Source organism: Episyrphus balteatus, chromosome 3, assembly GCF_945859705.1.
Source record: "Episyrphus balteatus chromosome 3, idEpiBalt1.1, whole genome shotgun sequence".
NCBI lineage: Eukaryota > Metazoa > Arthropoda > Insecta > Diptera > Syrphidae > Episyrphus > Episyrphus balteatus.
This window is the reverse complement of record NC_079136.1, coordinates 2341239-2442489: the sequence shown is the minus strand read 5'-3', so window position 1 is coordinate 2442489 and position 101251 is coordinate 2341239. Positions and strand designations below refer to the sequence as shown.

General features: G+C 31.3%; 3 protein-coding genes across 10 annotated transcripts; all 3 read right to left on the bottom strand.

Annotated features, from left to right (window-relative positions):
* Window positions 1–12744: 12744 nt before the first annotated feature.
* LOC129914366 (kinesin-like protein Klp98A) lies at window positions 12745–35578 on the bottom strand. 2 transcript variants are annotated; one of them, XM_055993572.1, is made up of 14 exons: window positions 35062–35578; window positions 24527–24750; window positions 21531–21844; window positions 21295–21464; window positions 20815–21211; window positions 20512–20748; window positions 19942–20448; window positions 19708–19881; window positions 19421–19543; window positions 19170–19277; window positions 17052–17224; window positions 16241–16986; window positions 13583–13761; window positions 12745–13485 (listed from the first exon to the last, which is right to left on the bottom strand). In XM_055993572.1, exons 1-14 carry the CDS (start codon window positions 35106–35108, stop codon window positions 13243–13245), a joined length of 3642 nt encoding a protein of 1213 aa, XP_055849547.1. In that variant the 5' UTR covers window positions 35109–35578; the 3' UTR covers window positions 12745–13242. The 2 variants fall into 2 exon arrangements, with proteins under 2 accessions (XP_055849547.1, XP_055849548.1); XM_055993573.1 differs by lacking the exon at window positions 19421–19543.
* Window positions 35579–41473: 5895 nt separating this feature from the next.
* Window positions 41474–47344, bottom strand: LOC129914348 (solute carrier family 25 member 45). Of its 2 annotated transcripts, XM_055993547.1 has the most exons (6): window positions 47175–47344; window positions 42777–42889; window positions 42478–42718; window positions 42285–42399; window positions 41773–42043; window positions 41474–41702 (listed from the first exon to the last, which is right to left on the bottom strand). In XM_055993547.1, the coding sequence occupies exons 1-6, from the start codon at window positions 47218–47220 to the stop codon at window positions 41559–41561; spliced, it is 930 nt and encodes a 309-aa protein (XP_055849522.1). In that variant the 5' UTR covers window positions 47221–47344; the 3' UTR covers window positions 41474–41558. The 2 variants fall into 2 exon arrangements, with proteins under 2 accessions (XP_055849522.1, XP_055849523.1); XM_055993548.1 differs by lacking the exon at window positions 47175–47344 and having other exon boundaries at window positions 42478–42701; window positions 42777–42895.
* Window positions 47345–53226: 5882 nt separating this feature from the next.
* On the bottom strand, window positions 53227–89465 carry LOC129913149 (serine/threonine-protein phosphatase 2A 56 kDa regulatory subunit epsilon isoform). Of its 6 annotated transcripts, none has more exons than XM_055991683.1 (11): window positions 89335–89465; window positions 88495–88573; window positions 64917–65347; window positions 64594–64846; window positions 61343–61485; window positions 61077–61276; window positions 60820–61014; window positions 60567–60757; window positions 60159–60492; window positions 54038–54267; window positions 53227–53975 (listed from the first exon to the last, which is right to left on the bottom strand). In XM_055991683.1, exons 5-11 carry the CDS (start codon window positions 61479–61481, stop codon window positions 53603–53605), a joined length of 1662 nt encoding a protein of 553 aa, XP_055847658.1. In that variant the 5' UTR covers window positions 61482–61485; window positions 64594–64846; window positions 64917–65347; window positions 88495–88573; window positions 89335–89465; the 3' UTR covers window positions 53227–53602. The 6 variants fall into 6 exon arrangements, with proteins under 6 accessions (XP_055847658.1, XP_055847656.1, XP_055847659.1 ...); XM_055991681.1 differs by having other exon boundaries at window positions 89257–89461; XM_055991684.1 differs by having other exon boundaries at window positions 89386–89437.
* Window positions 89466–101251: the final 11786 nt, after the last annotated feature.

Sequence of the window (101251 nt, the reverse complement as noted above, 5' to 3'; positions counted from 1 at the left end):
GAATCGTCATGAAGTTGGCTCCAGCTGTCAGTCCATAATCGCGCCCTTAGCACAAATTAATTTTTATTCAATTAAAAGAGTTGAGCAGCAAACTATTATTTTTAGGATTTTCTTTTAATTATTATTTTTTTCTCTACTTTTAGTTAATTTTAATATATGAAAAATAGAACTAATATTTAAATATTATAATTTAAGTATACAACCAAAAAAGAAAATAATAAAATTAAGAAACAAAACTTTTTATTTGATGTCGATTTTGGAGGTATTACTTTAAGCCATCCGGGTTAAGTTCTACGGGGAAACTAAGAGCTGTATAACACTTGTCGACAAAATTGAACTTTTTTTTTGCCACAAGAACCAGAATATACTTTTCTGAACGTAATTTTGACTGATTTCGAGGCTGTATTTTTATGTGAAGTAATTCATTAAAAACGAATTTGTAACGGTGGCTATGAGAACTTATTTGCTTCTTTCAAAAACTGTTTAAATCTTTCCGATATCTCTTTCATTGCCCTACCATAGATATCTTAAGTTTAAGTTAATAAGCCAAAAACAAACTTAACTTAATTTTAAGTTAACAAGATTGTTGCCACAAGAACCAAAATATATTTTTCTGAAGGTTTGATTTTTTAAATATTACCGTTATAAAAAAACCTTTATTTTACATTTGCTAATGGTAATATTTCAATAACGGAGGTTATAGGTCGTTTCAAATCAAAAGTCCTGACTCTGAGTTTATTTTCTCCCTTCCAATAAAATTGAGAACAAATAAACAAAAACTTATAGCGTTTTCGTTTGGTCGTCCGGGACTCTCCGAAATTCTTCCGAACGATTCTGAAACTGTTCGTTTGGCACTAAATGACAGTTCTAATTCTGAAAAGAAGAGAAAATCGATTCCGGATTTTAAGGTAGAATCAAAACGAGAATCACGCACACATGTTCACACTAAGGACGTCAAAGTAATGAAATGTTATTGTTTATTGTTCATTTCTGAAAATTGAGATTTTTTACGATGCCAAACTTTAAATTATATTGAAATAAAGTGAAAAAAACAAAAATAAAAGATATCTTTTTATGAAATAAACAAATAAAACTTTCATCAGTCGTTCGCATTTATTTGCATTTCACAAATACAAAGAAACCCAAACTTCAGAATCAAAAAGAAGAATCGAAGTTTGTTCGTTTGGCATTCCGAATCGGACAGTCCGGGACCGTTCTAAGAATTACCAAACGAAAACGCTATTAATTTTATTGGCTCATTGCGACAAATCAACTCAAAAATAACAACAAATCATGCTTGTTTGAATGAAAGAAAAGCTAGAGAAAAAAATAAACAAACGAAAAATCTGAATTTGTTTATTAATGATTTCTATGGTGACGACTCCAAAATAATTGAAAAATAAAAATAAGATATTTACTGCCCAATTATACAAATGAAAAGATGTGAATAGAATTTTAAGGATTGAATTGCTATCATGTAAACTGGACATTTCTGGTCAATCTTCACCTAGTCCTATAATAATATCTTCGGCAAAGTTATCCCAACTGCCTTCAAATGGAGTGATGCAAGCCCGGGAGACTTGGCTCCGCTTTCTGAGGCTAACCCAGTGAATCTCACAGACGGATCAATTAATTACAATAGGGATATCAAGAACTGTTCTTCATTATTTTATCGTAATTTTAGAAAAAGTTCAGCTGCCTCATAAATGCTTCCTTCCAGTAAGCGAATGAGTTTTTTTTTATTTTTGCTCAATTTTCCATGGGACTTTTGATTTGAAACGACCTATAATAGAATTTTTCTGATTTCAGATTCGAGTTCAGCACCCCAAAAACTATCAGAAAAGTATATTTTGGTTCATGTGGCAAAAAAAGTTTCATTTGGTTGACCACTGACCAGTGCTGTTTTTGTAATTTGTTGATAAATATTGGTATATATCTATTTATTTATTATTTATTTATTTATTTATTTGTTTATTTTCATCAATCAGAGATATAAACTCTTACAGACTAATATATACATATTAACAAATATTTTAGTAGGTGGGTTATAAAAAAAATTAATAATGCTATACTTTATTTAACAATTATAACAGTTTTTTGTAACAAGCAAAACAAAAAAGGAACATAGGAATTTATACAAATTAAAATTGAATATACATAAATAACAAAGTAAAACAGGTAAAAAATATAAATAACATTAAATAAGAGATATCACAATTGATTTAAAAGTATCTCTTGTACAAATCATACAAAAATCTACTCTTGAGCATATAGTATTAGCCTCTCTGATGCAACGGGAAATAGGTTCATTGCGCCCATAGTTCCTGCGATGATACTGTTCATATATTACAAAACGTTCACGTGTTAATCTAGATGGTGCATTTCCTTCAAAAAATAGGTTTTTTAAAGGAGGGCATTGTATATGACCGGTTAAAATATCTCTAACAAACATGACTGAAAAATATTTCCGTCTTGTTTCCAGAGTTTTTATTCCAAATAATAAGCATCTGGTTTCGTAAGAAGGTTTAGGAATTCTCCAATTTAACTTAAAAAAAGCAAACCTCGTAAAATGTCTTTGAACTCTTTCGATTCTTATAGTCTATTTAATAGAACCGAGCTCCAGAGCAAAAATAGAACAAATTCGTTCAAGACTTTTTATTGGCGATTATGATTCCTTGGCATACAAGAATACTCCAGCCAAAAGTGCTACTAAATCCATTGGTGCATTTCTGAGAAAACGGCAACACTGGTCGGTTTTCAGTTTTTTTGATTTAACTCGAAAACCAAGCCTGACTTTGAAATGGTTCAAAGACACTTTTCATAGCAAATTAAATTTTCTGTCAAGTTAAGATGGTTAAAAAATTTTAAAAATTATTTTTGTCTAAAATTCTAACCTAAAATCAAAGAAAAAAAAGTTAAAAAATTGACAATTTTATTTTTTTTTACTAAATCAAGGGGCATTTTGTGTATGTAGCCGGGACGTCCAAACTTTGTACTAATGAAATAAAGTAGAGGTAAAATCCTTTGATAATATGCAATTTTTAATTTTTTTTGTCAAGAAACAACTTAAATGTACCTATTCAAAAATTAGCACTTTTTCTAAATTTTTGACTTTTTTAGTTAAAAGCAAGTTTTTAAAACTCGATAAAATCGTATTAATTGGTAACTTTTAGACTTTTAAAGTAAACATACTTCGAGGGATTGATTTAATATAAACTAAATATGACAAACAAAAAAATTTATTTGCATCCTTATGGCCTTTTGTGCAATTTTGTGTATGTGCATTTTTATAAATTCGGGTCGAATGGATGGACGGAGAGCCATTAGCTTTGGTCTATTGCATAGAAGAACATTTAATACCAACTCTTTTACTGTTTTCAATGGCCTGAAAAACAATTCTTGTAAAATCCGCGACCAACGAAAAGTTTCTCTTGAAAAACGAAAAAAATACTCTAATGAGTTTGAAACAAAATAGCTCAGGGAAATTAGTAAATCAAATTGCACTTTTCGCGGGACAAATTTTTTTCATGGAACGTATTTAGGTGAATGTCCTTATCGTAAAAGTGAATTTTTTGGGATGATAAGATATCGGGAACAGCCGCCATCTTGGAAAAGAGGTCGGTGCCGTTTTTATTTTATAACTCCATTTTTACTCATTTAAACCAAAAATGTCCGAGGGTAGACTTATTATCAATTAAATTATCTAAAAAATGATATACAAATGAATTCCGTGAGTTAGTTAAATTCAATTTTATAGTCGGTCAAAGTCCGGGTTCTTCTCGCAAGGTTAAGACAATATGACATTTTTTTAAATATCTGAAGAACTTTTGATTTGTTGGGGATTTTCTTAAAGTATGAATTATAGCACTTTGAATTATCTATGAAATGAGTCCTTTATCGTTACTGTAACCAACATAATGTATAAGCCATCTAACGTCGAAGTTCACATTCTACTATCCAAAAGTAGCCCAGGGAAATTAGTAATTTAAATCGCATTTTTCGCGGGACAAAATTTTTTTCATGGAATGTGTTCGGGTGGTTGTCCTTATCATAAAAGTCAATTTGTTGGGAAAATTGGAGGTTGGGAACAGCCGCCATCTTGGAAAAGAGATTGGTAGCGTTTTTATTGAATAGCTCCATTGTTATTCATTTTAACAGAAAATGACAAAGGTAGGACTTATTAACAATAAAATTATCTAAACAATGATATACAAAACAATTCCGTGAGTTGATTAAATAAAATTTTATAGTTGGTCAAAGTGCGGGTTTGTTTCGCAAGGTTGGGACAAAATGACATTTTTTCATATATCTGACGAACTTTTGATTTGTTTGGATAATTCTTCAAGAATGAATTATAGTACTTATAATTACCTATAAAATGAGCCCACAATCGTTATTGTAACCATCGTATTGTAGAAGTAATCTAACTCCGAAACTCTCCATGTACTAGTCAAAAGTGAGAAAAAAGCTAGTTTTTTGCTAGTAGGCCGAGAAAATTTTGGGAGTAGAGGTATAACCAAAATATAAGTACGCAGTTTTGTTGCCATACTCGTGTTAATGTCGATTTCAAAGGTCAGACAACTCTAATTTTGGGCTTTATACGGTTTTTGGGGGGTTAAATAACGTAAGGTTTCTAGTTAACGTGAATGGGCTAAATTTATACTATTTGAAATTATAAATATACAAGCTGATTCCCTATTATTTTTCCTAAATCTAGACACCCCAATCTTGAGGATGTGACCAATAGAACTCAAGATATAAGCCGTTTATACGATTATGTTTTAGAGGCTTTTTTGTTTCGATTTTTGTTTGTTTATTTGAATTGAAAAGCCTGATATGGTTAGTTAAAAAACCTTACATCGTGAGTTCTATTAACCCCATAGCCGAGATTAAGGTGTCCAGATTTAGGAAAAATAATAGAGCATCAGCTTGTATATTTATAATTTCAAATAGTATAAATTTAGCCCATTCACGTTAACTGGAAAACTTACGTTATTTAACCCCCCAAAAACCGTATAAAGCCCAAAATTAGAGTTGTCAGACCTTTGAAATCGACATTAACACGAGTATGGCAGCAAAACTGCGTACTTATATTTTGGTTATACCTCTACTCCTAAAATTTTCTCGGCCTACTAGCAAAAAACTAGCTTTTTTCTCACTTTTGACTAGTACATGGAGAGTTTCGGAGTTAGATTACTTCTACAATACGATGGTTACAATAACGATTGTGGGCTCATTTTATACGTAATTATAAGTAATATAATTCATTCTTGAAGAATTATCCAAACAAATCAAAAGTTCGTCAGATATATGAAAAAATGTCATTTTGTCCCAACCTTGCGAAACAAACCCGCACTTTGACCAACTATAAAATTTTATTTAATCAACTCACGGAATTGTTTTGTATATCATTGTTTAGATAATTTTATTGTTAATAAGTCCTACCTTTGTCATTTTCTGTTAAAATGAATAACAATGGAGCTATTCAATAAAAACGCTACCAATCTCTTTTCCAAGATGGCGGCTGTTCCCAACCTCCAATTTTCCCAACAAATTGACTTTTATGATAAGGACAACCACCCGAACACATTCCATGAAAAAAATTTTGTCCCGCGAAAAATGCGATTTCATGCCCATATTTTGACTAATTGCCCTGAGCTAAAGTGAGAAAATAACAAGTTTTCTTCTATTAGACCGAGCAAATTTTTGAAGTGGAGGTATAACCAAAATATAAGTAAACAGTTTTTTAACTATATTCGTCTAAATATTGAATTCAAAGTTTGAAATCTTTAATGTTAACCTTTATATGGTTTTCGAGGTTTTAAATGAAGTGAATTTTCCAATTAATGTGAATAAGCTCAAGTAACACTATTTAAAATTCTAAATATAAGAACTGATGCCCTGTCATTTTTCCTAAACATGAACACCTCAATCTCAGCATTACGATAAGTATAACTCAAGATATGAGGTGTGTAAGCCGTTATGTTTTCGAGACTATTGTGTTTAATTTTTGATTGTTTATTTGAACTATTGAAATCCCAAATATGTTCAGTTAAAAAATCGTATATCATGACTTCCACGTTTGGTTGCCTCTACAATGTGATGGTTACAAAAACAATAAAGGGTTCATTTCATAGATAATTAAAAGTGCTATAATTCATTCTTTAAGAAAATCCCAAACAAATCAAAAGTTCTTCAGATATTTGAAAAAATGTCATATTGTCTTAACCTTGCGAGAAGAACCCGGACTTTGACCGACTATAAAATTGAATTTAACTAACTCACGGAATTTATTTGTATATCATTTTTTAGATAATTTAATTGATAATAAGTCTACCCTCGGACATTTTTTGGTTTAAATGAGTAAAAATGGAGTTATAAAATAAAAACGGCACCGACCTCTTTTCCAAGATGGCGGCTGTTCCCGATATCTTATCATCCCAAAAAATTCACTTTTACGATAAGGACATTCACCTAAATACGTTCCATGAAAAAAATTTGTCCCGCGAAAAGTGCAATTTGATTTACTAATTTCCCTGAGCTATTTTGTTTCAAACTCATTAGAGTATTTTTTTCGTTTTTCAAGAGAAACTTTTCGTTGGTCGCGGATTTTACAAGAATTGTTTTTCAGGCCATTGAAAACAGTAAAAGAGTTGGTATTAAATGTTCTTCTATGCAATAGACCAAAGCTAATGGCTCTCCGTCCATCCATTCGACCCGAATTTATAAAAATGCACATACACAAAATTGCACAAAAGGCCATAAGGATGCAAATAAATTTTTTTGTTTGTCATATTTAGTTTATATTAAATCAATCCCTCGAAGTATGTTTACTTTAAAAGTCTAAAAGTTACCAATTAATACGATTTTATCGAGTTTTAAAAACTTGCTTTTAACTAAAAAAGTCAAAAATTTAGAAAAAGTGCTAATTTTTGAATAGGTACATTTAAGTTGTTTCTTGACAAAAAAAATTAAAAATTGCATATTATCAAAGGATTTTACCTCTACTTTATTTCATTAGTACAAAGTTTGGACGTCCCGGCTACATACACAAAATGCCCCTTGATTTAGTAAAAAAAAATAAAATTGTCAATTTTTTAACTTTTTTTTCTTTGATTTTAGGTTAGAATTTTAGACAAAAATAATTTTTAAAATTTTTTAACCATCTTAACTTGACAGAAAATTTAATTTGCTATGAAAAGTGTCTTTGAACCATTTCAAAGTCAGGCTTGGTTTTCGAGTTAAATCAAAAAAACTGAAAACCGACCAGTGTTGCCGTTTTCTCAGAAATGCACCAATGGATTTAGTAGCACTTTTGGCTGGAGTATTCTTGTATGCCAAGGAATCATAATCGCCAATAAAAACTCTTGAACGAATTTGTTCCATCCAAAAGGGTCTATTCAATAGACTATTACCGAAGAATTAGAATAATATGGATTCCAAACTGTACAGCAGTACTCAAGCACAGATCTCACTAATGAATTGAATAAAGTTACCAATGTAAAAGTATCATTGAATTCCCTAGTGTTTCTTTTAAGAAAACCTAGCATTTGGTTTGCCTTATTAACCATATAGTCATAATGCGGATTAAATGACAAACTTACATCAAAGATAACTCCTAGATCTTTTTTCTGCATTACTCTTTCTAGCTCAGTGTTATTAACATTATATTCAAAAGTAATTGGACTACGATTTCTGTAACATGATAAAACTTGACATTTGGCCACATTGAGATCAAGGCAATTTGTCTTGCACCACTTGACCAAACATTCCAAGTCAGCTAACAAAAGATTACAAAGAATGAATTAGTTTTTTAATTAATTGCATTTTTTCATATCGATCATCAAGCCCAATTATAAATTATCAAAAGTTAAATATATATGATCAAAAACCAATATACATAATCATCTTTGTTTGAAATTCTACGATAAAGTTTCAGATCATCGGCAAAGAGAAGACACTGCGAACTAAGAAAAAAATTGGGGATATCATTAATGAAAATAAGGAAAAGCAATGGTCCCAAGTGACTTCCTTGTGGAACGCCAGATGGAACATATATATTATCAGATTGGTAATTTAAAATTTAAAATCGAACATGATTTGATATATGTGAAGTTTTTGAGCAAAAATTTGACAACTGCTTAATATTTTTGCATTTCTATATAGATTTTATTCCCATCATTTTTGATTACACCGGTAAAATGTTATAAATAATATTGGTTTAAGGAGGATTTTTTTATTTCAAACTGATGTTATTACTTACGGAATCAAGTATATTTAGTTATATTTAGATTAGAATTCAGCCATTAGTCTTCTAGAAGACTCCTCCCACTTCTACTTTACCTTGAGGCAATCAAATTTAGCAACTTCCTTTATTTGAGCTTCCACCTCTTCTGTTGACTCTTCTCAGCTAAGAAGTTTTTGCATTTTCAAACAAACTTTATCAAATAAGCTTGTTGTCTTCGCACTATCCAGCCAAGGTTCTAAAATTGAGCCATTTTTGGTATGGGGCGTTGAACCTAAAAAACGTGATTTTAAATACTTGGCGCAAAAATTGCCGCATTATTTTTTTCTTGATTCATTAAGATGCCACTTTACTGAGAATAAAATCATAAAAACCGCAGAGAGTCTTTAAGGTGTAACAAAGAAATTCTTACTTAAAGTCAAAAAATTTATTTTTTTAGTTTTTTTTTCTATCCACACTTGGAAATGTTAAAAGAAACACTTTGTTCTTTTATACTTTAGAATTAAAAAATTAAATGAAAATGTTAAAAAGAAAACACATTGCTTACGAATTCAATTCATGTTTGTATAATATAACCTTTATTTTATAACTTTGTTTAAAAAAAAAATCTCTAACTGGAAGAATGAATTTTACTAGTTGTACGTTTGAATTAATCATACAATTGTTAGAAAGTACAATGATTATTTTTGATAATTTTGTTTGAAGATAACCTACATACATATATCATATATATTCTGTGACAAAAATAATGCTTTTCCTTTTTGTTTTTTTTTATAAAAATCGAAATAAATATTCGTTTTTTGTTTATTTTTTCTTTAAATAACATTTTCTAATTTGCACATCTCATAAAGAAACATCATTTGCAATAAAATTTGTTAAAAAGACACAAAATATATATCAGAAAAAGTTTTTATATAGATCAAATCTACTAACATTGCTACATTATAGTTTTTTTTTTTTAAGATAGTTGCTTAGAATAAATAAAAAAATATTTTCTTGTTTTGTTTTTTTTTTTTTTAATTAAATCTAACCTACCATTCAGTTGCATTATATTTATATAAATAAAATTTCTTTTTAAAAAGTTTTACCTACATTGCAAAATTTTATTTACATTTTTTTTTTGTTTTTCTTTTGATAACCAAGATTTTTTAAAATATTCTTTTCATTAAATTGATAGGCAGGTTTTAATGAAAAAGAAATTTGATTGACAATTTATTTACATGGAGGATATTGGAGGTACAATTTTGAGACATTCGTGTACAATTATTTATTTACTATCAGAGGGTAAACCCTAAAATCTTTTTTTTTTTTTTATTTCTTATGCTAATAACAGCATTAATAGTTTTATTTCTTAACCCCACGAAAATTTTCTAAGATCAATACCTATTTTGTTTTAAAGAGACAAAAATTACTACTGGAAACCTTACTATATTTTTTCGATAGTTTTTTGATGCATTGAATTTTATTCTATTAACAGAGTAACTTCAATTGGTCAAATTTTCGGTATATTTAACACATGATACACATTTTGTTTATTAGATTTGAGGTGATGTAATATACAAAATTAATTTACTATAGCTTAACTCGTTTTGGCTACTAAAAGGTATTTGAACACAGAGCTTCTGGAATCTTTATAGTACTTTTTTCTATCAAAAGCCTCAATTTATAGGCATGAAAATTCAAACAGCTGGGCTGCTACTCAATTTCCTCAATAAAATTCGGACTTATTCTGAATGACAATTTTTTTCGGGAGAGGGGCTCCCAATCGAAAAATTCCCAGAATATGGTTCCTTTCCCGTTTTTATTCCCTTTTCGCTAATAATGTTGAAAAAGCAAAATTGAGAGGCCTTCTTGCGCACACATTTCCTGGGGAGTCTTGCTCTGATTAAGGGTTAGTATGAGGAACCAACTCAGCCAGCTTAAAAGGGTGGCACATAGATCTTATAAGTCGCAATATCAATCAATCAAATCAATCAACTAAATCTTAATTTTTCCGGTCTACCACTAGAGACTTGTCAATATACAAATTTAGATCGCTCATGTAAACTGTTATTAAATGAGTTTACTTTGGCGGGTGATAAATCAAAAGATCAGTACCGACCCATTTAACCATAAATAAAAAAGAAATTTAAAATTTGATACAGCACTGAAATACAAGATGAAAGAAAGGTAACCTCAAAAGACATGACATCAAGAAGTTCTAGTTTGAAATATATATAGGTATTTCAATTTGTCTTGCAAATTGCTTTAACAGCAACATTAACCTAATGATCCATACCGAAACTTCTTGATACATCGAATCATACATTATTCATCGAAAACCACAACTATGTATAAACTTTTTGCAAACTCTACTCAACTATGTATGTAGTAATTGAAACTGGGTCTGGAAAATGCATAGCCAACATAGTAAGAGACTTCGTTGACTTTCCAAGATATGCCATAGTCACAAACTATAACTTTGTTAAAAACTACAATATACATCTCAGTAGTAAAAAGATGAGGTAGGTGAATCGAACCGCTACTCATTTAAAGAACATACCATCAAATGGTATACAGACGGGTCGAGAACAGCAGAAGATACAGGCGTCTTTGGGCCTAGTACTAAGCTCTCCATACCAATAGGTCCATCCCCAAGTATCTTTCAAGCTAAGGTTAATGCCATTGTAAAATGTGCAAAAATAAACCTCCTGATAGTCAAGCTGTCCTAAAGCACTTAAAACCTACGAAACCAACTCCAAACTAGTAGGGGGTGTATAGGAAAACTTAACGAACTTGGCAAAATAAACAAAGTCACTCTCCACTGGGTACCCGGGCACGTTGGTGTCCAGGGGAACGTGGAGGCGGACTCTTTAGCAAAAGTGGGTGCAAGTTTCCCTTTACTGGAACCCGAACGGTGAAACGTTATTAAAAATAAAATAAAACTAGACGTGGAGATCAGGAGAGCAAAAAACTGGGCAGAACTATGAAAACTGAGACAGGCTAAAATGCTTCTCGGGAACTATAACAAAGAGCGTTTCAAATCCTGTATCAGTCTAAGTAGGAACAAGCTCAGTAGATAATCACTGGTCTCCTCACGGGCCACTGTAAGTTAAAATGGCACCTAAACATGTTGGGCCTATTAAATAGTGCAACATGTAGATTCTGTAACAAGAAGAAAAACCAGATCACATTCTGGGCAGTTACAATGCACTAATGCAGCTAAGATTCAAACACTTGGGTTGCTACCAGGTCGAAGAGGAAAAATTACACTCTATGAAAATACCCCAAAAAATTACACTCTATGAAAATACCCCAAATTTCCTGAAAGGAATTAATTTAGTGGAGGATCTATAACATGAGCAACTAACTCAGCTAGCCTAAAAGTGGGGCACAATAGGTCTTATAGGTCGCAGTCCATCTTATACCCCAATATCAATCAATCAAATACTTTTTTAGACGAGGCCAAATATCTGAGTCTTATTTTGGATAGAAAATTGAATTGGAAAGCAATTATACAAGAAAGAATAAGAAAAGCCACAGTCTTTTTTTTACTGCAAAAAAGCTTTCGGGAATAAATTGCGATTGTTCCCAAAAATAACTCAATGTCTATTGCAAAGCGGTCATCAAAACTATTCTTACATGCGGGATGGAAGTTTGGTGGACTGTTTTGGAAAAAGTAATATATCTGTCTTCCTAATGACTGCAGCGTGTTTCGAGCGGAAATTATGGCGATCAAAGAGGTATTAACTTGGCTCAAAGAAAACGAGATATCTACATCGTTAGCTAATTTTTCTAAAAACTCCGTAAATGCCCGCGATTGTTGATCATCTCTCATGGAGATGTCGGAACAGTTTAACATTCACTACTTTTGGGTGCCACAGAGACTTTCTAGGAAACTTCGAATGGAACTATAATACCAATTTTACCTAATAAAGTTAACATTGGTTTACCAATCGCAAGGTGGTAAAGAAAGAAGCTATAGAGCCAAAAAAATTGGAAAAATCCTTGACAAATAAGTGGTTTAAGTGAGTCAATTGTTTTCCTGATTGCTATTTCTTACTAACGTAACCTAATTAAAAAAAAAAGTTTTTTATTATCAATTTTACACATTTGTGCCAATGCAAAATTCTGAGGTTGAGACTTTACAAAAAAAAAAAAAAAATAAAATAAAACTATTTATGACATCAAACCAATTTAGTTGTTAAGAAACCAAGAATTTTTAATAACTTGTATTTTGTTTACCAAAATAGCTACTAAGAAAGTAGGAGGTTGTTTTTTTATTTGGACACCTTAGAATTGAGATTGTTTTGCTTTTGTGAAAAAAACTTTAGCTTGAGCTTATAGTGGTCTTGCTTTTTTATTGAAATACCCAAAACCTTCTATTCACGAGTATAAGAAATTTTTTTTAAATAGATTTTAAATAATTTTAACATTTAATGCCCTTTTATGGAATAATACTCTCACGTTTTGTTCTTATTTTTTAACATAAATTATTGTACTTATTATTATTTGTCTAATTCTTTTTTTTTTTTTTTTGTTTAAGCTCGTAGTTTTTTAACAAACTTTTCTTAAAATATCTGTAACAATGTTTTGTTGCAAGTCACATTTTTTTTTATTTTACTCTCATATTGCAACTTTTTTTTGTTTTTAATTTTATTTTCTTTCGATAAAATCATCACAGATTTTTTTAAATTATGTATTTTTTATTATTATTTAACTAATGTTTTGTAAAATATGTTTTTTTTAATTCATAGTATAGTCACTTGGGCTATTTAAATTTTTGTCTTTGTAAATGAGTATAAATATGAAACAGAAGAAGGAAAAAAAAAAACATTTGATAATAAATTGGATTTAAAATTAATCACACTACAATAATAGTCAAGGGAGGGTTCAATAATAATAATTATTAATCAGAAATCATTCTTACTCGTAATTACTACTGAGGGTAAGAATGAAAAAGGCAAAGATCAACAAGGACAGAATTGGTAGGAAATAATTAAATATCAAAGTTACTATTATCCAGTCCCGTGTTTCCCGTTCTCGAACAGACCCTTCTTAAAGAACGGCGAGAGATTTGCTAATGTGACACGAGTTATACCAGGTCCAGCGGGGCCCTCGTATATGGGACTTTGTGGAATGCGTGCACAAACAACAATCAGTCGTCGAACATAGAGTTCTAGTAGACGTCTTCGATGTTTAGCAACTGATTCACTGTTCGAGGAGAATATTTCACGACGCGGAAATGAAAGAGCACCAATCTGTTGAAATATCAATCAATTTTATATCAATCAATATTATTATTATTAATTATTAATATTAAACAAAAGTAAAAAAAAAAAAAACTTAAATACTTACCTTTGATCCATAACAGTGTTTCATTGTTAAGTGCAATTCCCTAAAACGACTATAACGCCTGAGAATGTTCAATTTGCCATCGGGAAGAATAATTCGGATTTCGTATTCGTAGTGTGTTTGCTTTCCAGCACCTCGGATAACAAAACTAGGTATCGAAATGAATTGATCCGGTTCGTGAGCTAAAAATAAAAATAATTATTTAAGTAAAAAATTATTCAATCTATCAAAAAAAAAATATCTAGGATTTTCTGACGATATCTTTATGATGGGAAGAACCAACCCAGCCTAAAGCTGTTATTGGTACGTTTGCAATCATGATTTCTATCACAATACGTGGTGAGAATGTGACTACTGGCAAATTTAACTTCGATCTGATTAAATAATCTATCTATCTGATAACATCTGTAAACTGGGTGAATAACATCAGTTTAAAAAGTTTAGAATGGGTAGAATACGTAGAGCGAAAGAATATATCGACGTTCCATTCAAACAAATGTTCCCTGGTGCACTTAATAGACCAATATAATCCATAGAGTCATATAGTCCATAGAGACACTTGAGACAAAAATTCATAAATTGAATAGTCAGAATGCAAACGATTGCCAAGTGCAGGGCAAGGCTGAATTTGGGGGCTCTTTTTCTATTAATTTTTTTTTTTTTTTTAAGAAAATGTTTGAAGAATTTGTAGTTTTGAGTAATCGCCGTTTAAGAGAGATTTAGAAAAAAAATCTAAAGCTAACTTCTAAACTAATGATAATGACGCTAGATGAATGCTGATAGCACCAAAATTTATCTTGTCATTTGACACTTTTATCCGCTGGAAAAAATTTAAAAAAATAAAAAATGGTAAGATAAATGAAAAAGGTATAAAAGATCTTTTTTTGTATTATAATCTGCTTCTTACAAGAATATGTCCATTTGAGTATAATAGCTGCTTAATAAGTTACAAAATTATAAATAAAAACGAATTTTAAATTCTTCTCTCAATCTTAAGACACGAATATCTCTATTAGGGTGGAGTAAAAAACAAAGTTGTTTTATTTTTTTGATATACATAGCTAGGATGGGTGCCATTTGGAACTTAAATAACTGCAAAAAAGTTTCAGATCGATCAAAGAAATTTTAGAGGGTTCACAAGTCACTTGAAAAAAATCAAAAAACCCTAAAGCTTATGGAGTTTTTTGAGTTTTTATTGTTTTACTGAGTTTTTTTGATTTGAAAAACATGTACATTATTATTTATTTATATAAGTTTTTGGTGAACGGGCTTCAGGTCAAATGAAACAAATATCTTCTTTTTTTGTCAGAACGTTTCGTCGTTTAACTTTATACTGTGTAGTTGTAAGAAGTTTATTATTTAATTTTAATGTAACAATAATTTTTAAACCATTTTTCACCTGATGATGTCCATATACATGGACGAAACGTTCTGACAAAAAAGAATATATTTGTTTCATTTGACCTGAAGCCCGTTCACCAAAAACTTACATAAGTACAAAAAAGGTCACCAATATCAATAGATATTATTATTTATTGTTCAATTTTCATTAAAAATTGATATTTTATTGACTTACTGCAAGAATCCATAAGCGGCGAGCACCCCCAACCCCCATGATCCAGGCAGGTAAAAACAAAAATAAATAAATTTCTTAGACAAAAATAGTTTTGGTTTTTTGTTAATTTCTCGAAAATTTCAAGATGTTTTTGGATGGGGTTTTCTGTTTTTGTTCAAAAAATAAGACCATCGAATTTTAAAAACTTAATTAGTACATAAAATTTTGAAAAAAATTTGTTCGAAATTCTTTTTCAAAATTTGGATTTTAAAAATTAAATTTTCAAAAGCTGTGCCAGAAAATGGCCATTTCAAAATTTGAAAATAATATTTTTTGTAAAAGACGAGGTTTTTGGCTTTACAAAGAGGTATAGCACGTTATTGAAAGTGTAACCGTTGGTTTTTAATATTTTTTTTTCCAAATCAAGTAATTTTTTTTTAAACTGCCCCTCCCCGCTAAACAAAGGGGAATAGACTCCCCTCCCATACGATTTTTTTCTTGTCTCGACCAAACATACATGGTCTAGCTTTTTGGCAAATTGTTCCTAACTTTACTTCCAACAAGCATGTACATTTTCAAGGGCGAACCCTCAAGATATTTTTTGATCGGGCTGAGATTTGTTATGCTTAGAAGAAAAAAAAAATAAAACGCAGTTTCACTCCACCCTAATCTCTATTCTTAAAATTTTAGCGCTCTGAAGTATAAATACATTTTTTTTTCTAGGAATGACTAGGGCCACCGGCAATTGTCGGGCAAGCCTAAAATGGAAAGACCCATAATTTGTATCTCTTCTGTTCTTGGTGATTCATGTCCTAAAGATATTAGGTGAAAATAATAAAGCTTAGTCAACATTAGATCTATTTGGTTTGATATTTTTTCATACTAACAGATTTCTTCCCTACATAATCGTCTTGAAAATCGTAGTGGACCCCGGTTTAGTAGCCCAGCTATGTACGCCCTTGGGTTAATACCATATCAGGAGACCTCCAGGCTAACAGATTGATGTAGATTTTAACAACAACAATTTTCCAAAAAGTCTGGTACTTTTTCAGATTGGATTAATCTACGTATAAATCATACATATATTTAAAATAAAATTAACTTACGATATTCCCGCATTGAAGGACAGGACATCGTCATGCTAGGTACATACGACGATGTCTCCATTGATTGGGTCATGGCGTTCGAGCAACTTCCATCATCATAAGTGATTTCCTCATCATTACAGCACTCCAAATGACTTCTTCCACTTAAACTCAGTTCCTTTTCAATTTTAACATATCGCCTTTGTAATTCCTGCAATTGGGCAATCTGACTATCCAATTGTGACTTATCTGCATCCATTTCCAAGTTCTTCATAATAAGAGCTTTTTGAGCAGCAATTTTCCTTCGCAACGCATGCATTGAACAATAGGATTTCGATATATCTGAACTTCTACCCGTTTCACATGAGGAACATGAAGCAGTATCATCGTCGCTAACACTTTTTGTCCCACCAATAGAGCTAGTTGGACTGGTCACAACTATTGGAATGCCATTAGGAACTCTTATCGATTCTAGACATACACCACTGTCGCTCATAATTGGATTGGGATGGACAGGCGCTAAGCTATTGCTATTGCTATCGCCGCTGCTGCTGTTGCCGCCATTGCCAATTGTGCTACTCGACGATGGTAATTTATCGGGGAAATTCGATGAAGACGACGAGGTTGTTGGGAGATCATTTTGAATTGGCGATACAGAGCTTATTGTATGGAAGGTATCACAAGTTTCATAAGTATCAGAATTTGAGAATTCATCTTGGTCGGTTTGTGCATCGCTATTAGTCATTTTATTTAAGTTTAGTTTTAAACTGAAATAAAAACAAAAATGAATTTTAAGAATAAAATGTGAATCAAGTGATAGAAGGAAACTTACGATGACTTTTTCGATTTTATTTCAGTCTTTTCACGTCCTTGTGAATTAAGTTCTTGCAATTCTTGGTCCAATTGCATAATTTCTTCATCGATCTTTGCAATCTTATTTGTGCCAGCATTTAAGACTTTTTCTTTATCGGTGATTTGTTCTTCTAATTTTTTAACATCTTCATTCTGTAAAAAAAATATAGTTTATACAAATAAACAACTGAGAAAGTAAGGGGATAATTATTATTTATGTCGAGGAAAATGAGTTCATATTTACTAGAAAGATCTAAGTAATGTAAATTCCAAGTGGAAGAAATCCTTAAACAATATAACTCAACTATCGATTTCACGTTTTATTCTCTTAATTTGTGATGAGTGATTTTGAGTGAGTCTTTCTTATGCAAATAAATTTAAATTGGAAATTTTATAAATTCATTTTGTATTTCAAGTCATATAAAAAATTGGTATATTTTTATAATGATAATAATTATATTGTTAATACATATGTAAATACTCGAGGTATAATTTTGTGAGTAAACAAAATATATTTGTAATTATAATATTAAGTTAAGTTGGTTTTATGTGATTTTGGCCAAAAAAAAGTACAGTGAAAACTCTAAAAAGCGAACACTCATGCTCACCAAATTTTTGTCCGGATATGAGAACCGTCGGTTAAAGGAAATGCAGAAAAGAAGGAAATGGCTTGTCGAATAATGAAGCACGATGAGAAAAGGGATGTATGTAAAGGATACATACATCAACTGCATTGTGAAACTAACTCGGGATATCGTCTTATAAGCTCACAACATAAACATCGTTTTACCCACTGATTATTGAAAATTTTCTAATGTTTTTCAAAGAAAATATTAATCGACACATAAGGGGCTTTAACGTTCTACAAAAAGCCCTTCACATCAAATTGATTGCATTAACCGTTTAGAAGATATTCGTATCCAAACCAATGCTCACTGATTTCAATAGTTTTCTTATGACCCGTATGCATTGCGATTTGGATACGAATATCTTCTAAACGATTACGATTTTTGGACCTCAAATATCTATTAAACGGTTATAAAATAAAATCGATTCATGAAAAATGATTTTTTTTTGGGTAAAAGCTTGATGTACATAAAAATGGAAAATTTCGAAGCGGAGGACCTTCCCATCAATATAAAGAGCTCAAGTTTGGTGAGTATATATATTATAAAGGTGTCTAGCAATCGATTTTTCGGAGTATAAAATCAAAAAAAAAAGAGTTGATTTTTTGACCCACCCAAATGGTGTTGCTGTAGATCAGTGCAACTGTAAAAGTTGAAACATGCATAAATAAAATGTATTGTGCAATGGGTAATGGCAATGGGTAAATGGGTAACTGAACCTGTTGCTGTAACTTGATGTGTAGTACAAGTTGGTCTATAAAATTGACATTTCCTCCGCCGAAGCGGATATTTGTCCCATTTCATACGAATCAGAGTTTTTACTTGTCGGAAGCACACCTCGAAGCATAATTCGTAGGAAATCGAAAAATTTTCTGCTCCGAAAGATACCTCGCTAGGGCCGCAAATCTAGCAGTACCAAAGTTGTATGGGATGGCACTCCATATCAATAAGTAAGCGCAAATCAACAACAACTTTAAGAAGAGCTGTTAAACAATTATATTTTGGTCTGAAACCCGCCTGATAAGGAGTAAAAAGTTTGCAGCTATAGGTTTGTATTGCTTACAATTCGATAAATAGGTTTTAGGGCCTCGACCCAGTAAAGGCTAAGCACATTGTTATTACGCTACGAAAAAGGGTCGGTATGCTGAAAGAAATATCAGGATTTTATTCGACAGATAGGTTAGCGCAAGATCAAAACTCATGAAACCTACAGACCAGTGCTTACTGGATCGCAGAACTAGATGATTAACATTTATCCTACCTATGAACCTGTACATTACGTACTACAGGTTCATAGTAATAGAATTAATCGTTATAACCTATATGTAGTTGGGCAGTCTTCCGATTAGAAGACCTTGTTTGTAAAACATTTCTCTTGGAATTTTCATTTAAAATATAACTGAATTGCATACCTATTTTAATAATAAGCAATGCATAAAATTGCAATTCTATAATCGGTTTAGTCAACTTACATTTTTCTTAACTGTATCTTTAACAAATTGAGCAGAATCCAAAGATTCAACAGCTTGCAACAATAAATCATCAGAAAGTTGTGTACATTCTGTAATTTTTATTCCAACCTGCAAATAGAAAAAAAAAGTTAGAAATATGGATAAAAAATCAAATACAACTAAATAACAATTATACACCCACAAATATAAACAAAAAAACGATTTAATGAACTGAAATAGTTAAATTGGAAATTAAATAAATAAAAACCAACCTCGTCTAGCTTGCCATAGTCTTGCAACTCTTGTAATTCTTTGGCTACATACTCAGAAAAATCTCGTTTCTTTGAGTCGAGCTGGGTTTGAAATGTCGATATTTGTCTACAAACGATATCAATCTGAACAAAATAAATTAAAAAAAAAAAAAAAAATAAAGAAAATATGTATAAACAAAAGGAAATTAGGTTATAATCTAAAACATAAATTACACATTTAAATAGAGACACTTAAAAGGCGAACATACATTCATATGATTTTGCTAAACGACAACAACAAAGCTTACCTGAACTTTCTCATTGTTCTTCTCCCACAGCAACATATCTTTACGAGCCAAAAGCTCTCTTTCCCGACAAAGTAGCAACTCAGAACTATCCATTTCTTCTTTCTCCAGCCGACGAAGTTCGTCGGTAAGTTTACGTACTTTAGTCTTGTATTGCTCATACATTTGAACACGTTCCTACAATAAAAATAATCAAACTCTTACAAAGTTATTGGAATAAAAAAATCTACAACTAACAATATTAAGTTGTTTAAGAGCATTCTCAATGGTTTCTAAAATTTTTCTATTCTCATCCTGCAGCTCGGGGTCCTCCCGGGACGTCAGAGTATTCGGATGGTATTGTTTGTTCCTTTTGTTTGGAGTTGACGTCAGACTATTAGGCAAATCATCTTCTCCATAGAAACTACTACTAAGCAGATTCTCTCGAGACGTTGTTATCAGCTGCAATCTTGACATATCCAAATGAGATCGAGACAAATCATTGCGCAGCTTTGCTGCCTCAGCTGGATTATTAAATCGAAATATATTCGTCCGACCAAGTAAGATGATATCACCTTGTGAAATACTTGTTGGTTGATCTATGAGATGAGCATTTAGCCAACATTGAGAAAACGGTCGAGGATGAAGTGTCACATTGCCATCACACAAAATAATGCTACAATGCTGCGGTTGAATACCATCACCCGTTAGGACAATATCTTGAGGAATTTCACACTCAACTGTCCCAATGAGAGTTTCACCTTCCTGCAAAATATAAAATACGTGCAATTAAAAGGAATCAGCGCCTAACCACACAAAACACAATACCTTTAAGCTATACAATGTTACACCAGTTGTTATGTCATTATGTATTCCAATCAAGTGGGGCATTTCAGAGTCCAAGACCACACCGACACCAGACTTGCGTAACCCCAATGATTTTTGTTCTTGCAATATCGACTGCGCCTCTTTCCACTTTTCTGTCCATTCTTCGGTAAGAACCTTTTCTTGTGCCTCTTTCTTAAGAAGATCTTCTAGCATTTTCGATGAAGGTGTGATAGAGTTCTATAGAAATATGTGAGTGTTTAATAATATATATGTCACATGTCACGCGAAGCCATATATACTTACAATATCACCACTCAACATCGACTTTAGTTTATTAATCTCTTCCCTAAGCTCACGAATAAGTTTCACATTTGTATCTTCATTTATTGTAGGCTTGTTGATGATGTTCTTTGCCCGATTGGCATACCGCAACGTACTCAGTGTTTCGCTATAATTGCAGTCAGCCGGTGATAATGCGGCAATCATGATGGTCTTACTATTGCCACCTAAACTGTCTTTAAGCAACCATGTTAGATTCGAGTCACGATAGGGTATGTAGAGAACTCGTTTGGAATTGTCATTTTTGCTTGTTTGTTCGGCAAGCAATGAAATGACTTTGCCCAGAGTAACCAATGATTTGTTTATGTGAGCGCCTTCTTTAAGTCGTTGACCAGTTGCTCCAGTAGCATCTGCTCGTTCACTAATAAATTTTAAAAAATTTGTTTTTTAAATATTGCAACATTTTTTACGAGGAAATAAAAAAAAGATTTTTGTCTATTATACCTGCCTGCCAAATCGACCAAGTGAATCTTTGAGACAGTTTCACTTGGTTTGTCATTCATGAAAACAGCTTGCACAAAGGTTATCGTAAATATTGCATGACTTCGACTACTTGTATCGTTCATGTTTGTGCTGGCTGTTGTTCGTTGTACATTTCCTCGAGATATACATTCCTTAGAAGAAAAAAATAAGTTCAAGAATAAAATTTGTAAAAATGTAAGAAGGAATTTAAATATTACCAAAATTTCATCAAAATCTGAGACTGCATGTTGTGATAGATTATCAACATATGGTCCAATATTTGGATGTTCACGTACTTTCAAGCTGTGTCCTCTGTTATGTGGGCCAAGTAGATCTTTAACTTGTTCATTATAGATTTCCAAATAGCTGGCTTGTGTCTTGTAACCTGTGCCAGATTCTTGGCCTACTTTTATTCGTAAGAAAAGTTCTTCACAAATTCTAGGAATTAGCCCTGGGTTATCGCGTTTTCCCATCATTGTAAATGTTTTGCCGCTGCCTGTTTGGCCATAGGCAAAAACACAAGCATTGTAACCTAAGGAATTACATTTTAAAGAAAAAGAAGAAAAAAAAAATATTGATAAGTCATGTTGATAGTGTCTTTTTTTATTTGTTTTACAAGAATTCCTCCAAACGCATTTTAAGTGAGGTAGGAAAATGAAAGTGTAGGTACGTTAGCTTTCTTTGACTTTTACTTTCCCTTTTAAAAATAAACAATCTCCTAAGGCTGGATGGATTATTTGATGCTAACGTCTATTTTATTTAAAATGATGTGAGATGGGTTTTATTTTATAGCATTGAAGGGTAAATGCGGCGTGCGAGCATAAATATTTAACAGACCGAACAACGAGATGATATCTTATTACAAATCAAAATGGAAAAACACATCAACAGTATCTTTATTGTGGATACAATACAAAAAAAAATTATGACATACTTTCATCAGTAAAGACAGTCAGAATTTCCCTAAAGTAAAAGGGAAGTGTTAAAAAAGTATTATTACTTTTTAAAGAATAAAAATATGTAAATAAAAATAAAAAAATTCGGATAATTTTGTGTTAACTATCATAAATAGCTTGTAGCATGTCTCACTTACATATAAAGTTTAACATGAAAAGTTTTTAGTTTGTAAAGAATAGTTATAACTGGTAATTTTTCTTGAGACATAAAAATGACGTAAATAATTCAAATTTACTAAACCTCTTGTAAAGTTTCAACAAGTGGGAAGATGGAAGTAAAAAAAAATGGCACGAAAGTAAAACAGTAAAAAAAAAAAAAAAAAAAAACAATTAGAAATAAATGTTTTTCTGTTGAAAACAAAATAAATGACACATGTGTGTTGTAAAAACTTGCTCGTAAAAATAAATAAAATGCACGACTTTGTCGCACGAACTTGCTCTTCGAACTCAAGACTTTTTATACATCTACAAGTTTGGTAAATGTACATAATTTATGTATACCAAAAAAATTGTAATAAAAACATAAATTTCGTTCTTCAAATAAAAAAAACAACTCTTTAAATGCAATTGAACTCAAAAAAAGTATGCAGTTTAGTTTGTTTTATTCAATTGCATTTTTAGAAAAAAAAAAATCAAAATCGTTATAGCCGTTTTTTTAAACCAATTTTTTGAAAACAAAATTTAAAAATAAAGTTGGTATGCCATTTTGTAGAAACTTCTAATCAACACCTAAAACCAAAATTTCAAAAAAATTTAAGGTCCCGTTTTCGGAAATTTAATTCTTCAAAATAAAATTTTTAAAAAAATATTTTAAAGAATCCAAAAATTTACTTTTTGAATAAATGATTTTGCATAAAAAAAATCGTTGAAACTGAACCAGGGATATGGAAGATAGTCAAAAATTAAAAAAAAAAAAAAACGGTTAATAACGACTTTTGAAAAAAGTTTTTTCATTAAAAACTAGATATTACTTGTTTTTATTTTCATCAAAATTTTATGAGCCGTTTTTGAGAAAAATTAACTTTTCCAAAATTGGTATATGACAGTTACCGTTATTTTTAAATCAAAAAAATTAATTCCAAAAAGCTCCTTGTACAGACTAACAGACATCCTGACAGACTGACATACAGACGGACTACTTTTTCGCATTCTCTATCATCGTAATACCATAAACAGCTTCTGCTATTCGATTCACGTGGAAGTCTTAAATAAGAAGCCATTAAATGGGGGTTAACATTAAAACAAAGCAAATTTTTTTCTATAAAATCTCTAAGACAGATGGACACAATGCTTTGCTTTTTGAAATTTAAAGGTTTTTTAAAGCCAGTTTGACGTGATAAAGGGATAAAATCTATCGATTCACGTGAAACGAATAGCAAAATAGGGCTGATAATATTTTTTTTTAATACAACCACTGTATTAAAATTCCACCTAGAGCTTGTGGAATAGGCCATTTTGATGCAACTTTCGTTTTTCAAATAAAAAACAGGCTCAATATTTTCGAAAATATGAAGAAAATAGTCTCTCAAAAAATGAGCTCTTAATATTAATATTTAGAGGTGCCTTTTTCTAATTTTCTATTTTCCATATAAATAATATGGGAAAAAAATCATTTTTTTCCAATTTTTCTAACTTTACAATAAGGCATTGTAAAAATTAACTGTAATATTATTCTTATAGTAAATTGAGCGCTCTACAAAATATCTTTTAGAAATTTTTTCATAGAGTGAACCCATTTGAAGTTATTCAAACTTAAAGTTCAAAATAAATGAAATTATGACTTTTTTGGGTAAACTAATACTGATTGATTGAACTTTTTTTTTGCCACAAGAACCAAGATAGATGGCACAGCCTATTGTAGAAGTATGTAAAAGATCGTAATGGGAAAGAAATATTAGTTGAAATCTGTGGTCTATGCCAGGTAGGTGTCAAGCTGTTTTGCAAATTGTACCAATTTGGCTAAATACTAAGCACATATATAAAGTATTAAAAACAGAAACATTGAAAAACTAGTAAAAATTTTGATCATTTTCCAGGGAACTAAATCAGTGTCCTTATAAATTTGATCAAGTGAAAAAGATTACATTTTGATTTTTTTATTTTTTTTTTTTGTACAATTTATTTTTAGAAATTCTAAGACATTTTATAACCTTCACTGTCCTTAAAGATATATATATATAAGTCCTTATGAGGACCCAAAACATTTTTTTTTTTTTCAATTTGACATTAAATTTTGAATTTAAATATGTATAACATACCTTCAAATGCACAGTCGACAACATCGGTTCCAAGATCTTTGTAGACTTGTTCTTGTGTTGCAAAATGACTGTCATTTTGATCAAATGACCAATATGAATAATCAAATGTAAAATCAAAATGATTTTCACGTCCGGCATCGCGTGTTGTTAGTGTTCTTGGTTTATATAGTCGAGTTTTGTTACCTTCAATTTCAACAATCGAAAGAGCATCCATGTCAATTTCTCTGCAAATACAAAGCAAAAATAAATTAAATTAAATTGTGTAATTTTCGTTTTTATTTTAAAAGGCTAGTTTTTAAATTAGTGAGGCGGCTTAGCATTAAAGAAAGCTCAATTGTGCACTTTATGATAAAAGCATGAAATTTACATCATTGGAAGTACTCAATATAAGAGTTATTTTGAGACATTGGTCCACCTTGTATTCCATCCGGAAGGGTAGATACAAGAGTTTTTCTGTGTTGCAATCGCATTGCTGCATATCATAGTATAGGCAATGAAACATTTGCATTAATATGATACATGATTTCGAGGTATTTTTTAGCGCCCGATCGATAAAAATTGATACCAAAACGTCTCGGTAATCTCACCGAATTTTTAAAGCTATTTCAAATCATGCCTGATTCAATATTTCCTAAACAGTTTATGTAAATAAAAGTTTTTGTAAATAAAAATAAAATGAATAGAATTTTTTTTCGTCGTTTGCAATGTTATTGGTTATAGGTTTAATTCCTAAAATTAAACGGCAGCATTGTCATGTCCGTATTTCCAATAGAAAAAAATTGTAATTTATCTAATGAATAAAGGAAGAATCTAATCTAATCTAATTCCTAAAAACCTGATTTAAATTGTAAAGTGCAAAAGGGGAAACTTTTAATTTTTGGTGAAACACTTTGCTTTAGGTTACGCAAGGTAGAAATGGCTGTCAGGAAAACGACCGATACACTTAGACCACTTATAACTTATTGGTCTATTGTGATACAATGATTTTGCAAGGAGCTTTCTCACTAATTAAACCAGTTGGAGCTTTAAATAAAGCGGTGCAGGTTAAAGATGTCAGTATTGATTACCTAGTTCACTAGTAACTTCTAAAAAGAAAATTGGTATTTTAGAGTTCCATAAGTCCCGTCACCTAAAAGAGGTGAAAGTTAAACTGTTCTGACATATCCATGAGAGATGATCGACAGTCGCGGGCAATTACGGAGTTTGTGGAAACAGAACGATTTGAGGGGGCTTGGCTTTCAGAAAAGATTCGGATATCCGCATACCACTTTTGGCCCTTAATTGAATATGCTAGCCAAGTCTGGTCTCCGTATCACCAAGTCCACATAAAAAGAAATTAATCAATACAGCGCAGATTCCTTCGTTTTGCCTTAAGAGGTCTTCCGTGGTTTGACCATTTCAACCTGCCCCCATATCAAGAACGGTTGCGACTCATTAATTTACAATCTCTAGAAAAACGTCGCGAAGTTGCCGATGTTATTTTCATACACCAAATTTTATCTAATGTAATTGAAAGCTCCACCCTCCTTGAGCAAATTAGGGTGTTTTCATAAACGTCGGAAATCTGCGTCGGTCCAATCGTCTTTCTGCTTTGCTGCATTAATGAACACACCAATTCTGCAGAATAATTGCAGGCCTGCGTTTGTACAATTTTCAGCAGTCACTGAGTGTTCATAAACGTCAGAAAAAAAATATAAAAAAATTACCATAGAATGAGTTTTGTTTAAGCGAAAAAAATTTCTTTTTCAGTTCCCGAAAATATTGTTTTTAATAACACGAAAAATTTGTAAACCGTGTAACATTAGGGTGCCTAAAAAAAAAATACTTTCTTCTAAAAAAAAAATAAAAACACCGAGTAGTTCACATTTAAAACAAATTATCTATGGAAAAAATATTTTTAATTAGGGTGTTCAAGAAAGTTTTTTTATGCGTTTGAAAAAAAAAAAATGATTTTTAGTGCACAGAAAATTTGTTAAATGCGTTTTTGCTATAGTAATATTAAATTCATGCCAAATTAATTAAATTGAATTTGGTTGAATTCCAAGCGTAAATGTTAAATACCTATACCATTTTCTGAGCCCCCTAATTCGAAAATACCTACCCCAATTTTACATTATACACTCCTGCTCAAATTTAACGCACATCATATTTATTTTACAGAAAATTCCTACTATTACTTTGTCTTACAGTATCGTGGTTATTTTCTCAAATAAGACAGGAGTGATCTTAAATTGAAGGTATGGAGTAAAATGTTTGTGGGGAAGATTTGGAGAGATATGCTGAAGTCTATCTGTCAACCCGCTAACCTTTTAGAGATGAGTCATAAATTTTCATGAAGTAAACTCTGCTTTACAACACCTACGGAGTAAGTGAGCTCTCCTAGACCTACTTTAAATACGAAAAAATACTTGACTGATATCCTCGAACACCATGCGGTTCCAATCACCCCTAGATTTGGTCCACAGATCAGTCTGATGCACGATAATGCATGCCAGAGTGGTTTGAAAATTTCTTCAAGATTAAAATATGCCAACCTTGAATTGACCACACAGATATTCGGATTTGAATTCAATAGAACATGTCTAGGAAATGTTGAAAAAAGTGCATTTGCGGCCGAAATCCACCTCCAAGCATTCTTGATCCACAGAAAATTGGAGTGAAAGAAAAGTTACAATAAAACCTTCAAATGTTAATTCGTGGAATGAATAGATGACTCCAAGTTGTCATAAGCGCTAGAGGAGACAATGCCAAGTATTGAATAAAATTATTGGAAAGAACTGTCACGTGCTTCCATTTTTAAAATTTTTTTTTCTTAAAAAACAAAAATTATTTTAATATCAGTTTTCAGACCTTAAATTGCTAAATTTGGTTCATCTTTTTTTTGGTTGATAATACTGTTGCAGTTTAGCATTTTTCTGACTTGCTTAATAATAACCAAACACAAAAAAATACAACAAATAATTTAAAAGCCATTTTAAATAAGATGTAGGGGTATGACTAAAGAAGAAAAAAGTGTGCGTTAATTTTGAGCAGGAGTGTATTTCATAAACCATGTTTTACAAACTTTCTCTGCAGTGAAAAATAATTTTTTTTTGTAATTAATTAAAAAAAAAAATTTGAACCACCCTAATGGAAAAATTTTTTTTTCTTCGATAATTTGGTCAAAACAATATCAACGTTGATTTTTTTTTTGATGATTCAAGCATTTGTAGAAGATAACATTTTTTAGAGCCACCCTAATAAGAAAAAAATTAATATAAACTCCTTTTCTCAAAAAACACGATTTCGAAATTTTCTGTCATTAAAATTTAAATTTTTCGAAAAATGAAAAAAGAAACATTTTTTGCACCACCCTAATTAATATGTTTTCTTTTCATTTTTTTTTAACAATATTTACATTTATTAACAAAAAAAATCGAATCAAGAGTCAAATAAATTTCTTTTTGAGTTCTGCAGCAATAAAATTTTGGCTGCGCAATCTGCCCGATGTTGACGACATGCTGACGTTTATGAACAGCAGAACTGCAGTTGGACTAAGTTAGTCCGATCGCAGATCTGACTTTATGAACACGACTAACGCAGGCCTAAGTTAGGCAGACGTTTATGAAAACACCCTTAGTTTTAATTAATTCCTACTCTCTCAGAACGACCCCGCAATTTCATCAAGCTCTTCATAGAATTGATTATGGCAAAAATGAACCTATTACGAGAATGTTAAGGAATGTTAATAAAAATTGTTATATCTTTGATTGCACTAACAGCAAGATCACACAAAAAAACCTCCTATATAGTATTTTATAGCTCTCTTGGACCTTAGTATTAGTAAAAAGTAAAAGAGAAACTGAAACTGGACTTTTTTCTACACTTTTTTTAATTTTTTAATATTTTTCTTCAATTAATACTTCATTTTTATTTTTTTCTATTTAGTGGAATGCTTTCGCATGATCCTATATAGATATTTACTTTTTACATTTTGTAACTGCTTGTAATAAATAAGCAGCCCCGCTCTTATCTCGTGTTTTTTTTCCTCAAAGTGCCATCATACTCGGTGTAAATGGACCCCAGCGCGTGTGGTATTGGGGGGGGGGGGGGGAAAGAGGCGTGGGATAAATTAATTTAATTTATATATCACGTTTTTTTTGTCAGCTTTTTAATCGCCATTTTTTACTTGCGATATAGGTACTATATATCAAGTTATGCATTCGTACAAAAAAAAAAGTTGAGATAACATTTTTCCATGACATTACGATGGTAGACAATGCCAAAAAAGTGGGTCCCGGAAGTCCGTCTGTCTGTCAGTCTGTCTGTCAGTCTGTCTGTCAGTCTGTCTGTCTGTCTGTCTGTCTGTATAAGGAGCTACAGCCTAAACGTATGGACCGATTAATGTCAAACTTGGTATGTAGCGTTATTTGGCGACTCTCCAGAGGGGTTTTTGGAATTAATTTTTTTGGACCAAAAATAACGGTACTTGTCATATACCGATTATAGTAAAATTGAAATATCTCGAAAACGGCTCTAACGATTTTGTTTAAAAAATTCAAGTGTTAGATTTAAGCTAAGGTCTATCTTCCAATGAAAAATTTTTTTTTTGAGAATCATTATTAACGGTACCTGCCATAGAACCGTTTTTTTTAAATCCGATTATCTCCGAAACTACTTATTCGATTTCAACGAAACTTTTTGTGAAAAAGCATTTATATAATTTTAATATAAGCCAAAAATAAGATTTTGAAAAAAATAATTTTTGGATTTTTAAAAAAATTTTGAAATTTTTTTTTTTGAAAAATCAAATTTTCGAAAACGGGACATTGAATTTTTTTGAAATTTTGTTTTTAGATGTTGATAAGTGATTTCTAAAGAATGGCATACCAATTTTATTTTAAAACTTTTTTTCCAAAAAATTATTTATAAAAAATTAGTTTTTTAAAAAACGGCTCTAACGATTTTGAAATTTTTTTTTCTAAAAATGCATGTTAATATATCAATCAAAACTGCATACTTGTTTTGGAGGGCAATTTAATTTTAGATTTTATTTTATTTTTTTTAAAAAATGAATTTTTTTTTTTCAAATTTCTATATAAAAAGTCTTAAAAATTTAAGCAACTTTAACTCTAAGAGCAAGTTCGTGCGACCCAGTCGTGCATTTTATTTCCGCTTGGAACACGCTGCAGTGACTAGAGAGACAGAAGGAGAGACTAAGATTAAGTCTTTCTGAGTAAACCCTATCACCTACTTGTCATTGGTTTTAGAACCATGAATTAATTCATCTCTCAAAAACTCGGCATTGTCTTATTCTAATCTGTTTGGAATGGTGTTTACTTCGCAGAAAAGTATTATTTTGCAGAGTTGCAAAATGCGTAGTGCAAAGTGGTTGGTGCAAATGGCTCAAGTACTATTAATGTGAAAGTGCTCAGCTCAGGTACTAAATTTTCGTTAGAACCAAGTACCATTGCTAGTATCTATCTAGACCGCGTCCTAAGTTGGCTTAGAATATCGTGCAGAAATTGGCTGTTGGTGTTTTGATTGTTTTTTGATTTATTCTAACGATAAAGGGGTTTTCAGAATTCTAATTTATATTCTTCTGTTTTACTATCTACTATACAATATCATATTGATATATGTACATATCTAACGTACATATGTTAAACCTTAAAGTAATATTTCCAAAAAGGGGCGGTTAAATCGAATTGTGTCACAGTAGGTAGTACCTAGCGAAACTATTTTTTTACTGTTACTTTATTAGCAAAATTTCAAAATTTTCTGCAAAAACAGTACTTGCATCGCAATGATTTCTAAAGCATGTACAAATAAATAGTGTTCTTTTAACAAACACACAGGTTAAACAATAAAAAAAATCAACTAAGTTAATAACTTCTACCTACATTGCGTGACGATATTTTTCTAAAAAAAAAAAAATAATAATAAAAAAAATTCATAATAATTCTCAATGATTACACACTCAGACCAAAAACTAAAACTGACGATTACTCTCTACTCTTAGAGGTGCTGTTTAATGTTTCTACTTTTTTGTTGTTATTGTTCATTTCAGCAAAATAGAAAGTAACAAAACGAAAAAAAAGACACTTATTGTTCATTTTGTGTCGTTCATCATTCTGCCTCTGGGAAACCTAATTTTCAGAAACGCTTTTCTATTACGACGAAAATTAAACAAGAACCTTAAATTTTAAAAATCTAAAAAAAAGACGAGAAAAAAAATTAACTTCAATCTTTTATGATAATGCATGAGTCAACAACACTACAGCCCACAGTAAGACATTTTGGTCTAAAACCTGGCAAAAAAAATTTGCGTACATTTTTCACATCAAATAGGTACCAAACGAAATGACCCACTTGAGTGTTTTTGACTCAAGTTGTTTCATTGAATAGTTTTTGAGAAATTTAGTTTTAAAGATTAAATTTAGAAAAACATGTTTTCATTTTTTAATTGATTTTGTATAAAATTTTGCAATATTATAGACATTTTGTATCATTATTTAATTGTCTGGAAGTTTTTAGTTAAACACTAAAGACCTTATTCTAAAATATATAATATTTTCTAAGAAATAAAAAAAAACTGAAAGCGAAAACGAAAAAAAAGTTTTTTTATCTGCATTTAAATTATTTTATATGCATTCTTTTTAATTTTTTTAACTGAATGCATTATATCTCAAAAATATTGAGTTAAAATTTTAAGTGGATTGGAGAATAATTGACGAAGTTATGATCATTTTAAATATTCCAGTTTTGAAAACTTTAAATCGTTTTCCCCACAACTAACGTTTTCAAAGTCGATGCCCCTCATAACTTCAAAACTACTGCACTGATTCTATTGAAATTTGGAACACAATTTCTGTTTATATTTTAAAAGGTATCCCTGGTGAAATTTTCTCAATAATATAATACATCCAATGAAATAATATCGCACCCTCAGTGCAAAGCAGCGATAAGTCAAAAAACTACATTTTGAAAAAAAAAAACGCTTCTGCAAATTAATGACTCAAATTTTGCTTATAACTAACCATGCGACAGCAATTTTCAGAAACTCTATTGCAAGGGCAATTATGAAAAGTAGCTTAAGCTGTCAAGTGTCAAGAGAAAAAGAAAGAAAAAAAAAAAAAAGAGAGTGGTAAAGAGAAGAAAAAAGCAATTTTAATCATAAGAAACGTTGAGTTAAAATATTATCCTCGCAAGTAGCCAAGAGCCATAATTAGATTGAACCTTAAATAGTTCGAAACTTCATTTAACTATATAAATATCAATTTTATTGATTTGAGAACATAAAAAGGTACAATTTTAATGATTTGCAAAATAAATTGGTTCAAATTAATAAGTTGTTAGTAGGTACTTATTTAACTTCGTCTGAAATATTTTTAAATTTTCTAGTCTTCTTTATTTGGAAGCAAATTCCAAACACGAGCCGCTGCAATGAAGAACTGTCGCTCAGATGTAAGACAGACAAATCGAGGAATAAAGATAAAATTGTTCTATTTGATGGGAAAAAAAACTGCATATTGTTGAAGAGCCCAGGTGGTTGTTTGTAATAAATGATTTTAAACACCATGATCAGTGTTTTAAATTTCAAAAGATCGGTAAAATGTATGCCATATACATACAAGCTTTTACTGTAGTTTGAAACATGGGCATATCATTGCAGTCCAAAGACGTAACTAGCGATATTGTTTAACATTGTAACACATTGAGTTTACTTAGAGACACGGAGTCCAAACTAGTTATATAGTAAAAATTTGATAAAAATAGTCATTATCTTTTGAATTTTGCGTTTATGTAAACGATTAAAAAAAAAAATAAAGGAAAGAGCGTCACGCAAGCCCAAAAACATTTTTTAATAAGTTTTTTGGAACAAAATGTGAAAATTGCACACGACAAGTAGGTATAAAAATTATTTTGAAAAATGTTATCGCGTTTTAATGATTTTCGTAGATTGTTTTGGGTAGATGAAGCTCGTCAAAGGGACAATACCTGGAAAGCATTGGCAAATTATCTCAATGCTTTAGGAGGAGCTAACAAAACCTATGAACAGTGGAGGTAGACTTGGGGCGACTTAAAGTAACTGCACTAATTTTGTGGTCATTTGAATGAATTTTACAGTTTTTGTGTAGAAGAAACATCAAGAAAAAATATACAGATATTAAAGAAGCCCAAAACCGCATTGATATCAACGGAATCACCAAAATCAAAGAGCTCAGTGACTTGAAGCAACGTATTATTGAACCTGTTTTAGAAGGCATTGAAACGAAGGACTTCGATAGTACATTACATTGTTCAGTTCAAAAACTTTTAAAATGTTAATACCGTAGAACCGGGTGATTTTGGCCTGGCGGGTGACTTTGGCATTGACAAGGACACTTTTTAAAAAAATTGTTAATATATGAAGGACTTGTCTGATTTTTTCCAAGTATCTTTGTAAAATCGTATAATTTGATGAATTAAAAAGTGATCATACTAGCTTTATTTAATTAAAATTAGATATTCATTTATACTAAAATTTAGTTTTCTTAAAAATGCTAAAAAAAATTACCTGAAAATGTTGGATGGTTTAAACATGTTACAGAAATAGGATTGCAAAATGACTTTAACTACGGTTTTGTGTATTGTTTTGCAAGTTGAATTACTTTCATTATACCCTTGTAACTATTTCATAAAAATTAATTTTAATTTGTTTATAAAAAATGCCATATAGTAGGGTGACTTTGGCCGGCATATCAGGTGACCAAAGTCACCCTCTTAATTTTTGCACTAGACTTTGTTTTTATATATTGGTATATATTCAGAAAACTAATATTTGGCAATATAATTAAAATGTTATCAGATCATACATATCAACATTTGGCACCTCAACCACTAGAAGTAGCCTTCTTTCGACCTCTTAAAATATTATGGAAGAAAACCTTAACAGCGTATAAGATGGCAAACTGGAAAAACAAAACAGTGCCGAAAGATATGTTTCCTAGGCTTCTAAAAAAAGTCTGGGACAGCTTACATGAGAACGACAAGGCAAGGGAAAATTTGATATCTGGCTTCCGGGCAATTGGAATTTATCCATGCGATAGGCAACAAGTTTTAAGTAACCTCGACAAAACTGAATCAAGAACAGATAATACTTCCAGCAACATGATGAACCTTAGCGATTCAGTATTTTACTATATGAAGAGCCTTCGGACCCCGGATACCTCAACCAGGAAGCCAAGAAAGAAAAAAGTTAACACTAAACCAGGTGCTAGTGTCACTATGGCGGACTTCACATTATCGTTGAGCGTTTTAACACATTCTCCCAATGTAGATGCACCCGATGATGCCACTGAAGAAATGTCCACGGATCAGCCCGGCCCCTCAAAAATAAGTCACAGCCGGAAGTCAAGACAGTGAAGAAAAAAATAACAATTTACGTCGGCTGCATCTTAAATGTTGGTAACGATGAGGTTACAGTGTCATTCCTGCGAAGAGGTGCTGGGTACAGCTTCATACACCCAGAAGTCACCAAAAGTGATCTGGAGAAGAAACTTCCTGTTTCAACGGTTGACAGAGAGAGACTATTTTTTTCCATATCCTTTGAAGGATATCAAAATTTATGCTAATTTTCTCTTTTTTTTTCATCAAATAAAAAGCGACAATTCTGTGTACGAAAATAAAAACAATACCCACATGTTTTACAAAATCTGCTCTTTCATTTGGGCTGGGTTAGACTGACGTGCTTCTTGTAGTTGAACTGGAAATATAGCAAACGTCCTACCGGCCAAAGTCACACGGAATGGAGGGTGACTTTGAACACCCATATTTTGGCATTTATCTATAGAACTGTCGGACAGATTTCTTCAAGATTAATCATACCTATAGAATGAGCGAAGTAGGTAAATTGGTTGAAATCTTCATTTAAACAAAAAATTATTGCAGAAGTTATTCACATTTGAGTTTGAAAACGTGCCAAAGTCACCCGGTTTTACGGTACCTAATAGCCCACGAAAAAAGTAAAACTTATTTTACTGAAAAAGGTCACGAAAGGAGGAATTATTTAAGTAGCTTGGTTATCTAAATTTTATTTGATTTATGACCACGTTTTAGCTTAAAATACCACACTGTGCAGCCCCAGAATTCTCTCAAACCCAAAAGTGCGATAAAAAAACAGAGAAAAATAGAAACATGCATATTATCAACACAACAACACAACTTTGCATCTCTGTTTATTCCTCTACTGACTCCAATCCAACAAGAAATTATATAAAAATTTGAACGCAGTGTTGTGCCAGATTTGAGGCAGCTCATTGTTACTTTGTTTTTAGGTAATTATTACCTTCTACCCACTTCTTGCATCTCTTTGTTGATCCTACAAAGAGTAGAAAAAAAGTAGTTGGATCATCATCAAATGTAGGCACATAGCTTTAACCTATTCATGGCTAAGCAAGCAGATGTAATTAAAAAATACACTTTTTTTTTGTTGTTGACGTAATTATACCAAAAACGGTAGCAAAAATAACACACAAATAAAAAATGGTAATCCAACTTGAAAGTGCACTCACCTGGCATTGAAAGGGCGAACCCGAACAGCGACTTTAAGTGAAGACATGTTGAAACTTTGTGATGTTTTTTTTTTGTCTTCAATTTATAAAAAAAAATCTATCTATGTTTTTTTATTTGAAAAATATGGAACTTATTATTTTTTACACTCGAATAAGCCTTGCACAGTTTTTTTATTGCTGTTGTGGACGAAAATATTATAAAAAAAATAATCCACGACGACGACGACAGTGGCAACAGAAGCACTAACACTTTGTTGAGAATTAATTTGTTTAGACATTTGTTTTTATTTTTTGTTGAAATTTCTTGTTTTCACTTTGTTTTATTATTCAAATGGAAAGAAAAAAAAAAACACAAAAATTAGCAAATAAATATAAATCGATATATGGAAGCAAAAAGCTAAACAAATAAAATATAGCAAAAAACTGTTGACGAGGGAAATAAAAGACAAGTTATTTTTTGTTCGGAAACTCACGCACTGAAAATTTTTTTATTTCATTTGCCCACTGTCACTTTTGTCCAACTCCAACCAAAACTTGCTTGCTTGAAATGGTGGATTTTTTTTTGTTCACCACGAAAAATGTCATTTTTTCTGATTTTTCAACAGAGAGGGGAGAACAGTGATGCCAGAATGTATGAAAAATTCCGTTCAGGTTTAGAGCTCTTTTTTGAACTTTCATTTTTCCAAATTTAAGGCCGTGTGTGAATTGCGTAAAATAGGTGTGTTTTTTTACTACGCCCGGTCAAAAATGGACAAAAAAACGAGGTCGAGGCTAAACAATTTACATGTTAAATGCAACAACTCCTTAGCCCGTCGGGCTTAGTTGCTTAGCCTGGAGATTTCTCCATGCTTAACTTTTTAAATAGTTTTACATAGGGTCAATGTGGGTTAATGTAAACAACGTATTCTGGGGGTAAATATAAACCAGGGTTGCAAAAGCTTAAGCTATTTCCTAGCTTAAGCTTTGATTTAATTCAAGAGTCAATAATGGGCTTGTGAATTAAAAAAAAATCAATTCTCAAGCTCTTAGGACTCAATGATTTGAAAAAAAATCTAATTCGCAAGCTAGTTTTGAATCTTGAATTAAACAAAAATTTAACTCGTAAGCTAGTTTTCAATTAGGAATTGAACAAAAATTCAATTCATAAGCTAGCTTTGAATTATGAATTCAACAAATTTTCAATTCACAAGCTAGTGTTGAATTATGAATTAAACAAAAATTTAATTCACAAGCTAGTTTGTAATTGTAAATTAGACAAAATTTTAATTCATAAGCTCTTTCTGACTTGTGAATTGTGAAAAGATTCAATTCAGAAGCTCTCAGGGACTTTGATTGAATTATGAATTGTAGAAAAATCAATTCATAAGCTCTTACTAAAAGATAGGTAATGTATGCTACAAACATATAGTAAGTGTCCGTTTCATAAATCATCTGTTATAGTCCAGTCAATATAATATAATATACATATATTTGAAAATATTTGAAAATGCAAATGAACCGAGAAAGCTACATTTTTGATATCACGTAGGGGTGCTTAGAAAATCTTAACTTGAAGTTTTCGACCAAGATTTCATATGAGTGTTTTCCGCCATTTGACAAAAAGTCACAAAGAAGATTTTTCGACAATAACTCGGCTATCCGACGAGATACGAAAATTTTAATACGAAAATAAAAATAATATTTTTACAATAGATAAATGGAAAAGGTCAACCTTTAACCGTTTTCGCTGAAAATAAATCAAAAATGGCCAATTCAAAGGAAAATGTCGAATATGTCAAGAATGTCTTTATATTCCAAAAATAAATATGAAAAGGATGTTTTTTCTAAGTTTATGTATTAAATAATGTATGAACTAAATAGACTCTTAAAGTTCCTTAGACCCAAGATTATATCTCTTTTCGTTTAAAGTAAAATCTAAAGACGAAAATGTGTTTTCCACTGTGATTTGAGTCGCTGGGACGACAAGCACAACCAATGCAATTTCGAATATGCCAGGAGACCGATGTTCTAATATCTAGGTCAAAGCGTTCAGCTTCCAGAAGCGTTTTCGCCCGCCCAGCTTCAAACGGCTATTTCTCGGAATTTTGAAAAAAAAAAAATGAAAAAAAATTTGATATTAAAAGGTAGCGGGGACTCTAACCTACATTTGGGTACAATTCCCATCCCTGTAGGTGCACGCGTTCTCAAACCGAGAGATCTTAAAGGTAAAAAAAAAGTTAAGCCCGATTCTGAAAAAATAGGCATGATGTGGCGGTTTAACATGAAAGATGATTTTTTAAAAATCTGACAATGTGCAAAGCGTAGGCGCATGACACAAACTATCATTTGGCATCGCTCCCAAAAATTTCTCTCAAGCGGTTTAGCTTCCAGGAGCGTTCAAAGATTCGGAGATTTTTCGAAAAAAAATTTTACCCCAACTTTCAAACGCGATTTTCTCGGAATTTTGAAAAAAAAATCCAAAACCCGATTATACCACTATCGGGTAGCTGAGAATATAAGCTTTCATATGGCACCACTCCCATGTCTCTAGGAATTGATAAATTTGCAGATGAGATTTATTTTTTTCTCTTAGCGATAAATCTCACTGGTTGACCGAAACATAAAAAAATACAAAATAAAGGTTTCTCTCAGACCTTGACCGAAAATTTTCTTTTTTAAAAATAAAGGTTTTTTTTACCTTTATTGAAAATGGTGACAAATAAGAGTTATTAAGGAATCTTTCAAAAGGTTGAGATTTATATCTGATCTCTGTTTCTTAGTTTTCTAGAAATTTTGCCACATCCATTACTCATATGGACGTAAGACGAAGTGTACTGCTCAGATGGATCTGGCAAAATTTTAAGAAATATAAAAGAGTACCAAAATCCTATAATTAAGCTGGTACTGGTAGAAACGGCAGTGAATTGTTTATGGTATGGAGGAGTTTCCTATCATATTTATCACTTCTTTATTAGCTTTTAGCTAATTTTTTTATACCATTCCTCTTTATGACTAGTTAATTTACTCAAGAAAAGTGTTTACTTATTTAGTTTTACAAAAGTCTTTTAAACATCTTGAAGACCTTCTTGGAAATTGTTTTCATTTTGAATTTTTGTAGGCCTTCTTTAAAATATCAGGCTAATAGAAATAAAAATATCATGTCAGACAATAAAAGCAAACGTTAATCATAATCAACTGAAAGGCCTTTTATAAAAAATATGAAACAATCATGTTTTTTTTATGTTTTTATTGAGTTTATTTAACAAACAACAATTCAGAGTCAATTATAATTATGAATAAAATCAAATAACTAAAACAGAATTATTTAGGACCCCCGGAATGATTTATTACAATTTATAACTTTAATGTGAATATTTTAATTGCAAAGTATGATGATGCTCTATCATCTGTCAAAGAATGATATTGAATCATACCTATTTCATACTAAAATAAAAATATAATTCAATTTGGTTACGCATTGCACTATGCATTAACAATAATAAATATTCCTTCCTTCCTTTAAAGCTGAATAAAGAATTCCTGAAAAGAAAGCATGTTGCCATCCATCGTGCTTGAACAGCGCCTCTTTTGAAAACGATAAATGGTGGTAGCTTGCCCATACAATCTAAAACACAACTTGTTTATTCTTTCCTAGTACCACCAAAAACTAACCCTGAGACTCCTTGCATTACTACAAAACCACTTTCATCGGCTTTGGGACAAAAACTCTTTTTTGAGGCCTAGCGTACTATACTCGCCGATATTTTTATACATCAAACACATCTTTTCGTTTTTCCGGAGAGCGCTTATGAATTTCAACATAGTTTAATTCACAAATCAATTTTCTAAGAGCTTGTGAATTAAAAATTATTCCAATTCACAAGTCACAAATAGCTTATGAATTGAAAACTATTCTAATTCACAAGTCACAAATAGCTTACGATTTGAAAATTATTCCAATTCACAATTCAAAAATAGCTTATGAATTAAATATTTTTTCAATTCATAATTCAAAACTAGCTTATGAATTAGATTGTTTTTAATTCGGGAATTCTTAAGGGCTTCTGAATGAAGTATTTCTTGAATTCAAGATTCAAATAAAGCTTATGAATTGAATATTATTCAATTCTCAAATCTAAAAAAGCTTATGGATTAAATATTTTTTAATTCACAAGTTAAAGAGTAGCTTATGACTTAGTGTTTTTTTAATTCATAAACTCGCAACCCTGAAAACATATATTTTTGCTAAAATTATTGGTTTTAATAAAAATAGAGTATTTTTAGTCAATATTCTGGGGTAAATGTAAACACATCATGCAAAACGACATAAATGTCCTGTATTTTAAAATTTGTTTGTTTCGCATAGAATCTACATCAAAATTAAAAACTAAAAAGGATTTCCAAATTATACTGACTTAATTGAATCTGCAAAAATATTAAATTTTTCTGAAAGACTAACGACTTGTTTGGCACTTTAAAAAATTATCTTTCACGGAAAATACGCTAGTTGAATGAATTCTCTCTTGACAGCAATGAGCTTGACGTATAAGTTAAAAGATACATGCGTCCGCGATTTGTACTTATGTATGCATCAAAGATATTTAATTGAAGCTTGTTATGAGCCATGTTTTCATTTACCCCTGTTTACATTTACCCACATTGACCCTACGTGAAAACTTACGTTTAGAATGACAAAATGTATTAAACTATGTTTTTGTATTTTATTTACAACTTAATTGCAAAATATTTTAGTCAAATTTGTGGTCTGAGTAATTATTTTTGTTTTTAAGATCCTTATTGACCGCAAAATATTTTGCGGTCAATAAGGATCTTAAAAACAAAAATAATGTATTAAACTAGTTTTGCTCTTGAAAATAGGCTATAAGTGCCGGGCAACTCAGTGGTTTTTCAATCGCCTAACCAGTGAGGTTGTTGGCAAGAGGGGTGAGGATTTTACTCTTTTTGACGTTTATTCCTAGAAAATGTAAATTGGAACGTGATTGGGCACAACACTGTGTAGGTAGCCAGGCATTAAAGACAGAACCATAATTGGCGGAAGGTGTAATTGGCAGACAGGAACTTACCTTTCAAATGTTTCAACTGAATGAAACACAAGCTCAGTGAAGCCAGAACTTAACTACTTTGCCCAAAAAGTGAAAAAGTAGCACAAAACAATTGCGCTAGCCAGAAAAAAAATGTTCACTTTTGTACACTTTCAAAATGTGGTGCGTATAGTTAAGCCTTGAAACGCTCAAATTTGAGATTTTCGTTTGTTCATCTCGAGATCTTGTTACACGCCAAAAATCATCGTGTAGGAAATATTTAAAAAAATATTTTTTTACAAACATTTAAGTTGCAATCGATTGTCCACCTCAGGTTCTTGATACACACAAAAAATCAGGTCCAGGGCCCCTGTTCTGTAACTTTATCACTGGCGATAAACGTTTTACAACGTCTCTAAAATCCATTTTCTTCCATAAAAAAAGCAAAAGTTCTTTCAAATTCAGAATTTATGAATTGGATATGATTTTGAATATTCCTTTTATTTTGATGAGATTAAATGGAATTTAAAGTTATTCAAAGATTTTTTCACCAATGATAAAAGTTACAGAACATAGCATATACCAACTTTCATACAAAATATCATTTCTTTCTAAAATCCCTAAAAAAAAAAAAAAATGAGTGTGTGTACAGTGTACACACATGGACACGCGGTTGAAGTCATACTTCTCACTCACAGAAATTTACTTAGTAAGGTTCATACCATAAACAAACTATAGTTTGTCGATGGTTCATACCATTAAGAAAACTGTTTAACAATTATAAGTGCTACTTGCTTATCCCGTTGAAATTTCTTTTCAAAAAGTAAATTTTCATACCGCAACACAGCAAAAGAAGCATAACATTAAAAATACAATGGGGATCGGAAATATTTGCACTGAAAAAAAAATTCAAAAGTCCTCCAAACGAATGATGGATGTGAAAAAGAAGAACTTGCATATACTTCATAATAGAAACGACATCATCAAATCCAATTTTTTTATGTTTTTTTTGTAGAAAAAGAAAAAAAAATTATGGAACTCTGTGTAAGCCCCACAGTTAAAATTTTGACATTACAACCGTATAGTTTTTCAGTTAGTATGTAAATGGTTAAATAAAGTTCAAATGGTTTTACTATTTATTCACTGATTAAATTAGAGGAAACTTAGAAAGTCACTGTGGTGTATACGTAATTTTTGTGTATGTAAAAACGTTAACGCAAAATTTTTTGTTTTATGCATTTATATAGGGTTGCCGAGTGCTTGTGCTTGTTCCTATTTCATATGGTACACAAGACATTTTTGGATAGAATTCTTATCTAGTTTGTTACCTATGCATATTTTAGTCTTACGTATTCGAAGTGTATGTTACTAAATAAAACACATCATTGCTTATTGGAATCTTATTTACATATTCGAATAGTTTAAAGAGCCAGTCAGTTTTAAGTGAACATATTTATATAAGTCAAAGAAGTTTAATTAAATTTGGTATTTTAGTCGTTGTGGTCCATTACTACACCATTGTAAAGCATATTCATATCCAAGGAACGTAACTGCATTAACTGGTATTGCTCTGACAACCAACATCCAACTGCCACGAAACAAACTTCTCCAACCATAACGCTACAATGATAAAAAGTTCCAATTAATACAAAAAATGCATTAAAAATGCAACTTAAAATACAAGCCATACCTTAAAATTTGTCTTTATACAATGTGTTATACTCTTGTATCTAGCATTTTCTTCAGCTTGCATTATAGTTTTGACAACGTCAAAAGGTATAACACATACCCATGACAGAATACCAGCAAAAGCTCCAGCCAATGTTGTTATAAAAATGTCTACTTTCGGTGTGCCATCTTTGTAGAGTCTTTGTTTTCTTCGCTTCATGAATTCAGCTTTATCTAGCTGTTCCATTGTAAGGCGATAAGTTATCATGTAGATACCATATGGAAAGACATCCCTGAAAAGCAAAGATTTTAAGTAAAATAACTTTTAAAATTTTGGGCGAGTAAAAATATTTCGGATTGAAAATTTTAAAATTGAAATTCACAGATCACCAACTCAACTTACAAATTTTGTTTCTATAAAGCTTTACAGAAGGAACGGTAACATTTGTAAAGCTTTATAGAAGCAAAATTGTTACTAGGGAATTCATGAATCAATTTGATCCCAAATTGGCCCAAAAGGTTCATTTTTATTACCTGCACATCATTGGCAAAAGTCCTCTGTACAGTCCAGCTATTCCTTCACTTTTCCAAATTCTTTTAAAAAGCTTAAAAGGCGTTCTCTTTTGTCCAAGTATATACTCATTGTAGTCTTTAAAAAATTATAACAAAATGATTAATCAAAAAAATAATAAAAACTGTTATACATTAACTAGGGTTACCAACTCACAATTATGCGTTTGTAGCCGGACCTTTATCAATTCAATGGGACAAGCTATAAACGACTGGACAAAACCGGCAATAGATCCAGCCACAAACATGTGCCTGTATTCCAATTGCTCACGTTGATAATCACTATGGCAAACTGCTCTAAGTTGACGCATGTGATTGCCATAGATTCCAAATAATACAGAATTTATTGCCCCGGTTGTAACAAAAGGAAAGAACATTCCTCTGTAGAAACCATTAAACTTTATCGAGTAATATAATTTGTATTTGAAAATGTTGGGAAAGATGATATTAATTTACCCCATCGTTGCGCTTGCGTATCTGATGGATTGCAGTAAAAACTGATGAGTTTGATGCCTGCTGCCATGTTTTAATGGTGTCTAGGGGATGACCGACCAAAACCCCACACGCACCTGGAAATATTAAAAATAAATGAACATAAAAATATTACTAATAGAAATGAATGAGAGAAAAGTAAAATGAAATATATGACGGTATATTCAAAAAACTATATGTGCCAAAATCATGGAGATACATAAATAATTTGAAATATAGGTATTTCTTTCAGTATTTATGTACCAAAATGTCTTAAAGTCATTTATCATTGTACACCTATTTTAATGGATAATGTTCCTTTGGGAGGTGGCAAAGTACTAATAGTAGTTTACTAGCGATTTTCAATGGAACGCACTTTGAACGAATTCAATACAAATCGTATTACAATTTAAAAGCAACAAAACAGGGTTTTTCAGAGAAAAATAACGTAGAAATATAGACACATCTCGACTGTTATTTTTTTATTTCTTTTTGAATAAAATACTCGATTTTTTTTTGTTATTTTTCTCTGAAAACCTTTGTTTTTTTGCATTCAAATTGTAATATCTTTTGTTCTTATTTCAACTTTGTAAATTTTTTATACATTTTTGAAAACTGGAATAACACGGCAAGTATCAAAATAATAAACCAGTGTCACACCATACAAATTTTTTTCAGCGTGTTGCTCTGAAATAAAAGAAAGAAATTGAGTTTTCATAATACTTGGAACTGTTAATTAATTTGCAGCAAAACGGCGTATGAATTAAAAAATATTTTGATAAATTAATTATTTCTTATTATTAGGCAATTTTTAAGTGAAAGAATTGTAAAAAACAAAAATCAATTAGGTATGAGCGTATGAAGCAAACTACTGTTGCAAAGTCAGGATTTTTCGAATTTTCAAAAAAACTTCATTAAATCGAACACCGTAAGGATTTGGGATAACAAAGTTACCAAATTCTGACAGCCCTAAAGTTGACCTATCAGCATATTTCGTTTGATCCATTACTTTTGGGACACCCTGTATAGTTTGTTTTATTAGCTTATTTTTTAGATTTCTATTGCAATAAAGAATAAGCAATACCTCATTGCAATAGAAATCTTAAGAATAAGCTTAGAAAATAAATCTTATAGAATAAATATTTTTACATTTATTCAGGTTAAAACTTTATTTTATAATTGGTTCTTTAATTTATTTTATATTATTTCCTTAGTATTAACTATACACTGAAAATAATAAAAAAAAAAAAAAACAAAAATAAGAAAATATAAGTTTTCGATCGAATCGATAAGTATCTGCTTTGGTATCGTGTATCTCTTTCGACAAAGATATTTGCTATTGTGAACTATAAACTCGATTTGAGTCGATAGCAAAATTGTAAACGAAAAAGATCGAACGATGAAACAAAAAAATTCGTTCACAATAGAATTTCACAACACAAAACTTCATTTTTGATGATCGATTTTCGACAAAAGTCGTCTGTCGATAGAGATTCACAATAGCAAAAGTTATTTTCAATGATCGACTATCGACAAAAGTCGTCTATCGATAGACAAACGACACTCGCAATAAGGGCCATAGCGACCATACGTTAACGAACGTATCACGTATGCCGTAATTCGGTCGCAATTGTCACTCGATAATGTGAACTTAAATAAGGATTCACATTGGCACTTAAAACTTAGAACCGAAATTTTTAAATATTTCACTGGCCCGTTTTCAAAAAATTGATTTTTCGAAGAAAAAAAAAATTTTAATATTTTTGTAAATCCAAAAAAAATTTTATATTACGGTTACTTATTAACGCTTTTGTATAAAAATTTTCGTTAAAATCGGGTAAGTCGTGTACGAGATATTCAGAAACCAAAAAAAGGCGTTCTATGGCAGGTACCGTCAATAACGGTGCAAAAAATATTTTTTTTATTTTAAAGTTGAATCTTATTTATAAAATTGATTATACACACAAATTTTAATTAAAATCGTTAGAAAAAATTTTATTTCCGTTAAATAACAGGTACCGTTAGTTTTGGTCACTCAAAATTGCTTTACTATAGTTTAGGCTGTGGCTCAAGGTTGTTTATACAGACAGACAGAGTTGCCGTACCAACTTTTTTGGCATTCTCCATTATCGTAATGACATGTCTCATTGTTATCTCGATTTCGATTATTTTTTTCGAATCCTAAACTTGGCCTATAGTACCTATATCCCAAGTAAAAATAAACACCTTTAATATACACACATTAGTCTCAGAATAAGTGTGAAACAGGCTTAGGGCCGGATTATTAATTAAATAAAAGTAATCAAATGTTGTTGGTAATATCATGAAATGTTTAATTTGATGTTTTTTTTTTACCTGTAGTCCAAAATAATGCGTTTCACCCAGGCACAACAGTTGGGATGCTGTTGTACCCTTCTTATACACAAAATTTGTAGTTGATGAAAACTCACTGTAAACTATATTATTTTAGGGGAATTTGATCAAATTCGTGCACCTAAAAAGAATATTGGTCAAAAACAAAACATCAAATTGAATTTTTTTCACAAAGTCAAAAAAACAAAAACAAATTCTTGTTTACGTTTTCTTCTTCTTCATAAAATGTTTACTTGTTATTATAAAATTATCATTATTAGACATTATTAAAATAACTTTAAATTTCAATTACTTAACAAAATTATTAAAATTTCAATTTATATAAAAATATTTTTGATTAATTTGTAAACTTATCAAAAAATTTTTTAAAATTATATTTTTTGCTATCACCTGAAGATGAAAAGTTAACTTTTCGAAAACGTTTGTAAATAAATACAACTATTGTACGAGGATAAGAAGTGTTTTATTATATACCTAAAAAAGATCTGATTGAAAATTTTCGTCAGAGTAATTAAGCTTTTTAAATCGAAGTGTTTTTTCAATTTGACTGTTTCACTTTGGAATTTTGTGATGAGCAAATAAGTGAATAGAAAAACTTTCAAAAAAAAAAATATTTTATTTTTTTGGCCCATCTACATGTCCAGGGATAGACTAAAAAGTAAAACATAGAAATACATAGAATTCTCTGGAATTTCAACCGCTCCAAAATTGTAACAACAACAACGATTATAACAACAACAAACAATTCCGAACTGATCTTTCAATGTTAGCTGCGTTCCTTTGAAAATATTTATCTACTTTTTAGTACTTAAAACTACTTTGAACTACTTTTGCTATACTGAAAAAGTAGTTCAAAGCAGCTTTAAGTACTAAAAAGTAGATAAATATTTCCAAAGGAACGCAGCTGTTAACAATTTGGGCGTAACCCACTATAAACAACAACTGAATGCGAATTAAATATTTTAAAAAAGGAAACACTTCGACCACAAAAAAAAAAAAAAAAACATACTACCTACGTACCACCGCCAAATGTTTAATAAATTATGCAATGATCTCATCGTTTTCGCAATAGATACCCTCTAGGCTTAAATCCAACACTGAACATTAAAGAACAAAAAATGGTTTGCAATTAAATGAGTTGGTTTTTTTGTTGGCATATTTAAATTATTTATTTAAAAAAAGATTACCTACATTAAAATATGATACCTATATTGTTTTTCTTCAGGTTCAACAACAACAAAAAAAATATTAAGATTTATGAGATGCCAACGATCATGAAAGCTTTTTTCAATAAACAAAACAAAACATTTTTGTTTCTATTTTTATTAAGAAAAAAAAAAAAAATAAATACGAGTTCATGATATTCAAGATCAGACAGACTTTTCCTTCCCAAAAGACTAATGACCAAACAAAAATCTAATTAAATATATTTTCACTCAAAAATTCACTTTCTGTTTTTTTTTGTTAAATAATAGATACGCTTTGCGCATCCATTAAAATTGGCAAACTCTTATAGTTGTTGTTTTTGAATGAAGGATGCGCGGGATGACTGTTCAAAATAACCCAAGAATTTTTGTTTGGGTTTATTAAATTTCACGACTCAGGAAATCACGTGCAATTTTAATAAAATAAGTTTTTAAAAAATTCATCCTTGAGCACAAGTCATCACTTTTGGTTCAAATTATAACGCCTTCGCTATTTGTTTGTTTGCTTTATTTTTAAGTCATTGTTAATGCAAACTATTGAAATGCAAGGTTTAAGGTCAAGTTTATAGAAAATTGCATTGTGCAACACTCTGCAGCATATTGTCCACCCACACACTCAAGATGTTTCATTTTCGTTTGAGTTGAACGAACTTTAATGCACATTTGCAATTGCATTATGCAGAAACAATATTACGTCATACTTTTGCAATTTTATTTTTTTCATTTAAGTTACTATTCCGTCACCATGAGACCACTGATCAAGCTTTTTGGAAACACTCTCACGCTGACGACGTCATAAACTTACCAGCAAAGGAGCCGGCTACGAAATCGGAACAATATTCCCACTTCATAAATATGATTTTGATTTTTTTCTTTCTTTCTATTCTTTTTTTTTTTATTAGAACACGAACTTGTTGATGTCGTTTCGTTCAAACATAGCGAGAGAACTGAACACCTCGAGCAAAAACATCGCACTAAAAGCCAGCAATGACATGATACACATGAGCTGAAAAGCTTTCGCAACGTGCAAAAACTATAATTAGCAAGAGTATAAACAAGATAGAAAAAAAGAAACAAAAAAAAAAAAAAACTTGTAGGTGCATGTGCAGAAATCTAATGTTAATAACATTTTAAACAGTAGAGGTAGTAAAGTTTCGTTAAGTTTCATAGTTTTTTTAAGTTTACCAATCATATGAAAAAAAAAATATTACACATACACCCCAGTGTACCATACAATTTGAAATCATTTTGAGTATGAAGTATTATACATACATACTGTACTAACTGTCATTTCCATACTTTACTTGATATTTTTATTGGGCGAGGTGTTGTTAAGTTCTTTGATTAATTTAGTTACTTATATTTTTGATGGTTTGCATAAAGAGGATTTTTCGTGACATCTGAAGTGGATTTCTTTAATTTGATTTTTTTTTGTTACATTCAATTTATTGTTATTGTGTGTACACAATCACTGTTCCTTTTACAGTAGAGCTTTGGCCACATTTCATGAACATTAAACAGGCTTTTAAACTTTTAAATTGACGTTTTTTGTATGGAAAAACGTCATTTAAGGATGTAAAAGCCTAATAAATATTTAAAAGGACTTTATGAAATTTCCAATTACTTTCGAAGCATACTAACTTTATTTTAAAACTTTTTTTTTCAAAAAAATATTAATATTTTTAAAAACAGCTTTAACAATTTTGAAATTTTTTTCTAAAAATTCATCTTAATAAAAGAAATTAAACTTCCGGGCGGAAAACATTCCACGTGAAACTAACAATAAGGCTGAATGAGTTAAATTGAAATTTTTCGTATTAGGGTGGCTGTAAGAAATGAAGAGTCCAGGTGAAAAACGGCACATGTCCACTTTTTGTCAAAAATAAACTAATGATGAGGTCTTGTAGTGTTTGCTGAGCACTATCTGATGGCATACCTACTTTTATAAAACAAACTTAAGCCTTGCTGAAAAAAAAAAAAATAAATTGTGTGCTTTTAGTACCAAGTTGTATGGAGAACAAAATTTAAAAAAGCATTTTTCTCGAAATGAGTTGGAATGGACTAGTGCTGTTTTTTCCCTGGACCCTTCAAATGTTATCTTCTACGGTTGCTTGTTAAATTTCAAAAAAAAAATCAACGTGGGTATTATTTTAACCAAATTATCGAAGAAATTTGCCATTAGGGTGGTTCATAAAGAAAGTTTGTTAAACATGGTTTATGAAATGTACAGGACAGCCCTATTCTGCTATTCACATGAATGCTATCCATCGGGTGAACTGCATTATAATACCCCTATTTGACGTGCTTAATTTTAATGATAGTGAATTTATTTTTACAACCAAAACACATCGTCAACATTTTTTATGCGGATTGCAAATGCGTGGAGCATTTCACTCACGTCGTTCGGTATTCCACTATTCACGTGAATGATTTTTCACGTGAATAGTGGAATACCGAACGACGTGAGTTTGGATTCTTCCCGATGAAAAGAAGAATGGTAATTGGTGAATACATATTTAGAGATTATTGCCCCCGATGGATAGCAGAATAGGGCTGATTGGTTATTTTTATTATATCTATTATTATTTTATATCTACTCTTGGAACTAAACCAAAATCGATTTAATTAATATACCAAAAAACACAAAAAAAATTTTTTGGAACACCCTAACTAAAATATTTTTTTTCAATACATAATTTGTTTTCAATTTGAACCACGCGGTTTTGTTTTTATTCCACTATTAAAAGGGGTTGAAAGTATTTTTTTTTGCGCCACCCTAATGTAACACGGTTTACAAATTTATGAACATTCAGTGAATGCTGAAAATTGTAATTACGTAGGCCTGCAAACATTCTACAGAATTGTTATATAATGCAATAAAGCAGAAAGACTATTGTACTAACGCAGATTTCCGACGTTTATGAAAAAAACCCAACTTCTCGCCCGGAACACACAATAGGGGAAAAGCAAAATTCAATTATACCTTCTGGAATCTTGTTCACGTGAAAGTGAAACTCACGGTGTTAATTGTAAATTTTAAATGTACTTACCAGCTTTGTTTAATCTGTAGATTAGACTGAAAAACAAATATATGAAGATTTTGTGTGCACAAGCCTTGTAGAGTCAAAAAATTATTCTTTCTCCATTCAAATGAATAGGTAGGTATTGATCAAATCTACAACAGCACTGTCTTGCATTTCCTTCTGGCTGTTTGGAATTCTATAGATATTCATTCACAAATTGTGTTCCTTAATTAATTGTGAAATACGAAAACACAATTATTACAAAAGCCATTCGTAATGATAGTTTGTTTTTATTTCTGCTTTTGAAAGGGGTTTCGTTAACGCGTTTTTTTATTTTACACTAGTTCGGGCAATCTCAGCTATCACCAAGCCAATACAACCAATCTTGAGATATTCCGATATTGCTGTTTAAAATTGTGTATCAGAACTTGTTCCAAGAATTGTAAAACAAGTTATACAAATTTAAAGAAAAACATTTTGTTGAGAAATTATTAAACTAAATTGTGTGAACCCATTCTAAAAAGAATACAAACATTTTCACTATCCAAGCAACTCGATTAAATGCAAATCTTAGTACATTTGCAAATCACTTAATAGTACTTACCAATTTTGATTTGATGATTCCAACATTTCTACTAAATTGTCACAAAAAAAAAATCTAAACTAAACTTTGCATATTTAAATACATACATACATGTTTTGATATTTTTTAAGGAAGTCAGAGAGTAAATTCAATTTAAATTTTTAATATTTATTTTTATTCTTGATTGATTTTTCAATTATTCAGCACAGACAAATGATACACCTTGTATTTAAAATATTTGTTGTAATTTAATAATAGTAGTTATTAATAATTTTCGTATATATACGTTACTAATTTTTTTTTTTATTTTTCATTATTAATATATCATTTTTTTGTTTTTCTGGTTTCTTTTTTTTTTTGTTTTAAATCTGAATCAATATAATTAATATATATACTTTTTTTTTGTTTTGTGTAATTTTAAAACAAAATAATGGATATTTTCCTTTTTATTCTTTTTATATTTATTTTTTTTTTTTTAATTTTTATTTTTTAATAATAATAATCTAATAAAATATACATTTTTTTAAAAATAAACAAGAAAAAACTCTTAAATTTTAAAAGAAAAAAAAAATATTCTCTGTTTTTTGTTGTTGTTGTTTTGATTAGATACGAATGCTTTCAATATAATAATATTCTACCGTAACTTCTTTTCATTCAATATTACTAACTTTTTTTTTTGTTTTGCTTCCTGTCGTTAGTTTGTGTGTGTAGGTGTGTATGAGGGTGTTTTGTTTGTGTATTTGTGTTTAAAATTGAGAGTTTATGTTTGCTATATAATGAGTGTTGTATGTGTGTTTGTTTGTGATTTTTCAATCATTTATCATCATCCATTCCCATCATGAGTTCGTTTTTTTTTTTAATGGATTCATGATGCCGTGATATTATGACAATCATATCCACCAGATATGATTGTACCCTGTGATTGATATTTTATTCTTTATTTTCATGCGGATGCGAATGAAAATTTAAAAAAAAAGAAAATTGTTCAGTCACTCAATTTGTACATACTCGCAAGTGTGTGTGTGTGTGTGTGAGAGATATAACACTCGTATTACGAATGTCAACTTTCAATTGATAATTGATTGATGTATCAATTATCAATTGATAGTTGTAAATCGCAATAAAAATGATAAGAGTGGTGTGTGAGAGTGGGAATAGAGGACAATAATTAAAGCTTAATAATATTAAGCTCTGAAACAAAGATTGGCGGTAGAAAAATGTACAATAATTAGAAAAAAAATTAAAAGACAGAAACAAATTAAAAAAAAAACGAAGAAGAAGAAAATAAAACAAATACAATATTTTTTAAACAAACAAATATAAGAAACGAATATTAAGTAGATTTGTTTTTTTTTTTTTTTTAATTTAATATTTTATATATGCACATATATAAATATTGTATGCTTTTTTATGAACGTGCCATACAATTTTTATTTTCTTATTTTCATTTCATGTAAACTGTTTTTTTTTTTTGTTTTTTTTTTATTATTATTATTTCTTATTTAATTAATAATGTTTTAAATATCAACTTAAACTCAACAAAACAATGCATCTTCATGTGTGTATAATTACTTTCTCTTTATACATAGTTACACTAATTGTTTATACGATTTTTTTTTTTCATTTTTCATTATTGTTTACTTTTTTGTTTTTAACAAAAGTGGGGAAAATTCAGAAGCTGTCTTCCATAAATAGCGTGGTTGTGGTGTGAGGTGTGTGAGTGTGTGTGAGTGGTGTGTTGACGGGGAGGAGCAGGAGGAGAGGGAGTAGGAAAAGGTGGTGTGTGTGTGTTGTTGTGAGTAACTCATCGGCTGAAAAGACCCGAGTCTGACACCCAGAAGGCGCCACAAACAATGATTTTTAATGACGCCTGCTAAAGCCGGGTAAAGCCATCATGTCACAGCAAATATCATCAAAGACAACTCATCATTTGCAACCCATCATGAGACAGGTCATCACAGCAAATGTATTTTTAGTTCAATTTATTTGAATGCTCTTTTTTATAAACGGCCATTCTCCGTAGATTCTTGTTTTTATTTATCTTAAAAATTGTTCCTTTTGATGAAAAATGTTCCCTGTGATGTAGTAATGAAGTAACATGTGTTTAAATTTGTCAACATCTGAAAATTAGCTTCCTTATACTTTGTGTCGAAGATATCACCAAAACAATGCTTCGTAGCACAAGTCGTTGGTTTACTATGACCCCACATTGCGAGAATTGGGCTTTTAATTGCCTGCGCACACACCCTATTTTCCAAATCTAGCTCCCAGCGACTACTTTGCTGTTCGCTGACTTGAAAAAAAAAAAAACTTGCGAAAAAAAATTTCGCTCAAATGGAATTGATTTCGAAAACTGAGGCTGCCTAGGTTATCATTCCAGAAAAAAAAGACATCAAAATGTTGCAACGCAGTTGGACTGGTTGTTTTTTACCACAAAAAAATTGTAGGTTTCTTTTGTTAGACCTCAGATTTATCAGCCGATTTTGTTATGTGTGTGTATTTATAGGGTGTTGTTATTCAGTTTATGCTTATTATTTCAAAAGTGTAGTTAATATTTTTTTTTTGCTTTATTATTATTTGTTTTTTTTCTTTAACAGTAACTGTCATTTCCACTAAAATTAAGACTTAGCAAAATTGTTTATTAATTTATGCCTAATTTTGTTGATTATGTTTTCCACTGTAGAATGACACGTCTTCATTTCTTTTTTGTTTTTTTTTTTATGATAAGTTTGTATACATTTTCCGTTAAAAAAAAATCATACTTTATGCTGTTTGTTTTTTTTTTTTTAGTTTTAGTGAACCGAAATGTAAAATATATATAATATATTCAATATATAATATACCATGTGTAATTTTGTTTTTTTTTTTTATTTATTTTTGTTGTAATACAGCATTTTCCACTTTTTAACGTTTTTTTTTTAGCATAATGTAATATTTTAGTAATATTTTTTTTTTTGTTTTTTAATTATATCGAACATGCGCTATTACAATTATTTCTTATTGTTTCCTATGTTCATGGTTAGAGAAGGGGAGAGAGGAGAAATGATGAGCGAGAGAGAGTGGTGAGAGATGATGATGATGAAGAGAGTGAGTAGATTTTTGGAGAAGATTGTATGAGAAAAGCAGTGTGCGTGATGGAGGGGTAAACAACTAGGAGAAATATCGTGACATCACGGATTCCTCCTGGTTCTTTTTTATTTTATTTTTTTTTTATTTTGCTTGCATATGCAGGTAATGCTCTTTTGTATTTATTTTTTTTTGTTGTTGTTTTTATTTTTAACTTCTACATTAAAAGAACTTTTTTTTTTTTGCTTTGTTTTAGTCTACTATTTATAATTGCTTGACCTAAGTTCAGCTGTTAGTGATTTCTTTTTTTTAATATTATTTTTTTATTTGACTTTTTTTTATATAATTTTATTCTTTACGGTAGTAATCAGTAAATTATATTTTTTGTTAAATTTTCCGAGCGTTTTTACTTATTTTTTTTTTTAATTCACTTGCAGTTTTAGTTGTATGTATTGTATTTTTTTTTTTTTAATTTTTTTATTTTTTTGTTTATTTTCGCTTTTCTGTTTTATTTTTTTTTTTTTTGCATTAATAAAAATAATATTATTAATCTGTAGTACATCACTTGCTCACGGAAATCGCAACGCCAGCTCCTGAGCCTGCAGTCATAGCAGAATTTGTGTATGCTGAGCCGGTGGTACCGGCTGACACATTCGCGCCAGAGGCGGCACTGCCAGCAGCATTTAGGCCAGGCGATTGCTGCTGCTGAAGCAGATTAGCGGTATTGTTCGATTGATGAAGTTGATTGTTCTGTGACTGATGCTGGGAATTTGAGTTTAGCTGTTGCGCTGCCCCACCACCACCAATGCCCGCAGATGATGATGTATTTAATGTTCCGCCTGCACTGTTTATTGGATTATTTTTAGATCGACTTATTTCCAGTTCATGTAGTTTTTTCCACAATTCTTCGCGATCTCGTTCTCGTTTTTTCTCTCTATAATAATAATAATATTATTAATGTTTTTTTTTTGCATAATGGAATATGTATATACTTACTTTTGTCGTTCGGCTTTATAACTAGCTGTCAATTCATCAAATAATTTGGAATTCATTTCCATAAAAGTTTTCAGAACATTATAAACTAGCGCAACAATTGTTTGATTCCAGTGTTCTTTGCTAATCCGATAAAGGGCTGGGAACATTATTGGCATTATAACAGCATTATTTTCTTCTATTAAGGACATAGCGTATTCATTATTCCATAAATATAAGGCTCGCTCAGCGACCTAGAAAATTTAAAAAAAAAAGTAATATGTTATTAAGTTTAATAAATTATGAAATATTATTTCTAGCTTCATCATACTACCTTGCGGGAGCAGACTTGGGCCTGTATTATTTAAGCGCTCAGCCACTGGGCGATACCACTCATAATTTTTATGAATAGTGCGCTGAATACCCTAATAAGCGCTCAAAAGTAACAAGCGCTTGAACAATACCGGCTTTGTGGTATTATTTTTTACTTCGCAATAGGAAGGAGGTTTAATTTGAATTCCTGATTCTTTCATATTTGGGTGATTTCTAATAATGCAATTTAATTGATTTAAAAATCTATTTGCGAGTTTTAAAGAGCGGCAGCATTAAAGATGATCCTGGCTCAGGCTGCCCTGTGTTCAGCAACCACCTTTCTGCCTGAACCTGCCTCAAATGAATTAACGTTTCCTTTCATGTCCATACATAGGTAGAACATTAAAATCTCTTCCATAAGGAATGAGTAGTTAGTAATACATATATATTATGCACAGCAAATTGAAATCGTTTTTTTTTTAATGAGTTCTGAGTTATCTTCTCGAATAAGAAGACATTAAGATCCAGTTGGACTTCTCGAAGCACTTTCTTGATTATTGCTCTGAAAAATGCCCCCGAAACATAAAATGGTAAAGAGTGCATAAATAAGCATTTAAAGTGCACGTTGAGTGAAGTGAAGGAAAACGTCATTTATGTATGTAAAACTTCTGAAGTTCTAAAAAAAAGTATCTATTCCTAATTATATAAATAAACTTATTCGTTTTCCTTAACAGGTTATGGGCCCAGCATAATAAAACTAATTACAACATATTTTGGAAGATTTTCAAGCAAGAAGATTATGTTGTTGGTTTTTCTCGCGACATATTTTCAAAGGAGTACGAACGTTGACAGCTCCTTCCACAAATGGAAACAATTCTTCATAATGCTAATTTCTAAGCCAAAAATTTCAGGCAAGCAGCACAATTTGGACGAGAAAGATATGGACGCAAGGAGAGGAATAAGAAAAAAAGGTAAGATAGAGAAAACATCATTTACGACGTCAAATGAAATGAGATAAATTGCAATAAAAACATTTTTTGGGTAATTTTCGAAATTATTTCGTTTGGACTCTTGGTTTTTATCAATTTTACAATTAAAATATATTTAAAGTGCTCTTTTTTTGGTTTTTTGAGGGTTATAGCACCTCCCTTGTTTTGAGATTTTGAAATTTATTTCTGTAGTGACCTTGTCGTACCATCTGAGGGTCGATTCTCGTTCTGTGATATTTTGAAATGAAAAAAAATATCACAGCTTCACACCGAATCCGATTCTTGTTTTGTGAAAAAAATTTAAAAAATGTCAAAATCTCTTCACATGATAAAATATTTATCACAAACAAATTCTATCGTGAAAAACAACTTCGAATGATTCCTCAGATAATATTTCCATGCATTTTAGTATCTTAAGCCGAAGAAAATTATTAAAAAACTGCTTGTAATTTTTTAAATTTCTTTCTAATTGAAATGCTTGTCAAATACTGCCCAAATTTCAAAATGCTGTGCTGCCTTGCAGCACAATCAAAACGAATGCAAGAGCTGATGCTTTGTAGGTTAAAGAGCATTGCGACCAATACAAACAAATTAGTATAGCATTAAAAAGTTCAGTCAATTTCACAGATGGACGTATTACTAGGAGCTAAGTATGTGCTTTGTGTTAAGAAAAACTTTAGAAGCTTAACCAAGCTGCGGATAGAATTTTGACGAAGTGTATAAGTTTAGGTTTTCCTTTCTCTTGGTGCGTGCATATAAATTTTAGTTCAGTGTTGATATTTGGTAAATCCTACTGCGGATAACTTTGCCAAAAACACACGCCTTATTTTTAATTTATAAACCAAAATTTAATGCTTGGACAATGTGTAATTTGCAACACCTTAAAGCTGAGGTAAGGTAGAAAAAATTATGCCGTTCATTGTGCAATATTCTTAAAAAGAGGATAAAGTACGTCGGAATCAAAACCATACGTTTTTGTAAGAATGGCACAGGCGAGAACATTAGAATTTGAAGACAAAAAAGGAGGAGAAACATTAAGTAAAAAGCATTTCTTTGCCAATGTCATTTTTATTAAACCATGCCTATATTATATTTGTAACCATATCCATATTTTTAACTGATACATTTACAATCTTCTCAATTCTTGGTTTCAAACTTGTCGTTTCAATTTCCTTGATTAACTCCTATAAAAAACATGACGATGGTAGTTGCATATATATATTTAAATGATAATACCTTTCTTTTAACCATGGGCGAAGTTTATTCCTTATAATTTTTTGACATTTTATTAAAAATTATTGGGCACGTTCAGGAAATATTAGGGACTAGATATTTAAATTAGTTTGGATATGATGCTTTTGTCAAATTTCGAAATTTACTTAAGTATTTTAGAGATCGCATGGGGAAGACACCAAATTTAAGTTAACTTTAATGAATAAATAATATTAATTATAACCGATAATGCACTTTTTACTCGTTTTTCACACAAATAAATTCAATTTTGCTAAATTAATTCTTTAATTAAAAACAATCTGCTGTCATGTTGACAAGAAAAACTTTCCTAAATTTTTAGTGAAAATTTTCTTGCCTAACTTTCCAGTTAGCTTTCCAATAAAATTACCTAAATTGGAAAGATTTTTTTTGACAGCTGACCAATCAGAGACCGAGAAATTACCTAAACATTTAGTGCCTAACGTTTCTGAAAATGCCCAATTTAAAAACTCAAAACTGAAATATAAGTGATAGTAGAGCTAACTAAAGCAAATTATTAGGGAACCCGGCCGAACAGCTCTGATTTTGACGATTTTTTTTTTCAAACGTAGGCAATTAAAAATACTTTAAAGTCTATAGATTAAAAATTGCCGGTGTTGCCGTATTGTTTTTTTTAAATTAAAATTAATTTTTTTTTAACAAAACCATTTTTTTTGCTTAAATTTCATAAAACAAATGATAGCAAAAGATTCTCTAGGTAATTTAAGGAATATATAAAAGGCAGTAAGGAACAATCTTCCATCGTTTAAGCGATAAATGCAATTTTCTCACATTCTGACCTCAAACACAAAAAAAATATTTTGAAAACAACGGCAACACCTACAATATTTTAAAATACATTTTCAAAAAGCCAAAAGCTCATTCTTATCCCTTAAATTTAAATCCAATAAATTTAATTAAGACTTTTTGAAAAAATGGTCCTCAAACTCAGAATTAAAAAAAAAAATGTTATTAGAAAAATTTAAAATGACTTTTTTCCAAACTTTTTCTAATAAAATAAGAATTTATTTCAAAAAATTTTTGGCCATAAATATTATCAGTTTAATTTCGAAGCAAAAAAGGTAAAATATATCACACTTTTGAAAAAAAAATGAAAAATTACTTCAATTTCAATGGTTTTTTTTTATTAAAACTGGATTTTGCATTGAAATAATTAATTTTCTCAAAGACTGTGGTAAATAGGAACTTTATTTTTTGCTATTTAACTTTCAACAGTAAGGGTTATTAAATGAATAAAAAATAATTTTTTGTTTAGATGTTGAACTTTTAAAAAAAAATAAGTTACATTTTTTTTCAAAACTTTTATTAAAAAAAGTTCTTCGAAAATGAAATACTTTTTAATTTTTTTCATAAACCGTAATACATATTGACATTTCCTTTTATAATTTGAAATCATAATAAATGCGGCCAAAAAAAAATTGAAAATAAATGCATTTTATATTACGACCAAGTTTAAAAAACGACATGTTAAAATTTTTTCAATAATTTTTTTTTTCAAAAATCTGAGTTCAATTACCATTCTTTTAAAAGCCGTTCATTGAATTAACTTAATTTTAATTTTACATATATGACTAAGCTTCTAGCTTTTTAAAAATGTATATTTGAATATTGTAGGTGTTGCCGTTGTGTTCAAATATTTTTTTTTGTGTTTGAAGTCAATTAATAAGAAAATTGCATCTATCGCTTGAACTATGGAAGATTGTCCCTCACTCCCATATATGTTTTTTCCTTGAATTTCCTAGACTATCTTTTGGCATCAATTAATTTATGAAATTTAAGAAAAATTTTTGAAAAAAATTTGTTTTTGTTCACAAAAATCTTCAATTAAATTTAAAAAATCAAAACGGCAACACCGGCAATTTTTAATCTATAGACTTTAAAGTATTTTTAATTACCGACGTTTGAAAAAAAAAGATCATCAAAATCTAAGCTGTTCGACCGGGTTCCCTAATATTGCCAATTTTTGAGCTTTAGTTACTCCACTATGACAGAATTTTTCATTTAGTAGTTTTTAGTACAGAATTTTTCAACGATTTATCACATTGAGAATCGGATAAAATGAAAAAAAAAAAAACGCTGTGAAAACTGAAATGATATTACTTTTATCACTTCACAGCTTCACAGAACGAGAATTGACCCTCTGGTTCCGTTACACAATTGACCGACTTTTATCAAACAAACAAAAATGTGAATATTTTTAGCAGTTTAATAAAAATTCGCTTGACATCGAAAATTAATATTTGTCGGTGTTTTGTTTTCGGGCGAAAAATGAATTATTTTATTCTGAAAAAATTTAATAATTTTTTTTTTTAATAATACCTTGAAGGCATGAAATCGAGTGTTATTTTCATCAGCAAATATAACAAAGGATAAACATTATTTTCTTTTGTTTTTTAGCTTAGCTTTATTTTTTTTTTAGCTTTATTTCTCAATCATCGCAAACTCCTATTTTTTCATCGAGAGCCCAACTAACTTCTACATGAATTTTCACTTTACTGAGTTTGGGTGTCTACTTTAAGATGAATTTTGGTTTTTTGTTCTAGGTAAAAAAATGTGACCGGCGACAATCCATAAATACGCCGTTATTTTATTGTTAATAAAATTTGTCATTTTGGTCTATTCTATTACCTGATGAAATATCAAAGAAACTTAAAAAAAAAAAAAAACAAAATAAAAAAATGTTTCTCTTTTGTTTTATACGCTGATTACCCTTTAAATTCTGCTATCTCGGAAATATCCACATAGAAGAAGTGAAGACTAAGTCCCAATTTATTCACTCTTCATTGTATTTTAGGTTGCCGTTGAAAATATCAAATCTTTCTAATTTTTTTAAAATGTCGTTAAATGTTAAATCGTCGCACGAATGCAGAACTAGCCTTAGTCACAACTTTAACATTCAAGAGAGCGATTTTAAAACATGAAAATGTATTTACTCCTTTTTTATGACGTACAATTAAAACTGTGAGCAATTATGCGACGAAATGACGACTTTAAACCTAATGGAGTGTCATCAAAGAAAAATCGTCAACGGAAAAATTTTCTAATGTAAGAACAGACAGAGTAGTTCAACCCTGGTTAAATCAAAAATAAATTTTCCAGAGAATGGTTAAATTGTTACACAACTGGCCATAAATCTCGACTTGTCTATTTTAACAAAATAATGCGCTAAGTATTTATACTTCCTTTTTAAAGATGCGAGTGATCTCGCCCGGTAGGCTAGTAAATAATAATAAGAAATATCGACAGAATAATAAACAGTATAGTGTGCGGGAGCCTTATACGGATTAAGTTTTCGGCCGATAGTTTGCTGTTTGAAAGCAATTGTATGGCAGAACAAACAGGGGCTCTTAGCGTCTAAGAGATTGACATGACTAAGAAAAATAGAGCAAACAAACATTAACACTCCTACTCTAAAATTAATTATTTTAAATCGAAACAAATGGCTGTAGACTTAAATTTAAAAACTAGAGATCAAGGGCTGCATGGCCATTTGAGTCACTAAAGCATCATAAACGCATGGCACATGACAACATGTTTTTTTAACAATTTCTATTTTTTCTTATTTTACTTACCTGAAAATGAGGACTGGATACGCATTTGGCTATTTGTCGAAATAGTGGTTCCTGTATTTTCACAAATTGTGGTGGATCAATAACATCGAGGATTTCTTCAATTTCGCCCAAGAACATGACTTCTTTTTGTGAACAAGTTTTTGGCCAGAATTTCAAGAGTCCCCTTACGACTGGCTCTGTGAGAAATGCATCTTTTTCGAGAAATTGCACAATGCAATAAGCTAGTTGCGCATGATAGAGTGACAAGCATTTCACTTTGTGCAATGGCAACAGAACTTTAACCAAAAACTGTTTATGCTCAGCCTTAAGTGGCAATGCAAAGCCATTAATTATGCTAAAAAATTAAATATTTGAAAAAATACAATTTGCTAAAAATATTTTTTTTTTTTTTCAAAATTAATAACTTACCTGCCGAGAATTTCGAGAAGTTCACCAACACCATTGAAATGTTCAGTTTCGTATATGAAGCGTAAGAATATATTATTTATTTGTTTTCGGATAAAAGCGCGTAGTCCTAGAAATTTTCCATAAATACGATGCAAAACAGTTTTCAAAAAGTCCCGCTCCCTTGGGTCTTCTGAATCGAAAAGCTCTAATAACTATAAAGTATTAAAAGATGAATTAGAGAAATTTTAAAGAGATAGAAGAAGAATAAATTTACCTGTAAAACAAATTTTTGGTCGATAACCCGTTTGCCGATGGTTGCTTGAAAGTCTTGCGATTCTAAAAATCGCAAGAACACCTCATAAACCAATTGAAGATGTGGCCATGATGCTTCCAGTGTTGGATCATCTTCTTCTGGATCGAAGTCTGGATTTTCACTTGGAGGAAGCGTGCGAAATAAATTACACGAAATCTACAAACAAAAATATCATTATACATTCACTATTAAAAAGGTTTTAAATTGATTTTTTTTACCATTCTGATAATTTCCGGATATACCGGTTCCGTGAGAACTCCTCTGCCATGTGTTATGTAGGTGGATAGGTCGTTGAGAGCAGCCCGCTTAATTTCTTTACCCTTCAAATCCGAAACTGGATCCATAAAGTCAAAAGAAACACAGCACTGACGTAATTTTCGAATAAATAATTCTTCTTGTTCTAAACTAGAGCAATCAGCTGGAAAATAGAAGGTCTTGGTTATTTGAATATTTTTGCTTGTTGGGATTTTATTTTTTGTTTAACCTTTCAAGGGTGGCAGCTGCTGCAGTTCCACATCCTGTGAGTTTCTATACCGAGAGGAACCTTGACTCTTTTTGCTCTTCTTTTTCAATGAACGTTTGGCGAACGGGTCAATTCGATCAACAAATGTGCCCGATGACATTTTCCTTTAAAAAATAATTTTAAATGTTTAATTTTCTTCTTCCAAAAAGTATTGTTTTAACTATGCATTTATTAAAAGTATAAATATAAAGTATAAATTTAAAAGATCGCTATCAAAGCTTGGTCAAAATGCCCCCTCATATTATTTCAAACGTTGGAAGAAAGAAGCGATGAAGAAATGCATTAAGCATAAAGCAGAGAGTACGGAAAACATGTATCGCTAGATTGCTGAAATATCAAATCCAGCTGCTTATGCAAGCCAGGCTTTCCAGGAACTGCGACAAAGCATTATGAACAAGGGCGCAGCTATCTTCAAAATTGGTCCTCCTAACAGAAGGAATGCTCAGGAAATTCGCTCTCCCAAATATCTTAAGAATGCTCAAGGGTCACTACTTGTAGATGATAAAATTCTTCATAGGTGGCTGGCTTTTAAATGAGTAGTTTCTCATGATAAGTGTGCTGATGGAAAACTCCAAGATAGGAAAAGAAACATCGGTCGAATTGGCTTATGATCCTCATTTACAAGCTCATTAGCGTTGACCAAATGCCTAATCAGTGGAGAGAAAGTTACCTTTTTCCAATCTACAAGGGGAAGGGGGATACACGAAACTGCGATACCTACCCTTTGATTAAGCTTATGCGGTTTAACGGACAACGAGAAGTCAGAGGAACTTACGGATGATCACGGACATGTAGGAGCAAGTAAAATTAAAGGTAAGATATCCCGCAAGAGTCACCGAAGAGTTCCCAATCAAAGTTGATGTGCGCGAGGGAAGCGTCTAGTGTCCTTTACTCTTTATCACAGTCCTTTACGTGCTGTTTGAAGGTAAAGTGACGGATTAGTAACTCTTTTCTGATGATGGGGCCATCATAAGTGAAAATCCAACATCTTTGCAACGAGCCCTTGATGTATGGGTGGATGGTATTCAGAGAAGCGAAAAAAAGCGGAGGAAGACTTCACGTCAAAAATACAGTCTTGGATAAAATACAGCATGACCAACAACCAACGACGAACACAATCGCAATCGCGATTCAGCTATTCGTGAAGAAAACTAATGCAATGTCGACTACAGTTGACGGCCCAATCGAAGTAAACTCTTAAAAGAACTTACGCTCTAGAAGCTCAAGAAGTTTTGCAGCGATAACAACATCATCCCAGACATGCAGTCCGGCTTTCGGAAGAAGCACTCCACACTAAAGCTCATCCAAGTCGGAACTATTGCGACTTAGCCAAACAGAAGGACGAGGCAGTAAATCAGATGGAAGCTGTACACTGACATTCCCAGATGGAACAAAATTTGCATCCTAACGCAACGTCAAGCATTTAGGAATCAACTTTAACAAGTTTCTGCTGTTCAACCTACACTCTCGGTCGGTCATCAAAATAGCCAACAACGCCTTCTATCACCTTCTGATGATGAGAAGATATGAACTAAGCCAACCAACGAAACTCCTGACCTACAAGCAGCTTTTCCGACATGTCATCACCTACATCACCCAGGGCTGTCTCCAAGACAGCCATGAAGGAACTTCAAATTTTTGAGAGAAAAATACTGAGGATCTGCACCGGACAGCGGTAAAAATACTACAGCAACGAACGACTCATAGGGAGAGGAAAAATAATTAATTTGTACAAGTATCTACTGCAATCTGCAAAGAAACTTGTCGGATTCCAATCAGCTGATGAGAAGTATTTTTACATTTTTTTTCAGAATCACTGGGCCATTCTTAAAAAAACACGAACAAACAAAAATATCGAAAAAAAAAAAATGAATCTAGAATGTAAAAATCTCGAATGTAAAAATCTCGAAAACAAAAAAAGAACTATAGATTTTTTTTAACCTATTTAGGGCCAATTTTTCAATAGTCAGTTAAACAGTCAGTTAGTACTTATTCCTAAGGATAGAGAAAAAATCAATTTTTCAACAGGCAGATATAGCTTATTCCTAAGAATAAAACTATCTGCTTCTTTCAGAGACGAATAAAAATTATTCTAGGGAATAATCTCAACAAAAATATTGTGTCAGTTGTCAAAGATGTTTTGAAAGAATTTTGAAAAAAATACAGTGGAACACAAGAAAACAAAAACAATCATGAATAAAAATGACGTTTAATTTTAAATATTTTTGAATTTGACAATTTTTTTTTGTTATTCTGTAGAATAAATTATTTTTGATTGAAAAATTCAATGTTTTTATCTGTTTGTTTATGAGCCTAATAACTTTATTCATCGAACAGTTAACTGACTGTTTATTAGAAGATTGAAAAATTGGCTCTTTAAGAATTTAAACTCAATAATTATAAACCAAATATCAAAACCAAACAAAAAATGCAAGTTATGACTTAAGAAACGAGGCTACAAAAAAAAACGTATGAATGTATTTTAAAGACTTGAATTGTACGGAAAACTCTCAAGGTATCCAACATAGCTCCTTTCATTTTTATCATCTAGTACTTTCAAAATTAGTTTTTCTTTTTTTAAGTATTCCTGTCTTTATTTCTTTTCCTCGCCCATTTGATTTTTTTCAACCAGGCAACTAACTTGGCAACACTACCTTTTTGGCCAAGTTCAGGAAATTTTAGCAACTAAATATTTAGTCAACGTCATTTTCTGAACGTAAAGTTAGGTAGACGAGTAAATCAAGCTAGCGAGAATTTTCTTGCGTAACATTCCAGTCAATTTTCAAAAGTCAAATTGTCTAAATTGGGAGGTTTTTTACAGCTAACCAATCAGAGACGCAAAATTTACCTTAATATTTAGTCCCTAACGTTTCTGAATCTGAACCTGCCTATTATAAAAGTATTGAGCGATCTGGGTTGAATAGAAAGTTTACTAGCCAACTTGGCTTTGGTAATAAGTATTCATAAAATAGAATTAATATATTAATTCTAGATCTTTGTGTTTCTAGATTATACTTTCTAGATTTTTGTTTTCGAGTTTTTTTTTTTTTTATTCTAGATTTCGAGATTTTTGCTTTCTAGATATCACTGTTTTTGAAATTCGCAAAAGAGAAGATATTTGATTAAATTTTGATCGCGACTTAAACGTATTTTAATATTTAGATCAAATAGCAGAATAAGAAAAAATTCAAAAATTTTAAAAATAAACAAACCTTTTGCCTTAAAATTGTCAGTTAGGTGTTGGAAATTTAATCGCCTTGTTTTTCAACGTTCCTATATTCGTCTCAGTAATATGCCAGAAATTTGAACAGCTCCGAATAAGTAGTAACTTTCTTATTGTGTAACCACACAGCCGCTATGAACAGAGAAACTCTAAGCGGACTTTTTTTTAATTCATAGTTGAGATGAAACTTTTTTGCTTAGAGGGATATTTTTCCAACTTTAAGCTTAGTGTAGAGCAGAATGCTGTAATTTCAATAAAAAAAAAACTGTATTATAATGTATTTCAATTCACAAAAATTCAAATTCATCTTACCAATTGTAACGAAATGCTACTGGAGGGATTTTTTTTTATAATTTATATACTTTAACAGCTATCCTTACTTATCATACAGTTTTTTTTTTATTTATTAATTTACTCTTCTTTCTTTTACATTATTTGATATTTGACTTGTTTTGTTCTATGATTTTTTTCTTTGCTTCGGGATGATAGTGTTGATGGCACATTTATTTTATTGATCGCAGGTTCGTTTTTTAATTTTTTTTTTTTTGGTTAGTAGCGTGAGACTGACTTTTGTTCAAAAAAATAATGATTAATTATTTATTTTTGAATTGATGTAGAGCAGCGATGAAGCATATGATGCAGTTCTTTGTTGACATTAAGTTTTTTTTTTGATCCACTTTCAGAGATGGTTTTTAAAATGATTGAAAACTAATTACGGCCATCATGTTGAACCTCGAGGAATTCTGAAAATAGAAAATTAAAAAAAATTAATAAGATAGATATATTTTGTTTGTAATTAGTATGTAATATTAATTATACGTAAGAAATACGTAATATTATTATATAAAACAAAGTTGTGTTAGTAACACCATTTGGGTGCCGGGTCACTTTGGGAAACTGCGAAGCAGATGAACTCGCCAGAAATGGAACTCTAATACCAATTTTATACAACAAGGCAAGTTTTGGTATACCAATCGCAACGTGCAAACTCATGCTGAAGCAAGAAGCTATAGAGGCAACAAACACAAGATGGTCAAACATTAGGTATAACATGCCAAACGACCAAGCCTAGGCTAAATCCAAAACGTTCAAAAAATGTATTGTCTCTGAGCATATTGCATATCAGCTCTGTAATAGGTGTCCTAACAGGACACTGCCTAATAGGTAGACACGCCATAAGGCTTGATGTAGTCTCTAACGACTTTTGTACAAGTTGCCTTGATGAGGAAGAAGAAGAAACAATCCAACATCTTATTTGCTCATGTCCTGCCCTTTCTAGTAGACGTAAAAAACACTTGGAAAAATATTTCTTAGAAGATACGAGTGAACTACCTAATTAATACTGACATCTTCAACCTTCACCGCTTCATCAAAAGCTCCAACTGGTTTAATTGGTGAGGAATTTCCTTGCAAAATCATGGTATCACAACGGACCAATAAGTGGTCCAAGTGTGTCAGTCGTTTTCCTGACAGCCATTTATACCTAACCTAACTTAACTCAAAAACGCCTGGAGCAATTTTTATTTTATCTTTATTTTTTTTTTGGATTTGTTTAGCAGAAAAACTAAAAACAATGAAAAATGCATAGAAAATAAAAATTGAATAAAATTTATTTTCTCCTACATTTTTTACGGAGCACCTTTAAATTTAATATTTCGAATAGGTATTAACTGATTTATTTAATTTTCCGGACTCGAAAGAATCTTCAAAAAAGAGGTGTTGAAAAAGTAAAAGTCGTTGTTTGCATCAACCTGAGATAGTACTCGGAAGCCACGTGCAAGAAGAAGAATGCTGAACGGATCGTCGTAAAATTTAGAATTGCTGGCCATTTTCTAAGCACAGAAATCACGATAAAATTGAGCTGTGTATTATAAATAAAGGAGAGGTAGTTAAAACGTAAAGAAACCTCCAGGCAGTAAGGATACAACCCCGTTCCCCAGCATAAGTGGTTAGGAACCCTGTCAGCCAATAGAAAATCTGTAGTATAAAACATGAAATTATAAGAAAAAGTTACAGTTCTAAGTGGTTTGGAATTGATCTAAACAATTTTAGAATGATGGTGACTTTAAATGTGCCCTGAATTATGAAAGTGGACTAAGTCACTCCTAAAAATGGCCTCAAATCTAGCCTTTTATAATTTAAGAGGTAAAGTTTATTTGAAAGCGAAATTGCAGTAAATAAACTTCTTTATTGCTCCTATAGTGATTTCATAAAAGAAATATAATTAAATCGTTATAAGAAAATTATTATGTAAGTTTTTCTTTAAACAATGCAAAAAGTGACTTAGTCCACTGTCATAATAATGGGCACAAATAAGCTAAAGGTCCACCGATAGAAACCTTTTAAAGGTTTGTGCTTTACCATTTGCTTCGAGTCAAGTTTAACACTATTTTTTTTAGTGGAAACATCTCTTTTGTTTATATGAAAACTTTTGAAGGGTCCAAAGGAAAAACAGCACAGGTCCATTCCAATTCATTCTCGGAACGCATTTTAAAATTTTGTTCTTCATAGAACTTAGTACTATAGGCACCTCACTTATTTATTTTCTAAGCAAGGCTTAAATTTGTTTCCTTAAAGTGAGGAAGATAGTGCTCAGTAAATACTACAAGACCTCATCATTAGTTTATTTTTGACAAATATTTTGACATGTGCCGTTTTTCCTCTGGATTCTGAAGTCATCTAAACTAGACCATTACTAGACCAAAGATTATTTGCAATTTCCTAGGGAGTACTTTGGTTAATGTTGGCAACAGTTTTGAAAACGTTCCCTGAAATAAAAGATTTGTATGTGGTTTTTCAATACGAAAATGAATTAAATAAATAAGTTAACAAACAAATTCTGCTATAAGAACGACAATATTTGTTTTGATGTGAACTTTGCTCTTGTAGCAAAGTGTCGTTCAACTGATGTGATAAATTTTTATCAAATAGATAAAAAAATTTTATCGACATAGATATCCACTGTGAATAATGAAAACAAAAACCGTGCAAAGGTGTGCAAACGAAAAATTGATTTTAATTTACGATATATTTTTTATGAGTAAATTACTTTTTCTGAAACGAGCGTTTCGTAAGTGAACTTGTAAGTAAAACTAATAGATGGTCAAGAATTAAAAAGAGGATTACATGAGAAGTACGGCAAACGTGCAATAAGCACATTGGAAATGAGTGAAAAGTTTTATACAAGCGATTTTGAGCTATCATTTTATATTTGAAATCATGGGAAAGGCCATTTTTGAACTGTGGATTTGGGCCTCAACCAACAAGCACGCCAAGTTGATTGAGGTCCCCTTCCACTTGGTTGCGCCACCTCAGATTAGGTCTTCCTCTGGGTTAGAGTCGAAAACTTTTCGTGCCGGAGCATTGTTGTCCATGCGCTCCACATGACCTAGTCATCTCGGGCGCTGCACCTTCACTCTCTTGGCTAGGTTAGCGTCCTTGTACAACCCGTGAAGTTCGTTGTTGTATCTTCTTCTGCAATCACCATAAATACACCCCCGACCAAAAATCGCACGAAGAACTTTTCTCTCCAAACAATCCAGGATGTATTCATCCGCCTTCGTTAAAGCCCATGCTTCTGCACCATATAGCAGGACTCGGATGATATGGGTCTTATATAGGGACACCTTAGTTGCTCGGGAGAGGGCTCTGCTGGTCAATTGCGTTCTCAAACCAAAGTAGCAGCGGTTGGCAAGAGTAGTTCTCCGCTTGATTTCAGCGCTGATATTATTGTCTGTGTTTATAGTGGAGCCTAGGTAGACGAAGTCCGAAGGCGGATCATTTAAAGGCAGACTCAGATATATCCTTAGAAAATTTCATAAAGAAAGTTTAGAATAAAATAGCTTTCGGGTGAAGACTCGACTTTTGAATTTTATCCAAATACCTCAAGTGGGCACCTGTCCAGATTGGACAAATGTATGCTTTTTAATAGTAGGGGGTGAAAATTATTTACATCTTCGGAGAAAACCTAAGCAACTCGCTTATGTGTCCATTCCACAGAAGCTGGGTTGTAACGGACACACATAGAATCGAAAGCTGTTCAATTTTTTGGATGTAAGTGCCACATGAATAGAGGCAAAAAGAGAAGGTGGCGTTTAAAAGACAGTAAGTAGTATTGTATTAAGTTCTACGAAGTTTCTGGGCAATACTTTGAACAATGCATTGAAGTTCTACATTCCAAGCTGAGGGTACTATAATCAGTACTATTCAAAAGCAGATCATTTATAAAAATGAAGAAGAGAGTCGAGTTAAAACGGAGCCCTGCAGCACACCAGAATTTATGTTATGGATTTCAGACTTTTATCCATCCAATATGATCTGTATTGAACGGTTCGAAATGTAATTTTCATTCGAACGAAGAAGAGAATCATGGATACCAAATGCATGCAATTTGAATAAGATAGCTTGCTTCAAAACTGTATCAAATGCTTTTGCAATATGAAGCGCAACAATCTTGCTTTCTCTAGAAAGATATAAAGATTTTTTTTCACTGTTCGATGAGCTATGAAATCAGATCACCAGTATATAGCTATATCTACTACACCTGTGTCAATCGTGATTGATTCGGTCTTTTTGACCCGTTCACCAAAAATTCTGAGTGATTGCAATCACTATAAACCAAATCAATCAATCCTTATATCAATCTCGTTCATAAAATAAGAAAGTACGAAGTGGAAAAGTACGTTTCGTTCATTCAAATCGTTTACAATCAAAAATCATCTAAAAAATCTCTCAGAACTCGGATTTCGTTCATTCCATTCATTCTCAATCATCATTTCGATTCCATGCATACAACTGATACAAGTTTATATAAGCAGGTTCAGAGTTTGAATTGAATCGGATTCGATTGGGAATTTCTATCGAACATCTGACCTTGTCTTCTTTTTATTTTTGATGTATCTATTTCGACGTTTTGAACTTGGCGAAGACATAGTGCCTTACCAAAAATCAAATTTACTATTAAAATTTTCGAAAAATATATTTTCAAAAAAAAAAGCGGAGAAAATTAGATTTTAAAAGAGCTCTCATAGAAAATATAAACGAAAAATTCTTTTATATGGTTGCATTGAAATGTTAATATGTATTTCAGGTTATACCACGCGATTTCTTGTTTCTTCTCTCATTTGTCAGAACAAAATGAGTGAAAAAGAAATGGTTTCGGTTAAATGAACGAAAGAACGATTGATAGAAAAGACCGAATCTTTAAAAACGCACTCCTTTGATAGACATATCCCAGGAAAAATCTGAGAGTTTTACACAAAAATCTCAAACGCAAATACAAAACGAGATTAATGTCGGTGATAAATATCAAGTAAAATCAACTAAAGTTTGTGGGAATTTTTGATTTACAAAACCCCTATTTGTAACTTTTTTGACACCTTTACAATCGGCGTTTAGATGAAGTAATTAAATTCAACTTCTTGAAAGCCACCGGTATACAAATGATAGTTTTTAACAATTAATTATTTTCATTTTGGATTTCATTACAACAGGTCAACCAGAATCATTAGATATAAGATTCTAGGTATAATAAAATAGAGAGAATTCGATTATGTAAATCGCATACTCAATAGTTTTGACAGTCATATCTTTGTTTCAACGGCCGCTTTGTTTTTGAAAAAAAAAAAATAGGTATTAAGTTTATATGTATAAGTGCTTATTGTGAATGAATCTGAATCTCGTAAAAAATATCAAAAATAATGTCGTTTTCTTTTGACGAGATTCAGAATCAGATTTGTGAATCTGACATCTGAAAGACGGAGTGAAGAGGGGAAAAAGTGGTAAAATCTCAGATTTCATGATCTATTTGCGGCTTGAGATTCAAAAAAATGAATCTGAGATTCAAAAACCTGAATCTCGATTTTTATCAAGATTCACACATGCAAGCACACGCACTTTCACACACACTCATCTGTTTGACATTTGTCTGAACATTTGTTGTTGTTTTATTTTAAAATGTTTTTTAAAGTAGACAGAATTCAATTATGTAAATCGTACATATACCTATTCAAATTATTTCTAAATGAAAAATTTAAATTTATAAAAGTGCTTATTGTGAATGAATCTCATACTTAAACAAAAAAAAATATATATTTTTTTTCAAAAATGAACGCATTCAGCAATTTTAAACAAAATATTTTGCACCAAACATAAATTAAGGATAGGTTTGCATCGTTACATCTTAACAAGTACACACAAGTGTTTCAAAAAAAAAAAAAAAAAAAAACTTGACCAAAACAGTACAACAAAATATACACATTACACATACCTAAGTATAGATATAGGTAGATATATAACATTTTCATTATTCTCACAAAATTTAATTCGAAATCTCTGAAACTAAATATATTTTGGAGAAATGCACTTAAATTTTCATAAAGTTATACTTTTATTTTGGTATTGCAGGATCCTCAAGTTATGAAATTTATAATATTTTCATATTATTATAAACCCCATCTCTCCCACCATTCTCTAGAAAAAAATGTCTAAATCAATACATTTATATCGCCTTTTACAACTAACCAGCAAAACCACTCAACTCGCGATTTGCTGTGTGTATACAATCTAAGTGGGAACATCATATTCAATTTTATATAGATATTGTCAGGTGATAGTTTACAATAATATGAATCCTGTACTAGATAGCACATATTATTAAAGAGATCTTATCGCAAAGAATTAAGTTCAAGATTTTTTCAAATCAACAAAAACACTATTGACATTAGAGTAAGGTACCGCGAGAGACCGACACATAATCAAAAGGAAGAAAAAAATGTAATAAAACAGAGAGATACACCTTATAATACATTTTGTAGTTTTTTTTTTCTCCCAATTTGTTGTTGTAAATATCGGGTATCAGAAAGTGACAGATGTATTTTTTACACTAACAACAAAATACATACTATAGTGTCGTCACCACACGAATCTTATCAAATAAATAAAAAAAAAAAATAGAAGAGAACAATTCAATTAGAAAGAATAGATGTACTACACTACTTGTAGCGATTTTTTTCTTTTCTTTTTTCTATAGACTGTATAGAGTAGGGTATATAGGGTTTTGTGTGTTTGTTTATGAGAGAGCCCAACTTTCAGGTTGTCATTATAAAAATGGAAACAAATTTATTGTTTTTTTTTTTTTTTTTGTGAGCAAATGTGTGAGTAAAGTTAAAGGTATGTATTCAGAAATTGAAACTGAAACAAATAAAATGCAAAAAGAAAAAAAAATCTCACCAAATCAGGTCCGGTATGCGTAGATTAGAGAGAATTTACTTTTTACTTTCCACAAAAGATGACGGAAAAGAAAAAGAGAAACAAATATTATCTTAAAAGGGGTGCGACACAAAGTCACAACAACTAGTTGTGGTGATTTTCCTCCAAAATGACACTTGCATTGGAATTCCCCTAAATATTATAAAAATTTATAACAAATTCTTTAGTACACCTCCACTCGACACGACCGAGAAACTCAAAAGTCAAAATTGTTCGTCTCAAATGGGACATGGGAGAGCAGCAGAATATTATACCAAGAGCACAGAAAGAATAGAGCACAAAAGCGCAAGGCAAGAAAAATATAATGACAAATTAGTAGAACAATTTCCATGAAATAATTATAAGAGACAAATAAAAAATCGAATCCTCATCCTTGTTTCTTTTAACTATTTTGTCTTTATTTTTAATATTATTACTTTGATTGCATAATTTTTAATAAGCTATAAGAAAACAGGAGAAAGTAAATTGTTATACACACAAAAAAAAAAAAAATACAAAAACACAGAGTGTTATATTTTGAAAAAGATGACGAACAAAGAGAAGCAAAATAAAAAATAAACCCCAGCCGCTAACTCACGCATACTAACAGCGAGCCGAAACTACACACAAATAAAAAAATATTGCACATATATGAACAATAACAACAACAACAATAACGAAAATTCTGCCAATACACACGTTTTCTGGTTGTGTACTCCTTCGCTTTTAGCCGTCGATATTCATTTTTATATAAATTTATTTATGAAATCATATATCTATTATATCTTTTATTTGTTTATTCTTTGTTAGAAAATCTCCAAAATAAGTTTTGCTTATCTCAGTTCTCAGTGCGGAATGTGACGCTGACAGCTTTTTTATGTCGATTTTCAATCGCGACGAGATTTAGATTTTTTAGGTAATTTAATTTTTTTAGGACAGTCGATGTCCGAATGTATGCCGCCGCCGAGTGAATTCCATTTGATGATTATTCACGTATAAAGTTGAATAAAAGAAAAAAAAAAAAGAAATAAAATTAAACCGAGAGGAAAGCCGCAATTGCCAACCGTTCGGCGCTGTGCGCTCTCTCAGTTAACCGCACTAGAGAAAGAGATGTGAATTCCCCTTAGAGAAGTCGTCGTCGTCTTCGTTGTTGTTGTCGATTGCAACCTGAGCATGACGACGACGATGAGAGAAAAAAAGGTACTAAAGTAGTATTTTACTCCTTTGCTGAGAAATATATTCTACTGTTTCCAGTGCTCACAAAAAAAAAAAATCGAAAGTCAACTATTATAATTTCATATAAATTCAATTTTGAAAAAAGGTGTCAATGTCCTGCATTCAATGTGCAATGTTGAGCAAGTATCAAAAATGTTGGTACTGCTATTTCTACTAATTTAATTTCGTATGAATTTCGATCTAAGTGAAAGCTTTTAATAGCATCTGGACAAAAGTCTATTGATCAGAATATACTTTAATTTTCTGAATATGTACAAAGAAATAAAAACGTAATGCATTCTCTTTAAATGAGCTAATAAACGTCAAGATTTATGCTCTCTCTCTCATACATTTAGATATTTTTCGCGTACATCACATATCGTATTTTACCCAATAAAAAGCAGCAGGATTATGTTTTGTATTACATTGTTCACACAGATCCCTTACGGCGAAATTTTAAATACGGCCAAACGTGAATTTTTATTTCCCGCATACGAAAAGGGAAATTCAATACCTGACTCTCGGATGGATCGTGTGAAATGTTATCCCGTGTAACATAGCCTTAATCATTAAATAATTTATTTGATTGAATTTTTTCCCGGAATGCACTCAAATATACAGGGTGTCCGGTAGAAAATGGATAAGCCGGAAATGGCTGATAGGTGCACTTTTGACTGTTCTGAAACCGAATAGAAAAAGTTTCTATCGCAACCAGTTTCGAAAATATTAGCTTTTTTTCGTTCAGTGTACTTTAAATTTCATCAACTTTCGTTTTCCTTAACCACAACCACGAATGAATGAATTTTATAAATTTCTTATTTTTATAATTTTCTACAATTATTGGCTCACTACAAAAGAAGTAAAAAGTTTTTATAACTGTTGCATATTTTCTTTACAAACATTTTGAAATTTGTTTTTCGATGCAAAATGTGAAAAAAAAATTTTATGAAAATTTTCAAACACCTGTGGTATAAAAAAAATCTATAGGGACGTAGGTGGCCAACTTTTTCAAAAATATGCGCGTCCAAAGGGGATTGCAGAATGGTAAAAGTTTTTATCAAATCTAGAGTTACTAGGAAGTTATTGGTACCAAAGGGCAAAAAAAGCCTATTAATTTAATAAATTATTTTAACTGTAAAATCTTAAGTTTTTCACATTGCTGCCACAAATGCATGGATTCCATCAGTTTTTTTAATCAGTCATATTTTACAATAATTCTTCTTACACATAACTATTGAAAAAGTGTTATAACCATTGAAAAATGGCTATAAAAAAATAATTTAACTTTATTTTTTAATGCAAAGTAGAAAAAAAAAATATTTGTTTGCTCAGTTTAAGCATGGGCATACAATTGTGCATCGGGACAGCTTGTTTTGAGTTTTGACTTCTTAATGATCTTGTTTTAAAGAAAAATTGAGATTTTCAGTCCCGTTTCAAATCCCGTTTCAATGCAACCTCATCAAAAATGTTGCAATGTTTTCGAATTTGTGTTCAATTCCCAATCTTATTGGGCTAAGAAAAACATCCAATATTTTTTAAATGCAATTTATATTACAGTTAATATTGAGAGCCACTTCTTATTTTATCTTTTAACTGGTTATTGGCAAATTAGCAGACAAATATTTTTTTTTCTACTTTGCAAAGTTGTGAAATTTATAGTACACTGAACGAAAAAAAGCTAATATTTTCGAAACTGGTTGCGATAGAAACTTTTTCTATTCGGTTTCAGAACAGTCAAAAGTGCACCTATCAGCCATTTCCGGCTTATCCATTTTCTACCGGACACCCTGTATATGAAAGCAAATAGTGCGTTTTGAATGCATTCATTTAATTTCGTTCAGTGAACGTATTTTACACAGAGTCTCCACTGGGCATGAACGATGCCCTGTTCATGAACATGTCTTGAAAAAATCCAATGGAGGCAGAAAAATCCATGCCCACACAGACATCTTGTCGAAGAATCTTGTTTTTTGAACATGACATGAGTGTGGTTCAAATCATGGGCATGAATTTTGACGTTTCGTGTACGTGTAAGGTTTTTATTTGAATGTAGATGTAAATCGAGTGATGAGTTTGTTCGAGAATGTTTGGTGTTTGTCATTCGTCACGTAGGAGTGTGTTAAAGCTGTCGATGGACATTCTACAAAATTTTTGTAATCAGCGCCTCCTTTCCATAGCATGTCTTTCAACAAATGCGAATCCAAATTTTGTTTTTCCCTTAAGCCTGGTACGCAGCTAAATTTTTGCTCTCATACAAATTATCGAAAAATTTTATCTGAGCTAAAATGGATCCCATACAAATTATCGATAACTTGTATGGGAATTTTATCTCGGCTAAAATTTAGCGCGAGCAGCGTACCAGGCTTTAGTTCCAAGAAAGGGTTAACCCAAAATCTGTGGCGGCGTTTTTGTTCATCAGCTTCTAGAAATTCCAATTCTGCAAATATTTGCAGTTTTCTGATTCTTTCAATTAGTTTAATTTTCGAAATTTGTGTATTGTTGAGAGACATTTTTTTTTATTTTAAATTTTCAGAAAATTCACAAAAAAAAAAGCGTATTTTCGTTTGTCCTGTTTCGTTTGTTTTGAGATAAAATGAGACGACACGACATAATTTGCCCAGCAAAAAAAAAATGTTCTGTTTGTGGATTATATTGCGGTTGTGAAGTTGGGCAGCTGTATGCTCAGTGGAGACTCTGTGTTAGAAATGTACATTCCGTTTTTTAAATCGGTTTCTTTTTTGTCAGCAAAACCATGTTTTGCGAATTGTTTATTACAGCAAAATCGGTTAAAACCGATTTTTAACTCAGTTTTTTTTTTAAAGAAATTCGGCGTTAGAAAAAATGCATATTTGATAAGTAATGATTATTTCGTTGACCATTAACCGAAGAAAACCTTAATTAATTTAACTTTAAATAAATGGACATTTTTTGTTTACATTTTACAATACAAAAATGGCGACAGCTCTTATAGTAAAAGATGCTAAGAATGTTAAAGCTTTTTATAGCAGAGAATACCTAATTTGAATTTATTTTTATAAATAATTTGATAAGAAATGTATAAAAAGTATTAGTTGTTTTTTTTTTTAAATTGAAATGGCTTTAATCTCCAAATTCTGGTATAACAAAAAATTTGTTTTAATTGTTGGAGCTACAATTCACGTATTTTTTAAATCAAAATCGTTAGTCGTTTTTGAAAAAAAAACTTTTCCATTTTGGTCATATGGTATGTGCATTTTCTATGTTAGGTTCCCAACCGCATAATGTATAATATTGTACTTTATTTGCATGGTATAAAAAGAGAAACAAATCTGTATCGAGAACTGTCAAAACTTAAAAATGGCTACTAAATTTTTTGACAGCTGCCCATTGAAATTGTTGTTGTAAACAAATTTGTCTTTTAAATTGTTGTTGCTTTTGACTTTGCCAAATTTAACGTCAAAACGTTATTACCCCATTTACCATTTTGTAAGATGGCGGCTTTAATGATCATACCTTATCTTTTTATGCCATGCTTTATTTGGGATCTATGTCAGCTATTACATGAAGCCTCAAGAAGCGCGCCTATTTTTAAACATAATGAGTGCAAAAGAGAAAAAAGATGAAAGAAAAAATTATGCGACCGGAGAGTCGTGGGTCGAAATTCTGAGACTCTTTTTTGACGTTTCTTTTTCCACTTTTTTCTTTTTTCAACATTCCCTCTCATTTCTTTTTGCTTCTTGGTGCAATAAAACAACAATAAATTTTAAATCAAAAGAGAAATGTCAAATTTGAGTCCTTGACTTAAGAGGCATCGTGTAGCGCCTCGCAGAATGATTATTATCAAAAGAAAGTTCGAAAAAAGACTCAAGCCTCTTGAGGCTACGTGTAATAGCTGACTATGTACTATATTTGTATGAGAAGAACCAAATTTATTACAAAAATGTTAGTCAGATTAGATTTAATTGATTTTCATTTTTTCGTACATATGTTTGCATACTTGCGGTCAGGCTGCTGTTTTCCGTCAATTTCATTATAATTCTTAAACAACAAGTTGAAAGCGCTTTTATTTCGTAATTGTGAACGAGTAATTTTTCCTAATAAAAGAAACCATGTCAAAAATTTGCAAAAACAAATGTTCACATAAATGTCAAAAACTGTAGTGTGTGTGAAAGTGCGTGTGCACTTATAGCAAAAAAAACAGTTTTTGATCTGTTGAACAGATCGAAAATTGTTTTTTGACAGATTTAGTTAAAAAAAAAATTGATTTTTTTACCAAACGAAAACACCATTAAAAATCGAGATTTGTAAAATTTGATCTTAGATCAATTAAAATGATTGCCAAATAGACTTAAAGATATCAGTATTTTCCGGTATTTCGGAATGGTTTTGGTGGGGCACGTCACATTAAAGGTTTGGAAAAACTGCGTCTAAGCTGACCTATTATTTATTCACGTACATATTTTTAACTAATCGACATGGCGTGAAGCCAATTAAGTTGTCAGCTGATCAATTTTGAAATTAAATTTGGACTCATCAGAAAATAACAGCGTCCTCAATTTTCCACAGTTCAATTATTCAAGAGTGTCTCCGTAATAACTCCAATCTTGTTCGTCGATTTTTTTTTGTAAATAAACAAATAAACGAGAGTAAAGCAAGGATTACACAGTAAACAAAATCGGTCATCGTGTTAACTCTATGACTTTACCAAAAACATTATCTTCACTCTGTCAAGGCGTCACCAATGTCAGTCAAAGCCTAAAACTTTGTGTCAGCGCAAGTGTCATCGTCCCATCAACTGGTTGACAACACTTTTTTTTATGGACGATCAAACCATATAACACAATTGAAAAAGAATGACGACATTTTCACGTCAAAGAGTCAACGCGTTGACTTTATAGTAAAAATAGTCATAGTGAATTATTAAAGACAAATATAGTGTCGCAACTTAAACAAGAGGAGAGTAAAATAAGAAAAACATAAACATTGAAACAAATGAATTTATAGATCTAGAGGGAAGACTCACGTTTTTTAACCCCCTGAAAATAATATAAAGCCGCGATTTAAAGCTGCCAGTCCAAAGAAAGGTCATTTTCTGATTTAGTTTTGTATATAAAACAAATTGGTAAATGAAATTTTCAAAAAAGTTGTTTTTTTTTTCCAACAAAAAAAAAGTATTGATAATTTCAATTTTCCGACCAAACAAATAGCAAATTCAGCGAGTTTATCGCAAAAACAAAAAGTACCCTTACTGCTGCAATAGTAGTGACTTTAATATAAAAGTTTAAACTGCAAGGTATTTCCCCAACCGCCAATCAAACATAATAATTTTAAAAGAACTCGAGGTTAATGGCATGGAGAAACAAATTATTATTACCTGGTTCTTGGAATGTAGTTTTTTTTTAAATAATAACAATTTAAAATACCTTATAACTAGTAAAATTCCGCATCAACTGGCGTTCGATATAATTTGTTCTACTCAGTGCTGTCATTGTCATCAATTAAACATCTTAAAATATAAACTTTTTATGAAAAACAGACCTCATTCGTTTACATTCATAAAAAAATGAAAAACAATTCACATTATGACATTAATTTTGCCCCAGTCTCTATATTAGAAGAAGTTTATAAACAAAAAGATTTTAGTATGTACAAACAAAAAAAAAAGATTATTTCGATCACAAAGAATAATTTATAATAAATATTTTTAAACATTTTACAAATTAAATCTATAATTAACATATCTCGAAATACCCACATTAACTTCAATTTGTTTACATTTTGACGCGAAAAATAGAGAATCATTATCATTTTTTCTTATATAACCTATATGTCTCATTAGAGTACCTATATTTATTTTAAAACAAAACACAATTAGATGGTAGAAAGTAGCAGTTAACAGAAATTGCTAAATGTTGTCGGTGACAACAAATAGTATCTAAAATGTAAATAAGAGTTTGCATTATGTGACTGGTATTCTTAATTTAATTTGACTATATTTTTTAATCATTGTGTGGATCTAAGTATTTCATTTTGATCTTTAGATTAAACACTTTCTGAAAATATTGGTGCTCTAGGTAATGATTTATTTCGACGATCACTCAACACCAAGATAACCAATGTTGAGTCAACATTGATTATTTTGATGATTTTGTCCAAAATACCCCAAAAGCAAAACAATATAGTATGCTACTGAATTTATACAAATATTAAATATTTGAAATTATAATATAATCGATCATTTTCGAGTTTGATGTATCATACTTTGTTGTCAACAAAGCAGAAAATTCGTTCGTTGGATTGCAGACCAAAGTAATTTTAAATACTAGAAGTTTTTATTTTTGTAATAATCAATATTCAAAAAGCAAGGTTGTCTGTTATATTCAATCGTAACTCAGATCTTTCGAACAATCACTGGCATCTTAGGAATACATCACGAATTGTTCCGGTCAAAATGGTGCATATATTACTCTGATGACTATAACGGGTAATATTTCTATATATTCGAGCGCAACAATTAAAAGTAAACACCTCTTATCCGATGGCCATTACTGATGTGATATTGATTAATTGGTATGTGGTAAGTATTAATGGTCCGATATGTGTTTGGTATTTTTGAGTTGTGGGTAGTAAATTGTTTGAAAACATTTTAATTATTTAATTAATCAACTTAATAACAAAATATTAATACTTCATTTAAAAAAAACAGAAAGTTCTTAGTCCATCTCCGCAACAAGGGTCTACACTTACGAGATAAGTTCAAAAATTTAGCGGAATGGCAGGGAAGGGGAAGAAAACTTTTTGATTTACATTATATTTCCCTTTAAGCTAAAAGCATTTTTGAGAATGTTCAAAAATTTTATTAAAACCTTGGAAAAAAATTTGTTTCGTCAAGTTCTTCAAAATAGATAGACATTACTTCTTCACCGTCGCACATAGGAGTATTTGCAGTAAAAACCTGGTCATAAGTCGATTTTCTTAAAATCAAAATTCACGCCAAAAAGTTTGGCAAAGTGGGTGCAAAATAAACATGTGTCAATATGCTGCACTCATTTTTTTGTTTTTCGATCGTGTCTTGTTAAAAAATGAGTTCAAAGTTAACTGTTACATTTACCTCATTTTTATTTGAATGCGAAGTCTTTTGGTAAGTGTTATTCTATATACGATATCGAAGTGTTGTGATAGAAATCTTAAACAAATTTAAATAGAGAATTCTTCTTCAGTTATTTATATTAACGATATTAATAGAGTTTTGAAAATTTTAGATGGTTTTTTCTATTTTATTTCGGGCTTAGAACTAGTATCTAAAAATGTGATATTTTTGGTAAGTTATTATTTGAACTTTAATGATTTTGTTTTAGTATACCCCGTTATTCTGCGATGAATTGAAACTTATGAGTTAGTTTACATATTCTTTAACACAATGCAACAAAAATTGGGTGCTCTTAGGTGCTCTTTAGAGAATCGAGGGTCAATTAGTTTTTCACTTTCTGATAGAAAATACTCCTCACTTTATGCAACGTTTTTTTATTTTTAAATTAAATTTACTGATGTTATTAGTGTATTTTATTTTGGGTGATCTTAATTAAGGTTGGGGAAGAGAGAAAAGAAACTGAAAATTGCGTATTAGGGATGAGGAAAAAAATTTGAGAAAAATAATGTCGATAGGCGGAGTACAGGCCATTAATCAATTTTTTTTTAGTTTTTGGTTAAAAAATAACAAAAACTAGGTTTATATTGTATTTTCTTGCAGGAATACTCATTTTAAACAGAAATAATACCAAAAACCACAAAAAATAATTATGGCCAGGTTTTTGATGACAATACTCCTATGTGCGTCGTCGATAAGTTTTCGTCATTGCAGTTGTTTACAATTCAAAGCAATTCATTGGATTACAGCTTCTAATTGATTTTACATTGATCTTATGAGTTTCTTTAATGTATCGTGCAGAATTCCTTTCCATTCGATGGAGCTGTTTTGGCTCTAATACTTTAAGAACTTCCCTAGTGAATTTTCATGTAGCATCTAGCGTTAAGAAGAAATACTTGTGGAATAAGCAGTTCTAATTAAAATGATTAAGAATTGTTTTAGACCTCAGTTTAAAGGAAAAAGTTTAAGATTAAGGATAAATAAGTGGATCCGATGAGGTTGTAAGCATATTAAATAAGTCTTCATTCTGACCTATCCTTAAAAATTTTCATGTACATGTGCAGATATCAAATCTGCATTTCTCAAAATCTTTTGCACTCCTGGGCCTTCCAAGTGTTAATAATAGATATTCGTTGAGATTTTGACTATGAACCAATATTTTAAGAAGAGTAGGTGTGAGTAGTTTTTCAGGATACTTTTGTTTTAATAGTTCTTGTTGAATATTATGCTTTAATTTGATTTAACTACTTGTTCTGTTTTGTTTTGTTAAAAACTGCGAGCAAAGAAGATATTCCATATTTTTTTGTAACTTGAGTTAAATAACTCGAGTTAAAGTACTCGATAAAAAATATAATTAAAAAAAAGAACAATAATTAAGGAGTGACTTCAAATAGGGATAAAAACACTTTTTGTCATTTCTCAGAAAATTGAAGAAACTATAACCATAATTGCGAATAGACGTGAAAAATTCTTTTTTAAAACTCTAATACCTATACAGTAAAACCCGAATAAGTGCCTCTCGCTTAAGTGCCTAACCCGCATAAGTACCTTTGTTTTTTTAGAACCAAAATTTTAAGGATTTTTTCATATAAAATTCATCTTTTAAGTACCTTTTCGTTTAGCTGCCTTTCCCGCTTAATTGCCTGGCATCTCAAATACTTATAATTGAATTTAATTGCAAAAAATTCTTTTAAGTACACATTTGAAACAAGTTTGAACAGTACGAAAAACTTCGTTTCCTAAACCGCTTTAAAATTCTAAAATTCTACTAAAGTTAGAAATTAACTAGTTAGCTATTTTAAACTTTCAAAGTAATTTTGTTTTGTGAAGATTATGGGTGTTTTCATAAACGTCTGCCTAACTTAGGCCTGCGTTAGTCGTGTTCATAAAGTCAGATCTGCGATCGGACTAACTTAGTCCAACTGCAGTTCTGCTGTTCATAAACGTCAGTATGTCGTCAACATCGGGCAGATTGCGCAGCCAAAATTTTATTGCTGCAGAACTCAAGAAGAAATTTATTTGACTCTTGATTCGATATTTTTTTGTTAATAAATGTAAATATTGTTGAAAAAAAATGAAAAGCAAACATATTAATTAGGGTGGTGCAAAAAAATGTTTCTTTTTGCATTTTTCGAAAAATTTAAATTTTAATGACACAGAAAATTTCTAAATCGTGTTTTTTGAGATAATGAGTTTATATTAATTTTTTTCGTATTAGGGTGGCTCTAAAAAATGTTATCTTCCACAGTTGCTTGAAGAATTCCAAAAAAATCAATGTGGATATTGTTTTGACCAAATTATCGAAGAAAAAAAAATTTCCATTAGGGTGGTTCAAATTTTTTTTTTTTTAATTAATTACAAAAAAAAATATTTTTCACTGCAGAGAAAGTTTGTAAAACATGGTTTATGAAATATAATGTAAAATTGGGGTAGCTCAGAAAATAAGGGGGCTCAGAAAAATGGTATATTTAACATTTACGCTTGGAATTCAACCAAATTCAATTTAATTAATTCGGCATGAATTTAATATTTCTATAGCAAAAACGCACTTAACAAACTTTCTGTGCACTAAAAATCATTTTTTTTTTTCAAACGCATAAAAAAACTTTCTTGAACACCCTAATTAAAAATATTTTTTCCATAGATAATTTGTTTTAAATGTTAACTACTCGGTGTTTTTATTATTTTTTTTTAGAAGAAAATATTTTTTTTAGCCACCCTAATGTAACACGGTTTACAAATTTTTCGTGTTATTAAAAACAATATTTTCGGGAACTGAAAAAGAAATTTTTTTCGCTTAAACAAAACTCATTCTGTGGTAATTTAAAAAAATTTTTTTTTCTGACGTTTATGAACACTCAGTGACTGCTGAAAATTGTACCAACGCAGGCCTGCAAACATTCTGCAGAATTGGTGTGTTCATTAATGCAGCAAAGCAGAAAGACGATTGGACAGACGCAGATTTCCGACGTTTATGAAAACACCCTATGTTTTTAGTAATCAAACATGTTTTTTTTATAATACAAAAATATAGAGATAAGTTCCTATGGGCATTTAAGCGGGTTCTTGTAAGTACCTTACCCGCTTTAGTGCCTATCAAAACGGGTCATTTAAGGTGAGGTACTTATCCGGGTTTTACTGTACATACGAAATTCTTTATTTACGTTTTCGAATTGCATTAACTCGTGTACGCAGATCGCGCTAATTTTTAGCTCCCATACAAATTATCGAAAAATTTTAGACGATCTAAAATGCATCCCATACAAATTATCGATAACTTGTTTGGGAATTTTATCTCGGCTAAAATTTACCTCGATCTGCGTACCAGGCTTAAGTAAAGTTACTTACACATGACACGAGTTCATACACGAGAACATGCAACTCGCAAACGGTTCAGTGTTCATGTTCAGTCGAGTTAGCTGTAGTCGAGTCCTATTTAGGTTTTTGACGTTTTACAACTCGAGTTGAATTTTTTAACTCGAGTTGACTCGGGTTAACTTAAAGCAATAGCTTACGAAATTTCTAAGAGTAAGTAACTTTTTTGCTTTTTTTTTAATAATAGGTGTGTTTTTTTGTATATCTATATAGATTTTGTGCAAAAAAACGACATCGAGATTTTTGAAATCAAAACAATTTAAGTGTTAAAAACAACAAAAACTTTATCTGTATAGATTTTTGAAAAATCCAGATAATTATCCAGATTTTACTTTCTCTCGATAAAAACAGTAGTGCCAAGGTACTTTATTTGTTGTGTTCATACAAAAATATCTGAAAATATTAACAAAAAAGAAAAGCGGAGAAAAAGAGGTTTGAAAAAAACTCTCATAGAAAAAAATAATTAAAAATTTGTTTGACATGGTTGCATTGAAATGTTAATATCTCGAGATATACGCAATGCACTTTTCAGATAAAAGTCTTAAATGGATCCTTATAAGATTGTTGAACAGATATGTATAAAAAATTACCAAAGTTTTTTCGAAAAATTAGAAATAAAAATAAAAAAGTTTTCACATTTGATTTTTAAAAAATCGAAAAAAAATTCAATATGGCTACCATAGAGGAAGGAATACCTAGAGAGCCGACTCGTACCCCCCTTACCTTAAACACCCGCAAATTTAATTTCAGATAATCTCTCTTATTTTTCTCTTGTTTTCCTATCTGTGAATACGTGTGAAAAGTACAATTCGTTTAAACCTTCCTTTCACCAGTAGATGTCCTCACAAATTTTGAATTTAAACATGATTTTGGTTTGTACATGAACTTGAATAGCTCAAATAGCTCACTCCAGACACCCACCTTTCAATAAATATGTACAGAAATAAAAAAAAAAGGTTCTTGTTTTGAATTTATTATATTATTTTTTTATGAATTTATTTCCTACTGAGCACTTAAATTGTTTTTAATTGTTTTGAGCTCAACTCCACAGTTGAATGTGTTGGTGCCATTTAAAATGCACGGGAAAACTACCACATATAAGCACTGTGGAGTTTTTCCTCTCATTGCAGCTTGTAGGGTGGAAGAGAAAAACCAACCGAAGTCGCGTCTCTAGGTATTCCTTCCTCTATGATGGCTACCTTCAAACGCTTATAACACAAGAACGACGCAACTAATGTTAATGGTCATGGTCTTAAAATGTAGCTAAGAATATACAGATAATTTTTGGTTTTTTGTGAAAAAAACAATTTTTTTGAATCCAACATGGATGCCATGGCCATATGAAAATTTTTGTTTGCATCCAACATGGATGTAATGGCCTTCCCACTTTGGAGTTAAAATAAAAAAAAAAACAAAAGCAACATTTTTGACAGACAGCTGCCAAAGTATATTTCAAAAATCCCGATGTCGTTTTTTTGCACAAAATCTATATAGATAAACAAAAAAACACACCTATTAATAATATTAATGCATGTCTGGATCAGAAAATGGGCAGCACAAATATTCCGTCTTTTTCGCGCATATGCGGTATCCACTTCCTCCTAGGACATCCTTGACATACGTCAAGCGATCGTTGCAGGGATATCGGATCTTCACTTATGATAGCTCCATCGTCAGCAAAGAGTAGCTGATGCACTTTTGGGTCTGTCACTTCGCCTTCAAGCAGATAATCAAGCAAACAGGGAACTTAAGACGCTTCCCTGGTGTAAAGTGTACACCTACTGTGATTTCGAATTCTTCGGTGCTCCATCACAGGTACATGTCCATAATTATCCGCAAATAGTTTTCTGGAACTCCTCGTTGTCTAAGGGCCAATTATATCAGAACTGCGTTTTTTTATTAGTTAACTTTCATCGTTCCTAAATGAGAAAAAAGTTATAAAATGGAACATTGTGACGTCACAACATCGTTCCTAAATGCAATGTTAAAGTGTCAAATCGTAACATTTTGTAACTTTTTTCCGACTCAGCTTCTGGATTTGAGTTTTAATGTTAATCTGTCAAACACAACTAAATGGAAAAGAGAGGGGAAGATGTGAGAAGAGAATTTTTTGTTTGTTTTCATATTTGAAATAATTATTTAATGCATATTTTTGTTTTGATTTGCTTAGGGCCAGTTGTACAAACGTGGTTCAGCCTCGGGTCAAGAATTCAACCCACCGATTTCGGCAGATTAGCTGAGGGTCAACTTCGGTTCAAGCTTAGATGTGGCTATTTTTGCATATGTGGACCTTGCACCAGTGCTAAACCAGAACCTTACCACCGATTTCAGAAGATAAAAGTTGCTGAACGGATTAAATATTTGTACAACTGGCCCTTAGAATTCAATTTGAAAGGATTATTTCAGTGCAAAATTAATTCTTTCTTGTTTATTTATTCATTAAAATTGATCTGAAACAATTTTGTTTTGACGGATCAACAAAGTGTATATACCTAACATTATTCGTTTCTAAAAAGTTGAAATTTTTTAACAAAATGTAACAAAAACAACAACAACGATTTTTTGACACAACAACCAAAGTTAACTTTATTTTAATAAAAGAACGGGCCACTGCTGTGTATCAACCCGGCAAATAGCTTAGCACTGGTATTAAGGAAACAAATTCCCCTGTAGATTGATGCATCTTCATGGTTTCCTTTTCTGTGGAGAGGAAATATTATTGACTTTCTGAAAATGTTCAGAGCTGCTGCACGTTTGAAGGTTTCGTTGAATGCAATGGTTAGCGATGAAATGAAATCATCCGCAGCTTTTTTGAAAAATTCAAAAGAAATACGGTCATCTCCAGGGGCTTTATTCAATTAAATTTGGAGTTCGCTATGACCTCTTTGACTTCCTGAACCTAGAAGCATCTAACAACTCATCTAGGATTAATAGGTCAGAAAATTCAGGGATAAACTAATCTCTGGATTGAGGAGTCTTCTAAAATTGTGATACTTGTAGGCCTAACGTTTTTCACAGCTTACTAGAAAACGGCGGATAACTACAAGTGTTAGTGTAACACAAGTGTAAGTCTTATACATAATTTTGATTATTTCTGTATTTCTTATCACAAAAGCTACCTAGTACCTATGACAGATCAGAGAATCCCGTTGAGCTGAATGGAAGTGAGCTTTATTTTTTAAATGCAGCTTGTTTTACAGTTTTGTATTCATCCTCTACTGAAAAACCACTTTGAAAAGTTGGCTCTTAAGTGCAATTCATATGAGCTGCGAACTGTGTCTGCGAATAATTCTTTTAAGGCTTTTTCTAAAGCAAATATCAACTTATTCACTTTATTAAACAATTAAAATAGGAATAAGTGATCATTTTTACATATTTAAATATAGAATATTGATTAAAACTAGTTAAAACTACAAAAGAAACGCATTATAACATTTTTTATGCGACCAACAACTCCTATCTGCGAACTGTCAAGTTTAAATTGGCAGTCCACAAATGCAAAACGCATTACACGAAGCTACGAACAAATAATTCCATAACTCTACTTTTGATTTCAACTTCAATTTTTGTATTACAGTTCGCAGCTCTCTGCGACCATGTCAAATTCAGCGACCATTACCAATTCGCAGACGCAGGTCGCATCTCCATATGAATGGCACTTTAATGTCTTTTTTGTGGTAGCTAGTTTGAATCTTTTATGTCAGACATCAATTCATTCAAATTTAGTTCCAAATTCTCATTTTTTGTAAATAAAAAAAAAAATAACAAACCCAAATAAAACTATAATACAAAGAAACACTCCTCTGTCAATTTATAAAAACGACAGCACTGATTTCAATTTGCAACAACGACCAACAGAGAACCAAGAGTAATAAGACCGAGACGAGAACGAGACACACCGCCGAGATGGAGATAGATCCAATTTGGATGGAAATGGAGAAGTAGCCAGCACTCCGCACACACCAAAGGCCCATGCGTCTCCGGTTGTAAGAATGAAAGAAAAACAGACTGTGAGACTATAGTCGATCGTGTTGTGTATAGTCGAGTGACTAAATGCGGGGTATAAAAGAGACCACAACAGTGCTCCACTACTTTTACCACACACAGTCATGTGTGTGTGTCGTCACACCAACACACAACACAATCTTAAAAGGGACTTCTACAGGTACCCCGTTTGTATGGCGATTTGAATCCGAATTGAATCAGGATTTAGGTCTATATATACCTGGATCGAATTGAATCCGGATTTGTCGATCCGATCCTACTCGGGGAGCTGAATCGAATCGAAAATATGCATATATACCTAACGAATTGAATGCTCGAGATATAATTTATGGTGGAAATCGTGTGTGATTGTCTTCTTATTTGCAAATTCACTGTATGTATGTATTATGATATCTAGTTTTACTTGCACGTTGTTTTTGGTTAGATTTTTCTATTTTACTGTAAATATATTTAAAAGAAAAATTGTGTTTTCGATTCTATTTCAATTCGATTCCTCGATCTGGTATAGTCATATACCTGGATCGAAATTTCAATTCAAATTCAATTCGATCTTTAAATCGGTCATACAAACGGGGTAAGGGAGTACAAGAAAATCTTCTTTTCTCTACTAACTAAACTGACTTGCTCTCTGTACTCTTCTATTACCTCTTCTTTCTATTACCCTCCCCCACACACACAAGCTCCAAGAAGTGTCTTTTTTTTATTTGTCAAGACCTCTTCGGGATATTTTTTGCGTTATTTTTGTCATTTATTTAGAGTCCTCATTAGTAAATTATTATGAAAAATAATCATCATCATTCTAACCCCCAACAACAACAACACTCGAATTGAAAATAAAAAAAAGAAAAAAAAACACCACTCATTCTCCACACAACATATTCTACATACACACTATTTCTCTATATAAAAAAAAAAACTTACCCGAGGGGCGAGGATGTGTGGGAACGGAAAATATATATGTATTGTATGTCGACGAAATTTCCTTCTTCTTCAACTCCAACTACAAAATCACCGCAAAAAAAAAGGGAATAAAAAAAAGAAAAGAAAATTGAAATTTTCTGATCTATCAAAAAAGGCAAGAAAAAAAAAAGTTGCTAAATTTTTGTACTAATTTCGTTCGTTTTTAATTGGTTTAACAAAAGTTTACACACAAAAATTTCCTTTTTGAATCAAGAAAAATAAAAAGGCCCAAAAAAAAACCCAGCCCGTAAAAAAAAACCGTCTCTCGAACGATTTTGAGAAGAAAAGAAGAAAAAAATTTTCACACCACTTATATGCTTGCACAACGTTGTTGGGGTTCCTTTCGTTCTCTTTAATCCGATTACACTCGAATACTCGATATTAATTGGACATTTTTTTTTTTTAACTTTGTATTTTTCTTTTTTTTTTTTTAAATCATGGGAAACTATAGAGAATAATTTGGTTAATAATTTTTTATTGAAAAACAACGAAAGAAATAATAAAGAATCGTCTTCTCCAGGAAAGGAGAGAGAATAAATATGAAATATATATTTTTTATAGAAAAAAAAAACGACGACGAGAAAAACGAACAAACTACGACAACGAAGAAAACGACAACGACAACGATGAGGAGAGCGATGGCGACGATATTGAACAAGTAGAAGAACAATTGATACTTTTTTGCATTTCTTTTTTTTTGTGGAACACACAAAAATCGTTTACCGATTATTCTCGATGGAAAATTCAGCACCGTATATGTATTAGAAAATGATGTTTATTATTAAATTTATATTTTCATACGGTTGCTGAAGTTTTCAAATAGAAAGAATTTTTTTTAGTAAATTTTTTCACTTGAAAGAGCGTAACGTAGCGGCGGCGACTTTTTTTCTTCAACAAAATTTCATTCACACGATTTACAAATGGAATACTTTTGAGCTACTTTACTTCTATACTTTTGGATGTGTGAAAAATTTTTTTCATATTAGGTAGCCATTTTGTTTTTTTCGATGAAAAAACTGGGCTAAAGGTGCAGATATTGTAATAGATTTGTTGTGTTTTGTTTTTCTTTTTTGGAAGAGTACGGAATTCCAATTAGAGATGACAAAATGTGTATACGTTCAGAAAATAAAGCCTAAACTACAATGACCTAAAAAGTGGGAAATTTACAAAACGTCGCCTCAATAAAATAATGTCGTATCTCGTATGTAACATTCGGCTACTTTTGGGAAAACGCAATTAAAGTTCAGATTTTTTTTTCTCGAAAACTATACGGTGAATTTTTTTAAAAATATCATGACATATACAGAAAATATTTGTCTATTGAATTATGTTAGAATTATTTTAATATTCCAATCCAGAAACAAATAATAGTCAATTTTCTCCAATATGCCGATGTCGTATGTAACGTTTTCACAGAAACTATTTGTTAGACAAACACATACGACAAATTGATGACACATACGACAAAAATAAGCAAAGTTTTATTCGACACTTGTTTACGACATACGACAACCCAACTAACATTTCAGCTTCGGTTAAGGTATTACAAAAGCTACATTTCAGCTTCTTTTAAACTTTAGTAAGGTTGTTGGGCATGGAAAAAGGAGAACGTTATACAAGTTTGACCCTCTATAAGAAGTTTAAAAGAAGCTTTACCGAAGCTCTACCGAAGCTTTGAGATTTGACAGATAGCTTCGGAAGAGCTTGTATAGCTCTTTAATACATGTCTTATCGAAATTAAAAAAAAAACAACTACAAAAACAAAAAAGAATTCTTTTTTAACTGGTTTTTATTTTATTTTAAATCATGAATTTTATCTTTTGACCTGAAATTATATATATTATTTTTAAGTATATCTATTGATAATAATTTTAAAAGTATATAATTTTTTTTACCACACCCAGGAATCGAACTTCGTACCTACTTGGTGGCAGTCCGCCACTCAACCCACTCGGCCATCCTAGTATATTCATTAATGAAATCAAAAACTTAATCAGTTCAAATAGCAGAAATGTCAAAAAATGTCTGAGCTAAATTATTCAATGTCAAAACCAAAAAGTGTCCGACCTAGATTATTCAATATCAAAACCAAAAATCAAATACTAAACTTGGAAATTTCTGTAAAGCTCTTATAAACTCACTAAGCAGGCTTTTCCGAAAACAAACTTTTTTCGTTTAAGTTTCTTTAACAGTATTTAAACAACTTATTAGAAGTTATTAAACAAGTTCAAACTTCTATAAGCAATTAAATTCTGAAGCAAGCTCAATACAAGCTGTATAAAAAGTAGTACCTGTGAGATCTCAATTTATAGAAGCTGTTGTGCTAGTTGGGAAATAGATGTCAAATTCAATGCGAAAAAACAAATAACTACCGTTAATTTAATTTAATTTTTTAAGATCACATTGGCTCTTGGTAATAACCCGATTCTAGCAAAACTCAATTTTAACAAAAAACATCAATGGTAAAATAACATATCTACATCTAAATTCTAAACAATTGGTTAAGAAGCAGTTCACCTATAAAATGATAAAACTTTTTGAATTTGGAAGTGAGAAATATCAAATATCAAAAATCAGATAAATAGAAAAAAAAATAATAGGTACATTATTTTTAAAGCAATTTTAGAATTAATGAGATCACAGTTTACTAAAATTAAGTTATGGGGACTTTTCACGTGCCGCGAAGCTTTTCGACCCGTGTGAACGTAAGTCGCAGGCGATTGATCTCGTCTTTCAACGAGTGCAGACGTGTGTTCTTAAGTTGTCGTGGGGTGCACACTTCTTTGTTCGCACAAGTATAACTAACTTAATACAATACTCAAACACAATAGACTTTTACTATCATAATATACAATATCCATACAAAATAGACTGTAAAAATGAATTGCCCAGTGTGCAAAAATAAAGTTCGAAAAAATGATTTAAAAATTGAATGTATTAATTGCAATAATTTTTTTCACGGTTCTTGTGTTAATGTTCAGTTGGCTGATATCGAATATATGTCGGCAATTAACTCATCATACAGGTGTGACACATGTTTGACATTGCGTCGCGCATCGATTCATCATCATGATCTTGCTTTGCCATCAAACTTGCATAAGAACATAAATCCACAGTGTAGTGAAAAGCCAACAACACCAAATAGCAACGATCACCAACAAAAAAATTCCGCAATAAGCCTACCAAGTAAATCATGCTTTGATGGGAAAAGTTCAATAACCCTTGACTCAATATATGAGGAGATGCTTAGCATAAAGAAAATAAACATCGATATTCTTAACTCAATGAACAAGCTGAAAGAGGAAAACAAATCGCTGCGTTTGAAGGTGGAGCATCTGGAAAGCAGGGTGAACTGGGGGGAGCAAAAGTTGTTGGAGAACGTTGTGGAGATCGTTGGCGTACCTGATCTTAACAAATCTAATGCAAATGAGAGAATGCATACAATATTTCAGAAAGCATTGAATGTATCAGTGTCCGCGATCGACATCAATAAATGCTACGTGAAACAAATAAAGCAACAACATTCAAACCATAACGAAAATGTAAGCTGTAATATTCTTTGCGTTCACTTTTCTTCACATGTCACCAAACAAACAATTATGGAAAGCAAAAAAACCAATAGGAGGAATTTAAACTCGTCTATTTTTGTAGAAGGTAGCAATACTAATATTTTTATTAATGATAGTTTAACTAAATATACTAGATCTTTGTTTATGGGTGCTAAAAAATTGAAAAAAGAAAAACATTTTAAATATTTATGGGTAAGAAACTCTTATATTTTATTGAGAGAGTTTGATAATAGTGAGGTTGTCGTCATAAAGTCATTTGAAGATCTTGCTGCTCTACAAAGGCAGTGAGATGAACGATAGTTTTGATTTTATGTACGATAGCCTCACTACCACTATTAAAAGTAACTTTGATAACAAACTGAGACTTAAAACTGATGCCAACTCGTTTTTTATTGTGCATCAAAATATCCGCAGTTTGCGACAGAATTTCGATACACTTATTGGTAATCTTGAAGCTTTTGTAAACTTACCTGAATTAATTTTTGTTTCTGAAGTATGGATCTATTCCTACGAAGTTGCTGATTATAGCATCCCTAATTATAAATTTTATGTTAATGCAAATGATAATTATTCTGCTGGTGGAGTAGGAGTCTTTGTCAAAAATGTGTACGAGTGTGAAGTTAAAAATATTAGCTTCGATGGTGCAGACATCATAAATGTGCAATGTCGAATCCAAAACGAACCTTTTTCTTTTGTATGTGTGTATAGACTGCAATCTTCATCACCTTATATTTTTTTGAATGAGTTTTCCGCGTTGTTGGCAGATGAAAAATGTAGAAATTTTATTGTTTTAGGGGACTTAAACATCGATATTCTTGATTCTAGTTTTATTTCCGACTCATATGAAGCAATCATGGCAGAAAATGGTTTAAGATCTTTTGTAAATGAACCTACTCGACCAAGTTCGGGAACCTGCCTTGACCATGTATTTGGGCGGTTTGCAAATATTCAACTACATCTTCTCGCTGGCATTAATCTTAATTTAGGCATTACTGATCACTGTATGACAGGACTTCTTATAGAAAGTATACAATGTGTCCAACCCCGAAATAGTTTAAATTCGTTCACAACCAAAATAAATTTTAATGAATTAAATATTAGACTACGTTTTGAGAATTGGGACTGTGTGATGAATGAGAATGATACTTCGAGGGCGTATAAACTATTTTTAAAAGTGTTCCAAAATCACATACACTCTTCTAGCTCTACTGTTAGACCGCGAAAATCAGAAAGTAGCCTTAAACCTTGGATAAATAAATTATTAGTTAAAAAGATTAATCTCAAGAATAAACTAGGTATTAAATGTCGAAAACATCCCTTAAACACTAATTTAAAAATTCGGTTCAATAACCTAAGTAAGAAAATTCGTAGAGAGATCCAAAATGCTCGAGATAGTTATTATCATTCAAAAATAAGGACTGCTAAAGGGAATCTGAAAAAGGAATGGAAGGTCTTAAACTCCATTGTGCATGGTAACACACCAACAAACTCACAAGAAATCATGTTAAGAAATGGTAACACTAACATATCAAACCATGAAGATGTAGCTAACGAGTTTAGCGATTATTTTGCCACCATTGGAGAAAATTCATTTTCAAGTCATACTGCTATTCCTTGCAACTGTTGCAGTGAATTCTTGAGGCCAAGTAACAGTGGTAGTAGCTTCTTTTTCGTTCCTATAACAGGATTCGAATTGCTGAAAGTTATAAATTCTCTCGATAATTCAAGTTCTAAAGGTATAGATGGAATTTCCAACTATATTTTAAAGGCTGTTGGACCCAACATAGTAGATATTCTGACTTCTCTTTTTAATTCAAGCATTATGTCTGGCGTTTTTCCAGACGACCTTAAATGTGCCGTTATTATTCCTTTGTTCAAAAAGGGCAATAAAACTGAAAAATCAAACTATAGGCCTATATCATTGTTATCTTCAGTCTCAAAAATATTTGAAAAAACAGTCAAATCTAGAATGCTGGCTTATCTAGATAAAATTAAATTTTTTAGTACAATGCAGTTTGGTTTTAGATCTAGCCTTTCAACAGAAGACGCACTTTTAGAGTTTTGTTGTATTGTGCAAGAAGGTTTAGATAACAAAGATATGTGCGCTGGACTCTTCGTCGATATAGCTAAAGCGTTTGACATGGTCAATCATAAAATACTCTTAGGAAAATTTTTTGAAATAGGATTTAGAGGTTTTATCTACAACTGGTTGGAATCTTATCTTAAAGACCGATCGCATTATGTTAAAATTGGAAATAAATTAAGTAATAAAAAAATGTGTAACTTGGGTGTTCCCCAAGGATCGGTTCTCGGTCCGATTTTATTTCTAGTTTATATAAATTCGTTATTTTCCCTTCCATTTACGGGTAAGATTCGGGCCTTTGCTGATGACCTTGGAATCGCTTACTGCTCAACTAGTCGATTAAATTTAATATCCAACATAAACCATGATGTTTATTTATTGAGATGCTGGTTCAAAGATCAAGAACTAATTGTAAGTAATAAAACAAAAATTATGTATTTTGGTGTTCCTAGAAATGAATCTCCTCCAGATATCGATATAATGTTTCATTCTTATGATTGTGCTAACCACGCACTTAAAAATAGCAGATGTATTGTACAACGAAGCCATTCTTTTAATATAAATACCAATTGTAACTGTAGTTGCTTTAAAATTGAAGCGGTGGATGATTTTAAATACCTTGGTGTTACAATAGATCGCAATTTGAACTGGGCTAAGCATATTCAAAATTTAAAAAACTATTTTCTTTCAACCACCCGCTGCTTTTATCGTCTCGGAAAATACTGTTCTCTGAATATCTTGAAAATGGTATACTATGGGATATTTCAGTCAAAACTACAATACGGTATATGCTGTTGGGGTGGAGCTTATCAAAACAAAATAAATCAAATCTTAACAATTCAAAAATCTGCTATACGAAAAGTGTTTAAGTCACATAGATTAGCGCACACGATGAATCTTTTCAGAGTTTCAAAAATTTTACCAGTTCGCCAGTTATATTATTTTAAGGTTTTGAAAGTTTTCTTCGTCAGAGGTGGTTATCAGCAAAGCCCTATTTCTGATGTTCGGAACCTCCGAAGCAACTCCAGGTTCATCATTAATATACCTTACTTCCGCACTACACAATACAGAAATTTTTATTCCATCATCTCATGTAAGCTTTTTAATACGCTCCCCATTGAAATTCGAATGCAAAGAAATATATCCATGTTCTCAAAACAAGTTAAGTTATGGCTCCTTGATATCGACCATAGTGAAATCGAAACGCTACTACAGTATGTAATATAAAAAAAAAAAAAAAAAAAAAAAAAAAACTTGGCCTCCGTTTTTAAAGTCTCATTTGTTTTTTTTAATAAAAAAAAAAAAAAAAAAAAAAAAAAAAAATGTTTTTCTTTGTCCTTTATCTTTTTCTTTTCCATTTTGTTAATTTCATTTAAATTTTCTTCTCTTTGTCCACCCCACACAAAGTATTATTTTTTTAATAAAGTGGCATCATCTCAATTATTTTTAATATAAAAGATGTCACTAACTATTCTCATTATTATGTTAAAAATTTTATTAATGAAATTGTTAAGATACTTTTAAGTGAGAATAAAGAAAAAATTGAAATTGAAACTTAAGTGACAGAAAAATCCTAGTCGACCGACATAACGTGCGGCTAAAATCGACTCGTGAAAAGTCGCCATTACTTACCCCGTTTGTATGACCGATTTAAAGATCGAATTGAAACTGAATCGAAATTTCGATCCAGGTATATGGAAGTACCAGATCGAGGAATCGAATTGAAATAGAATCAAAAACACAATTTTTCTTTTAAATATATTTGCAGTAAAATAGAAAAATCTAACCAAAAACAAAGTGCAAGTAAAACTAGATATCATAATACATACATACAGTAAAATTTGCAAATAAGAAGACAATCACACACAATTTCCACCATAAATTATATCTCGAGTATTCAATTCGTTTGGTATATATGCATATTTTCGATTCGATTCAGCTCCCCGAGTCGGATCGGATCGACAAATCCGGATTCAATTCGATTCAGGTATATATAGACCTAAATCCTGATTCAATTCGGATTCAAATCGCCATACAAACGGGGTAACTATTCAATTATTACAGTTTTAAGATAGCACCATAAAAGCTTCATACAAATTTCGTAGGGCCAAGTTTTCATTGCCACTGGATTCGAAACATTGGGGGAACCTACATCGGCATCAAAGAATTCATCATCCAATATTTCTTTCTTTTAAATTAATAAAATCATAAAACCACTATTTTATGCATTTTGTATGCATAAAATAGAGCATAAAGCTCCTTGGATAAACTTGGCGCAGGTCGACTCGTCCGACCTGCTCGACATCTTGATTGCAACTGAAATTACACTCGTCAGTGTATTTCCTTATGGGACAAACGACAAACGTTTACTGAAATTCCAGTAAAATATTGTTGTATGTGTTGCAAAAACAGCGCATACGACAGTTATTTACCGAACGAAGAAAAACACTGATTTGTATGAAAAAATTGTAGTATGTCAGCTATTACATGAAGCCTCAAGAGGCGCGCCTCTTTTCAAAACTAATGAGTGCAAAAGAGAAAGAAGATAAAACAAAAAATTATCCGACCGGAGAGTCGTGGGCCAAAATTCTGAGACTCTTTTTTGACGTTTCTTTTTCCACTCTTTCGTTTTTCAACATTCCCTTTCATTTCTTTTTGCTTTTTGGTGGAATACAACAACAATACTTAAATTAAAAGAGAAATGTCAAATTTGAGTCTTTGTCAAGAGGCGTCGTGTAATAGTACGCGCCTCACAGAATGATTATCAAAAGAAAATTCGAAAAAAGAGTCAAGCCTCTTGAGGCTTCATGTAATAGTTGACTATGTGATAATTTTTGTCGTATGAGCACGTTTTCTGTGCACTTACGACAAAAAGCTACTGAAAATGTTTGTAAGCCTACACATACGACAAAATGCATAGCGATTATCTCGGACACGGATACAGATATCGAAAAACGGATTTCACAGAACGAAGGAGAAAAAAACAATTAGCAAAACTGCATTCAAATCTCAAAACCTCAATTTTGCACATACGACAATATTTTATTGAGGCGACGAAAAGTAAAAAAATTTTATTTCTTTCTAGCGCTATTTGTTTTTGGAAAAAAGTACAAAAATTGTTTTTCAAACAAAAAAGTAAGCTTTCTGCATCATTATTGTTTATTTTGTGGTCGGAAAAACTGTCACAAAATGAGTTTCAAAAATTTTCACTTTTCGACTTTTTGCAAAAAGTGGCCGTTGTAGTTATACCTTAAAGAAATGTGTTGTTTCGCTAACTTGATATCAACTTAGCGAAACACCATCTCTAAAAAAGGTTTTTTTCATTGACCTATTATATTATGGACTGCTAATCGTTTGACTTTTCCATACAAAAATTGAAAAAAAATGATTCCACATCTTTCTAGCTCTACTAGCGGTATAACCTTAGACGGCGAAAAGAGGAAACTTTTAGTGAGTGACATCTGTCGTTAAAAGGTAGTGCTTTCTCTGTTTTTCTATATTTGTTCCTTTCGCACTTCGTCAAAAATGTTGCACTTATTCTCCACTTTTTTTTAGGGCGCTAGTATCGCGAAGAAACAAGTGGAACCAACCTGAATATGCTTCTAGCAGTCCATATATATTAAGTCAATGGTTTTTTTTTTAATAACTGAGCATGAGGGAATTTGCCACTAATTTGTCGTTAATTAGTTGTAAATTTCAATTTTGTCGCTAACTGTTTTCATTCAAAGTAAAAGTAGATTAAAATTCTAATATTAAAAAATGTCAATACAAAAATATTATAAAATATAAAAATCAATCAAAATTGAACCCTTCTCGTCCGTCTTCTGGACAATTGAAAAGCAGTTCTCCTGGTCATTACAACATTCTCGTTTGGAACATGAATAAATCCTAGGTTTGGCTGAAATTTATATAAATATAAATATTAAAATTAAAGTTTAAACAATAGGGGTATTCACGATCTGGTGTTGTTGTAGTGTTGTAAGATTTTACACTTTTGCACTTTTGCAATGATACTAGACCAGTTGCATCGGATCGTGAATACCCCTAATAAAATATTTTTTAACATACAAATATGTAGATGTGGTCCATCACCAATTTGTTCCACGGGAAGCAGCTGTGGTAAGGCTGGCACGGTAATTTGTTGTCATTTTAAACAAATATTTAGTAATTTAATAAATAAATAATTAAAAAAATTATCAGCCATATTTATAAAAGAATCTTAAATGTTGTTTAACGTTAAACAAACTCTAAAAAGCTTTTAAGTACAAAATGTGTATTTATAAAAAATGCACACATTTAAGCAACGTTGCTTAACGATTGCTTAACTTAAACGCCATTCACCGCGTTTAGAGCTTGCTTAGAGCCATTTTAAGATTGATTTGACCAGATATGGTAATAATTTATATAGGGTGTGGGGTGAAGGCGTATGAAATTATTCCCTAAAAGGAGTTTGAATTTAAAATTAAAATTAAAGAACGTTAAAAACAAAATTTAAATGGTTAATACATTTACATACCCTCAAGCCGTCAAAAACCACGTGATGTTTCATAAATATAATAGTATTTTGTACTAGATAAGTCACAACTATCGATTAGTTAATCATCTGTGGAAATTCGATTATATATAAAAATTTAAGTAACGTGGCTTAAAGGCGAATTAAATATTTTAGCAAGCTTCTAAACAACCTTTGAGAACCAATCTAAGCAAATCTAATAAATACGGCTGTAATTTTTTATATTTGAGTGTAAATTTGAATAAATAGGCCAAAATTGTAAACAAATAAAAATTACATGACATGACATGACATGACATGACATGACATGACATGACATGACATGACATGACATGACATGACATGACATGACATGACATGACATGACATGACATGACATGACATGACATGACATGACATGACATGACATGACATGACATGACATGACATGACATGACATGACATGACATGACATGACATGACATGACATGACATGACATGACATGACATGACATGACATGACATGACATGACATGACATGACATGACATGACATGACATGACATGACATGACATGACATGACATGACATGACATGACATGACATGACATGACATGACATGACATGACATGACATGACATGACATGACATGACATGACATGACATGACATGACATGACATGACATGACATGACATGACATGACATGACATGACATGACATGACATGACATGACATGACATGACATGACATGACATGACATGACATGACATGACATGACATGACATGACATGACATGACATGACATGACATGACATGACATGACATGACATGACATGACATGACATGACATGACATGACATGACATGACATGACATGACATGACATGACATGACATGACATGACATGACATGACATGACATGACATGACATGACATGACATGACATGACATGACATGACATGACATGACATGACATGACATGACATGACATGACATGACATGACATGACATGACATGACATGACATGACATGACATGACATGACATGACATGACATGACATGACATGACATGACATGACATGACATGACATGACATGACATGACATGACATGACATGACATGACATGACATGACATGACATGACATGACATGACATGACATGACATGACATGACATGACATGACATGACATGACATGACATGACATGACATGACATGACATGACATGACATGACATGACATGACATGACATGACATGACATGACATGACATGACATGACATGACATGACATGACATGACATGACATGACATGACATGACATGACATGACATGACATGACATGACATGACATGACATGACATGACATGACATGACATGACATGACATGACATGACATGACATGACATGACATGACATGACATGACATGACATGACATGACATGACATGACATGACATGACATGACATGACATGACATGACATGACATGACATGACATGACATGACATGACATGACATGACATGACATGACATGACATGACAGATGACAGATGACAGATGACAGATGACAGATGACAGATGACAGATGACAGATGACAGATGACAGATGACAGATGACAGATGACAGATGACAGATGACAGATGACAGATGACAGATGACAGATGACAGATGACAGATGACAGATGACAGATGACAGATGACAGATGACAGATGACAGATGACAGATGACAGATGACAGATGACAGATGACAGATGACAGATGACAGATGACAGATGACAGATGACAGATGACAGATGACAGATGACAGATGACAGATGACAGATGACAGATGACAGATGACAGATGACAGATGACAGATGACAGATGACAGATGACAGATGACAGATGACAGATGACAGATGACAGATGACAGATGACAGATGACAGATGACAGATGACAGATGACAGATGACAGATGACAGATGACAGATGACAGATGACAGATGACAGATGACAGATGACAGATGACAGATGACAGATGACAGATGACAGATGACAGATGACAGATGACAGATGACAGATGACAGATGACAGATGACAGATGACAGATGACAGATGACAGATGACAGATGACAGATGACATGACATGTGACAGCTGACAGGTGGCAGATGACATATCTTAATTTTTACTTTCTTGACTCCAAGAGCAATGTTGACGGTTTTTTCAATTCTAATTCATTTCTTTCTTGCTTAAAAATTATTTTCTGTTGATTTTTCTTGATTTTAAAATTAATTTTGAATGTTTTGATTTGGACTTTGACAGAATACAGATGACAGATGATAGATGACAGATGACAGATGACAGATGACAGATGACAGATGACATGACATGTGACAGCTGACAGGTGACAGATGACATGTGGCAGATGACAGATAACAGAATAAAATTTTTACCGATCTGCGTACTAGGCTTCACCGACAAAAATCTATAGATAGTTTGATTGGCCTGAACGCAGGCATATCATATTCGCTAACGAAATCTTGAACGAAAAATTTCGTCTTGCTTTTCGTTTTTCAGTTAGCAGCTCCAACAAAA

Coding starts and splice junctions, on each gene's coding strand:
- LOC129914366 (XM_055993572.1), bottom strand. CDS start 35,108: ATGTCTTCACTTAAAGTCGCTGTTCGGGTTCGCCCTTTCAATGCCAG. Junction 19,544..19,707: donor AGAACAATGAGAAAGTTCAG/GTAAGCTTTGTT, acceptor TATTTTGTTCAG/ATTGATATCGTTTGTAGACA. Junction 13,762..16,240: donor TCCTTCAATGCGGGAATATC/GTAAGTTAATTT, acceptor TTTTATTTTTAG/CTCACGAACCGGATCAATTC.
- LOC129914348 (XM_055993547.1), bottom strand. CDS start 47,220: ATGAAGTGGGAATATTGTTCCGATTTCGTAGCCGGCTCCTTTGCTG. Junction 42,890..47,174: donor CGTAGCCGGCTCCTTTGCTG/GTAAGTTTATGA, acceptor TAATATTTCCAG/GTGCGTGTGGGGTTTTGGTC. Junction 42,044..42,284: donor CTTTTGCCAATGATGTGCAG/GTAATAAAAATG, acceptor TTTGCTTTTCAG/GGATGTCTTTCCATATGGTA.
- LOC129913149 (XM_055991683.1), bottom strand. CDS start 61,481: ATGTCATCGGGCACATTTGTTGATCGAATTGACCCGTTCGCCAAACGT. Junction 60,493..60,566: donor CTTCTCGAAATTCTCGGCAG/GTAAGTTATTAA, acceptor TTAATTTTTTAG/CATAATTAATGGCTTTGCAT. Junction 54,268..60,158: donor TATCCAGTCCTCATTTTCAG/GTAAGTAAAATA, acceptor TAAATTTTCTAG/GTCGCTGAGCGAGCCTTATA.